We start from the raw sequence: 127,655 nt of genomic DNA on the forward strand, positions 1-127,655 counted from the left end.
TCTGATGAAAATAACAACGAGGTAAATCACAGGCGCTCCCTGCTCCCAGCAAGCATCTCTGGACTCTCTTGATTGACCTCGGCCTGAGCTGGAGCAGGGGACCCCAAGACTCTCAGGGTTGGGGGGCCTCCCTGGTGTGGCACAAAGGTTGGGAAGCAGCCTGCGAAGCTGTCCACCGCCACTGCACGACGATCATCCCCGGCCAGGGAGCTACCCACATGGCGCAGCAGACCTCTCCTGGCTTGCCCGCTGCTCCCCTCAGCAGTGTATTCCAGTCAGTCTGCCTGTTCTGCTCCCCACTCTGTCTCTGGTGAATCGTCTCACCCTCCACGCCTCTGGCCTGTACCCAGCTCTTGAATGCATAAATAAATTTGAAAAAAAAAAAAAAGAAAAAAGAAAAAGACTTTCAGGGTTGGGTCCTGCACTGGGGAGCTTGCAGAGGGCAGGAGGGAGCTAGTATTCAACCAGCAATTAATTTATGTGGCAGCAGAATAAGGGCAACTCAGTAAGAAGCAGCTCTAAGACCTAACTGGAGAGCTGGGAGGAGCCAAGAGCCAAGGCAGGAGACCTGAACACACAGGTGTCCCTGGTTAAAATAAGGAGAAGGTGATGCTGGATGAGAAAAGAGCTTTGCCCTCTCTGGTGCCTGGGAGGCAAATGTGAAGACTGAGGAGGGGGACGCAGCACCAGAGGTAAGAGCTCCTCCCGGCATCCCCATGGCTGGTACGCGGGCCCGCAGCCTTCTTTTTTTTTTTTTTTTTTTTTAAGATTTATTTATGCATAAATAATTTTTTTTTAAGATGTAATTATTTATACTAGAACTGGGGTACAGGCCAGATGCGCGGGAGGGTGAGAGGATTCACCAGAGTCAGAGTCGGGAGCAGAACAGGCAGATTGACTGAAACACGCTGCTGAGGGGAGCAGCGGACGAGACAGGAGAGGTCTGCCGCGCCATGTGGGTAGCTCCCCGGCAGGCCGGGGATCGAACTCGTGCTGCAGAGGCTGCGGACAGTGTCACAGTGCTGTGCTTAACCCCTTGCGCCACCAGGGAGGCCCCTCAGTCTTCTTTTGTAAATGAGAGTTCTCCCATTTCTCCGTTTATTTAAGCATCTATCGCCAATATGGATGCGTGGACCTGCTCTCCCCCATGGCTTAGCCTTCATTACCGCCTTCTTTGCAGTGGCTCTTACATCAGCCCATTGTTAGCACAGGGGCAGCCCGTTCTAGTTGGCATCTGGGGCCTTGAACACAGGCGTCATGTGAGCCCTTTCTCATGTCCTGGCTTAAGAAGTTGTCCAGCCTTCACTCTGCCCCAGGCCTGGAGTCAGCCGTTTCTCAGAGCTGCCTCAGTTTCTTTCAGTGGGGATTAGAAATCTATATCTGGGGGCTCAGTGTACCAATTGCTTCTACGCTGTCTGTGTCTTAACCGTTTAATGGAAAGACTTAGGAAATACGCGTGTGTGTATGTACACACACATGCGTGAGCATATATGAAAACCACACAGATGCTCATGTGTGTAAGTGCAATATACATGCCTTTACGCACACACCTTTGGAAATCAGGAGCTCACACCTGTACGTCCAACACCTATCCCTGTCTGCAGGATTCCTTCTTGCTTTCCTTCATTCCATATTTGCATGCACCCTTTCTTCTGCAATGAAACCTCTAGCTCCAACAGTATCAGCGTAGTTACTCACTTTCTATACACCTACAATGGTTTCAGATGCTTTGACCACCCATTGCAGAATACTAAAGAGTTGACTGGTTTTCAGTTCCCCTCCAATACCCAACCCCTTGGCCAACAGTCAAGGTGTGCCCTCACATGCTGTGTTCCCCAGTTATGTTCTGTCCCCTTCTGTGTAACTCATAACAATAGATATGAATCATTTGCATTCAGTGTGGGGTTTTCTTTCCAGCTCTACTTCCCACCCTTGCTGATTTAATATTACTTAAAAAAAAATTTTTTTTTAAAAGATTTGTGTATTTATATACTCTGGAGTGTAGGCCAGAGTTGGGGAGGGGTGGTGGTGAGAGAATTCACCAGAGACACAGTGGGGAGCAGAACAGGCAGATTGCATAAAATACACTGCTGAGGGGAGCAGAGGAGAGACAGGAGAGGTCTGCTGTGCCATGTGGGTAGCTCCCTGACTGGAGATGGAACCCGCACTGCAGTGGCTGCCCCATAGTGCTGAGCCCCAACGAGGGAGGCCCCAATATTACTTTTTTTTTTTTAAGATTGATTGATTGATTGATTTATACAAGCACTGGGTACAGTCAGAAGCGCGGGAGGGTGAGCGAATTCACCAGAGCCAGAGCAGGGAACAGAACAGGCAGACCGAAGAAATACACTGCTGAGGGGAGCAGTGCGGCAGGAGAGGTCTGTGCGCCATGTGGGACCCTCAACGGTGGCTGAGGATTGAAATGGCGCTGCAGAGGCTGCCGGCAGCTTCGCAGCCCAGCGCTCAGCCGCTGCGCCACCAGGGGAGGCCCCCGATATTACTTTTTGAAAAAGAACATTGCATACTTTCAAAAGTTAAAGTAAAGCCAAGAAGTGTACTCAGAGAAACTTTCTCCTCATGTCCCTTGTACCCCATGTCCCGCACAGCTGTTACTGACCTTTTAGATCATCAGTGTCACTGATTTATCTTCGCGGTGCTTTCAGAGTGAAAAATGCATGGGTGTATGTTTTCCTAACTCCACTTCATTTTGGAACAAAAAAACCTGCACACTATCATTTTCATCCTAACTTTTCCCCCACTTGACCATATCTCCTGGAAATCACCCCATGTCTTTTTCTAACTGCACAATACTTTTTTGTTTGAGTACATATGTCACAATTTATTCAACCAATCTCTTATGCATAGACATTCAGAGTTAGTTAAAATGCTTTCAGGGCACAAGCAAGCACCCAACAAGGGCATTTTCACCAGCAAAGTAAAAGAAAACGGGGCTACCTTATGCATATTAACGTTTTATGCAAATTAACATTTCCCTCTTGTTATTTTGCTGTGTGAATTCTCATTGTTTAGAAGAGTTAACATTTTCTTGCCACACTATAGGCACTGGTAATAGAGTGTTTTATTTAAATAAAGTAAAAATCGGGCCTCCTTGGTGGCGCAGGCGGTTGAGCGCCGCTCTGTGAAGCTGTCCGCAGCCTCTGCAGTGTTTTGGGTTCGATCCTGGCTGGCCGGGGAGAATCCCACAGGGCGCAGCAGACCTCTCCTGGCTCGCCCGCTGCTCCCCTCAGCAGTGTATTTCGGCCAGTCCGCCTGTTCTGCTCACCGCTCTGTGTCTGGTGAGTCCGCTCACCCTCCCGTGCATGTGGCCCTGTGCCCCCCTCAGAAAGAAAGAGAGAGAGAGAGAGAGAGAGAGAGAGAGAGAGAGAGAGAGAAAGAAAGAAGAAGAGGGAGGGAGGGAGGGAAGAGGAAGGAAGGAAGAAAGAAAGGAAGAAAGAAGGAAAGAAAGAAAGGATTGAGGGAGGGAGGGAGGGAGGGAGGGAGGGAGGAGGAAGAAAAGTAAAAAGCAACAAGCAACTATAAACAAGGGGGGGAGGCGGGGAGGTCAATATAATTGACCCTTATATTAGGGTCCATATAAGGGGGGTGGGAATCATATGGGGACTATAACCAAGATGAAAATGCACACATTGTGCAAAAATGAAAAATGATGTAAAAATATATAAAATCAAAAAATTAAAAATTCGAGTGTTTTATATTAATTTTTTAGTGTGAATTTTTTTTAAGATTTATTTATTTATGCATACAAGAACTGGGGTGTAGGCCAGAGGTGGGGGGTGAGAGGATTCACCAGAGACAGAGTGGGGAATAGAACAGGCAGATCGACTGAAATTCACTGCCAAGGGGAGCAGTGGGCGAGTCAGGAGACATCTGCTGCACCACGTCGGTAGCTCCCTGGCCGAGGATCGAACTCGTGCAGCAGTGGCTGCATATAGCTTCATAGTCTGTGTCTTAACCCCTGTGCCACCAGGGAGGCCCAGTGTGAAATATTTTTAATAGAGTAGGTGTGCAAAGAGAGAATGAAGAGAAAATTTCAATATTTTCCCCACCAAAATCCAAAAATTCCCCTTGTGAGTAAACACCCAGCCAAAATGTATCCACCCAAAGCAGGGCAGCTGAAGCCCGAAAAATTGCCACAAATCTAAGGCAACTTTTGGTGGGGACCCACAAAAAAAGGGGTCTGCAGGTCCCAGAGAGCTGGGACAGGAGGTAAGACCCAAAATTCAGAATAAACCACAAAATCCAACATGAGGTCAAAATACCAGGATGTCATTGTCTCTGCCAAGGGCCAGGAGCTGCCTCCCCAGTGTCTCTTCTCAGTTTCTCTTCCAAGTGTCTTCACAGGTCTCCCCTCCAGTTCCTTCACGTGTGCCCCCCTCACCTTTCTCTCTCAAGTATTTTAACTAGTAATTTTTCTCAAAAAATTTTACCACATGCATCAGTAAGACTTTGATGTTGCTTCTGTGTTTGTGGAATTCTGCTGCACAAAATGTTGTGTATTAACATAGTCCAATGTTTTCTGTCATCTCAAATTAAACTTCTTTGCCTCTCTTCATTTTTCCATAAAATTACCATGAATATATAGATATATATATATACACCATGAATATTTTATGTAAGTAAACTGGACCGGGGAGAGAGCATGAGAGATGTCTTCCCAACTGTTGTGTAGGGGTGAGTAAAAGAATGAAAGAACCAGGAAACTCCCAAACCTAAATAAAAAGGCTGCAATGTAGATTTACAGTTACCCATGGTAGACGGCAAAAGTAACAGTGTTTTTCCTTTGAGTGTTAAGAAAACGTGCAAGAATATATAAAAGTATATAAAATTAAAATATACCTCAGTATATCCTATTCACTGGAAGATTAATTTGTCGCCTCCTCTTCCTTTAGTTGTAAGATTTGCCTCTGTTTTGAAATGAAAGCAAAGCAGTCACGCGGTCATTCGGGGCGGAAAGAAAAACACGCGTTGCTGGAAATCGGTTACCTCGCGACAGAGATGAGCTTTATCATGTCAGATGTATTTACTTTCTCATAGGCGATCTTCGCCCCACCCTCTGGGCCACGGCACGAGAAAAGGTGTAGCAGAGGATGGTTTCGATCCATCGACCTCTGGGTTATGGGCCCAGCACGCTTCCGCTGCGCCACTCTGCTCCGCGGCAGCTTTCCCCTGAGCATTCCCCTTATCACGCAGAGTATTTGCCAGAATAAAGATTTCGTGCTGTTCTATTTGTTTTTTTCTCTCTTTCCTCCCTGCTTCCCCTCCCCGCGCTGTCTTTGGCCCGACGTCAGCTCCCTGGAGCCCCAGCGGCCCCAGCCGGCCCCTCGCGCCCCGGGCTCCCCAACCTGCCGACCGCCTCGAGCGCGGGCTTTTTCTTTGCTCTTCTGGAGCTGCCCTGAGCCGAGCAACCTCGGAGCCCGCAGAACAAAGCCCTGAGCAGTCTCTCCTTCGGGATAACCCTCGAAAGCGCACTGAGACTTACCGCTCAGGGGGGAGGAGTTACTAATTCGATCCTGCCTTTGCCGGCCTCTAAATTCCTTTGAGGAAACTGGAAGCCGCATTCGCGGGTATCGACTCGTGAAGGGCCACCGGCGGCGCCCCGGAACCTGGGCCCCGGCCCTCGCCCTGGAGTCTGCGGACAAGCGCTTCCCGCGCGCTCCCCGCCTCCGCCCATCCTCGGTGGCCCTCGGGAATGGCCGCCCTCCGGACCGCTGGCCCGGACGGAGGCCTCTGACCACCTTTCATTCTGCGCTGCTAGCAAGTCCCTTCCACACTGTCCCCTTGCCCTCGGCACCAGCTGGCTTCTATTTTTTTCAAGGGTTTCTTTTTTTCATTATTTCAGGGTTTTTTTAAGTATTTTTTTATTTTATGTATGTTTTGCTTCATTCGTTTTTGTACAATGGATGCTTTTTCATCTTGGTTGTAGTCCCCGTGAAATTCCCTCCACCCATTCACCCGTGGACCATCACCATAGTCCCTTTTGCTCTTCCCACCCCTGTTTTGATCCTACTCCCTCCCCCACCCCCTGCAGAATGTCTCTGGTTTATAGTTGCCTGCTGATTTTGATTTTCACCTTATTATAATTGTTTTATTATAATTTTTCCCCCTGATCCCTTATTAGGACCCTCTACATTCCTGCTATAAGTGAAACCACCTGGTATTTTTCCTTTGCTTTCTGGCTTGTTCCACTGAGCATGATCCTCTCCAGCTCCATTGAATGTGCTGTGAATGGCATGCGTTGATCTTTTTTTTTTTTTATTGCTGAGTAATATTCCATTGTGTATATGTATCACATCTTCTTGACCCAGGCATCTATTTTCAAGAGTTTCTTAACTGAAGACTTGTTTTTCCAGTCCTGGGACGGGTAGGGAGTTGGTCACCATTACTCTTGTAGGGGAGAAAAATAACTTTCCCTCTAAGTTCTTAGCTGGGAAACTTGTAGGAAAAGAGATCAGCAGAAGAAAAACAAGTTGACTTGTAGAGCTCACATATACCCAGGGGGGGAAGTGGTAATGTGGGGGTGTGGGGGCCTTATTCTGTCACCCTTCACTCTCCAGCACTTTTATTTGAGTCTCCTCTTTTCCTTCTCCAAGACCTGCCTCTGGGGGGCAGGTACTGGGGTTAAAAAGGTTCTCCAGAACAGCAGCACAAGAAAACAGGGGGGAATGATTCAAGCAGACAGCATGGATGCTGAGCAAAATGGGCCCAGTTCTCACCAGGACTTGATCTGCGCCCACTAGATTTGGAGTGCTGGAAATTGCCATTTACCTAACAGGAGTAACACTGACCACCTACCTTTCATGCCCCAGCTATTGTTCCCTGAGGCCCACGTTTCCACTGGACCTCGCATTCAACAAATGTGAAACCCCCAGAGTCTCAGGAGGCTGCCCCCCACCCAAGTGCCTGAATTCCAAGTCCTTCAACTAGAATCTGGAGAAAAAAAATACTTTTATATCCAAAAGCCAGGGCTCCTCTCCCCCAACACTTTTCCTTTCAAGGAGGTGAGGGCTGCAGTATTGGGCCTCCAGGGCCTGGGGAACCAGCAAGGTGGTGGAAGGTGGAGACAGAAAACTGATCCCCTCAGTGAAATGTGATGAGGATACCTTTATCTTTCTCACCGGTAAGCAGGCTGAGGCACAAATCAGAGCCCCTTCACCTACCTGCTTGAGCTCCCTTTCACGCCCATGATATTTATCAGGTCATGTCTTAATCCTAAAGGAAGTAGCTGCCTTACCGCCCCCCCCTTCCCCCCCCCCCCCCCCCCCCCCGCAAGCTAATACTTTGGGAGAAATGTAAGGGAATAATTTTAGAGAAATCACTTAAGGAGAAGCTAGACTTAACAGGAACAGAAAGACAAGTGAAGATGTTTGAAGGACAAGGAGGGAATTAATTCTTGTGCCCTGGGGCATTTACCAGAAAGAGTAACTGGGGGGGCTGGGGGGGTGAGGATCCTGAAAGGGCAGGGAGCGGAGGTAGGGGGTGCGTGGAGTTTTCCAATCCCGAATTGAAGCAGGCCCCCCCCCACCGCCATCCCACCCTCAGTGTGAACCCCCGAGTGAACTCACACACTCTTCTCCACCACCACCTCACTCGTCTTTTCCCCGCGTGCCAGCCCGGGTTATGAAACCGTACAGATCGGTGTTCGCGGCCCCATTGGAACTCAGTGTAACTGCGCCCAGGAAAGGGGAGCGGGAGGAGGCGCTTTCCTCCGCGCTGGAGGACCGCAGAGCCCCACTCCTGCGGGCGGATCATGCGGGAGGAAGGCAGCGAGCAGCTCCGGGACCCCCCGGGCGTTTCTGCAGCCCCCGACCCGGGTTCCCCGCAGGATGTCGGCGAGTTTCCGCCGCTTTCCCGGGTCGCGCCCCCTGGTGGCCCCTGCGGGGATCGCGCGAAACCGGCGGGACTCGCCCGAGGCCTCTGTCAGTTGAACCTTTGGGAGTTGCTTGGCCCACATTTCAAATGGACCCTTCGTCCCAGTGAATTTCCCGCGAGTCCAGAGACGAGGGCGAGCGTCTGCGTCACGGATTGGAAGGCCCGAGAAGGGAGACAGGGTGAAAGAACCCCTCAGGCGAGTAGCAGCTGTCAAAACGCGGGGTGGGAGCTGAGCCTCCAGGTGCAACCTGTGTAACCCCAATGAAGTCTTCATCTCCTGAGGCACCCAGAAGTGGTCGCCGTCAGGAGACCTGCTGGTGCTGTGGAGCCTTAAACTCAGTACAGAGATGGGGGCGCTGTCCTGAAATGACTGAGTCCCCCAAATCCGCCGCTGAACCCCCAAAGTGACTGTACTTGGATGTAGGGTCTTCCAAAAGGTACTGTTAACTGAGATCATAACGGTGGGGCTCTGGTGGCGTTCAGATGAGATGTTGGCATTCATATGATGTGGGGTCCCAGGGTTCCCTCTGGAAGTGTTTTGGAGGAATTTCCCACTCAGCAGCACACGGAGAGTTTACTAAGGAAAGAGACCTTTGCATGGACACAAACAGGAAGAGGCTGCGTTTCACAAGGGCAGGTTTATTAAAAGAGGCGCAGACTGGCAGCCTTGGGGCCAGAGCTGCACTTTGCCAGAGCAAGGGGTACTGTTATATAGTGTTCTTTGGCGGGGTCATTCCTTTGTGGACTTTTATCTGCTGTGAAATCGATGACTTTTAAGGTCTGGCTGGGTTCATCTGTAAGCACTGCTGCTTCTTGTAATGACCGACACTGTCCCGCCCCTGTGAAGCTGGCTGAAGGACCATGTTCATTTCCACCTGCACCTCTGCTGTCCGGCCTTCATCCTAAATTTTCTAATCTAAGCTCCATCAGTCCCTACTCAGATAGGATTGGCATCCTGATACGAAGAGGGAGAGACACCCAGATGTGAGCCACAAAAAAAAAAAGGCCACAGGAGAATGCAGGAAAAGGTAGCCATTTGCTAAGGAGAGAGGCCTCCAGAGAGAACCAAACTGGGACTCCTTGACCTTGAATGTCCAGTGTCCAGAACTCTCAGGAAATGAATTTTCCTTGCTTAAGTCGACCGGTCTGTGGTATTATCTTATGACAGTGCCAGCAAACCAGTGGTGTCTATTGTGTGCATGAGTCTGATTATCAGTCAACCCTCAAGAACACCCTATGGGGTGGTGACCCATTGGGCTTCATCACGGGGTCAGCAGTGTTCACACAATCTCTTTAAAATATCACTTTCTAGAATTTTTTAAAGATTTGTTTATTTATGCACACAAGAACTAGGGCACAGGCCAGAGGTGGGGGCGGGGGGAGGGCCGGTAAGAGGGTCCACCAGAGACAGAGTGGGGAACACAACAGGTGGATCTACTGAAATACACTGCTGAGGGGAGCAGCAGGGAGACAGGAGAGGTCTGCTGTGCCATGTGGGTAGCTCCCTGGCCGGGGATGGAACTCATGCTGCGTGGCTGAGGATAAGTGGCTGTGGATAGCTTCATAGTACTGAGAATTAACCCCTTGCACCACCAGGGAGGCCCCCAGTTTCTAGATATTTTAACTTTCAGTTTTACTCTCTCAAGTTGAACTTGTGCAGGGACACAACTGCTGAGGTTCTCCTTGCTCACTTTCCCTTGTAAAATTCACCTTTCTCCCACTTTTCCAGAGTAAACACCTACCCTTTCAGAATAAAGTAAAAATCCTCAGAAATAAATTAAGATACAGTGGAAATATTGATGTCTGAAAGCTCCCTTTAAATCAGCACACTGGATTAAGCCCCCATTACTGATTTTACGTAAACTCACTGAGGAAGAGGTAAAATTTCACAGTTTTCTTCTAAAAGAGCTGTTGTATTGTGGAGTGTAGAAATCAAATCCTTGGCAATAATACAGTTTCGCATTTCCATGAAATTTTATTTGATAGTTTTAGGATGAAAAGTCAAGGACCTTGGGTCCTCCAACAAAATCCTGAACGTTCTTATACATTCTTCATGGATCGCCTGGTTTTGTTTCCTAGTGTAGCAGGGAATCTGTTACTTGGTTTTGTGATATTGAGTGTTATCAGGATCTTGTTTATTTTTTTTTAAAGATTTATTTATTTATGCATACAAGAATAGGGGTACAGGCCAGAGGTGTGGGGGGTGAGAGGATTCACCAGAGACAGAGTGGGGAGCAGAACAGGCAGACTGACCGAAATACACCGCTGAGGGGAGCAGCGGGCGAGTCAGGAGAGGCCTGCCACGCCATGTGGGTTCCTCGCTGGCCAGGGATCGAATTCTTGCTGCAGTGGCTGCGGACAGCTTCATAGGTTGTGTCTTAACCCTTTGCGCCACCAAGGAGGCCCAGGATCCTGTTTAATTGTGCTTCTCAGAAAGAAAGAAACCATGCTAAGCCTGAATAGAAGACAATTAGGTGGGATCAACCAACATTTCATTTTTAATGCAAATATCATTTAATGTACATTTGCATGGTGTGCGAGGTATGCCTGCACAGAGAAGAAATTACTACAATAAAATTATTCACTGCAGCATTATTTGTAGTAAAAAGAATGGGGAGACCCTAATTATCATCATAATATAAATTATGACATATTGAAAATGGAATAATATGTATATATATACTTAAAGGATAATAAAGAGGAACATTATGCATTCAGTTGTGATTCTCTCCAATGATATCTTTAAGTGAAAAAAAGATGCAGGACGGTGTGTCTAGAGTGCCACCATGGGAACAAAGTGGAGAAGAGAATATTTGTTTTAGATTGTATATGTGCTCTTAAAACTCTCTAGAAAGGTAATAGGAAGCTGCAGACAATGGTCACCTGTGAGGGCGCAGGGAGTAAGGCAGAGGGCAAACAAATGTAGGAAGACGATGTTCAGGGCGTTGCTATCTGTACTGAGGATGTTTAACCAAGTGGATGGGTTACTTATTTTATAAATTAAATAATGTCAGAGAGCCTCGCTGGTGGCACAAAGGGTTACCTCTCAGCACCATGAAGCTATCGGCAGCCACTGCAGCACAAGTTCGATCCCCGGCCAGGGAGAAACCCACATGACGCAGCAGTCCTCCCCTGTTTCCCCGCTGCTCCTCTCAGCAGTGTATTTCAGTAGATCCACCTGTTTGCTCCCCACTCTGTCTCTGCTGAATCCTCTCACACACATAGCCCCGACCTCTGGCCTGCAACCCAGGTCTTGTATGCATAAATAAATAAATCTTTTTTAAAAAATTACATAATGTAAGAGGTACAATAAACTCATAGGAGTCAAGAGAGAAGTCTCTGGAATGGTAATGGATGCTAAATTACTAAAAAAAAAATCAAATAATTTAGGAAAAAACTATAAACGTTGTAAATGGGACTGGGGAAGGAGCAAAACTGGTGGGAAGAAGGGGGCATCACTTGTGGTCACTTGAGAAACTAGAAGCGTAAGGAGCCGCAAGTTGCTGAACGGCATCCAAGTGTTGCCTTGGGTGCCTGGCTAAATGAGACCTGGGGGTATTCAGGAAAATTATCTGATGGAAGGAAATTCAGACCCGCCCAGATTGTCCTACAGAAACTGGATCTGCCGGGAGTGACCTGAGCCTGGGAATCCAGGGCAGCGTCTTCATAGGTCAGACCAAATTTCCCACGTCCTTTTTCCACCTCTTTGGGCAGCCCCAATAACCACATCCAAAGGGGTGAGGAAGAAATGCTCTGGCTATAGCACCTTCTCCATGGATTTTCCAGGCCAAGTCTCCAAAAGTGAAAGAACAAAACTTCTTACTTCACTGTCTGTGATTTTGTAACAGGTGTAACAGGGTGGTGCCCAGGAAAAGGGGAGGTTCCAGGTTCCCTACCCCACCCAGGGAGGAGAAGAAGCTACAGAAAGGGCAGAGGAAGGAAGGAAGCAGGATGGAGCCAGAAGGAGACCTGCAGGAGGCACATGGAGCAGAGAGACATGTGAAGAAACTGCGCTTGCCTTTTGGTCCTGAACTGGGTGACACAGATGTGGGCGAGAGAACACGTGGGGAAGATAACAGTGGCAGCTTTTATCTTGATTTTGATTTTGCTCTTTTCCGCCCAGACTACTCTGGCTGATTCTGATCCTTTTCTATGGGTGTTTAAGACCTGTCCCGTTTGGGTGGACTTTTACCTCCGAGGGGATGGGTAACTGTGGGTGCTTGATTTAGAAACTATTTTCTTGTCTTTTCTGTTTTGTTCACTAATTGTATTAAAGTTCTTTTCCATTAAAGGTCTTAAATGTTTTGTCTTCATGTGGCAGATGGCAGGACCTATTTAAAGCGGGCAGGTTTGGGGGTGTTGGGGTGCCCCTCTCCCTGCCCTGTAACAATTTTAGTTTTGGTGTTTGGTGACCCGTTTCCCCTAAAAGCACAAGAATACGTTCAGGCATTCTCTTCCTCAAGCTATTGCCAATCATTGGTTGTTGCTGTTGCTTTTTGGTGTTGTGGTTAAGAAATTTACAGCCATTCAGATGGTTTAGACTTAACTGAAAAAATGGGGGGAGCTGGGGCTGGGGGACAAGCGAAGGTAGACCTGAAAGAGGGAGGGCCTTGCCTGAGTCCTAACAGTGAAACTGGCAGTGGCTGACAGCGCTGCCTTCACGTGAACTTAAGATGTAGAGAGAAAATTATTTTGCTAGTCGATGATTAGTTTAGTGATTTGAGCCCGTGAGAGTAAGTAATGCAGTTAGGGTTTCAGTGCCCGGGCAGGGTCTCATTTTATCCCGCCATCCCCCCTCCCTCCACGCCCCCCCCCCACACCCCTGCCTATTACCCCGTAAGTCCAGTATGCTGTCCAACAGAGGATGCCGCTTAACTATTTTCATGGCAAATCTCCTCTGTGTGTCAGCAGTTCAGAGCAGAAGACAGATCTAATTCCTGGCGGGCTCAGCGGAATCCGTTCTTTCTTAAGAAATTCCTGAGAAAACACCCTGCGCAGAAAGCCGGGCTGTCATGCTCTGGAGATTCCCGAGGATCCCAAGGACGCCAGCTCCTTAGTGAGTGGAGGCAGGGGGTGGGGGTGGGGGTGGGGGTAGGGGTGGGGGTGGTGGCCTTTGGCCTTTCCGGGGGGAGGGGGGGTGGTGTTTCCGCGGGTCGACAGCATCAAGGCCTTTTACAGCCCGAGCCGCGTGCGACTCCCGGGCGGGCGCAGGAATGTGGAGGCAGGAGGGCGGGGTGTGCCTGCCGCTGTGTCGCTCAGGTCTCCGAAGGGAGAGAGACGGTGCGTGCATTTGATGCAAAGCTTATATTTGGTTAGCTGAGGAAAATGAAATAATGCCCAAGAAATGTAACAAAGGAAAAAGAGAGGAGAAAAGGATCTGTTTCCGCCCGGTTTCGAACCGGGGACCTTTCGCGTGTCAGGCGAATGTGATAACCACTACACTACGGAAACTCCCGTGGAAGTGGGAATTAGAACCAAAAAGGTATGTCCAGAAAAATGTCGCTTTGGACTTTTCCTGTACTGGTTTCTTGGTGTGATCCTTTCATATCCTTCACTTTCCTTGCATTGAAACCAGTAATTCCACATCCTGATGGTTCATAGTTGTCTACTAGAAATTAGAACATATATCACAGATAAATTTACTGGAATGTCTACCAACCCATGCATAATCATTCCAGGAACGGGAAACTTTTCAAGTGCCCATCTGCAGTCTCATGAGTATGTTTGCATGAAAAAACGTAATAAATGCCACAAGAACAATCTACACACAATCTATATGAAGCTCACTGGCCTGTTGACTTCAAAAGATCAGACACAGAAGACTAGGGCAAGCAGATAAACCAGGCCACTAGGAAGTACAGGCCAGAAACAGTATTTTTTTAAAGACTTATTTATTTAGGCATACAAGAGCTGGGGGGCAGGCCAGAGATGCGGGGTGTGTGAGAGGATCACCAGAGACAGAGTGGGGAGCAGAACAGGCAGACCGACTGAAATACACTGCTGAGGGGAGCAGTGGGGGACAGGAGGTCTGCTGTGCCAACCTTCCTGGCTGGGGATTGATCTTGTGCTACAGTGGCTGCAGATAACTTCATAGTGCTGAGACTTAATCCCTTGCACCACCAGGGAAGTCCCAAGAAACAGTATTTTAAAAGTCAATGAAACCTAAAGTTGGTTCTTGGAAAACTTCAACAAAATTGACAAATGTTAAGCTGAATTGACTAAGAAAAGTAAAGAATAGGGACTCTAATTATTACTTAGAAATGAAAGTGGGGACGTTACTATGGACTTTTACAGAAAGAAAAGTGATCAAAAGGAAATATTAAGGAAAATGGGATCCCAGCATATCAGAAACCTAAATGGAATCTACAAATTACTGGAAAAACATAATTCACCAAAAATGAAACATAAAGAAACAGAAATTTGCATAGATCTATGACTAGTAAGGATATTGAAACAGTAATTAAAAAAAAAAAAAAACACCTCACTACAAAGAAAAGCCCCACCTACATAATTTCAGTGGTAATGCTACCAAATGCTTAATGAAGAATACCAATCCTTCTCAAACTCTTTCTAAAAATTGAAAAGGAGGAAACAGTTTCTATGAAATCAGCATTCCCCCAATACCAAGTAAGACAAGGTATTAGAAAGAATGAAAATTAAAACGAATCTTACATGACTATTAATGCAAAAATCCTCAAAAAATACTAGCAAACTTGATTCATTCACACATATTACAAGGATTATATGCCATGACCAAGTAATCATTTATTCCTGGAATGTAAGATGGTTTAACATATGGAAAAATCAATGTATTGTAGACCACATTAACAGAATTGGGGGTGGGGAGGATGCTTAATAATTTCAATGAATTCAGACAAAGTGTTTGACATAATTCAACACTCTTTCCTGATTAAAAACACTCAATAGGGCCTACCTGGTAGCACAAGGGGTTGGGATGCAACCTATGAAGCTATCTGCAGCCACTGCAGCATGAGTTCCATCCCCAGCCAGGGAGCTACCCACATGGCGCAGCAGACCTCTCTTGACTCGCCCGCTGCTCCCCTCAGTGGTGTATTTCAGTAAGTCTGCCTGTTCTGTTCCCTGCTCTGTCTCTGGTGAATCCTCTCACTCCCCACACCTCTGGCCTGTACCCCAATTGTTATATGCATAATAAATAAATCTTAAAAAAATAAAAACACTCCTAGTTTAAGGAACAAAAGGAAATTTTGTCAGCATGATAAAAACCACTTACAAAAATCCATAGCAAACATATTCCATAAGGAAAAACTGGAAGCTTCCCTCTCCTTACATCTGGAGCAAAACATGAATCCCTACTTTCACCACTTGGATTCAACATACTATTATCATTCCTAATCAGAGCAAGCAGGTAAGAAAAACAAAAGTCATCCAAATTAGAAAGGAAAAAGTAAAATTATTTCAATTTGCAGATAATATGATTTTACATCTAGATAATCCTTAGAACGCCACAAAAAAAAAAAGGTTAAGCTAATATACAAATTCAGTAAAAGGGAAGGATACAAAATCAACATATAACGTCAATTGTGTTTTTATACAAGAACAATGAACAAAATTTCCAAAACTAACAAGTATTTCCATTTACAATAGCATCAACAAGAATAAAATACTTGTGAATAAACTGAAGAAATGTGAGTGCACCAAAAACTAGAAAACATTGCTGAAAGAAACTAGACACCAATCAATGGAAAGACATCTGGGTTCATGGATTATACGACTAACATTGTCAGGCCTCCCTGGTGGTGCAAGGGGTTAAGCACAGCACTGTGAAGCTATCCACAGCCTCTGCAGCACGAGTTCGATCCCTGGCCAGGGAGATAGCCACAGGGCGCAGCAGACCTCTCCTGACTTGCCCCCTGCTCCCCTCAGCAGTGTATTTCAGTCAGTCTGCCTGTTCTGTTCCCCACTCTGGTGAATCCTCTCAACACCCCCTACCCACACACCCCTGGCCTGTACCTCAGTTCTTGTATGCATACGTAAATAAATCTTTAAAAAAAATGTTAAACATAGATTTACCATGTAATTCATCAATTTAACTTTTACGTGTGTCCTGAAAAGAAAAGCAGGGGCTCAAACAGATGTTTGCACATCAATATTCACAGCACCGTTATTCACAATAGTTAAAATGTGGAATTAAGTCAAATGACAATCAACCTATAACCAAAATAGAGTATGCATATATAACGGAATATCATTTAAGCTTTAAAAGGCATGACATTCTGATATAGGCTACAACATAACAGACCTTGAAAACTTTGTTAAGTAAAATAAGCCAGTCCCAAAGGAAAAATATTTTTATGATTCTGTTTATATGAGATACCTAAAATAGCCAAATTCAGAGACAGAAAGAGTGGTTGCAATAAGGTGGTCCCCAGGAAAAGGGGAGGTTCCAGGTTCCCTGCCCCTGGATCAGGGTGGATCAGCACAGGGGAAGGAAAGAAGCAGGATGGGGAGCAGAAGGAGGCCTGGAGGAGGCACGTGAAGCAGAGAGACATGTGAAGAAGCTGCACTTGCTTCTTGGTCCTGGACTGGGCGACACAGACGTGAGTGAGAGACCCGTGGGGAGGTCAACAATGGCAGTTTTTGTCTTGATTCTGATTTTGCTCTTTTTGTCTCAGACGTGCTGGTCCCCTTCTGCCCCTTCCTGGGGGTCCCCTCCAGGAGGTGCTTTAGACTGTGACAGGTTTTCAAGCCTCAGTGGCCCTGCTTTGGGCCAACCCTGTCTGGCTGGACATTTATCCACGAGCGGATGGTACCACTGGGGGCTTGATTTGCAAACTATGTTCTTTATCTTTCCCTTCTCATTTCTTTGTTATACACTAATAGTATTAAAGTTTCTTTCCATTGAGGGTCTTATGCACTAGAATATGTTTTGTCTTGATAGGGTAGATGGTAGAAACTCTTTAGAGCAGACAGCTTTGGGGGTTCTGGGGTGCCCCTCACCCTGCCCTGGTACATGGTTACCAAGGACTAGAGAAAAGTGGGGATGAGAAATCTTACTTCATGGCTACAGGGTGTTTGTTTGGCATGATGAAGAGGATATTCCATCTGGAGATGGATAATTGTGATGGTTGTGCAACATCGTGAAGGTACTTAATGCCACAGAATTGAACACTTAGAAATGGTTAAAACGGCAATTTTATGTTGTTAAAAATGTCCTGAAAAAGACTAGGCATGTATAGTAAAAGGGCTAGAAAATTAATGAACAGAGAAAGCCATACAGCACGAAGGTTAACCATAAAAAGGTTGATGTGACTGTATGAACAAGAAAATATAATGTAGACTTTAAGGCAAGAAGTATTACCACAGAGACATTTCATGATACAAGAGGCATTTTATAGTATTAAGAGACATTTTATAAAAGAGATATAACAATTCTCAGTGTCCATGCATCTACTAACAATTACGTTACAGAACAAATATGTAATTAAAATGCACACATATATGGACATGAAAACTCACTTCCACACAAAAACCTGTACATGACTGTTCATGGCAGCCATAGTATTTGTAATAGCAGGGGGTAGGACCATTCATGGTCCGCAGCACCATTACTCCTCTGGGCCTGGCAGCGAGTCTGCCTGCTCTTATTTGCTCTCATTTCATTTGTCCACTTCATTCACTGTTTTTTTTTTTTTTTAAGATTTATTTTATTTATACAATAGCCAGGGTACAGAGTGGTGAGAGGATTCACCAGAGACAGAGTGGGGAACAGAACAGGTACACTGACGAAATACGCTGCTGCGGGGAGCAGCAGGTGAGACAGGAGAGGTCTGCTGCGCCATGTGGGTTGCTCCGAGGCCGGCGGGGATCGAACCGGCACTGGAGAGGCTGTGGACAGCTTCACAGCGCTGCGCTCAACCGCTTGCGCCACCAGGGAGGCCCCACTGTTCATTTGATTTGTGAATCACTCATTTCATTTGGGTGTGTGATACCTGGGACAACGTCCTGGGATTTATATACATTTTTCTCTAATTTTGGCTGCTAATGATTTTGTGTCTTTCACACACAAAAGATGCATGATCCCTGCAAGTTTGATTCCTTTTCAGTGTCATCTTGAAGTTCAGGACAGCATCATCTATATCAAGGAAGGGCTTGGCTGAGATTCCCAGGGTGTGATCCCTTGGGTTGAATTTGAACATTTATGGACTTAACATGCAAGTTACCTGTCTCCCCTCAGATAGGCAGAGCAGGCACAGGGTAGATAATCACTCTACACACTCCCACTAGAAAGACCATAGCAAGACACACTGGTCCACAGCAGTTTCTAGAATCCCATGGGCACACGATACTGCTTGCTAAGAACTCAGTGGTGCTTTCTGGCAATGATTTTTCCAGAGCTCTTGGCTCCATCCTCTGGACTCTTCACCTCATGCTCTGCATCATCTACAGAGATACGGTTGTCAAGCATCAGTATACATCAGAGGGTTTGTTAAAACACAAGCTGCTGGACTCCACCCCCAGAGGTCTAGGGTGCAGCCCCAGATTTGCATTTTTAAGCTTCTAGGTGAGGTTAATGCTGCTGGCTCCGGGACCACACTTTGAGGACTGATGGCCTATCTCATAAGGTCATGGCACGGATGTGGAAACTCAGCACACGCAGTGCTTAGAACTGCACTGGCATATTACAGGCGCGAACACATTTTAGCCAGTATCGCCACTTAGGAATGGATTCTCTGCAAGAGAAAATTCTATCCCAGTGGGTTACAAAGAAAGCAGTTTACAGGACATTTAACAAGGGGCCCCTGGTCAGGAATGTCATGTCCCTGGATCCTCTGGCTTCTTGCTTCACTGTCTCTGTCCTGTGGCTTTTCCCATCACATTCACACAAGAGCTGCTGTTCCTCCAGGAACCCTGGCTGCAATTCAGAAGGGAAGAGAAAAGGGCAACGAAAGGTTAAGGGTAGGTAGAGAATTCCTGCCAAGTCACATCCCCCACCCCCCACCTTTTGTAAAGATTGTACTTATTTTAGAGAAGTCACTTCCTTTTAAGATAAATCAAAAAAACATTTGCAGGAGCCCCCAAGAGACATTCACTAGGGATCTGTGTATTTTTCTGAGTCAGTCTACACTGTTCATCGATCTGTACAGTCTGAAAACTGTAACCCTGAAGCCACATTTCTTGACTCAAGCATCAAAGTATCTTATCAAAAAGGATTTCTCTCCCCTTCATTCCCCATCTCAGGTATCACATGAACTCTCAAGACCTCAGGGCTTAGAACCCTCTTAATTATTGTCTCCCTTCCTTTTTTTTTTTTTTTGTTTCTGCTGAACTTGTAAATACTGCTTATATTATTCAAATACTTGTTTAAAAGTAGTAGTCGTATAGGATGTGTGGGGGTGTGTGTGTGTTTTAATGTGATTTCCCAAAAAGACTTTTTTTTTTTGTATTTTCTTCCTGTTCCATTAGTATAAACTTGGGGAACAAAGAGCATTAACTTAGGAAATAAGTTCCTCGGCCTGACATGGGAGGCTGGCATTAATAATTGAAAAATTGGGTCCTCTAATAGGAGAAACTGGAAGAGACAAAGCTTCTTTCTTTTCTGAGTGTTTAAAAATTGCTTAATTCAGGAGGATAATCCATTTTTGTAAAAATATTTATTTATGTATACAAGAACTGGGGTACAGGCCAGAGCTGTGGGGGGAGGGGGTGACAGGATTCACCAGAGACAGAGTGCGGAACAAAACAAGCAGACTGACCGAAGTTCACTGCTGAGGGGAGCAGCTGGGAGACAGGAGAGGTCTGCTGCGCCATGTGGATATCTCCCTGGCTGGGGATCGAACTCGTGCTGCAGAGGCTGCGGATAGCTTCATTGGTTGTGTCTTAATCCCTTGCGCCACCAGAGAGGCCCAGGAGGATAATCTCAATACTGAAAAAGGTTTGCATCCCTCAACATATCACTGTCATTTAATTGGAGGAAGTTATTTCCTACCTACAGAAATGTTGACTGGATCATCTGGAATGCCATCCTGTCCCTGAAAACATTTAGATCGAAGGTAGTAATTCTAAACTCTCAGCTGATCCATGTATTAAATGGGTTTGGTTCTGTTCAGAACTCTGAAGATATTAAAATCTTAAAACTGAGACAGTAAAGGATATTTTAAAATGGCACGGAGGTTCACATTCTGAAAACAGTAAACCTAGCAAGTTAATGTTGCGAGGGGGCTCACTCCCTTCTAGATGAGTCAGAGTTGAGAGAAAGAGCTTTATCCCAAATTGGCCCAAGAATTTGTTCCAAAGTACAGAGAACAAGTGATTTATGAGAAACAAGGCACACTTTTAACCAATCATCTAGCTTAGAAATATCAGTCTTTAAATAAAATCAGTTTGACTCTGTCCTACTAATATTATGCTTAATCTAGTTTTATATCAAACTTTTTAATATCTAACTCCAGCTTTCTGGAGAAAGCAGCTGAAATATACTTCCCCTCAATTAACAGACACCCTCGTTTCCTTAGATTGCCCTTAACCCATTCATGGTTTAAGAAAATTTGGAGAGGCCTCCCTGATGGTGTAAAGGGTTAGTCTCAGCACTATGAAGCTATCCGAAGCCACTGCAGCAGGAGTTCCATCCCCAGCCAGGGAGCTACCCACATGGAGCAGCAGACCTCCCCAGCTGCTCACCTCAGCAGTGTACTTTGGTCAGTCTGCCTGTTCTATTCCCCACTCTGTCTCTGGTGAATCTTCTCATCCCCTGCATCCTGACCTATACCCCAGTTCTTGTATGCATAAATAGATCTTTTAAGGAAAGAAAATTTGGAAAAGGTAAACGTTCGCTTCCAAGACTCTTTGATGAGAAATTACAATTTCCTGAAATTTGAAAATCCACAAATCCACTTCATAGTCTTAGCTTTTGGTAACTTCTTTAACTATCAGAACAGTGCAGCATTGGGAAATTTATTTGGGGCTGTCATAAAACCTTGTTAAATGCTAATATGAATGATTTCCTAAATATAGGTTTTCCTGTGTCAAATGAGATGTGACCTCTGGCCAAACACTTTCTCAACTAGTCATATTCACAAGCTCCCTTACTGGGTTTTTGGGCTGAATTGTGTTGCCCCAAAATTCATATGGTTAAGTCCTGACCCTTAGAACCTCTGAATGTGGCTGCATTTGGAAATGGGGTCTTCACAGAGGTAAATGTGGAAAAGTAAAAGTGAGGTCATTTGGTAGACCCTAATCCAATATGGCTGGTGTCCTTAGAAAAAGGGGAAATGTGAATACAGAGATGGGACAGAGGGAAGCCAACATGAAGGCTTGCCCTCTACAGGTCAAAGAGAAAGACCTGAAACATCTCCCTTTGGCAGACTTCAAAGGAATCAACCTTGCTGACACTGATTTTGGATATTGAGCTTCCGGAGCTACGAGACAATACATTTGTCCTATTTCAGCCACCGTGTTATGGTGCTGTTATGGTGGCCCTCGAAAACTAGCACAGCTGGGATTCTCTGATCCAGTACAAAAGTTTTCTCTCACTCCTCATATTCAAAAACCTCTCGTCTTTCCCCATGCAAGGTCACTGTTAGACGAGAAGGTTGAGCTATGACTGAAAAATTTCCCACACTTTTCACAAAGTCTGTCCTAAACATATGGCTCTTCTCACATCTGAAACAATCGGCTTTGCCTACATAGACAAGGACAATGGTCTGGAGATGGTGGAGTAGCAAGAAAAGCACAGACCCCTGGAGAACTTTTTGAGAGGAGCTTTTAGAAATCTCTGACTTGCTTTTCTGTGGGTCTTACACATGGCAAATACATTTTCAGTTGTGCTTAAACTGCAGTTACTGTTCTTCTTGGTCCTAATCATATAAACAACCTTATATATGAAAGACAACAAAAAGGGGCTGATGGGACCTCCTTGGTGGCACAGGGTTAAAGTCTCAGCACTATTGCCAGCCACTGCAGCTGAGTTCAATCCCTGGCCAGGGAGCTAACCCCACATGGTGCAGCAGAACTCTCCTGTCTCACCCACTGCTCCCCTCAGCAGTATATTTCAGTACACCTGCCTGTTCTGTTCCCCACTCTGTCTTTGGTGAATCCTCTCACTCCCCCCCGGCCCCACCTCTGGCCTATACCCCAGTTCTTCTGTCCCCTGGCCGGGGATCGAACTCGTGCTGCAGAGGCTGTGGATAGCTTCATAGGTTGCATCTTAACCCCTAGCGCCACCAGGGAAGCCCGACCTAGCTTTTCTATGGACAAGACCACAGATGCATAAATGAAATGTATGAGAAGAGCCATAAAAAGACAGTAATGTTGGTGTACATAGACTGGAGGGAGACCTCTCCTGTCTCATCCACTGCTCCCCTCAGCAGTGTATTTCAGTTCATCTGCCTATTCTGTTCCCCACCTGTCTCTGGTGAATCCTCTCACCTCCCCCACCTCTGGCAAAGTCTTATATCATGAGCTACATATACATGATTCTTCCCTGGAAACTAAGTAAAATACACACAGACCTTAATGCACTTTTTAAGGGTCTCTGAATATAATGAAAACCACAAGTGCAAAATCTACCTCCAAATATTGCTTTTGATGGGTAATGTCTAACTACCTCCAAATGCACTTTTGTCTGGTAATGTTTAATCTCTCTGAAAAGTGCATTAACACTCAGTATTGAAAGTCTAGTGAGATGAACAATGTATATTTGATTCCTCTCTGGAAATTTGATTCCTCTCTGGAAAATACCTAGGAGTGGAATTGCTGGATCATATGGAATCTCTATGTTTAGTAGGTCAAGAAATCTCCACACAGCTCTCCATAGTGGTTGGACCATTTTGCACTCCCACCAGCAGTGCAGGAGAGTTCCTTTTTCTCCACATCCTCGCCAACATTTGTTGTTGCTAGATTGTTTAATATGTGCCATTCTCACTGGTATAAGATGGTATCTCATTGTAGTTTTGATTTGCATTTCCCTGATTACAAGTGATGTTGAACATTTTTTCATATGCCTGTTGGCCATTTGCCAATGTATATATTTTTTAACCAGGTTTTATTTTTTTTATGTTTTGTTTATTTTTTTAAGATTTTTTTATATTCCCCACCCTTATTTTGACCCCAATCCCTCCTCTCCCTGCCTCCCCATAGAGTGTCTCTGGTTTATAGTTGCTTGTTGATTTTGATTTTTTTTCTTTATTATAGTTATTCTTCTTCCTGGTTCCTTATTTAGGTTTTCTAGATTCCTGCTATGAGTGAGACCATCTGGTATTTGTCTTTTTCTTTCTGGCTTATTTCGCTGAGCATGATCCCTTCCAGCTCCATCCATGTTGCTGCAAATTGCATGAGTTTATCTTTTTTGATTGCTGAGTAATATTCTATTGTGTATATATACCACATCTTGATCCAGTCATCTATTTTTGGGCATTTGGGTTCTGCGGACTTTTAACAGTCACTGGTTAGGAGGAAATCGGAAGTGCTCAAACTACACCCTAATGCCTTTTGACCAATAATGCTGAATTGCTGTGCAAATGACAGTAACCCTCAGAATTCAAAGTCTAGTAACATAAGCTGCATATATGTGATTCCTTCCTGGAAAATAAGTAAAATACACACTGATCTCAATGCAGGCTTTTGCATTGGATATGAGGAAAATCATAGGTGCTCAAACTACCTTCAAACAGCACTTTTGGGGCCTCCCCGGTGGCGCAGCGGTTGAGCGCTGGGTTGCGAAGCTGCCCGCGGCCTCTGCGGCGCCGGTTCGATCCCCAGCTGCTCCCCGGCCACCAGAGAAGGGTCGCACATGGCGCGCAGACCTCTCCTGCTGCCAGCTGCTCCCCTCAGCAGTGTACTTCGGTCCTTCTGCCTGTTCTGCTCCCCGCTCTGGCTCTGGTGAATTCTCTCACCCTCCCGTGCTTCATAAATAAATAAAACATGCCTCTATAAAAAAAAAAGTGTCATATTATTAAAAAAAAAAAACAAAACAAAAAACAGCACTTTTGGTGGGTAACGCTGAATCTCCGGAAAACTGCACTAACAGAATTCAAAGTCTAGTGACATGAGCAATGCAAATGTGATTCCTCCCTGGAAACTAAGTAAAATCCACACTGATCTCAATGTGGGCGTTAAACAGTCACTGGATATTAGGAAAATCATGTGTTCAAACTACTACAAACAGCTCTTTTGGGGCCTCCCCTGGTGGCGCAGCGGTTGAGCGCTGGGCTGCAGAGGCTGCCCGCAGCCTCTGCAGCGCTGGTTTGTTCCCTGGCTGCCAACTAGGGTCCCACAAAAACAAACAAACAAACAAACTCTTTTGGCTGGTAATGCTGAATTGATCTGAAATCTGCACTAACACTAAGAGTTCAAAGTCTAGTGAAATGAGCAATGCAGATGTAATTCATCCCTGGATACTAAGAAAAATACACACTGATCCCAATACAGGCTTTTAACAGGCACCTGTTATGAGGAAAATCATAAATGCTCAAACTACCTTCAACAGCACTTTTGGTGGGTAATGCTGAATCTCTTGGAAAACTGCACTAACAGAGTTCAAAGTCTAGTGAAAGGAACAATGCATATGTGATTCCTTCCTGGAATCTAAGTAATATTCACAATGATCACAATGAGGGCTTTTAATAGTCACCTCTTATGAGGAAAATCGTAAGTGCTCAAGCAACCTTCAAACAATGCTTACAGTGGCTAATGCTGAATCTTGTTGAAAACTGCACTGACACTCAAGAGTTCAAAGTCTAGTGACATAAGCAATGCATATGTGATTCCTCACTGGAAGCTAAGTAAAATACACACTGATCTCATAGTGGGCTTTTAACAGTCACTGGATATGAGGAAAGTCATAAGTGCTCAAACTAATGCCAAACAGCGTTTGGGCCAGTAATGCTGAATTGCTCTGAAAACCGCACTAAGACTCAGAGTTCAAAGTCTAGTGACATGAGCAATGCATATGTGATTCCTCCCTGGAAACTAAGAAAAATACACAGTGATCTCAATGCTGGCTTTAAAGGTCAATGGATATGAGGAAAATCATATGTTCACAAAGTACCTCCAAACAGCTCTTTTGGTGGGTAATGCTGAATCTTGCTGAAAACTGCACTAACAGAGTTCAAAGTCAGTGATATGAGCAACACATATGTGATTCTCTCCTGGAAACGAAGTAAAATACACACTGATCTCAATGCAGGTTTTTAAAGTCACTGGATATGAGGAAAGTCATAAGTGCTCAACTACCTTCAAACAGCAATTATGGTGGGTAATGCTGAATCATGCGAAAAACTGCAAAAACACTAAGAGTTCAAAGTCTAGTGAAATAAACAATGCAAATGTGATTTCTCCCTGGAAACTTAGTAAAATACACACTGACTTAATTCTGGCTTTTAAAAGTCACTGGATATCAGGAAAATCATAAGTGTTCAATGCTGCTAATGCTGAATCTCCCTGAAAAGTGCACTAACTCTCAGAGTTCAAAGTCTAGTGACATGGGCAATTCATATGTGATTCCTCCCTGGTAATTAAATAAAGTACACAGTGATCTCAATGGGGGCTTTAAACAGTCACCTGTTATGAGGAAAAACGTAAGTGCTCAACCAACCTCTAAGCAGCGCTTTTGGTGGGTAATGTTAAACCTTGCTGAAAACCGCACTAACACTCAGAGTTCAACGTGTAATGACATGAGGAACGCATATGTGATACTCCTTGAAAAAATGTAAAAGACATACTGATCTCAATGCAGGCTTTTAAAAGTCACTGCATATGAAGAAAATCACAAGTGCTCTAACTGCCTACAAAAAAGCACTATTGCCAGTACTGCTGAATCTCAATGAAACCGCACTAACACTCTGAGTTCAAAGTATAGTGAGAAGAGCAACTCCTATGTGATTCTGCCCTGAAAATTGAGTGAAACACACAGAGTTGCTAATTTGGACTCTTGAGAGACACAGGATATGAGGAAAATCCTAACTGTTCTAACTGCCTATAAGTCAGCACTTTTTTTTGGTAATGGTGAGTCTCAATGAAAACTGCACTAGCTCTCACGGTTCAAAGTGAGTGAGAAGAGCAATACCTATAGGATTCCGCACTGGAAACTGAGTAACATAAAAATAGTTGCCAATGCAGACTCTACAAAACAGTGGATATAAGGAAAATCATAAATGCTGTAACTGCCTTGAAGACAGCACTATTGCCGGTAATGGAGAATCTCATTGAAAACTGCACTAACACTCAAGGTTCAAAGGGAGTGACAAGAGCAACTCCTGTGTGAATTTGCCCTGGAATCTGATAAACATACACACAAGAGCCAATGTGGACTCTGCAAAATCACTGCATATGAGGAAAATCATAAGTGCACTGATTGCCCTCAAGACAGCATTATTGTGGGTAATCTCAATGAAAACTGCACTAACACTCAGAGTTCAAAGTGTAGTGAAAAAAGGAGCTCCTACAACATTCCACTGCAAAAACTGAGTGAAATAAACAGAGATCACAATGCAGACTCTAAAGAGTCAGGGGTTTGAGGAAAGTCCCAAGTGCTGTAACTGCCTGAAAGCCAGCACTACTGCTGGTAATGCTGAATCTCAATGGAAACTTCTCTAACAATCAGAGTTCAACATATAGTCAAAAGAGCACATCCTATGTTATTCTACCCTGGTAAATGAGTAAAATAAAAAGAGTTTCCAATGTAGACTCTTGAAAGTCACTGATATAAGGAGATTCCCAAGTGCTGTAATTGCAAAACAACACTCCTGACGTCATGTTGAATCTCAGTGGACACTGCACTAACACTCAAAGTTCAAAGTAAGTGACAAGAGCAACGGCTATGTTCTTCAGCCTAAGACACTGAGTGAAATATAAACAGTTCACAAAACAGACATTAAAAGTGACTGGATATGACGAAAATCTCAGATGCTGTAACTGCCTGCAAAACAGCACTAATGGTGGTAATGCTGAATCACCATGGAAACTGCACTAACTAGAAGAGTTCAAAGTGTAGTCTAAAGAGCACATCCTATGTGATTCCACCATGGTAAATGAGTCAAATACACAGAGTTCCCAATGTAGACACTACAAAGTCACTGGTTATGCGGAAATTATCAAGTGCTGTAATTGTCAGCAAAACGGCACTCCTGCAGTTGTGCTGAATATCAGTGGAAACTGCACTATCACTCAGAGTTCAAAGTAAGTGACAGAGCAACTGCTATCTTTTTCTCCTTGGAAACTGAGTGAAATACACACAGTTCACAAAGCGGACTTTTAAAGTTACTGGATAAGGAAAAAGGTGCTCTATCTGCCTACAAAACAGCACTACTGCCGGTAAAGCTGAATCTCAATGGATACTGCACTAACTAGAAGAGTTCAAAGTGTAGTGAAAAGAGGAACTTCTATGTGATTCTGCCTTGGAAATTGAGTGAAATACAGAGATCCCAATCCCGAGTTTTAAGACTCACTGCATATGAGGTGAAAGGTCCATGCAGCAGGCCGGAATGCAGGAGCCAACCAGGAAGCCCACCGGGGGGGCAGGAATGAGGATACCTGCCTGGAGGACTCAGACAATGAGCCTCCCCCCTCCCACTACGAGTCTCATCTCAGACAAAAGAACCTTTACCTGCCCTACAAACTTTTCCCGCCATAGGAGCCCAACTACCCACCCGACCTCTCCTCACCCTATAAAACCCTGCTTCCCCCTAACAACGTGCGCGGCTTCACTGACCCCCACCTTGGGTCTGTGAGGTCCGCCCGGGGCGCAATAAACTTTCCCTCCCTTTGAGAAATGTAGCCTGGCTCTCCTTGTCTTTACCGCGCCGAACCTTTCATGAGGAAGGTCCCAAGTGCTGTAACTGCCTGCAAAACAGCACTATTGCTGGTAATGCAGAATCTCAATGGAAACTGCTCTAACACTCAGAGTTCAAAGTGTAGTAAAAAGAGCACATTCCATGTGATTCCACCCTGTTAAATGAGACAAATACACAGAGATCCCAATGTGGACACTAGAAAGTCACCGGATATGAGGAAATTCCCAAGTGCTGTAACTGCCTGCAGAATGGCACTATTGCCAGTAATGTTGACTCTCCACGGAAACTGCGAAAATGTGATTCCACCTTAGAAACTGCTAAAATACACAGAGTTCCCAATTGGGACTCTGAATTGATACTGGATATAAGGAAAAACTTAGGTGCTCTGACTGCCTACCAAACAGCACTATTGCCAGTAATGCTGAATCTCAGGTGAAACTGCACTAACACTCATACTTCACAGTGTAGTGAAAAGAGCAACTCCTATGTGATTTCACCCGGGTAAATAGTCAAATACACAGAGTTCCCAATGTGGACTCTTAAGAATCACTGCATATGAGGAAAGTCCCAAGTGCTGTAACTGCCTGTAAACCAGCACTACTGCCGGTAATGCTGAATCTCAGAGGAAAGTGCTATAACACTCAGACTTCTCAGTGTAGTGAAAAGAGCAACTCCTATGTGATTTCACCCGGGTAAATAGTCAAATACACAGAGTTCCCAATGTGGACACTAGAAAGTCACTAGATATGAGGAAATTCCCAAGTGCAGTAATTGCTGGGAAACCAGCACTCCTGCAGTCCTGCTGAATCTCACGGGAAACTGCACTAACACTCGGAGTTCAAAGTAAGTGACAAGAGCAACTGCTATGTTCTTCGGCCTTGGAAAATGATTGAAATACACACAGTTCACTGAGCGGACTTTAAAAGTTACTGGATAGGACAAAAGTCTCAGGTGCTGTAACTGCCTGCAAAACAGCACTAATGGCGGTAATGCTGAATCACAATGGAAACTGCACTCACTAGCAGAGTTCAAAGTGCAGTGAAAAGAGCAACATCTTTGTGATTCCACCCTGGAAACTGAGTGAAATACACACAGATCCCAATGCAGACTCTTGAAAGTCACTAGATACGAGGAAAATCCCACGTGCTGTAACTGCCTGCAAATGGCACTACTGCCGGTAATGCTGACTCCAGGGAAACTGCACTAACACTCACAGTTCAAAGTTTAGTGACAAGTGCTACTAAAATGTGATTCTGCCTCTAACTGCCTACAAAACAGCACTACTGCCAGTAATGCTGAATCTCAATGGAAACTGAACTATCACTCAGAATTCAAAGTGTAGTGAAAAGAGCAACTCTGATGTGATTCCTACTTGGAAACTGAGTGAAATACACAGAGATCCCATTGTGGACTCTTAAGAATCACTGCTTACGAGGAAAGTCACTAGTGCTCTAACCGACTGCAAACTGCCGGTAATGCTGAATCTGAATGGAATCTGCTCTAACACTCAGAGTTCAAAGTGAAGTCAAAAGAGCACATCCTATGTGATTCCACTCTGGTAAATGAGTCAAATACACAGAGTTCCCAATGTGGACACTACAAAGTCACTGGATATGAGGAAATTCCCAAGTGCTGTCAATACCTGCAAAGCGGCACGCCTGCAGTCATGCTGAATCTCAGTGGAAACTGCACTAACACTCAGAGTTCAAAGTAAGTGACAAGAGCAACTGCTATGTTCTCCTGAAAATTGCGTGAAATACACACAGTTCACAAAGCGGACTTTAAAGTTACTGGATAAGGAAAAAGGTGCTCTAACTGCCTACAAAACAGCACTACTGCCGGTAATGCTGAATCTCAGTGGACACTGCGCTAACACTCAGAGTTCACAGTGTAGAGAAAAGAGCAATTCCTATGTGATTCCGCCTTGGTAACTGAGTGAAATACACAGAGATCCCAATGTGGACTCTTAAGAATCACTGCATATGAGGAAAATCCCAAGTGCTGTAACTTCCTGCCAGTCATGCAGAATCTCAGAGGAAAGTGCTATAACACTCAGAGTTCAATGTGTAGTCAAAGAGCATATCCAATGTGATTCCACCAGTTAAATGAGTCAAATACACAGAGTTCCCAATGTGGACACTAGAAAGTCACTAGATATGAGGAGATTCCCAAGTGTTATAATTGCCCACAAAACGGCACTCCTGCAGTCCTGCTGAATCTCAGTGGAAACTGCACTAACACTCAGAGAACAAAGTAAATGACAAGAGCAACTGCTGTGATCTTCTACCTTGGAAACTGAGAGAAATACACAGAGTTCACAAAGTGGACTTTAAAAGTTACTGAATAGGACAAAAATCTCAGGTGCTGTAACTGCCTGCAAAAAGCAGTAAAGGTGATAATGCTGAATCACAATGGAAACTGCACTACTAGCAGAGTTCAAAGTGTAGTGAAAAGAGCAACACCTGTGTAAAACCGTCCTGGAAACTGAGTGAAATACACACAGATCCCAATGCAGACTCTTGAAAGTCACTGGATTTGAGGAAAATCTCAAGTGCTGTAACTGCCTGCAAAATGGCACTACTGCTGGTAATGCTGACTCTCCAGGGAAACTGCACCAACACTCACAGTTCAATGTTCAGTGACTAGTGCTACTAAAATGTGATTCCGCCTTGGAAACTGAGTAAAGTATACTTAGTTTCCAATTGGGACTCTGAAAATTCACTGGATATAAGGAAAAACTTAGGTGCTCTAACTGCCTACAAAACAGCACTACTGCCAGTAATGGTGAATCTTAATGGAAACTGCAATAACACTCAGAGTTCAAAATGCAGTGAAGAGAAGACGTCATCAACATGGTGGCGAGGAAACGCTGTGAGGAAGACCTCTCATAAAGAAAAGTTAATAGGGAGGAGAAGCAGCCGGTCCCTGCGAGAACTGGGACACGGAAGATAAATGGGTGTCTCTGGCAAACTGCTGAAAGAGGAAAGTTGCCATAAAAGAGGACTGGAAGGGAGGAAAGCTCAGAACCCTGCTACCCTCCCCCACCCATAAAGTCGGCACTCTCTGACCAACAGATAGAAGAAAAAAAAAAAAACTAAGACAACCAACTAGAACAAACTACACATCAAGCGGGACCGTGAGTGGAAAGGAACTATTTCAGTCACAGCACCCTGTGAACTGGAACTGTGGAGAACTGTGCAGGATTCACCACGGAGATGAGGGAACGGCTCTGGGCGCCATTGGAGAAAAAACAAAGACTCCCAGGAGACCTACAGACAGCCCAAGGCCAGCAGATAAGCTTGTGCGGGTGTGTGTGTGTGTGTGTAAGTAGGGTGCTTGAAAAGCATATGCAGATCGGGGCTGCCCAGGTCCACGTGCCTGCGACCTAAGCTTGCAGGGAGATGGGGAGGAGGGGCGGGGAGGGGCCTCTTTGAGGTGAATGTATGTCCCTCACTGAGTAATCAGAAACCAGGTGCCCAGACATGGGAGGGGGCTGCAAAAGGCTCCATTTCTGCGGACACTGAACTGGGCTACAGCCCGCGTCCTGGACCTGAGGGCTTTGGGAACTAAGACTTGGGTCACGAAATTCGGGGCGTGGGATCCCCACTACGGTGGGGCACAAGGCAGACACAGCACCCCTACGCCGTTGAGGCTCTCCACGCCACTCCCACTCTGTTCCCCCCACCCAAGGGCTTAAAAACAGTTCCCGAAGGACACTAGGAAAAATGTCTGGCGCCACTTAGCGACCAGAAAATCACCAACACCCTAAAAAATCACCAACACCCATTGGAAACCAGTGATCACAAAAACACCCTCAGACGCTGAGAGAGGGTGGGCCATGCAAACGCAAACAGGCGTAAGGAGGGAAATAAGGCGTGGAGCAAGACCCCATCCTGGAACTGTTAGCTAGGCACAGGATTGGGGGTGTGGGATGTGCCATAGCAGCGGGCACTGCACAGGGTGACAGCCAGTGTTTTGGATCTGATAGCCCTGGAACTGAGACCTAGAGAGCAGACTTCAGGGCATGGGATCCATACAGCTGCGGGCACAACACCTGGTGAACACAGGTCAGAAACAGCACCTGGCTTGCATAAGAGCCCCCGTGTTGAGGGCCCCCCCTGCGGCCCCCTCCACTACTCAGAGAACCTCTGGGAAAAAGCACAGGTCAACAAGTATGGGTCTCTGGCGCCACCTCGTGACCAGAACTAAATCACCAACTAGCTGATTCCCTGTTGGAACTGAGTAAATACAGAGGGAGGGAATTGAAAGAGACAGAGCCCAGCAACACAGCATAAACACCCTGGTGGAGTTTTGGCCTACCAGTGCTGGTCTCAGTCTGGTAAACAGTTTCCACACCCCTAAAAGAACACCCCAAAGAGATGCCCGCCAACACCAGTGGCATAACGTCCCAATGCATAGAACTAATTAGAAAGCAAACAACAGGGAGAAGAAAAAAATATAAATAACCAAGCAAGCAAGCAGGAAGACACACCACAAGAAAACACAGTCACCAGAGCTCAACGATGACATGGAAGAACTTCTCGGCCCATCAGATAGAGAATTAATAATCATCATCATTAAAAAGCAGAAAGAGGGCCCTCCCCGGTGGCGCAGCGGTTGAGCTGGGTTGCGAAGCTGCCCGCAGCCTCTGCAGTGCCGGTTGGATCCCCGGCCTCCAGGCAAGGGTCCCACAAGGCGCACAGACCTCTCCTGCCGTGCCCGCTGCTCCCCTCGGCAGTGCACTTCATCCGTCTGCCTGTTCTGTTCCCCGCTCTGTCTCTGGTGAATTCTCTCACCCTCCCGCGCTTCTGACTGTACCCAGTGCTGCTTGTATAAATACATAAATAAATCTTAAAAAAAAAAAAGAAAAAAAATCAAACTATCTTAAATGTACAAACAAATGGAAACTACAGAGGAAAAAACTCCTGAAAATTAGAAATGAATGTCTGAGTGTGCAGTTGATAAATAATTTTAATGGATATGGCAATCCTTATTTCATATGATCATTATGAAGTTTACATGAGTAAATTCATATAAAGCATATGTCAAACACAATAGTTCACATATGGAAAATCTTTCAGTAAATTATAAGCAAACTATTAATTGCTACCTATTTCAAATTACCAAATAAGTAAATATCCAAATTGTGACGCAATCTTCCCATTGATGATGACCTTGATCTTCCACTAGATAATCCATCCATTATCGGATAGCTCTAATGCTGAGAAAGGAAACTTGTATATTACATTCCAGCCTTCAACTTTTGCTGTCAATTTTGGTCATTGGACAACACAAACCATGTTCTCTTGTTTTCCATATGACAGCTCTTCAAACATTTCTGTACAGCTACGTCCTCTTCCTTCAGACCTACCCCTTGACAGTCATCTTTAGAAAACTGAACCTGAAATGACCACTGTAGTCCACCATAGTGTAATCAGGGCAGAGCTTAGATTTAGTACTTTATTAGTACTACCTAGAGATTTAATACTTTATTATTATTCCACCCTTATTCCAGACACTATGTTGGAGGTCACGTTTAAATATTATTACTGACATTTTGTGTTGCAAATGACAGAAACTTAATTAGCTTGAGTTAAAAGGGAATTTACTAGATTCTGTCAGGTTATTACAGTAGAATGACACTAAGAGATAAAGATGCATCTCAGCCACGGAAGCAACTGACCTAAGGAAACTAAAATTAGAAAGAAGCCTCCCCTGTTCCTGCCTATACAGATCAGATCCCTGTGTTGCCCCCATAGTGGAGACATGGCTACCTGCTAAACCAAGGTTTTACCTCTTAGACCCCAGAATTCCTAAAAGGGACTGTCTTACCATTCTCAGATCTAATTTTGGAATACTCAGAAATAGATTCTCTTTCTTGGGTCAAGGGTCCACTTCTGGTCTTATCACCTAAGTCATGTTGTACCTTAAGTGCTTATGTGGCTACCATTTGGTTTAGGTAGAGGGTTAATTTCTAGAAAAGATGTGCTGGAAGAACAGCCCTGTCAGTGTTCACTGGAGAACACATTGTTTTAGTGTTCTTTCTTTCTTTTTTTTTTTGAATAGCAATTAGTTTAACCCACTTTAACATTTATATTTAAACCTCAGTTTAGTCTCACATGTCCTATTCTATTCTTGTGATTATGATATTATTTTTACTAACTGAACTTCAGAACACCTTTGCAGCCTATATCCATTGCTTTTGTATTCTAATTATCCAAAGTCTGACTTTCACATCTTCGTCAGTGAATGACAAAGTGTACAGAGTTACAGATAGAACCTTGTTGCAGCCCATTAGAAATTTCTTTGGGGGTGAACATGGATCCATTAATCAATACCTTTTGGGTACAACCATTCAAACAACCACGATGTCTTAGAAGTGAATCTTTCCAGAAGCTCATGGATGTAAATGTCAGAGACACTGAGGTTAGAACACTCAACATCTCCTCATCCCACGGGTGAAAACTATTTGAGGAGCAATGTTCCTGCTGCACCAAAAAAATAAAAGCATTTCTTTATTTTTTCTTTTTTTTAATATTTTATTTTATATAAGTCTTATATCATTTTTCATTTTTGCACAATGTATGTGTTTTCATTTTGGTTATATTCCCCATACAATTCCACCCTCCCCCTTATTTTGACCCTAGCCCTTCCTCTCCCCGTCCCTCCCCACCCTCCGGTAGTATGTCTCTGGTTTATAGTTGCTTGTTGATTTTGATTTTTACTTTGTATTGATTAGTCTTTTTCCTGGTCCTTTATTTAGGTTTCCTAAATTCCTGCTATGAGTGAGACCATCCGGTATTTTTCTTTTTCTTTCTGACTTATTTCGCTGAGCATGATCTCTTCTAGCTCCATCCATGTTGCTGCAAACTGCATGTGTTTATCTTTTTAGATTGCTGAGTAATATTCCATTGTGTATATGTACCACATCTTCTTGATCCAGTCATCTATTTTTGGGCACTTGGGTTGTTTCCAAAGCTTAGCTATTGTAAATAGTGCTGCTATAAACATAAGGATGCAGGTTCCCTTTGGAATTAATGTTTCTGTGTCATTTGGGTAAATACGTAGCAGTGGAATTGCTGAATTATATGGAAGCTCTATCTTTAGTAGGTCAAGAAATCTTTCTTTGCTCCTTTGTCAAAAATTAGTTGACCATAAATCTGTGGGTTTATTTCTGGATTTTCTATTTGGTTCCATTGGCCCGTGTGTTTGTTCTTGGTCCAATGATTATGCCTTTGTAGTATAGTTTGAAGTCTGGGGAGTGTGATGCCTCCATTCCCTTCTTTTTTTTTTTCAGGAGAGCTTTGGCTATTCGGGGTTTTTGGTGATTCCATATGAGTTTCATCAATAATTGTTCTATTTCTTTGAAGAATGTCATTGAAATTTTTATTAGAATAGCATTGAATCTGTAAATTGCTTTTGGTGGGATGGCCATTTTAATAATGTTAATTCTTCCAGTCCATGATCAGGGGATGTCTTTTTTATTTCAAGATGGGCTTTTCTCATGGTCATGAGGTGGTATCTCATCGTGGTTTTACCTTTAACATTTTTTTTTCTCCACTAAAGAGAAAGGCATTTTTTTAAAAATGAAATCCAAAGCAGAGGAAAAATAATTTTTCCACCAATTTTCCCTTGGAAGCAAATTCACTTCCTGATTATATTTCATTCCTTCACTGTTTTGTGTGTTCACTGAGGAAGACTCATTAGCCACCTCCTGTCTTCCCCCGCTTCTTTCTCACCGTCCCCTCCGCCCCTACTGCTTTTCTAGGTCTGCTAAGTTCTGGTAGCCAACAAGGGTAAAGCAGGTCCCCACAAGAAATGATTGACAATCAGCCCGGTAATGCCAAATGAAAACATTGAAAGCAGTCACAGATGGCCTACTTGAATAAGCAAGCGCAGGACCCCTGCAAGAATCTCTCCAGGGAGGGAGAGCAATGAATCAGTTTCTCAGCTACCTGGGGTTTCCTCATGCAGGCATGTCTCCCACCAGCAGACCCATGACACCTTCATTATTGAGGAATCCCAACTCCAACCCTTCAGAGGAGTGACATTTTAGGAGACTTAAAAGGTGAAGCATATGTTTCTCTAGTGAAGAAGGCAGCGAAAGACGGTCCAGGCAAAGGGACCGACATATACTAAGGGACAGAGAAGGCCTGGAAAAGAATGAGCATTTAGGAAGCGTCTAGAGGTCAGCTAAATTAGGGTTCCCAGGTAGGGCACAGCAGGGCGTGATGGGAACACACTGGCCATGGAGGGCCAGATCAGGTCCAGATGTGAAAAGAGAAGGAATCCCCTTGTTACAGGGCAGGATGAGGGGTGCCCTAGGACCCCCAAACCTGTCTGCTCTAAATAGATTCTGCCACCCAGCACATCAAGACAAAACATACTCCAGTGCATTAAAGTTTCAGTGGAAAATAACTTTAATACAATTAGTGTGCAAAAAAGAGAAGAAAAACAGGAAGAATACAGTTTCCAAATCAAGCACCGAAAGTTACCCATCCGCTTGTGGGTAAATGCGCAGCCAAAGAGAGTTAGCTCAAAACAGGACCCGAGTCTAAGGCATTTCCTGGTGGGGGCCAATAGGAAAGGGGCAAAAGGGGCCAGGAAAGTCTAGAAGGAAAAGAGCAAAATCAGGGCCTCCCCGTGGCACATCAGGCTGAGCACAGTGCTGTTAAGCTGTCTGCAGCCTCTGCACAGTGTGGGTTCAATTCCCGGCTGGCCAGGGAGATACCCACATGGTGTGGCAGACCTCTCCTGACTCGCCTGCTGCTCCCCTCAGCAGTGTCTTTGGTCCGTCTGCCTGTTCTGCTCCCCGCTCTGTCTCTGGTGAATTCTCTCACCCTCCCATGTGCCTGGCCTGTACCCAAGCTCTTGCATAAAAATAAAATAAAAAATTAAAAAATAAATAAATAAAAAGAAAAAAGCAAAATCAAAACCCAAATCAATATAAAGGCTGCCAGGGACCCCTAGTTTCCTCAGGGGCAGTGCTGCTGCTGGCCTGAGACGTCAATACAGGCTCCTCATGCCTTTCAGCTGAGTGCAACAAGAGTTTCGGGGATCTTTTTTGGGTCCACTGCGGGGAGAGCTGGGCAAACAGCAACAAAACATGGTGCCGGGTCCAGGCCCACCAGGCAAGTGGCTGGGTTAGGTTTGGTTCAGAACCAACTGCCTGTGGACCAGGGTTCCGAGGTGATGTGTGCCCTGTCATCTTGCAGAGGTGATGTCACTTCCTGGGTCCCCTTCCCTGGACTTCCTGCTCAGACAGATGCCCCCCACCACCATGGCTGCCTGGGCCACTTCCTGTTCACCCTCCATGCCAGGCCCAGTCCACAACACTGAGAGCAACACAGCCTCCCTGAGCCCTTGGATGGCGCGACGTAGCCGGGGTCCCTGCTGGGCACTCCGGTCTCTGGCTGCTGACCTGGCTCATCCTCCCTGCCAGGGAGCAGGCCCTGCAGCATCGGCAACTCCAGGCTCCCGTCTCCCATGGGCACAGAGGAGCTCCAGAGTGTGGAGCCTCCCCTGGGGCGGTCCTGGGGAGTGGGCCACTCCTCTCTGCTGCCCTTGGAGGGGAGGCTGGTGTCAGGCTTACAGCACTTGGAGGGTCCCACCCGGGAGAGGGCACCTGCACATGCCTCACCCAGGCCTGGCCAGCCCTGCTGAGACATCTCCTACCCAGTGTGCCTGTCCTCCCACCCAGTGTGCCTGTCAGCCCTGCTCCTCTCTGGCCGTGCCCTACAGGGCCTTGCGGGCCCAGTCAAGGTGCCAGGGCCACAGATAGTGCACACGTGCTGGCCACAGACTTCTCAGGGTCCCCTCCCTGCTCACACACCTGCCCACCTGCCTGGAGGTTGTATCGACTTGGGGCTGGGTTCTGATTGGGATGAGGCTGCCCAAGGCATGGGGTGTCCACTCCAACAGTGACTGATTGCAGCGAGGCCACTTCTGTCTCCTTCCCTGTCCTCACTGGCTGACTCTCCCTTTCTCTTTCTGTATGTCCCTCTGATTTTCTCTCTCCCTCTCTTGGTCTGTCCTCATCTCACTCTCTGTGTGTGTCCCTGTCCTTCTCGTCCTCTCTGTTGCTGCCGCATTCCTTTGTGTCCCTGTCTCAGTCTCTCTCTCTGATCCCCAGTGTGCAGAGGACCAGAGGGAGGGAGGGAGGAGATAGGGGACTGAGGTGATGGTGCACGGGTGCCTTGGAGAAGGAAACTCTATGGGGACTACACCTGAGGTGGGGAGGGGAGCAAATAGTGTTTACAAGTGAAAAGTGAAGTTAAAAAATAAAAAAAAGAAGAATATAAAAAAAATACAATCACGCCTGCAGGATCCTCCCCCTGTCTTGGCTGCTCCAGCAGTGGGGGTGTGAACTGCCCACCCTGGGCAGCTCCTGAAGCATCCTGGCCTATACCTGTCTCCCGCAGTGGGGCTGTTTTGATCCTGTCTCCTGGAGGCAGCATAAAGTTGGGTTTTGTTTTTTGGTACAACCAGTCACTCTGTGTCTTGTTCTTTGGTGAGTTCAATTCATTTCCATAAAGGGTGATGACATGATGACTTACTACTGTGCTTTTGTCTTTAGTGAAATCCAGGCAAGAAATGTGTGGTATCTGGAGCAGGTGGTGAGGGCTCCAGGGTCACTGCCTCCTTGGTCCCCTGGTCAGTATGGAGGATGGTGTCGGTCCAGAGGCGCAGACATTAGCCAGGTGGCTGGGGTTCTGACCTGGGCCCTGCCATAACCCCTCAGTCTCCATGTCCTTGTTTCTGAGGGGGTGTGGGGCAGGGGTGTCAGGACAATATCACTTCCCAATTCAGAGTGCTGGGGAGGGATCTCCAAGGTCACATGGAGAAAGTAACTGCTGAGGTCATGTAGTCAGCCTTTCATTAGCTCCCTGAGCCACTTCTGTTCCTGTGCCCACATCTGGCTTTCAAAGCCCAGCTCCCATATCCCCTTCCTGCTGAGGAAGGAACCTCCCTGGCTCTGCCCTTGGCCCCCTCTGAGGCAGCTACTGCAGCCCTTCTCTCCTCACACACCCCAGGCTGCAGGGCCTCCTGGGTGGGGTCATGTGTTTCTCTGTGACCTAAACACCCTGTGGAGTATGTTCCTGGGCACCAGCATGCATTGGGTTAGGGTACCCCAAATGTTCACTGCAGGTCTGTGTCAGCAGAGTTGCCTGGGATGTGTTTAGAGAGAAGTTCCCCGGCCCATCCCCAGGGGCAGAGAGTGGACTCTGGCTGCCCAGGGCTGGGGAGGGGAAAATGAGGATGGTGCCCATGGGCCCAGGCCCAGGAAACAAGGTTGTTGTGGTGATGGAGATGTTCTCAAGGTAGAGTATGGGATGATTGCCCTTATCTGCACTTACCAAAAGGACATGACAGGTGAGCCTTCAACAAATTATTCAATGGTCAAAAGTTATATTTCAATAAATTTGCTTTAAAAACATTAAAAAATGGGTCCACAAGTTGACCTGTGTCTGTCCTCCACTGTATCCTCATCGAGGTCTTGTGAGGCAGGAAACTGCCTGAGCCCACGAGGAGCTGAGCACAGACGGTTTCACTGCACAGATGCTCCCAAGGCGCTTCCTCTGCGTGGTCCAGAGTCATGCAATGAGATGCTGACGTCATGCTGCTTCTGTGATGGGAGGGACTTTTAGGGGCCTTGGGTGGGAGGCAGCTTATTTTTCATGTGGGCAGAATGGAAATAATTAGTGTCCAGAAGGTCTACTGAGTTGGTTTTCAATTTTCCACCACTTCTGTGATACACAGGAGGGGAGACAGCTCCCCCCGTGAGAGTGTCTGACTCGCTGGCTCTTCCTCGTGAGGAGAATGAAGCAGAAGGGACGCGCCATGTCACAGAGTCAGGCTCACAGGGGCTGAGACTTCCAGCCCGGGCTCCCCCCTGGTCCCTCTCTGGGGTGACTCCCTGCACACGGTGGACCCTCAGCTAAAGGGACGCCCACAGGACAAGGACCTGAGGGTTTTCTCCAGGAGCCACATGCATGAGCTCTGAGGCAGGTCCTTCCACGCTGATCACGGCCATTCAGAGTCGCCAACATCTCGTCCCCATCGCAGCCTCGTGGGACCCAGAGCTGGAGCCTCTGAGTGAAGCCCCTCCTGCCACCTGCCCCTCAGAGACTGGAGATGCCAGATCTTTATTTTAGGTGCAAAGTAGGAAGTGATTTGGTACAAACCAGTAAAATATTCAGGTGTTAAAGTGATCAGTGGCTGTTTTCTCACAAGAAACAGTGGAGGCCAGAGTAGCTCACCAGACCGTCAAGGTCCTGATAACAATGGGCTGTCAGACAAGGTTTCCATGTCCTCTGAAGTGTCCTTCAAAATATGTGATTTAAAAAAATTAGTTCTACCGTTTTTAGATTCCCATCTAATTTTGCTGTTTTATTTTCTTTATACTATCCCCAGAGCAGTGTCTGCAGGGTCACGGCACGGAGCTTTGAGCAGGGCTGACTCTGACCCGCCTGCAGGGAGTGGGGCTCTGGAGCCGGCAAATCATCCCCCAGGGCTGGCCCTCCAGGGCAGCACAGGCCTTTCTCCTCTTGATTCCCTGAATCACCTCCTCTTGATTCCAGGAATCTCCCTGCCACCCCAGCACTAGGGAGTTGGGGAGGATGTTGTGGCTCAGGAAATGGGGGCCTCCTCCTAACCATCTGTCCTCTGCTCATCTCTCTCCTTCATCAGCCTGAGTGTATGTGTTTGAGTCACACCAGCCCTTCACGGACAGGAAAGGCCCAGAACTTAAGTGATTCCCTGGTCAGTTACAGCACCAGCCCCTCTGCAGTCCCACCAGGGGAGACAGAGACTCTCCCAGCCCCAGCCAGAGCCACGTCACCCACACAGACCTTCCCCTCACAGTGTCCCCGATGCTACCCCTTCCTGGCCCCACCCTCTCTGGTGCCCCCACCACTCCTTTTGGGCCCCATCCCCTAGTCCCCATTTTCATCCTCTGCTCCATTTCCAGGAGCCTCCCCATCTTCCTAGTGATGCCCTGGGGGCTCTCTTCCACCCTCCCCTCATTCAGGGATGGAGAATTTTTAAAAGATGTATATTTATTTATTTATTTTCTGATAGCATGGGTCATCTTTCTATAGTTATTGTTCCTCTTAGGTGCGGCCCTTCCACCAATGATCCACCACACACCACCACCAGCTCCCCGGGTCTCTCCCCGGCTCTGATCACTCCTGCTCTCCCCTGCTGCAAGACGTGGATGGGTGGTCGGCCCACGGGTCTTGGCGTTGTCCTGGAATCTTGTCCTTTTCCTGGGTGAGGACCTGGGCTCCTGGGTAGAATTGAATGTTAATTCCCAGGAGGAGGCGCTTTCACCCCTGGAAGCAGAAGCAGAAACAAACTACAGAGACTCTGGAGTCCAAGGATCCATCCAAGACTGAAGGAACCTCTATATTTGGGGGATCTGCCCATAATCTGGGAATCAGCTGTTATCACCTGGAAACCTGCTTTTGTCCTTTGTCCATAGGACTAGGAAAATTTGAGGACTTCTGACCTGACACGAGACTTGGGCGCCCCCTGGTGTGCAGATCCCTGTCCTGCCGCTGGGGGCCCAGGGAGCCTGGGGAGGGCCTGGCTGAGCAGGAGAAAGGGCAGCTCTGGTCGCCTGTGCTTAGCCCTGTGGCCACACGGGGGCGCTGCCGCGCTGTTCCGGATTCTGGTGGCGCCGCCAGGAGGGGGCGGGGCCTGAGGTGGGCAGAGTTGGGGTTGCTGGAGGGCGGCTTCCTGGGGTGAGAAGCTCTGTGAGGAGTCAGAGCAGCAGGGCTCAGAGGAGAGGAGACTCCGGAGCCTGCCCTGTGTGTGAGGTTTCCCGCTTTTCTCCCAGAACCCCTCTCTCCAGTCCCTGGACGGTGATACCTGGGAAAACTGGAAAAGAAAAAAATTTTTCCTTCTATAACCTATTAAATATTGAGAGTATTTTAAAAAATAACAGTTAAAGAATACTGTTCGATTTACAAAAAAGTTGCAAAGGCAGTACAGGTCTTGTTTATCCCACACCATTTCCATTTTGTTAACATTCTACATGAGCACAGATTTTTTTTACAACTAATGCAGCAATGTTGACATAATAATTAAACGCCATACTTTAATTAGTTTTTTCTAATGTCCATTTTATGCCCAATAATCCCATCCAGTTTGCCTGGATGACAGTTTCTCAGACTTTCCTTGTTTTCATAACCGTGACAATGGTGAGGAGTGATGTTTGGGAGAGGTGTTGGGGTCACAGATGGGGGTTCTTGGGTGACCTCCAAGAAAAGCTTCACCAGAGTCCTCCTTTCAGTGGGGTGAGGGCACACACACACACACACAAAAGGAAAGAAGATGATGCTTGCAAAGACACAATTGGCAGGAGGAGCTGCCCCTGGAGAGGGTGGGTGTGTTAGGAGAAGCCTGTTAGTGGAGGCTCATTAGAACTCTGTTGGTGTGTGTGGTGTGGAATTACACATTTTAATAGGTGTGAAGCTGTACTCCAAAAATTTATACAGTGTTATAAATTAGTGTAACACTCACACATATATATTAATTATTGCTTTTGGGTATTTTGCTTACGTAACTGCTAAAAACCATGATCCATTACTGAGGTCTTACTATGTGGGCCTCTTAGTTGAATCATAGTCTCTATTATACTATCAGCTTTCCAATCCTCAGATGTGGAGGAAATTTCTAATTCTCTTTGCTCCTCAATTGATCTATATAGCCAACATCTGTATCAATAATAAAGAAAATCCTTGAATTTCCTCAAATTATGTCCTGGAAAATGTTCCTCAAATTATGTCCCCTGCAGTTATTTCTTTGTTTTCCTTTCCTTTCCAGTCTGATTTGGCTAATTTTAATGCCATTCCAATAGGCAACAGCGATAGAGAAAGAAATAGATGAGATAGTAATACATCACTCCTTAAGTCTTGTAGCCCTAGGAAAATCAAGTGTCCTCCACGGTGGCAAAAAGAGGAGATGATTTCCTGATGCAGGAGCACTCACAATGTAATTCGAAACGCAGGGTTGCATTGCCATGGGTTTGATCCCTAGCACATTTTGGAATTGGGCCCGAGTCCTGTTTCATAAGCCTATATAACTAACCTGGACCCGGGTTCCAAGGAGGAACATGGATTTGTGGCTCATGCATGCACACTTCTCTGCCCCACTGGGGGCATATTGTGGCACCACCCTTGTAGAGACTTGGGCCCAAGACCTGTTTCCTGTGGTTTCCTGAGGTGAGGTTCCCCAAACTGTATTTGCATGGAATAGCTGTGAGCCATCCTCAAACTTCCATAATGGAGTTTCCCTTCATGTATTTAAGTTGTATTCTGTTGTATAGTGATTTGTGGACTAGACAATGTAGCAGAAGTACACTGAAACAAGTTGATTAAGAGTTGATAAATGAATGTAATGTCACAGAATTAGCTGACTGATTTATTCTCAAAATGTTTACACTTCAGTTAGTTTATGCTTTAGTTTGAGTTACCATGTTTATCCCTTCATCATAATGCTCTGTACTATTCTCATTTAAAGGCTTTTCTCATTTAGTTTCTCATTTAAAGGCTTTTCTCCTTGATCTGCTTTGCAGACTTTCCAAACAAAGACTGCCACCTCTTTCCAATGTATTTTTTTAAGCATAGAAGAATTGGGGTGTAGACCAGAGGTGCAGTGGTTGAGAGGATTCACCAAAGTGGGGAGCAGAACAGGCAGATGTACTGAAATACACTGCTAAAGGGAGCAGCAGGCATGACAGGAGAAGGCTGCTGCACCCTATGTGGCTTAGCTCCCTCGTGGGAAATTGAACTCAGGCCATAGCAGTGACAGAGCTGAGACTTACTCCCTAAGCCACCAGCGAGGCCCCTTTCCCAATAATTTCTCACTGCCATATTGGCCATATAGAATTTAATATAAAATGAATGTCTTTGCTGATCAATGAATCATGTAACAGGCAACTTTTAGATTTAAATTAATTGGTATGCATGGTTGATATGAACAGCTTTTCTAGTTTTTAAGTGACTCTGAAATTGAAAAGAGTCTTTTTGGTAACTGTCAAAGTTAAAATATGAATATATTTAACCTTTCGTTCTTCTTATAACAAAATGGAAAATAGCAAATGGCAGGGTTTCACATGGTAGCCCCGAAGGATAATACTTTTCAGATCTCTTTCATCCATCTCTTTTAATAAATAGCTCTTCATTATCTTTTTATGTTGTAAGTTTGCATAGTGAACCAGATTGCAATGAAATAACAGTCTAATGAAAAACACTATGTTTGATATAGATGTAGGTCATTCTGTGCCCATAAATTTTTTTGTAGGTGATGGAAAATTGGTCTCTAAGTAAGAGAGTTTTGTTTTATTTTCGAGTTAGGCTATAGTTTTGTCTGTGAGAAAACCATTTACTCTCTCTGGTATTACCTTTCTTCTAACTAACTCTTTGTGAGTCATAGTCTCTTCCAGTCCTACCGATATTATTGCAAATAGCACAATTTAATCCAGTGGGGTTTTTTTTAGTAGCTGAGTAGTATTCATGTGTTGTGCGCCGTATCTTAACCAACTCATCTGTTGTTGGACCCTTAGGTTGCTTCCATCACTTTAGTATTGAAAATACTGTTACAATGAACATAGGACTGCACATATCCCTTCATATTAGTGTTTTTGTATACTTCAGAGAGATATCTAAGAATGGGATTGCTGGATCATCAGGTAGAATTATTTTTAGTATTTTCAGAAATATCTATCCTACTTTTCTAGGAAGGGAAACAGTCTACATTTCCACCAACAGTGGAATAAAGACATGGATATAAGTTCTGAAATCACAAAATACACAGAAAAACAAAAATGACTGAGTTCCTTAATCAGCCTTAGAGACGACTTTTGTCAATTGAATTACGTTGGCAAAGGAAATGAAAGCAAATATAAACAAATGGGACAATATTAAACTAAAAAGTTTCTATAGAGTGAAAGAAACCACCATTAAAAAAAGACATTAAACTCATCACCAAAAGAACAAACACCTTTCTTACTGCAGGGTGATTCAGTCATTTCTGCCTCTCTGTGCTCCCCTCTGCAATTGTGCTTTCTCTCAAACTTTGCTGTATGCATCCTGGTCTGTAAATAGAGTTCATATTGTCATTTACTTAAGTATTATAATTTCCATTAAAGAATAATGTTTTCATAGCTTTACAGATACATACATTTTATTAAAAATATCCTTAAGGGTTTCATATCTTGATGTTATCCTAAATGGTATTGAAAATTCAGTTGGTTTCTTTAAATCCTTTGTACAGATCCTATCACCATTTATTATTTCTCTGTTGGATATTTTAAAACTTATTTATATTGCTTTTTTTCCCCTGCCACTGAAAAGTCAGTTTTACCACAACATTCTCTCTATATCCTGATCACTAGAACACTATCAATTCACAAAAGTACAGTGTAGTTTCTCAATTATTAGTCATTGTTTCTTTTGAGTGAATATCATATATAGGCAACCTTGGAAAAAATGATTAACCTCTCTAAATCTCCTTCCTCAGATATTAATACATTTGTAAGTGCACGTATTGATATATGTAATATATATAGAATTAAAACAATGATACTTATACTTCCTGATATTTATCACTATTAAATCACTTTATTTTGGCTAAAGTGTTAAAAGCAACCTAAAAAAAAGTATTCTGAATTTCTAACATTTTTGTTTAGTTTTTAAGCACATTGGTATTGTTATGACCTATTGGATTTGTTAGTTATTCCTTCTCAAAAGAACTATTGGGTATGTAGTATTATTATTTAATGTTATTTTTCTACTAAACTAGACTCCATGACACAATTTTAGCCCCCAAAAAGAAAGACAGGCTGAAAAAGAATCCTGAAATTACCTCTTGAAAATTTTAGAATTTAAACCTTACTAGTTCACTCCAACACTAGTAACTGTGCCTCCTTTTTTTTTTTTAAATTTTTTTAAAGATTTATTTTATTTATACAAGCACTGGGGTGCAGGCCAGATGCGCGGGAGGGTGAGAGGATTCCCCAGAGACAGAGCCGGGAACAGAACAGGCAGACTGACTGAAATCCACGGCTGAGGGGAGCAGCGGGCGCGGCAGGAGGGGTCTGCGCGCCACGTGGGCCCTCGCGGGCGCGGCAGAGGCTGTGGACAGCTCCCCAGCGCGCGCCCAACCGCCTGCGCCCCCTGTTTGCTGTTCTCCCCACAGTGTGAGCGCGACAGTAAAGTATCTGCACAAGGCAGGGCCAGGATGGGGGCGCCTGGAAAAGCCAAAACCCAGGACGGGATTGCTCAGGACAAATGAAAGGGCCTCTCGGGCATTCCAAGGGTTGCCGTTAAGCGGCAGCTTTTTCGTTAAGGCTGAGAAACCGCTGGGGGTTCCCTCTGCCAATGGCTGTGGCCTCTGGCTCTGACGCCACAAAGAACCCTTGTGACGGCACCGGCACCGCCTCCATCAGGCCCGCCCGGACTGCGCCTGTGTCCTCAGGAGCCGGGAAGCTCTGGACAGTGACCTGTGCACTCCGGACGCCAACAGAGAGAGTGAGAGCGAGTTTTGTGGTATTTGGTTTTCTTTTGGTTCATTTATTTAGTTATTTGTTTAGGCTATTTATTTTAGTTACTTTATTTTTCTTTGTTTTTTTCCATTATTTTCCTTGATTTTTTTGTATTTGCTTATACTTTTTCTACTTTTTCTTTTTCCTTTTATTTCCTTGTTTTTTTATTTTCCTTTATTGTTTTGTTATTGGCTTTTATTTTTTTTCTTTATTCTTTTCTTTATTTTCTTACTTCATTTTTTAGTTTTTTGATTTTTATTTTTCGAATGATCTCCCCCATTTTCCCTTCTGTTCTTGTTTCATTGTTTGTTCTTTCTTCCCCTTTGTCGTTTCTCTGGGTTTTTATTTTGGTTTGTTTGTTTGTTTTCAGGTTTTAGTTTCTAATTGTTGTTTGTTCTGTTGTTTGTTCAATTGGTCTTTGTTGTTCTGTTTTATTCTTAAATTTAGTGGTTAGTTTTTAATTAGTTTGTTTTTAATCATATTTTTACATTTACATCTCATTTGTCATTTTTTGTTTGTGTAGTTTCATTTATTTGTAGTGTAGTTAGTATTGCTAGTAAGCTGAGTGAAGTTAGTATTGGTAGAGTTAAGTTGGCATTGTTAGTATTTAGTGAGGTTAGTGAATACTTTTTGAGTACTATTAATACTAGATTAATAGTACAATTGTTAATATCGTAGGAGAGTCAGCTGTCAGCGGAGGTAGCGCGAGGGCTGTGAGCACAGTAAAGGCTGGTGAGGGTAGTCAGCGTAGTCCAAGTGCATAGGCGCTATGTCCCAGTGACGTCAAGGGAAAAACTACCTGGCGCTGTGGGAGCTGGGGCGGGGCTCCCATGCCAAGGTGACACTGGCGCTGCACGCGCTCACGGGCACTAAGGTGCTCATCAGGGGCGTCCGCAAGTCCGAGCTGCCGGACCTCCGCCTCCTGGCCCGCGAGATGGGGTGCATGAAGGCCCTTCACCACCGCAACATCGTGGAGCTCTTCCAGGTGGTGGACACCGGGCCGGAGCTGCAGCTCGTCATGGAGTACGTGCAGGGGGAAGACCTGTAGGACTACCTGAGCAGGCGTGGGCCCCTGGAGGAGAGCGAGGCCCGCCCGCTCTTTCAGCAGATCCTCGCGGACCTCAGCTACTGCCATGCCAAAGGCATCGCGCACCGGGATGTGAGGCCCAAGAACATTCTGCTGACCGGAGAGGGAAAAGTCAAACTGGCGGACTTTGAGCTCAGCATCCAGGACTTCACCCGGGCGCTGAGCACGTGCTGCTGTCGCCCAGAATACAGCGCCCCCGAGGTCTATCTTGGCCAGCAGTACAACGGCCCCAAGGTGGACGTGTGGAGCCTGGGCGTCATGCTCTACCAAATGGTGACCGGCACACTGCCCTTCAGGGGGCCCAACCTCGGGGCGATCAGGGTGCGCGTCCTGGGCGGGTGGGTCCAGCTGCCCAACTACCTCATGGTGCAGTGCCAGGACCTGCTGGACAAAATGTTGGCACGGGACCCCTGGAGGCGCAGCACCCTGGAGAGCATCCAGCAGCACGCCTGGGTAGCAGAAACTAGCAAGGAACTCCTGCCCTTCAGCGAGCCGTGGCTCAGCCCCCAGGACCCGGCCATAACCAAAGTTATGGAGCGCCTGGGCTACGAGAGGCAGGAAATTCGGGAGGCCATTGACGCTAACAAGTATGATGAGGTCATGGCCACCTACCTGATCCTCCGCTCCAGGAAGCAGGAGGGGGAGGAGGACTATGAGGAGGAGTGGGAGCAGCGGCCCAGGCGCGTCACCTTCCGGGTGCCAAAGTGCGTCACCTTCCGGGACGCCGGTGACCCCGATTCCAAGGACTGCCCCCCGCAGCCTGAGGTTTCGGGGAATACCCCAAGGCCGGGTATCCTGCGAAAGCACCCAGTGCAAAAGAGCAGAAAGGATGCCCCCCCCGCAGCCTGAGATTTTGGGGAATACATGAAGGCCAGGTATCCTGCGAAAGCAGGAAGTCCAAAAGAGGGGAAAGGATGACACGCCGGTCAACAGGGTCATCTCCGCCACAGTCCCTGAGCTGGAGGATGCTCAGAAGCATACCACCTCCGCAGGGCCAGGCCCCCTGTTAGAGGATGCCCCGATGGGCAGACCCTCCGCACTAGGCCCAGTGCTGGAGGATGCCTGGGAGGACACCAGCACCTCAGTGGCCGGACCCCAGCAGGAGGACGCTGGGGAGCACAACAGCACCTCGGTGTCAGTCCTCCAGCTGGAGGATGCAGGGGAGCACGGCAGCACCACTGAGACAGGCCCCCAGCTGGAGAGGGACCAGGAAAGCAGGGCCAACATAATCAGTCCAGCTCCCCAGCCCTCCAGCACCACCCTAAGACCTCCCCCAATACGTGGCTGGCCTACCAGTGCAGTGGCCCCTTCAGCAATCATCAGGGCCAGAGACAGGGTATTAGAAATTATCCTGAAATTTTGTTGCTGCTGTGCAGCATTCGAATTGCCAGGCAACAAAGATTAAAAATAACACCACACCAGGCAAAAAGCCTCCCCACCCCCAAAGCACAACCACTCAGTGGCCATGATGAACAGGAGGTGTACTCTGGAGAGGCTCGGGGGCTGGGCCCAGTCACAGGGGCCAGGAGCAGCATGAGACCCACGGGACTGCAGCACAGAAATCTGGGCAAAACCGATGTCCCTGGAGCACAGATGTCCCTGAAGCAGAGCAGGTGAAGGGCCAGGAGGGCCACGGAACTGGTGAAACACCTGGAGGGGAGCAGAGCAGGTGAGTGGTGAGGTGTGGAGGGGTTTGGGAGAGCTGAGCAGGTACAGGGACCCAGGAGGGATATGAGGCTGTGTGGGTGGCCCCAGGGCCAGAGGCGGGAAACCCTGGGCCTCTCTCCCACATTATAGGCTCAGTTCCCTGAGGACCATAGTGCCCCCTTGCTGGGAGAGACTTGTTGCTCTATCCTGGGCACAGGGATGGCATAGAGGATGCAGGAGCTCTTGCAAAGACTTGGGTCCAGGTGGTAAAACGCGCAGATTGCAAGGAGCAGATAGAGAGGCTCTCCAGCTCCCCTTAAGAAAGACTCAGGGACCAGTATATTAGAATCCAAACAGGACTCTTCAAGGCGGACAGAGTTTATTCACAGACCAGCCCTACTCCACCACGACCTGCTCAGCTGGAAAATCCGCATATCTTCCTACACCAATCTCAGTTCTGCAGTGAGCACGCCTAGGTGTTCCAGTGTCATCTCAAGCTTTTGCAGCTTGGGATTCTTACACAGTGTCAACCCACCTGGAATTTCCGCTTTTAAAAATCCTCTCCAGAAGGTCACCCACCCCTCCTCCTCCCTGGATTCAAACACGGCAGGGTGACCTTAGCCAAATTGGAAATATAATATCGCACCATTCTCTGCCAATTAAGTCACTGGGTACAGGAACGAAAAGCTACAGGGGCTATCTACCTTAAATTTGTGTTTTTTCATCATTGTTTAGATGTTGTTCAATTTCCTTATAAAACTAAGGTTTTGCTAAGTCTGGTAAATGCAAGTGAGGTGAGGTATTTGTGTTTGAAAAAAGAAATGTATGGAAGAGGGATATTCCGAAGGGCCTTAAGATAATGTAAAGCAGGATGGGTAAAATGAAATGGCATTAGAAAGAAAGCAAGCAAAAGAAAGTGTTGAAGGTCTAAGAGAGATTTTGGTGAGAAATCATGTGTACTAAGGTGTCTCCCCCTCCTCCAACACATTCATGGGCTTGCTCATCTGACCAGCAAAGCCCCCTCTGATCGATACTACGTCAGCCGAAGCTGGGGCCAGGACATCCAAATGTGGACCAACTCTCCCTTAATGCCATGGATCCTGCCCCTAGTAGGCCCAGTGATCATGATTATGCTTTTCTTTGTTTCTACACCCTGTTTTCTCTGCTTTATCCAGACAAAGCTCTCTGAGATGAGCCTTCGCTCTCCCAGACCTGGGAAAGCCATTCCTGTTATTGACAGATGAGCAACAGGGCATTGCTCTAGGGGTTCTGGGCAACCTGGGCTGTCCAGCGACCAGTTGCTTATTTCTCTAAACAAACGGATCCCACTGTAAGAGGATGGCAGCTCTGCCTGCACGCACTTGCGGCAGCTGCTCGTCTCACTAGACAGGCCTTAAAACCCACACTGGGCCAACATGTAAACGTTAGTTCTCCACATCGGCTCCAGTACTTACTCACTCACCAGGCTCTCTCCCTTCCATCACCCTCTTGTCTGTTAGATTCTACTCTGTCAAAGACCCTCTCATCTCCCTCTCCCAACCCTCGACTCTCCATCCTGCCAGGCCTCACGGGTGTTCCACTCCCTAATGCAGATAACACCCTCTTCTCACTATGGTGGACACCATCACCAGTTGGACAATGGACCTGCCTTTATCTCAAAGATTACTCCACAGGTCTCCTTCCTGGGCATCACCTGGAAACTAAACATTCCCTCCTGACTGCAATCCTCTGGTAAGGTAGAATGGGTAATTGGTCTTACCAGAGACCACCTAACCAGACTCTCCACTGAGCTGCGCAAATCCTGGGTGGAGCTGCTCCACTGGCTTTAATGCACCTCCGAGCCACTACCTGTGGCCCCTTGTTCCTGAGCCCCCTTGAACCGATGTATGGCAAACCTCCTCTTACTAACCATGAACTCCCCATCCAACCTACGCCATTAGCTGGACATTTTTCATACTTCTCTTTGCTCAGACAGCTGCTCCAAGAACACGCAGACCGTTGTCTGCCACAACCTGTGACTGTCCCTTGATGCACCTGTCAACCTACTGTACCCTGGAGACCAGGTTCTTCTGAAAGCCATCTCTCCAAAATCACTTCCGCCAAAGTGGATGGGTCCACACACGATCTTCCTGACTACACCAATGGCTGTCAAGGTCTTGGGCAACACGTCCTGGCATCAGCTGTCCAGTGTCAAACCGGTCCCTGTGGACAAGCAGTATGTATGCGAGCACATGGGCCCAACTCGGGTATGCATCAATGTGTCCCTGGTCCACATCCCACTCTGCCTATAAAGTAGAGGCCCTCTGATTCTCCTTCCTCTGTTTCTTTTTTTTTTTTAAAGATTTATTTATGCAAGCACTGGGTACAGTCAGAAGCACAGGAGGGTGAGAGAACTCACCAGAGACAAAGCGAAAAGCAGAACAGGCAGACTTGACGAAGCACACTGCTGAGGGGAGCAGTGGGCGGCAGGAGAGGTCTGCCTGCCATGTGGGACCCTCGCCTTGAGGCCAGGGATTGAACTGGTGCTGTAGAGGTTACGGGCAGCTTCACAACCCAGCGCTCAACCGCCAACCTCTGCACCACCGGGGAGGCCCCTCTCCTTCCTCTGTTTCTAATCCCATCTCTTCTAGCCACTTTCCGTTCTTCTGTCTATGCCCAGCAATTCCAGATCAGCACAGCCTCGGGCAAAGTATTACCACTCATAGGGCTTCTTATCTTAATCTCCTCATTTTTTCTTTTTGCCCCATGCTTACTCTGTTTCATCCAACACAGGATCCAAAAACTGTCCCATACCACCTTTAACCAACTCCTTCTCCACCCATATCCTCGCGTCCCTGCAAAGACTGTCTCATAACCAGGCCTGAGCCCCCACCCTGGTCTTCGCCCCCGTCCAGCAGGAAGTAGCCAAAGAAAGAACCGTCGCCCCTTTTCCTATCAACAAAAGGCTGGTATGAAAGGCCAGGAATGGGGAAGCCCACATACAAACAACAAGATGGTCCTGACACCAATACCCTTGATTCCATCAAACCGAAACTGAAGCCATAAGCAGGAGAAAACAACTCGGCTCCATGAAAAAACAACTTTGTTTCCCCTAAACCAGTTTCCCCCCCTGCCAAGCCAGTTTTCCTGCCTAACCTCTCCTCACCCTATGAAATGACATCTCCCCCCAACAATGGGCGCGACATCAGGGACCCCCACCTTGGGTCCATGAAGCTCACCCAGGGGCACAGTGAATTTCCCCTTCCTTTGAGAAAGTTTGGCCTGGCTCCCCTTTTCTTTACTGCACCAAACCTTTCATCTTGGTGCCCGAAACCCGGAAGGCTGTGTCCCCTGGCGCCTGAGCCGCCTTCCCATCCCTGGGACCTCTCCTCTCAAACGCCTCACACCCACCACTGGCCTTGATCCTTGGGGTGAGTCACCTGCCTGACCCTCCTTCCTGGGAGGCCCTCACCCCTGGTTACCTGGCTCCTGTCCTCACCCCCCCATCCTGGTCGACTGGTCCATAAACCGCGGACCTACGCCAGTCGACCCCCATTGCTCCTGGTTCTGGATTTGGGGACGCCCGTCCAGTCCAGGTGTCCCAGTCCGGCAACAACCGAGCAGTGGAGACGTCCCCCTCGCTCGCCTGCCCCCATTCCAAAGGCCAGGACCCGGTCGTTCGGCGCCGCAATTCAGGGCCTGTGCCCCATAGGTCAGATCAGGTCGTGGGATGCTGCGGTCCTGAGTCTGTACCCCCATTCATTGGGGAGAGGAGCCAACTTAGCCATGGGGTCCACACATTCCAAGCCGAGCCTGGCCACCCCTCTGGGATGCCTTCTCTCAAACCTCGATCCTCTGGGACTCAGGCCAGATCTGCGCCTCAGCGTCTCGTCTTCTCCTGCAACACTGCACAGCCATTGGAGAATGGCTCTCACTGGCCGGGACATAGCACTTTCCATTTCATGGTCCTTGCAGACTTAAACAGTCTCTGTCACTGCAATGGAACATGGTCAGAGATCCCTCATGTCCAGTTGCTTTCTTGTGCGCTCCCGTCCCTCCCTCCTGAAAACCAGTTGTACTTTCCAAATCTCCAGACTCCTCTCACTCTTCGCCCTCTCCGGACCCCTCTTCTGCATTCTCTAATCCTCTAGTTTTTCAGTCTTCACCTCCTTCAGCTCCCCAGTCCTGCCCCCCCTTTCACCTCCCAGCCACCACACCTGCTCTCACATTCGTCCTCTTTGTCCCCTTAGGGAGGTTGTGGGGACCGAAGGAGTAGCTGGAGTCCATGATCCTTCCCCTCTGTCTGATCTCTCCCAGATTGAAAAGCCTCTCAGCTCTTTGACTAACCACCCCACTACCTACACCAAAGAATTCGTTAACTTACCTAAGTTTACACCTATAACCTTCGGTGTCATGATTACACGTTATCCTCTCTTCCACCCTGACCTCTAATCAAAGAGAACATGTTTTTCAGTTTGCTCGAGGCCACGCAGATCAGGTCCACTTCACTGACACAACCATGCCCCAGGCCCTGAAGCAGGTCCCCGCCAGGAGCCTGGCTGGGAATCCCAGACTGACACTGTCGCGGGTCGCGGGGGCAGGGCTCGCTGAGACGCTTCATCCTCTTAGCCGGGCTCCAAGCAGCAGCTGGTCTCCAAGGCGGTTAATTTTGACACGCTGCCGGAGATCACCCAATTCCACCCCGTACGGAGGAGTACAGTGACTACAAACAACGCTGAAGAGCATGTGACTGCTAAATCTGTTCATAAACCTACCTGGGATGGGTTGTTTGCATTACAACTGGTGTAGACGGAAGCACGGTTCAAAGCAGGACGGCTCTACACAGACGAAACCCTTTGGAACCTGGGGAGGGATTGCCGGGTGGCTGGCCACGAGCAGATGGTACTCGATGGCCGACCTCCTCGCCCTGTGGGCACCTCCCCAGGAGTGGCCAGAGGTAGATGGATCGGCAGGGCAGTTGGAACAGGCCCTGTATGAAATAGAAGAAACCCTGAATGCATGCAGTGCCCGCAAGGCGGCAGGAGCCGTGGGATGGGTGTTTCTCACAGCTCTGTAAGAGTCCAGGCAAAAAGAGCAATCTAGAATCTAGCAAGTATGGGATGAGATGTGGGAAGAGATGTAGAAACTGCAACAATGTTTGAGGATTCTGGAGGAAGAAGTTCGGAGAAACCAACCCACTGTTCTGGAGATGCCAGACTCCGTCTCAGGAAGGAAGGAGAGGGAGGCTGGCCCTTTGCCCGAATCGCAGCCAGTAGTGGGAAAACAACCTGCGACTCCAGAGATGCCAGACCCCTCCTCAGAAGAGGAGGAGAGGGAGGCTGGCCCTTTGCCCGAGTCCCAACTGGCGATGGCAAACCAACCTGTGACCCCGGAGATGCCGGACTCCTCTGGAGAGGAGGAGGAGGCTGGTCCCATGCTCCGGGCCCACCTGGTGGTGACTCAGAAATGAAGTGGCCCCAGGGGGCCCCAAGTGGCCCTCATGGCCCCGGGGGGAGGGGGGTCAGTCTGCTGGACCACCACAAATGGCAGAATTTACTACCTATCGACCATACACCCAGGTGGAACTGGTGGACTGGGCAAACAGTTCCACCAGAAACCAGGGGAACCCTTGGCAGCCTGGCTGCTACGTTTATGGGACCTGGGGGTGGATGGGATTATTTGCACAGCAGAAGTGATGGAAAGCCTGGCCTCCATGACTTTACACCGTCCTTGCGACAGAGGGTACAGAATAGCCGGCGGTATGGCCAGGGCGACCACACCTTCCTGGAATGGATAATGGCTGCCATATGGACAGTCTGGGCTTATGCAGGAGACGTGCCAGACACAGTAAGCGGATGGCAGACGTATGACGAGCTGGTACAAGTCCTTCGTGAATTGGGAATGCGGCAGGCCATGTTTAATGTGAATACCTGTGGTCCTGACTACGAGCGTTTCACAGCAGGGCTGAGAGACTTGGTATTAAAGAATGCCCCCTCATCCTCATTTGGATCCCTCATGGCATTTCTAGCACCCCATGTGGGACGTCAGGTACACAACGTCACAACAATGATAGCCAGCTTGGGCAAAGTTGAGATCCGGCACTCTCAAACTCAGAAGGGAATACGGGTAGTTGTTGAAAAGTCAAAAGGAATGCCAAGGAGGGAAAGGAAGCCTCTTGGCATCACAGAACCTATTAAAGTCACCCATAACCAAATGTGGACAGATTTAGTGAGAGCAGGTGTAGACAGCAGTAAAATACACGCACAGTCCAATCTATATTTGTTGGAATTATGGCAGCAGCTGAAAGAAGACCAGAGGTTCATGCCCATGAGAAGGACTGCTGCTCAGGGGGAGCCTGGAAGCTCCAGGCTTCAGGCATGCGCCCTGCGCCTGGAAGATCACTTGCTGCCAACCCCATTCTCTGGTGATGGCCTGATCGCTTTCAAATAGGGTGAGGGCCAAGGAACCTGTCCACAGGGGACTGGCGGGGACCGGAGGCCACATGTGGAGCTTGCCATCCACTGGTCCCCGACTAACGTGCAAAGCTCTGGCTAAAACTAAAGTTTTAGCTCTGGCAGACACAGAATGTACTCTGCTCTATGGAAATCCAGAAAGATTTCACGGGTCTACTTGTATTGATGGCTATGGAGGCCAGAGTGTCAAGGTGACAGCAGCGAGACTATCTCTGGGGATTGGGCGATTACCCCTGAAAGAGTATAAAGTATATGTATCGTCCACCCTGGAGTACATCCTGGGGGTGGATGTACTCCGTGGCTTATAGCTAGAGACCACAGCCGGAGAGTTTCACCTTAGAGTGCATATGGTAAAGGCAGTGGTGAGAGACATACTAAACTTCTTCCCATACACCTGCCAGTCCCTAGGCGAATGACTAATACCAAGCAATATCGGTTGCCTGGAGGCTACAAGGAAATTATGGGTACAATATCAGAACTGGAGAAAGCGGGCATTGTGTGTACTGCCCACAGCTCCCACAATTTACCGGTGTGGCCGGTGAAGAAGGCCGATGGCTCTTAGTGCATGACGGTGGATTATTGTGAGTTAAATAAGGTAGTTCCCTCTTGCATGCTGCAATACCTTCGGCAGCAGATGTCGTGGATCATCTGCTGGTGCCAATAAATGTCTTTTGCCACTAGGTTGGTACCTCGCCTGGACTAACTTGTGTTCTATTGTATTTTGTGGTTATAGTGTGATGTATACTATTTACTTTTGTGGGCCATGGCTGCATTGTTGATGTTTGCTAAGAAACAAAATTGTCTGTATGTAGATGGTCTGGCAGAAAACCCGAGGGGGTGGATTGTAGGGTAAGGTAAAAAGCATCAGGCTTTTCAGCCCTCCCGCCATTAAATGAGATGACGGAACCCTGCAGGCCTGAACGCAGGCCTGATGGCGGCACCTGGAGTAGGGTGGGGGTGCCTTGTCGAGGGTGGAGAGCAGTGGAGTGTGCGGAGGAGAGCGGCGACTACAAACAACAGCGAGGAACATGTGGCTGCTAGAACCGTTCATAAACCCACCTGGAATAGGTTGGTTGCGTTACAGCGGGGTCCTGGGGTTCACTCTGGGAAAGGTGTCAGCAGACACCTGTCAGTGGCACGCGGCGAGTTTCCCAGGCGAGTTTCTCCACAAGACAGAGACAGTAGTTATATTTAAAGACCAGGTTTATTAGGGAAAGGGAAAGGGGCAGGTTTTGCTGAGAGAGGCCTGCGTGGTTGCAGGCAGGTGGCCTTGACAGGTCACAGGCGGGCAGGAAGCTGCTGCCCTGTGGAGGGAGGGAGTTGGTAAGAAGAAGTACCTGCACATTCACAGGTGGGCAGAGGGAGTGCTGCCCTGAGCCAGTGCAGAGACTTTACAGACACAGTCCTCTTCTGTTTGGGGTGGTCACTCCTTGTGAGCCTTCAGTTGGTTGCTGATTTTGGATAACCACGCAGAATCCAAGAGGGACTGGAGATACCAGGATGGGGAGTGGAGATTCCAGGATGGGCCCAATCTCCAAATCTATCCCCTCAGGTCTGTGCTCCACTCCCTAGAGCATCTGATCCTGCTTGGGTCTCATGCCTTGTGATAAGGCCCTGGTGTCTAAGGGTCATGACCTCTACAGCTGAGTTAATGGTCATGCTATTTCCCTCTATCCCTACCTCCTTGTGAGTCAGGTTCTTGTCTTAGGGCACCTCCTTTCCAGTCTTTCTAGTCTGTCTGCCATCAAGGCATGCCTATTATATTTTGTGAGGAGGGGAAGGTGATCCAGAATGCTGGGTGAGTACAGAGTAAGTGGCTCCTATAGCAATCAGAAAATTAATATCTTACCTGTGACATCCAGGGTTACCCTAGGCTCAACCACAGAAACCATGTCATTGGGGAGCTGGCGACATCCTTGGGCCCTGTCACTTGTCATCCAGGAGGTGTCAGTAGTCAGTCTGTTACAGGGCAGGGAGAGGGGCACCCCAGAACCCCCAAAGCTGCTTGCCGCATCGACACAAAACATTTAAGAATTTAATGGAAAGGAACTTTAACACAATTAGTAAACAATACAGAAAAGACAAAGAATCTGTTAGAGGTCAGGGAGAGGGGCAGCCCAGACACCACAAACCTGCCTGCTCTAAATAGGTTCTGCCATCCACCGCATCAACACAAAACATATGAGACTTAAATGAAAAGGAACATTAATACAATTAGTAAACAATACAGGAAAGGTAAAGAATATAGTTTCTAAATCAAGCATCCAAATTTACCTGTCCCCTTGTGGGGAAAAGTCCACCCAAACAGGATTGACCTAGGGCAAGGCCTGAAAGCCTGTCCCAAGTCTAAAGCGCCTTCCAGTGGGGACCCACAGAAAAGGATCAGAAACAACCAGACAAGTCTGGGAGGAAAAGAGCAAAATCAAAATCAAGACAAAAACTGTTAGGACAGGGAGAGGGGCAGCCCAAACCCCGCAAACCTGCCTATTCTAAATGGGTTCTGCCATCCGCCGCATCAACACAAAACATAGGAGACTTTAATGAAAAGGAACTTTAATAAAACTAGGAAACAATACAGGTAAGGCAGAGTCTAGTTTCTAAATGAAGCACCCAAAGTTACCCATCCCCTCGTGGGTAAAAGTCCATCCATATGGGATTGGCCCAGAGCAAGGCCCCAAAGCCTGCCACAAGTCTAAAGCATCTTCCAGTGGGGACCCACAGAAAAGGGTCAGAAACAACCGGACAAGCCCGGAAGAAAAAGAGCAAAATCAACATCAAGATAAAAGCTGCCATTGTCACCTCCCCACGGGTCTCACCCACATCTGTGTCAACCCGTTCACGACCAAAAGACAAGCGCAGTTTCTTCACGTGTCTCTAGGCTCCATGCGCCTCCTCCATGTCTCCTGGCTCCATCCTCCTTCCTTCCTCAGTCTCTTCTGCTTCTCCTCTTCTTGCTCAGCTCCACCCTCCCTTGGGTGGGGCAGGGAACCTCCCCCTTTCCTGGGGACCACCCTGTTACAAAACCACCATTGTCACCTCCCCACTGGTCTCTCGCCCATGCCGGTGTCACCCAGTCCAAGACCAAAAGGCAAGTGTAGTTTCTTCACGTGTCTCTTGGCTCCATGTGCCTCCTCCAGGTCTCCTTTTGGCTCCATCCTGCCTCTTTCCTTCTTAGTCTCCACTGCAGCTTCTTCTCTCCCTTCTCAGCTCCCTTCTCTCCCTTCCTTTGGGTGGGGCAGGGAACCTGGAACTTCCCCTTTACCTGGGGACCACCCTATTATCCTGGATAACTCATACAGAAACACATTTTAATTGTCTTAATTTGTTTAGGTGAGATGCCATTAAATTTTAGTTATCTTAAGAAGCAAAAAATAAACCGGCAAGCTCAACAATATTTAGAGAAAGTGATATTGTTTAACAAATTCTCATTCTTAAACTTAATAAGACCTTAGTTTTATATGAAATTTGGCCACCATTTAAATAATGATAAAAGGGCCTCCCCGGTGGCACAGCGGTTGAGCGCTGGGTTGCGAAGCTGCCCGCAACCTCTGCAGCACTGGTTCGATCCCTGGCTGCTCCCCGCCCACCTGAGGAGGGTCCCACATGGCGCGCAGACCTCTTCTGCCGCCTGCTGCTCCCCTCAGCAGTGTACTTCGGTCCTTCTGCCTGCTCTGCTCCCCGCTCTGGCTCTGGTGAATTCTCTCACCCTCCCGCACTTCTGACTGTACCCAGTGCATGTATAAACAAAACAAACAAACAAACAAACAAATAAATAAATAAATAAAACATGCCTCTATAAAAAAAAAGAAAGAAAAAAAAATAAATAATGATAAAAGAAAAAATTTAAGGGAGAGATACCAATTGTAGCTGTTAGTTTTTCTTAGGACTGGAATTTTAAATTAATTCCAGAGTTGCAAATTCTAACATCCCAAAAACCAAATTTCTTTCTTAGGCAAATACCAGATAGCTTGATGAAAACCAAGAAAAATAAGAGAGACTTAATATCATATACATTTCCTACATACCTGTGAGGAATTCAGTGTTGCTAAGTAACTTGCTCATGAGGCTAGTTTTTTATTTATTTATTTTTATTTTAATTTTTTTTATTTTTATATTCCCCAAGCATTTGCAACCCCTTTATTTTGACCCCAATCCCTCCCCACCTCCCCCATCCCCTCATAAAGTGTCTCTGGTTCATAGTTGTTTGTTGATTATAATTTTCACTCTCTTATAGATATTCATTTTCCTGGTCCCTTACTTAAGTTTTCTAGATTCCTGTTATGAGACCATCCGGTATTTTTCTTTTTCTTTCTGTCTTATTTCGCTGAGCATGATCCCTTCCAGCACCATCCATGTTGCTGCAACTTGCATGTGTTTATCTTTTTTGAATGCTGAGTAATATTCCATGGTGTATATGTACCACATCTTCTTGATCCAGTCATCTATTTTTGGGCATTTGGGTTGATTCCAAAGCTTAGCTATTGTAAACAGTGCTGCTATAAACATAGGGGTGCAGGTGTTCTTTGGAGTTGATGTTTCTGTGTCCTTTGGGTAAATACCTAGGAGTGGAATTGCTGGAACATATGGAAGCTCTATGTTTAGTAGGTCCAGAAATCTCCACACAGCTCTCCATAGTGGTTGGACCAGTTTGCACTCCCATCAACAGTGCAGGAGAGTTCCTTTTTCTCCACACCCTCGCCAACATTTGTTGTTGCTAGTTTTTTTAATATGTGCCATTCTCACTGGTGTTAGATGGTATTTCATGGTAGTTTTGATTTGCATTTCCCTGATTACAAGTGATGTTGAACATTTTTTCATATGCCTGTTAGCCATTTGCATTTCCTCTTTAGAGAAGTTTCTTTTTAGATCTTCTGCCCATTTTTTGACTGGATTATTTCTTTGTTGTTGTTGAGTCTCATCAGTTCTTTGCAGATTTTTGTGATCAGTCCTTTATCATTAGTGTTGTGTGCAAAAATGTTCTCCCAGTTGGTGGGGTTTAGTTTTTGCTAGGACAAGGGGAAAGAAAGAAGTCAATTTGGGATTTTTCTGGAAAAGTATTTTATAAAGAGATTTAGGTCTAATTATCAAAATGCAAACTTATCTTTTTTGATGTAGACTAGGTCAATTACTCTTTTTTTTTCCCTGAATACTGTGTGCTTCCTTTTGAAAATAAAGACATTTCAACATAAAGTATTGATACTCAACATGAAAACTGTAAGGCTTGCATGCTTCAAATTCAACCATTAAGTTTTTTTTTTTCCTGTCTTTATTTATTTATTTATTTTAAAAATAAATTTTATTTTTATATTCCCCATACACTTGCAATCCCCTTATTTTGACCCCAATCCCTCCCTTACCCGCCCCCCACCACCCATAGAGTGTCTCTGGTTCATAGTTGTTTGTTGATTTTGATTTTCACTTTCTTTTTTTTTATTTCAAATTTCCTTATTTTATTTGTTTACAATCTTTCCAAAGCATTTTTGTTTTTTTTGTTTTTTTTAAATAATAAATTTTATTTTTATATTCCCCATACAATTGCACCCCCCCATTCTGACCCCAATCCCTCCCCTCCCACCCCCCATCCTCCCACAAAATGTCTCTGGTTCATAGTTTTTTGTTGATTTTGATTTTCACTTTCTTATAGTTATTCATTTTCCTGGTCCTTTATTTAAGTTTTCTAGATTCCTGCTATGAGTGAGACCATCTGGTATTTTTCTTTTTCTTTCTGGCCTATTTCACTGAGCATGATCCCTTCCAGCGCCATCCATGTTGCTGCAAATTGCATGTGTTTATCTTTTTTGAATGCTGAGTAATATTCCATCGTGTATATGTACCACATCTTCTTGATCCAGTCATCTATTTTTGGGCATTTGAGTAGTTTCCAAAGCTTAGCTATTGTAAATAGTGCTGCTATAAACATAGGGGTGCAGGTGCTCTTTGGAGTTGATGTTTCTGTGTCCTTTGGGTAAATACTTAGGAGTGGAATTGCTGGATCATATGGAAGCTCTATGTTTAGTAGGTCCAGAAATCTCCACACAGCTCTCCATAGTGGTTGGACCAGTTTGCTCTCCCACCAAGAGTGCAGGAGAGATCCTTTTTCTCCACATCCTCGTCAACATTTGTTGTTGCTAGTTTTTTTAATATGTGCCATTCTCACTGGTGTAAGATGGTATCTCATTGTAGTTTTGATTTGCATTTCCCTGATGACAAGTGATGTTGAACATTTTTTCATATGCCTGTTAGCCATTTGCATTTCCTCTTCAGAGAAGTTTCTTTTTAGCTCTTCTGCCCATTTTTTGACTGGATTATTTTCTTTGTGTTGAGTCTCATCAGCTCTTTGCAGATTTTTGTGATCAGTCCTTTATCATTAGTGTTGTGTGCAAAAATGTTCTCCCAGTCGGTGGGGTTTCTCTTTCTTTTTGTTATTGTCTCTTTTGCTGTGCAGAAGCTCTTTATTTTGATGTAGTCCCAGCTGTTTATCTTTGCCTTCACTATCACTGCTTTGGGTGATGTGTCTGTAAAGATGTCTTTGATGTGAGTATCACGTAGTGTTTCGCCTATATTTCCTTCTATGTATTTTATGGTTTCTGGTCTTACGTCTAGTTCTTTAATCCATTTTGACTTGATTTTTGTGTATGGTGTGAGGTAGTGGTCAAGCTTCATTCTTTTGCATGTAGCGACCCAGTTTTCCCAGCACCATTTATTGAACAAACTTTCTTTGCTCCAATGCATAGTCTTTGCTTCTTTGTCAAATATTAGTTGATCATAAATCTGTGGGTTTATTTCTGGATTTTCTATTCAATTCCATTGGTCTTTATGTCTGTTCTTGTTCCAATACCATGCAGTTTTGATGATTATGGCTTTGTAGTATAGTTTGAAGTCTGGGAGTGTGATGCCTCCATTCCCTTTTTTTTTTTTTTCAGGAGAGCTTTGGCTATTCAGGGTTTTTGGTGATTCCACATGAATTTCATCAATAATTGTCCTATTTCTTTGAAGAATGACATTGAAATTTTTATTGGAATAGCACTGAATCTGTATATTGCTTTTGGTAGGATGGCCATTTTAATAATGCTTATTCTTCCAATCCATGAGCAGGTGATGTCTTTCCATTTCTTTGTGTCTTCTTCTATTTCTTTTAACAGTGTTTTATAGTTTTCTTTGTATAGGTCCTTTACCTCTTTTGTTAGATTTATTCCCAAGTATTTGATTTATTTTGTTTCAATAATAAAAGGGATGTCAACCATTAAGTTTTGATCTAGTTTTTCATTACCAAATCTTAAATCCTGATCTCAAAATTGGGGATTTTTTATTAAACTTTATATAGGTGTCATTTATAACTAATACTCCTAAGGCATTAGACAGTGATAGAAACAGAGATATTTTGATTCTTTTTTTAAAGCTTTGGTCATGTGCATTAGTTTTAAAAAGTAGTTATTCTAAAAAAAAAAAAAGTAGTTATTCTATCTGTGAAAACACAGACATTTTTGTTGATTAAATTTAGAAACTGTTTTTACTAATTCCTTTAGAGAAAACTTTTCTCAAATTTGTATATTTTTTTATTTAAAATTTTTAAAATATTTATTTATTTATTTATACAAGAACCAGGGTACAGACCAGTTGCAGGGGAGGGTGAAAGGATTCACCAGAGACAGAGTGGCAGACTGATTGCAGGCCAAATGGTTTTCAGGCTTTTCTGCCCTCCCACCATCAGGACTTCCCTGCCTGATGGGGGTACCTGCAGTTGTTACATTGTAGCAAAGTGTCTTCTTTACTTCTGTGGGCCATGGGAGGAGTCCTGAGAGACACTCACCAAGAGAAGCAGAAGCAGAGAGGAGGGTGGAAAAGAAGCCAGAGAAGCCCAGAGTAAAGACTTGGGGCTTGGAGGCCTGCCGGCCTCTTGGCCCCCTGGCACCCCAGCCTGCCATGTACCTGGTTGCTGCAATGCATGTGAAGCTCAATAGAAGCCTGAGAAAGACACTGAGGACTCCAAGACTCTCTTTTACCCCGTCTGCCAGATCAGAGAACCTGCACTGTGCCTATCCTGCCACTACACTGCTGAGGGGAGCAGCAGGCGCCACAGGAGAGGTCTGCAGTGCCATGTGGGACCCTCGCCAGCCAGCTGCGATTGAACTGGCGCTGCAGAGGCTGCGGACAGCTTCACAGAGCTACGCTCAAACGCCTGGGCCACCAGGGGAGGCCCTCAAATTTATATTTTTAAGAGTGACTTGTTGGCTTGAACTTTTTTTTATGTACCATGAGGTGTACAGGAGAAGAGACACATTAAGATCTTATTTTATAGTTCGCTTGTTCCTGGACTCTCACTAGAAATCTGATTTTGGGGCCTCCCCGGTGGCACAGCAGTTGAGCACTGGGTTGCGAGGCTGGCTGGTTCAATCCCCGGCTGCCCTTCGAGGGTCCCACATGGCACCAGACCTCTCCTGCCACCCGCTGCTCCCCTCAGCAGTGTACTTCGTTGGTCTGCCTGCTCTGCTCTCCCCTCTGGCTCTGGTGAAATCTCTCACCCTCCTGCGCTCCTGACTGTACCCAGTCTTGTAAATAAATAAATAAATAAATCTTTAAAAAAAAAAAGAAAGAAATCTGAGGTTTGGAATTTAACTCACAAGAGCTGCATTTTCACTCTATAGTTTTTACAAGGCTAATTAGTTTTAACAAAACTTTACACAGACCCAATAAGCAATTTGGAAGTTTTTCTCAACCATTAAGTGTCCTGTATAGTTTATTAGAAGTCCAAAGTAACTTAGCAATTTTTACATTAAACAGTCAGATTTTAAGATTAGGAAAACACAGGGAAAGAGAAATTTATACTCATAGAACAGAGCAGAACAGTATCTCATGGTGGACAAAAGAAGGACCAAATTCCTCCACAGAGGGAAGGCAGCAGAGAGGATCCAATGATTCCAGTACTGGGGTCCAGTGTTTGCAGAGACCAGAGGCAGCCCCACCCCCAGCCCCCTCACCAGCCAACTGTAGTGGGTTTTTTTTCTAATTGCGAAAGATGCTGAATCCAGACACTATACTGAGCCATGGTTAGTATTTTTAAAAAAGATTTATTTTGCTTATTTATGCATACAAGAGGTGGGGTGTAGGCCAGAGAGGGAGGGGGCCAGTGAGAGGATTCGCCAGAGATAGAGTGGGGAACAGAACAGGTAGATCCACTGAAATACATTGCTGAGGGGAGCAGTGGGTGAGACAGGAGAGATCTGCGCCATGTGTGTAGCTCCCTGCCTGGGGATTGAACTCCTGCTGCAGTGGCTGCTGATAGCTTCATAGTGCTGAGGCTTAACCCCTTGCACCACCTGGGGCGGGGGTGGAGGGAGCCTGTGGTCATTTCATACCCATTTCTACAGCTTCAAAATTTCTTTTGTAAATGAACTTGAATACTATTGTCAGAAATAGATTTTCTAAATTCTTTACAAACAGTCAATGGCAAATTTTCATGTTAGGGACACTGGCCTCCTCCTCAAATAATATTTCTCCCTTTGATTGTCATGCTTCACGAGAACATATTTCTTTGGGGGGCTCAGAATTTGCTGGAGGCGGCAGAGGAGGGAGCAGAGGAGAAGGATGTGTTGGGGCAGGAAGCCCCGGGCCCTCCGGGTGTCAGATCTTTTATCCCCTTGAGCGGGTCTCAGTGCTGATCCAGAGACTCCACGAGGGAAGGGGAGATACTGTCCCCATCCCGCTGATGGCCTCAACCACGGCCCTGCCTTCCCAGGCTTCCAGGTCCAACTCCCTCCTTGTGGGTGCTGAGAACTGTGTTGTCTAAGGATTAGATGTAATTTATGGAGCTGGCACTTGGTTACTTTGTATCTTTCTACTTTTCAAAGACTCTAATTGTAATTTGTGCTGTTTCTCTTCACTTATAAGTGCTTTCCCCAGAGTTTAAAAGCAAAGGTAAAACTCAACAAGCAGAGAAAAGGCAAAAACCTCCAGGAGAAATGCCTAACTTGACTCCCCGCAGGCTTGCAAGACCCGCCCTTTGCTGCCTGTACTCCTCACTGGAATGAAGTGGGACCTCCAAAAAGTCCTTCCCTTTTGTTGGAGTCCAGCTGGGAGAGGTCGTCCCAGTCCCACACCGGGTTTCTCACACTGGGCACCAATTGCCTGGTTATGACATGCGGTGGTAGCATGAAAAAGGATTACTAGGGGGACCACACCACGAAGGGGCAGCCCAGCTCCAAGGGCAGTCTTGCTTTTATCTAGCATCAGACAGAAAATAAAAAGGACCAAAGCAGCAGCAGGCACAAGGGGAATGCACAAGTGTGTGAGGGACACGTCACCAGATGGCCCAGACAAGGTGGGGAAATAGGGAGAAACTAGGAATGATGTCTCAGTGTTTATGCTGCTCCCACCATCACACCTGTTGCTGTTTCTGCACACGCTGTTTCCAGCACATATAGATGCTCACACCAGGACTATTGCTCCGAGAGGTTCCTTAACTCAAACTTTCCCTGTTTCTGCCCACTGAGAGGTACAGACTCGTCAAAGCAGAGAATAATTAAGGCAAAGAGAGAATAGCTGAGGCACAGGATCATCCAAGCTCCCACAAATGTGGCCACGCTCTGGGGGCAGGTCAAGGCCTCCAGCCTGTCCTTCAAAGTCTCTGAGGGCAAACACATTTTTCTGAGCAGCCTGGAGGGTGGAGAACACCGCGTGCCTGTCAGCCTGGCAGAAATGTCGGCTCTGTCTGAGTTTTCAGCATCTCCTCAGTGTCAGCTCCCAACATGCTCATGCATCTGCTTCTTGGAGGTTCTGCAGCAGCTGCTCTCTGGACTTGACCTGGTTTGTCTCTGCCTGGGCACTTGCTTCCTCTTTCTGTTCCCTCTCTTGGTTGACAGCTGTGGCTTCCTCTCAGGGTCTCTGGTCACTATCTTCCCCACAGCCCTCCCAGGCCCCTTGTTCTACTTCACATTGAAACCTTCAACAAGGATCTTGGAGCAGTCCCTGCCCACACTGCCCAGGCCTCTCGCCCAGGCCTTCAGAGCTGGCTCTGTGTGACAAAGAGGCCTCGAAGGTGGCCCCTGGGAATCCACAGCACAGGCATTTGCCCCCTGAGGCCCCTCTGGCAGGTTTTTAGATACATGTGGTTCAGGATTTGCATTATGACCTCCTGAGAGCCAGTCACAGCAGAGCAGTGAGTAGACCAGGATACTTTTCTTCTCTGGAGTTAGAATTATCTTGTTCCCTCATGGGCTTAGTTCCTTATTTGCTCCATCTTAATCACCCACAAACCCTCCCCCGAGGTCAGAATCACCAGGGACATATCACACACACCAGCTATTCTTCCCGCTTCATCCTGGGCAGACCCCTGTCCCACAGCCTCAGTCTTGCCTCCCGGGGCCTGGGGCCTGCTCACCTGGGCAGGGCTGATGACCCGGATCCCTCACCTCACCCTTGGCCTCTCTCCTGTCCCTGCTCCCCTTTGGTTGATTTTGCTGTGTCCTGTTCTCTGTGTCCATCATCTTTGTTTCGCCATGCCCACTAGTGTCCACCTACTAGAGGAGGGATGTGGAAAGTAACCCCTGAGACCACAAACAGCTGAAGTGAATGTCTGTGTCCCCAGCACATCCCTCACCTGGGCCTGACATGAGTCTGTGCTGGATTCCCCTGAGGACTGGGCAGGCCTGGCTCCAGGGTCTTCTGGCCTCCAGGCCTGAGTTGTCTCTTGAGGGCCCCAAAGTCTGTCCTCCAGCCTCTTTCTGAAAGTTCCTAGGGTGGGTCATGGTGTGGGGCTGCTCAGCCCCTGCAGGAGGAACCTGGGGAGGACACTCAGTATGCACATTTTATCTGTGAGTGCTCAAGAATTTTCTAGAATTTTTTTCATCATTTCCACTGTCCATTCTTTTAGACACTTGTATTATTGTTGGAATCTCTTGATCGATAGACTCAGGTTCTTGTAGGTCTTCTCTCTGCTTGTCATTTCTTTTCCATTTACATTATATAGTGGAAGTGAGTCTTTAATATTCCGTTTCATCTACTGATTTATTCATTTCTGTGATTAAGTTTCTAATTTTCTGGTGCTGGGAAAACTGGGTCGCTACATGCAAAAGAATGAAGCTCGACTACTACCCCACACCATACACAAAAATCAACTCAAAATGGATTATAGAACTAGACATAAGACCTGAAACCATAAAATATATAGAAGGAAATATAGGCGAAACACTACGTGATTTGCACATCAAAGACATCTTTACAGACACATCACCCAAAGCAGTGATAGTGAAGGCAAAGATAAACAGCTGGGACTACATCAAATTAAAGAGCTTCTGCACAGCAAAAGAGACAATAACAAAAAGAAAGAGAAACCCCACCGACTGGGAGAACATTTTTGCACACAACATTAATGATAAAGGACTGATCACAAAAATCTGCAAAGAGCTGATGAGACTCAACAACACCAAAGAAAATAATCCAGTCAAAAAATGGGCAGAAGAGCTAAAAAGAAACTTCTCTGAAGAGGAAATGCAAATGGCCAACAGGCATATGAAAAAATGTTCACCATCACTTGTCATCAGGGAAATGCAAATCAAAACTACCATGAGATACCATCTTACACCAGTGAGAATGGCACATATTAAAAAAAACTAGCAACAACAAATGTTGGCGAGGGTGTGGAGAAAAAGGAACTCTCCTGCACTGCTGGTGGGAGTGCAAACTGGTCCAACCACTATGGAGAGCTGTGTGGAGATTTCTGGACCTACTAAACATAGAGCTTCCATATGATCCAGCAATTCCACTCCTAGGTATTTACCCAAAGGACACAGAAACATCAATTCCAAAGAGCACCTGCACCCCTATGTTTATAGCAGCACTGTTTACAATAGCTAAGCTTTGGAATCAATCCAAATGCCCAAAAATAGATGACTGGATCAAGAAGATGTGGTACATATACACCATGGAATATTACTCAGCATTCAAAAAAGATAAACGCATGCAATTTGCAGCAACATGGATGGTGCTGGAAGGGATCATGCTCAGCGAAATAAGCCAGAAAGAAAAAGAAAAATACCGGATGGTCTCACTCATAGCAGGAATCTAGAAAACTTAAATGAGGGACCAGGAAAATGAATAACTATAAGAAAGTGAAAATCAAAATCAACAAAAACTATGAACCAGAGACACTTTGTGGGGGGTGGGGGGCGGGAGGGGAGGGATTGGTGTCAGAATGGGGGGATTGCAATTGTATGGGGAATATAAAAATAAAATTTATTATTTAAAAAAATAAATAAAAATAAAAATAAAAGCTAAAAAAAAAGATGAACCCCTGATGAACCTCAGATGGAAATAACTCACATGCCAAAGTGGCCTGTCTTGGGGACACCTTCCTGAACATCTTGGGGAGTCCTATCCTTCAGTGCATAATAAATGAGGGGAAGAGCAGATGAGAGTGAGGATGGGGCCAGGACCAGGCGGTAGATTAGGCTACAGGCCTCCTCAATATGGTTGGGTCCTGCGGTAGGTCTTGGAGGGGGGCTGAGGGAAGAGGGGACAGGCTGGTCTGTTGGGTCCAGCCGTAGGAAACACATACTTCCTCCCAGCATGTATCTCAGGTTGGGTTTACATGTGTCTTTGTCACCTTTACTCAGTGACCATCTCTCATGACAGTGCAAGCTCCACGTCTCCAGGCTGCTCTCTCTGCTCCCCATTGTATCTGCAGGAGAGGCAGCTTGGGGAGGCAGGAGCCAGCCAGGGTGAGGGATGCTGGGAAGTGAAGGGGAGGCAAAGGCAGAGAACACTTGGGAGACGCTCCCTGGTTTCCTGAGAAAAGCATTTCTCAAAGTGTGGTCTGTGGAGCCCTTGAAGTCACCCAGAACCTTTCATGGGATCCATGAGGTAAAATTGTTTTCAAAACATCACTTAGACACCATTTGTCTTTTCACTATTTTGGCATTTGCTGAGGTAAAATTTAGTAAGAGTAGAGCTTATAGTACCACTGCAGAAGTAGTGCTTCCTCACCAACACTTACCTGCGGAGATGAACATTAAAGCCAATTTCACTGGAAAATGTCCTGGAAAAAGCATTAAAAATTATCTTCATTGGGCCTCCCCGGTGGCGCAGAGGTTGAGCACTGGTTTGTGAAGTTGCCCGCAGCCTCTGCAGCGCTGGTTCGATCCCCTGCTGCTCGCCAGCCACCGGAGGAGGGTCCCACATGGCGCGCAGACCTCTCCTGCCGCCCGCTGCTCCCCCCAGCAGTGTACCTTGGTCCTTCTGCCTGCTCTGCTCCCCGCTCTGGCTCTGGTGGATTCTCTCACCCTCCCGCGCTTCTGACTGTACCTAGTGCTTGTATAAATAAATAAATAAATCTAAAAAAAATTATCTTCATTATTGCGTCAAACTCAAATCCACATTTTAAAATATGTGGTGTGCTGACCTGGGAGGACACACAGAGCACTTCTGTGGCATTCCCAATCACTCAGTTCCGAGGAAAATATTTGAGATGAATTAGGTTTTTTTTTTTTTTATTTGTGGGCAACACCATCCCTACCTGAAGGGATAAATGACAAAAACTAAGGTTACTTAAATGTGGTTAATTAGCAGACACTTTCCTCAAAATGATGTCTATTTCTTGAAGAAAATCAACAGACAGTTAACAAATGGCAGTCATTTTGCCTCATAAAATATAAGCTCTCAGAGAAAACCAGGATTATGAAAAATTGAGTGCCATCACTACTTGACAACTTACAGTACGAATTTTTCTTTTGGGATTTGTGATTAAAAAATAAAACATATTTTTTGATCATTAGATTCCAGTGTAATTAACACTAAAGATCTATAACTTAGAGAAACAATGTATCACCTTAAAAAATTACACATTAGCACAAGTTCCAATCAATATGCAAGAGAGGCCTATGGAAATGTAGCAGAATAGGAAATATTTCCTGATATTATTTCAGGTTTCACTTTGCAAATAACGCTTGAGAAACTACCCCCTGTATAGTTGTAATTCATATCAAAGTGGAATATTAACAATTATTTGAAAATACTTCTAGTTTCTTCATTCCTCCAGGCTGCTGCTTCTCCCAGCCCAAATCCACTCCTCCCTAAAGTGAGGAAGGGAATTTGAAAACTCCCCTGTCTGTGGATGTCACAGTTACAGCATCATGTCTCCCTCTCACAGGCTCTGTGGGGTGGTGCAGCCTTCATGACCCCACACTCACCCCCATTCTCTCTCCCCATTTCCTGGGGGTGTCCAGGGAAGACAATCAGCATCATCCTGCTCCAGTTACAGTCTCCAAAGACTCTCTTGGACTCATTCTCCCCAGGTCCCTGGATGGGGTGTGATGCCCCTCACCCTCCTGCTGCTGCTCTGGGGGTCCCTGACCCTGATGGAGACCCGGGCGGGTGAGTGCATGTCCAGCTGGACACTGTTGCTCCAGGAGGGAGGAGCAAGGAGCCCACTGCGGGTGCAGGACCCCAGGAAAGGCTCATCTCCCCCCAACCTCTTGTACACCCTTCAGGCCCCTTGTGTTCTGGTGCCTTTTGTCCCTCCCGCCTCCCCTGAGTGCTCTGGTCCCCCTGAGTCTGGGCCCTTCCTGGCCCATCCCCTTTTTCACTCTCACGGCCCCCCGCCCCTTTCTCCCCTCCAGGCCCAACTCCCTGGGCCCTGGACCCGCGCGCTGAGAGGAGGATCAGCCCGGGTCTCCCCTCCCCGCCCCCAGGCTCCCACTCCCTGAGGCTTTTCCACACCATGATGTCCCAGCCCGGCCTTGGGGACCCCCGCTTCATCGCCGTGGGCTACGTGGACGACACGCAGTTCAGGCGGTTCGACAGCGACTCCCGGGCCAGAGTGCGGAGCCGCGGGCGCCCTGGGCGGGGCAGGTGGGGCAGGAGGCCCTGGACGAGGAGACTCTGATCCAAAGGGACAACGCACAGTGCCTCAAAGCGCTCCTGGAGGACCTGCGCGGCCGCTACAACCAGAGAGAGGACGGTGAGCTTCGCGGAGCGGTGCCAGGGTCAGGTCACCCCCCATTCCCACCATAAGGCCGGGGTGTCCCAGGTCTCAGGGTCCACTGACCGACCCCTCGAGGCTGGTGGATCTGCCAGGACCCTCCACCGGGAAGACCCCACGGCACTTTTTGCTTGTCTTTTCATTTTCAGTTTAGGTTTATTCAGGGTGAAAAGGCGGGGTGATCTCGCGGTGACCTCGGGGCTGACCGGAAGGGTGGGTTTCAGGGTCTCACACCCTCCAGAGGATGTTTGACTGTGAAGTGGGGCCAGACCTGAGTCTCCTCGGCGGGTATGACTAGTTCGCCTACGACGGCGCGGATTTCATCTCCCTGAGCGAGGACCTGGGCTCCTGGACCCCCGGACTCGGGGCTCAGATCACCCAGCGCGCGTGGGAGGCGGCGGGCAGGGCCGAGCGCTTCAGGCACAGTGTGCAGAGCAGGTGCTTCCCGCGGCTCCGCAGACTCCTGGAGATGGGGGAGGAGGTGCTGCAGCGCACAGGTAAGGGGCCACAAGGCCTCGGACCTCCCCTCTCCTGGCCCCCACAGGGAAATGGAATAATGGGCAGAACAGCAGCTGCTTTCTGGGCAGAGAGGGAGAGTCCCCCTGGGTGTCATGTTCTGTGCTAGAGAGACTCGCCCAGAAGACACCACTTTTCTGGACAGCTAAGGGATCCAGTCTCTCCTGAGGGAGGGGGACCATCCTGAAATAACTCTTCCCTGATCCTTTTGACCCAGCAGCCATCCTGGGAACCATAAGATTCTGTTTCAAGGTCTTGTTTTTGGTCTGAGAACATTTCTGGAGATCTGACTCTTGCCTTTCTGTGTCATTCACCCTCCACCCAGGTCAGGAGCAAAAGTTTGGGTTCTTGGAGACCTGCATCCTCCTACCCTGGGCTCTCACCTGATTATCCCAGACTAGGCTGGTTTCTGGGTTTTGTGCTTCCTCCCGCCAAACCAATTGTCATGTTCATTCTGAGGATGGTCAGTGAGGCTGCTTCAGTGTCCAGGAAGGAAAAACCCAAAGTGTGAAATTTTGACCCTTCTCAGATCCCCCAAAGACACACATGACCCTCCACCCCAACTCTGACCATGATGTCACCCTGAAGAGCTGGGCCCTGGGCTTCTACCCTGCGGACATCACCCTGACCTGGAAGCAAGATGGGGAGGACTTGACCCAGGGGCTCAGGGTCTCCCCTTCCCTTCCTTTCCAGTGTCCCCTCCTCAGCCTTCCATCCCCACCGTGGGCCTGGTTCTGGTTCTCTGGGCTGGCTGGTTCTCCTTGAAGCTGTGCTCACTGGAGCTGCAGTGGCTGCAGCTGTGATGTGGAGGAAGAAGCGCTCAGGTAGGGAAGGGAGTGGGGGAATCTTGTCCACTGGGGGTTTTCAAGTCTCTCTGGTGGCTTAGGGGGCTTTCAAAGCAATACTGGTTGCCTTTACTGGTTAATGGGAAGTACCATCCAAACATGTGTGTTGCCCAGAGGGTATTTGGTCCATTCCCCCCTCACCTCCTTTCTTCATTTTCCAAGTCCTGACCTGGGTCTTGAGTCACAGTTCTGGAAACTTCCCTGTTCTGCAGGATTTGAAGATTCCTTTAGGCTTCTGACCTGACTGCTCCCTGGTATCACATGATGTTTCTTCTCACAAGTGGACAAGGAGGAAACTACACTCAGGCTCCAGGTGAGCATGGATAGCAGTTTGATCCCTGAGCCCATGGGGACAGTGCAGCTGGAGACCATGGGGGAGTTACACTCATCAGTTCCTCCTGTGGTCTCATCTCTGGCCAAGTTTTGTTGTGTTCTCCCCTGAGCAGCGGCAGTGCCCAGGGCTCTGAAGTGTATTTCAAGCCATAAAGGTGAGACCCCGGAGGACTGCAGTGGGGTGGGGGTTGAGGCAGAGAGGCTGGCACTAGGTGATGGGGATGCTTTCAGGAGGACATCTTGAGAATGCAGTGGGCCATTGATAATGTTAAAACTCAGGTCATTCACCTGAATTTCTTAATGATTATTTTCCTTCACAGTGTAAGACAGCCTTGTGTTGGCCTGAGTGTTACAGGATTTCTTTTTGCCCACATTTTGTAGCTTTATGATCCCCGGGTTTAAAATGCTTCACACCTGTGAGAACGGCCCATATCCAAAAGACCAGAAATTCAAGTGTTGGCAAGGATGTGGAAAAAAGGGGACAGTCCTACATTGTTTTTGGATATAGACTGAGCCAGCCCTTATGGAAACAGTATTGAGGTTTCTTAAAAGAGCGAATGTGGTTCTGTCATTGGACCCAGCAATTCTACACTGAGGATCTCCTCACAGAGGATAAATACTCTCCTGCAAAGGGCCCTGCACTCCCATCACCACTGCAGCACAATTTACAGTAGCTAAGCTATGGGAACCACCTGAATGCCCCAGACAGGTGACAAATCAAGAAGAAGCTGGGATTACATGTATACATGTATGTACATATACAAGTGATGTATGTCCCGGTATAATGAAATAGCATCCACTGTCAGAAAACATAACTCATGCCACTGCAGCAACATGGATGGAAGAGAGGTACATCAAAAAGATAAAGAGAAATCCTCATATATGGATGGAGAAAAAGCAAATGAAGGGCCAGATTAAGCCAAACTTCAAAACTAACCCTTGAGCCCCACCAGGCTGCGCCTATTGCTGACCAGGGCTGCAGACCAGCCCAGGCTTCCTGGCCCAGCAGCACTGGGTGGTGGACAGACCCTCTCTAGTTTGGCATCAGACTCATTTGGCGACAAAGCCTGACTCCCGCTGACTGAGTCCCCCATTTTGTCTTGTTGCACCTGTACAACCCCTGGGTCCCCAGCCTCTGCTGTTTGGTGGGTCTGAGATGGATCTTGTACTTGATGCTGCAGGTTATGACTTTTTTACACCACTTACATATCCCCCACATGGCCAGAAGTTAACATCTTCCAACAAATTGTTATTCTCCTGATAGTAACAAATCTTGGTGCCTTTAACCTTTATTTTCTTTTTGCAACAATGAGTTATTTATCTATAATTCCCTAATGAAATATTCACATTTTTTTAAAGTTTTTTTTTTTTAATTTTTGGGTAGAAGTACTGGGGTGAAGGCCAGAGGTACAGGCGGTGGGGGGTGGGCGCGGAGGGAGGTGGTGAAAAAATTCACCAGAGACAGAGTGGGGAGCAGAATAGCAGATATACTGAAATGCATTGCTAATGGGAGTAGTGGGCAAGATGAGGAGGTCTGCTGTGCCATGTGGGTCAGCTCCCTCGGCCAGGATCCACTCAGGCTGTTGCAGTGGACCTTCTCAGTGGTAGTGCTGAGGCTTAACCCCTAGGCCACTAGAGAGGCCCAATACCCACAATTTTTAAAGAATCAAACTTGCAAGAAATTGTTTACTGTTATGTCATTACCATGGATTAAGTATTCCCACAATCTCACTGTTCTTGCTAAAGCTGAGAGGATACAGCAAATTATATGACAACATAAGAGAATTCCCAAATGGCTAGATTCAACTCATTATTAGTGTATGGTCCACAAGCTGGCTTATTTAGGTGCTACATCTTGGTGAATATCTGGACAATTTCTGTTCATGATGATGACTTTTGTATAGTCAAATCTTTTTTTAAAAAATATTTATTTATTTATGCATACAAGATCTGGGGTACAGGCCCAAGATGCTGGGGGTGAGAGGATTCACCAGAGACACAGCAGGGAACAGAACAGGCAGACTGACTGAAATCCACTGCTGAGGGGAGCAGCGGGCGAGACAGGAGAGGTCTGCCTCACCATGTGGATTTCTCCCTGGTCGGCCAGGGATCGAACTCGTGCTGCAGAGGCTGCGGATAGCTTCATAGTGCAGTGCTTAACCCCTTGCGCCACCAGGGAGGCCCTATATCTTCAAATGTTAAGGCCGTTTATTAATGGCTCTGCTCAACATACACACCTTCACCTCTTCTTTGACTATAACTCTGGACAATATTTTACATTGCGGGATTGGATTGGAGGCTCATTTGAAAATTCTTACTCCTTTCAAGGGAAAGGCCCACAGTTATGTGAAGGAGACAGAAGAAAAGCACAGCAGCCGGCAGGGAATGGTAAAAATGAGAAGTTATTCTGTGGAGAGCAGATTAATTGGGCAGATTATTTCCCAATTATTAAATTTTTTTAAAGATTTATTTATTTGTTCATTTGTTTGTTTGTTTATTTAGTTATTATTTATGCAAGCACTGGGTATAGTCAGAAGTGCGGGAGGGTGAGAGAATTCACCAGAGCCAGAGGGGAGAGCAGAGCAGGCAGAAGGACCAAAGTACACTGCTGAGGGGAGCAGCTGGTGGCAGGAGAGGTCTGCACGCCATGTGGAACCCTCGCCCGGTGGCCTGGGACTGAACCGGCTCTGCAGAGGCTGCGGGCACCTTCGCAACCCTGCGCTCAACCGCTGCGCCACCGGGGAGGTCCTATTAAATATTTTTAATGAAGGAAAATAATATACATCCAGCCAGGCAATTTGGTAGCATTTGAAACTCCGCATTGAGGGCCCTGCTGAGAGATGGTCATGCTGAGAGACCAAGAGAAACCAACCTCCTGCCAGGGGTGACCTAAGAGGTGACTGTGTCTTTCCAGCCAGTGAATATGTAACTCATATTGTGTGAACACTAATTTTTTTTTTTTTAAATAGAGGCATGTTTTATTTATTTATTTTATTTGTTTGTTTGTTTTGTTTATACATGCACTGGGTACAGTTAGAAGCGCGGGAGGGTGAGAGAATTCACCCTCCAGGCAGAAGGACCGAAGTACACTGCTGAGGGGAGCAGCGGGCGGCAGGAGAGGTCTGCGCGCCATGTGGGATCCTCCGCCAGTGGCCGGGGAGCAGCCGGGGATCGAACCGGCGCCGCAGAGGCCGCGGGCAACTTCGCAACCCAGCGCTCAACCACTGCGCCACCGGGGAGGCCCTGAACACTAATTTTTAAAAAGGTGGAGAGAAAGTAAATGATTGAGGGGACCAGGTTATGTCCTTTTGTGTTAACCCACCACGTTCATTAAGAAAATCGCGTTGTGTTTAATAACACCAAGACTCAGCGCCATAACAAGGAAACACAAATATAGGATTCAGGTGGTGCCTGGTGTCAGGAGTGAGCTCCGTCTTCCGTGCGGGTCTGGCAATGACCACTTGTCATACTTTGCTCACGGGGAAGCCTCAGCATGACAGCAGGTCTGATAGAATCTAGTAGTGACTGTGCAAGTGACCCACTTCCTAGCAGGTGTGATGTCACTGTCATCTCCCTACACACAGGAAGCTTCTCTGATCATTGTCAAATGTTACATGTTACTGATCAATAAATAAACTGGAATTTTTAAAAATATCCATACTACCATGATTCAGTCCAGATGTGGGATTATTTAGCTAAAGATTTTGATGGTTTATATTTAAAACCTTTATGTAATAAGCTTAAAATTATGTGAATCTAAATGTACATACAAAGGGAAACTTGATGGCCACGTAGTATATTTGGCTGCTGGATTTTTAACTAAACTGATACACTGGGCTTTTGCTATGTTTCAAGGTGAAAAACCTACACTTTTCTATAAAAGGAAATAATTGCCAAATATTTGGGCTTGTCACTGAAGATTGGTTTGGAATTCATAATCTGTTCTCTGAGTAAGATGTGGGATTAACAGACCTTTCTGGATAGAGAGCGACATGGTGCAACTTCTCTTTTTTTTTAAATAATAAATTTTATTTTTATATTCCCCATACAATTACAACCCCCCCCCTTCTGATCCCAATCCCTCCCCTCCCGCCCCCCACCCCCTAAAAAGTGTCTCTGGTTCATAGTTTTTGTTGATTTTGATTTTCACTTTCTTATAGTTATTCATTTTCCTGGTCCCTCATTTAAGCTTTCTAGATTCCTGCTATGAGTGAGACCATCCGGTATTTTTCTTTTTCTTTCTGGCTTATTTCGCTGAGCATGGTCCCTTCCAGCACCATCCATGTTGCTGCAAATTGCATGTGTTTATCTTTTTTGAATGCTGAGTAATATTCCATGGTGTATATGTATCACATCTTCTTGATCCAGTCATCTATTTTGGGCATTTGGGTTGTTTCCAAAGCTTAGCTATTGTAAATAGTGCTGGACCAGTTTGCACTCCCACCAGCAGTGCAGGAGAGTTCCTTTTTCTCCACACCCTCGCCAACATTTGTTGTTGCTAGATTGTTTAATATGTGCCATTCTCACTGGTGTAAGATGGTATCTCATGGTAGTTTTGATTTGCATTTCCCTGATGACAAGTGATGTTGAACATTTTTCATATGCCTGTTGGCCATTTGCATTTCCTCTTCAGAGAAGTTTCTTTTTAGCTCTTCTGCCCATTTTTTGACTGGATTATTTTCTTTGTTGTTATTGAGTCTCATCAGCTCTTTGCAGATTTTTGTGATCAGTCCTTTATCATTAGTGTTGTGTGCAAAAATGTTCTCCCAGTTGGTGGGGTTTCTCTTTCTTTTTGTTGTTCTCTTTTGCTGTGCAGAAGCTCTTTAATTTGATGTAGTCCCAGCTGTTTATCTTTGCCTTCACTATCACTGCTTTGGGTGATGTGTCTGTAAAGATGTCTTTGATGTGCATATCACGTAGTGTTTTGCCTATATTTCCTTCTATCTATTGTATGGTTTCAGGTCTTATGTATAGTTCTTTAATCCATTCTGAGTTGATTTTTGTGTATGGTGTGTGGTAGTGGGCAAGCTTCATTCTTTTGCATGTAGCTACCCAGATTTCCCAGCACCATTTATTGAACAAACTTTCTTTGCTCCAATGCATAGTCTTTGCTCCTTTGTCAAAGATTAGTTGATCATAAATCTGTGGGTTTATTTCTGGATTTTCTATTCAATTCCATTGGTCTGTATGTGTGTTCTTGTTCCAACACCATGCAGTTTTGATGATTATGGCTTTGTAGTAGAGTTTGAAATCTGGGAGTGTGATGCCTCCATTCCCTTCTTTTTTTTTCAGGAGAGCTTTGGCTATTCAGGGTTTTTTGTGATTCCATATGAATTTCATCAATAATTGTTCTATTTTTTTGAAGAATGACATTGAAATTTTGATTGGAATAGCATTGAATCTGTATATTGCTTTTGGTAGGATGGCCATTTTAATAATGTTTATTCTTCCAATCCATGAGCAGGTGATGTTTTTCCATTTCTTTGTGTCTTCTTCTATTTCTTTTAACAGTGTTTTATAGTTTTCTTTGTATAGGTCCTTTACCTCTTTTGTTAGATTTATTCCCAAGTATTTGATTTTTTTTTGTTTTGATAATAAAAGGGATGGTTTTTTTGATTTCTTCTTCTTCAGATTTATTGTTTGTGTATAGGAAGGCTACTGACTTTTGCGTGTTGATTTTGTATCCTGCCACTTTACTGAACTGATTGATTAGTTGAATTAGTTTTTCTGTGGAGTTTTTGGGGTTCTCTATGTATATTATCATACCATCTGCAAATAGTGATAGTTTGACTTCTTCTTTCCCTATTGGCATTCCTTGTATGTCTTTCTCTTGTCTTATTGCTCTGGCTAGGACTTCCAGTATTATATTGAAAAGCAGTGGTGAGAGTGGACATCCTTGTCTTGTTCCAGATCTTAGTGGAATTACTTTCAGCTTTTCACCATTGAGAATGATACTGGCTGTTGGCTTGTCATAGATGGTCTTTACGGTGTTGAGGTATATTCCTTGTATCCCAAGAATTTCAAGGGCTTTTATCATGAATGGGTGTTGCACTTTGTCGAAAGCTTTCTCAGCATCTATTGATATTATCATATGGTTTTTATATTTCTTTTTGTTGATGTGTTGGATAAAGTTGATTTTCAGATGTTAAACCATCCTTGTGTTCCTGGAATGAATCCTACTTGGTCGTGGTGAATTATCTTAGGGATACTATGTTGGATTCTGATAGCTAAAATTTTATTGAGGATTTTTGCATCGGTGTTCATTAGGGAGATTTGCCTGTAGTTTTCCTTTTTTGTGTTGTCCTTGTTTGGTTTTGGTATTAGTGTAATGTTGGCTTCATAGAATGTGTTTGGTATTATCCCTTCCTTCTCAATTTTTTGGAAGCGTTTGTGAAGGATAGGCACTAATTTGTCTTTGAATGTTTGGTAGAATTCATTTCTAAATCCATCAGGTCCTGGGCTTTTTTTTGGGGGGAGGTTTTTGATTACCATTTCAATTTCGCTCCTTGTAATTGGTCTGTTTAGGTGTTCTATTTCTTCTTTATCTAGCTTTGGGTGATTGTAGAGTTGTAGGAATTTGTCCATCTCCTCTAGATTGTTGAACTTGTTTCCATATAACTGTTCATAGTAGTTACTGATTATTCTTTTGATTTCTGCTGTGTCCATTGTGATTTCTCCTCTTTCATTGATGATCCTGTTTATTTGTGCTTTCTCCCTTTTTTCCTTTGTGAGCCTGGCTAAGGGTTTGTCTATTTTATTGATTTTTTCGAAGAACCAGCTCTTGGTTTCATTGATCTTTTGGATTGTTTTTTTAGTTTCAATTTCATTTATTTCTGCTTTGGTTTTTATTATTTCTTTTCTTCTACTGGTTTTGGGTTTTTTTTGTTGTTCTTTTTCTAGATCTTTGAGCTTTGAGATTAGGTTGTTTCTTTGAGTTCTTTCTTGTTTCTTGATGTGAGCTTCTATTGCTATATATTTTCCTCTTATTACTGCTTTTGCTGCAACCCATACATTTAGGATATTGGTGTCCTCCTTGTCATTCAATTCAAAGAATTTTTTAATTTCTTCTTTGATCTCCACATTTGTCCAGTGGTCTTCCAGTAGTGTGGTTTTTAATCTCCATGAGGTAGGAATGTTCCTTGCCTTCTTTTTATGGTTTATTTCTAGTTTGATGCCTTCATGGTCAGAAAAGATGGTTGGTATGATTTCAATCTTGGTGTATCTGTTGATGTTTGTCTTGTGCCCCAGTATGTGATCAATCCTGGAGAATGATACTTGTGCGCTTGAGAAAAATGTGTACTCCATTTTTTTGGGGTTTAGTGTTCTATAGATGTCTGTTAAGCCCAAATGCTCTAGGTCCTTATTTAGAGCTTTAGTTTCTTTACTTATTTTTTGTCTTGTTGATCTATCCATTGTTGATAGTGGTGTGTTGAAGTCTCCCACTACGTATGTGTTTTCTCTGATGTCTGTTTTCAAAGATGACAACAGTTGTCTGATATATTTTGGTGCTCCTTCATTTGATGAGTATATGTTAATGAGTGTTATTTCTTCTTGAAGTATTGTCCCCTTGATCATAATGCAGTGACCATTGGGATCTCTTTTTATTTTTTTGAGTTTGAAATCTGTTTTATCTGATATAAGTATAGCTGTTCTTACTTTCTTTTTTGGTCCATTTGCTTTTAGGATTGTTTTCCATCCTTTAACTTTGAGTCTATTTTTATCTTTTGTAGCTAAATGTGTTTCCTGGAGACAGCACAAGGTTGGGTTTTGTTTCTTAATCCAGGCTGCAACTCTGTCTTTTTATTGAAGAGTTTAGTCCCTTTACATTTAGAGTTAATATTGATATGTTAGCATCTGTATTTGCCATTGTGTTTGTCTTTCCTTTGATTTTATTTATTTATTCTTTTAATAACTTTTTTTTGGCCTTCTTTCATTGTTATTCGTCTCTCTGAGGTTCTGGCTTTAGGATTCCTTGTAGTATTTTTTGGAGTGGGGGTTTAGTCGTAATGAAATTCTAGAGTTTCTGTTTGTATGGGAAGGTCCTTATTCTTTCTTCATAGAGGAAGGAGAGCTTTGCGGGATAGAGTATTCTTGGTTGCCATCTGTTTTCTTGGAGTCTGTTGACTATGTCCCTCCACTCTCTCCTTGCCCGTAGTGTTTCTTCAGAGAAGTCTGATGTCAGCCTGATTGGCTTTCCTTTGAATGTTATCTGTTTCTTCCCTCTTGTCAGCTTCATTATTTTTTCCTTTTCCTGGATTCTTGGAGCTTTATTACTATGTGTCTTGCTGTATTTTTCCTTTCATCGTGGAAGTTTGGTGTTCTTCTTGCTTCTTGTAACAATATCAATTTTCAGCTCCTTCTTCACATTTGGGAAGTTCTTTTCAATTATCTCTTTGAATATTTTCTCTATTCCTACATCTCTCTCCTCTCCTTCTGGAATTCCTATAACTCTTATATTTCCTTTCCTCATGGAGTCAGATAGTTCCCGAAGTCTTTCTTCATTCTTTTTCCTTCGTACTTCTCTTTCCTTTTCTGTTTTGGTTCTTTTTATTTCTGTGTCTTCAAGAGTACTTATTCGTTCTTCCATTTCATCTATTCTGCTTTCATTGCTTTTCCCAGAGTTCTTTAGTTCCTCCATTAATTCTTTGATCACCTGTGTTTCTTTTGCTTCCCTCTTTAGGGACTCAATTTCATTCTTCTGACCATTGTTTTCCCTCTTTAGGGACTCAATTTCCTTCTTCTGATCATTGTTTTTCTTTATGAGTTCTGTCATTTTTTTAATCACGGCAATTTTAAATTCTCTTTCTGGAAGGCTCAGAAGTTCTTCCAAGTTACTGTCGTTGCAATCTGGGGGGTGGTTTTCTTTTTGTGGTGTGCTTTTTTCCTGAGGAGTTGTTAGGTTGCGTGTGGTTCTTCTACTCCCTACTGTCTGTTTTCTAATTTGTTGTATGCATTGGGACACTGTGTTGCTGGGACTGGCCGGCATCTTGGGTGAGCTTTTCCACTCCCCTCTGGCTGCTCCAGGAGCCATCTGTCGTTTTCAAGCAGTCTTTACTGAAGAAAGGTCCCTTTTCTAAAATGCCGTTGTGGGGACACACTCCCCTGTGCGCTTCGTCTGCCCCGGCGGTGGGTTCCCGCTTCCCCTCTGGGTTTGGACTGCAGGCCAGAAGGGGCCTGGCGTGGGCGAGCTTCCCCGCTCACCTCTGGCTCCTGAGGGAGCCTTCTGCAGGCAGTCTTTACTGAAGTACTGTCCCTGTTCTCAAATGGCGATACGGGATGCACTCCCTGCGCGTCTGGTCTCAGGCACACTCTTCTGCGCGCCCGGTCTACTCCAGCCGTGGGTGCCCGCTCCCCCTGTGGGCTCAGACTGCTGGTCTGAAGGGGCCTGAGGTAGGCTAACTTCCCAGCTGGCCATGGGCTCCTTCAGGAGCCTTCTGCCAGTGTCAAGCAGTCTTTTCTGGAGAAAAGTCTCTGTTCTATGGGGTGTTAGTGACTTTTTTTCTGGTCACTAGGTGGAGCCACAGATCTCTCCTATTGTTCTTAGGGAGTTGTTTTCTTCACCGCGTGGGACAGGGAACAGAGGTGGGATGGTAGGGAAAACCTCAATGGCTTTGGGGTGCTGTGTCTGCCTTGTGCCCCACCAACGTGGAGGACCCACACCCCGAATTTCGTGCCCCAGGTCTCAGTTCCAAAGCCCTCAGGTCCAGGACACGGGCTGTAGCCCAGTTCAGTGGCTGCAGCAATGGCGCCTTTTGCACCCCGCTCCCGTGTCCGGGCACCTGGTTTCTGATTACTCAGTGAGGGACTTTCACCTCAGTGAGGGCCCCCACGCGTCTCCCCGCAAGCCTAGGTCCCAGGCGCGGGACCTGGGCAGCCGAGATCCACGTTTGCTTTTCAAGAGCACCGCTTTTCCGCGCAAGCTTACCGGCTAGCCCGGGGCTGTGTGCAGGTCTCCAGAGTCTCTGTTGTTCTCTAATGGCGCCTGGAGCCATTCGCTCCCCTCCGCGGTGAATCCTGCAGGGTTCTCCACAGCTCCAGTTCACGGGGTGCGGTGGCTGAAATAGTTCCTTTCCACTCACAGTCCTGCTTGATGCGTAGTTTGTTCTTGTTGGTCGTTTTAGTATGTTTTTTTCCTCCTCTCTGCTGGTCGGAGAGTGCCGACTCTGTGGGTGGGGGAGGGTAGCAGGGTTCTGCGCTTTCCTCCCTTCTAGTCCTCTTTTTTTTAAAAAAAGATTTATTTATTTATTCATATAAGCGATGGGTACAGTCAGAAGCGTGGAAGGGCGAGAGAATTCACCAGAGCCAGAGCATGGAGCAGAGCAGGCATAGTGAGGAATTACACTGCTGAGGGGAGCAGCAGGCGGCAGGAGAGGGCTGCGCACCATGTGGGACCCTCGCCCGGGGGCCGGGGATCGAACCCGGGCTGCAGAGGCTGTGGGCAGCTTCGCAACCCAGCGGTCAACCGCTGTGCCACCGGGGAGGCCCGCTTCTGGTCCTCTTTTATGGCAACTTTCTTCTTCGGGTAGTTTGCTGGAGTCGTCCGTTTATCTTCCGTGTCCCAGTTCTCACTGGGACCTGCCGCTTTTCCTCCCTATTAACTTTTTTTTTTGGGAGATCTTACTCGCAGCGTCTCCTCGCCGCCATGTTGCTAAAGTACCATAGGAGTCCTTTTGAATTAATGTTTCTGTGTCCTTTGGGTAAATACCGGACTCCAGCGCTTCTCTGGCTAATCCGGGTGCGGAAACAGCTGCAACTTCTCTTTAGAAGCCTCCGTCTGGTTGCTGTGCAGAATCAAGAGGTGAAGGTGAGAGGTGGGAAGATAGATGTAGGAAACTAGCACAGATTCTAGGATGGAAAATTTGGTAGCTTTATGGGGTGTGATCAGGAAAATAACAGGAAGTCGTTAGATTTGGATATATTTAGAGGTGGACTTTACAGCATTTCCTAATGTAACATCTGGGTTGTAAGAAAGGGGTGAGGATGCCACCCAACATTTCAGACTGTGAAGTATGTGAAATAGAGATGCGGAGGGCCTGTCACTATCCCTGGATGGATTTCTCACTCATTTGATACAAGTTTATGATGCAATTTTTTCAAGTAAAATTTACTAAAGGCATTAATAGATATGTGTGAATGAGTGTATGTTTGTATATAATAGTATAGTGTGTGACACTGACTCCAGACCCCTGTGGCTTACCCAGCTCTTTCCTGCCCCCTGAGTGGTGGGACATGCGGGCTTTGTTGGTGGGGCTGCCCCAGTGGGCATAGCCAGAGGCCAGTGGGAGCAGGAGTCTGAAAGGGCTGGCAGCAGCAGTGCGGGTTTCCTGCCCTGGCACCCTGTGTGTGCGCATTGGAGCTGGTGGGCACAGCTCTAGAGGTGGTGGCAGAGGGGGGTTTCCTGCCAGTGGCAGGCAGCCTTCAGAGGGCCCCTCCCCCAGAGCAAGCCAGAGTTATGCACAGGAGCCCCTAGGGCTTAGGCTCCCCCTCCCTTGCCCCCAGAGGAGCTGCTTCTGGGCAGCACCAAGGCCACCCTGCAGTGGGTGCCACAGGACAGCTTCGCTGAGGCCATCTCGTGGGCTAGGGATGAGAGCTGTGGGGGCCTCAACTGGGTTTGAATGGATCCCACCTGCCCTGGCAGGCTCCAGGAGGCCGCTGCTTGAGGACAGGGCCCAGGCCACCCTGACAACTGTGTCCACTGCAACCAGCAGAGGGAATGGCAGAGGGTGACAGTAAGTGGGCACTTCACCACCAGCCCCCATTAGTTTCATGGACAAAGGCGGCAGCCAATCTGGCAGCAGAGGCTCTCTGTCCCCCCCACACCACCCCAGGGCATGCAGCCCACTGGGGCTACAGCAGCAAGTTCCCCTTTGAGACCTGTCATGCTGCTGTCTGTCTGGCACCACCTCCCGCTGCTTTTGCCTCCTTCCAGTCCAGCCTGGCATTCAGACTGTGGCTGTCCCTATTGGGGAGTCACCTCAGAGGGGAGCACCCCCTGCGAGCACCTCCCGATGCCACTGTGAGTTGGATCCTGGCCCAGTGCTTGCGGCTGTGCCCCATCTCCAGGCCCTCCCTGATGGGACTGTACCACCTTGCACGGCAGCCTTAATTTGGGACTATTGGACACTGCGGACACAATCTGGGGTGAACAGCTGCCACTGAGCCCTTAGAAACTCTTTATTTCCCTGCTCTCCTGTTTGTTAATGAAACCTCATTGCTGTTCCCTGAGCCTGAGTGGTTGCAATTGAGCACATGGGTGAGAACCACAGACAGTGCCCTGTCCTCTACCTCAGCTCTGTCCTTTTGAGAGGGTGCCATGGAGGAAGGGCCCATACCTAGTACAGGAACCTGCAAACACACAGGCTGCACTCACACGCTACATGACTCATGATCTGTTTTCTTTGAACTAAAGCTCTTGTTTTAAACTGAGATCCTGCCCTGCTGATGACCCAAAGATTGCCAGACACTGACACCCTCTGATGTACCTGGGGCAGGATACCCAGGAGGCTGATGGCAAGTTCTGGGGCTGAACAGGACGGACACCAGGAGTGTCAGCTGTGATGGGCTGTTCTGGTGGGCTGTTTTCTCAGAACATAAAGGTTTGTCAGTGCAGAGAGCACCCGGAGACACACAGGAGAGAGACGTGTGGAGAAGGCCCCTTGCTTCTTGGCTTTGGACTTGAACCAAGAACTTAGAGATGTGGAAGACACCTGGAAGAGACACCGTGATGGCCTGAGATGGATCCCCTGCCAGGGAGCTAGCTGCCCACATAGTGCAGCAGACCTCTCCCTACTTGCCCGCTGCTCCCCTCAGCAGTGTATTTCAGTAGATCTGCCTGTTATGTTTCCCACGCTGTCTCTGGTGAATCCTCTCATTAGCCTCCCCACCACCTCTGGCCTATACCCCATCTCTTCTATGCATAAATAAATCATTAAAAAAAGTTTGCATAAATCCAGTAAAGTTCTTTTTCCCCTTCTCTTTAATAGACAATTGGAAATACGGATATTTTACCAAGGTTTTGTCTGGAGTATTGTGTTTCCAGAAACCAGGCTGATCTCAGAGGCTGCAAGACAACAATAAACTAGCACCTATTTAAGGGGTACAAGGGTCTGTCATGAGGGTAAAGAAGGCAACCCCTTGGCAGGTCCAGAAACCCCAAATGTCATGGGAGCCTCAAGAGGAATTTTCCCAATGATACAGGTACTTCAGGCCAATTCTGGTGGTGAGAACTTGGCGAGGTCCTGAGCCCTGATTCCTGGCTGTTAGGACTTCTCAGTCTGAGGGTTCCTGTATGAAGGTCTGACAAAGCAAGATTAAAAAGTCTGCATAATAATTTCTGTTCCTGATGAATTCATGCAAACTGACTGTGGCAGTGTAGTGTCTGGGTGAGGCCGGGGGTTGATAACCAGTACTGGAGGCTGAACGTAATGGATACTAGGAACACCAGCTGTGATGGGCTGTTCTGATGGCTGTTTGCTGTGACTGTCTGTGTGTAACTGATTATAACAAGGCCAGCTGGAGATGAGATGGGGAAACAGGCCTTTCAGGGTGCAATGCCCCCCATTTTCTCAGATCAATGGCCTGTAATCTGAGAAGTGAAAGTGTTACAGGGCAGCCAGCCCTGATAAAAAACAGGTTGCCTGACTGTGGGTCCTCACCCGTGCGCTTAAAAGGGACTTATTAATACTCCACTGCAGGCACACACAAAGGTTAATAAAAGGTTTATTTACAAGGGAAGGGGAAATGAGGAAATGTACAACTCGGGAGAAAAGAGGGAGATAAAGTGTTAAATGCGTCCTACCCGTCTCTGCTGACCTGGAATCCCAATGGCACACTGAGACCTGGAGGTGAGCCAAGAGCCATGAAGACAAGGGACCCACCCCCCAAGGCCCACGTGTCTGGTTTTATACCAAACCTGGCTGCTTAACTCCACCCTCAGGTTCCAGCAACCCTCCCTTGGGTGACGATGGGAATTGTAGTTCCCAGTGTCTTCATGGCTTTGTCTGGAGTCGGGGTGGAGTCCACAAAGCCTGTATGGAATTAACTCAGGAAATCCTTTCCCCCTAGCAATTCCCCCCTTTCACTTTTTGCCACCATTTTTATGGTGATGAAGATCAAATATATGGATGCTGGGATACAGTCTCAGATGAAAATTTTTTAGGGTTCCAGAGTGAAAGAAAACCAGTCTTTCCAGGTTTTGTGGAAAGCAAAAGTCCTCCATTCCTAGAAAAAGAGTTCATCAGTGCAAGCCAAAACAAAAACAAAAAAAATCTGGAGGCATTAGCCAAAACAAGACAGCAAATATGTCAAAATCACAAGAAAAAAAAATCTTAAAATTGGTTCAACTTATGTAAAAACCATGTTCTCTCAACCTTGAGCCCAAATTCTTTCGACAGCATAGCAAAAGTTTGCAAACTAAATCTACTTGTAAGCCATATTACCTATCTTTGCATAAAATCATAGGGCAGAATAACTAAACAGCAATTTTAGCTGGCTTTTGGAATCCTCCATATAGGATCAGAGTGAACTCTTGACATTTGGTCCATGTAGGCTTCAGGAACAAAGTTGGTCTCATCAGACTCCACCTGGGCTTTCCTCTTCTTGAGGGTACCTGGACTTTTTCATTTGCCAGGTTGTCCAGTCCTGCCAATGGAGGCAAGCTTCCTCACCTTCTTTGGAGGTCTCTGGAACCCTACGAACAAAGCAACAGGTTCTCCTCTTCTTGGTTCAGCTCTGCTTCAACTTCTTGGAAGAACTCCACTCAAAGCCACACAATGAAACTCATGTCCAATTTTTTTAGTTTAAGCAGACAAAATCCCTATGGAAGTTATGCAAAAACAGTCTCTGAGATAAGTAGTAAAAAAAAATTACTACCACTATTTTTATGCTGTGTTGGTATGAAGGGGAAATAAAATGTGAACACAAGTTAGCTCTGCTGAAAAAAGAAAAAAACCAACATTGCTGCACGTCCTGGTCAGTCAAAACAAGAAAATTTTTGTGGATTCAGAATGAAAGGCAAAAAAAAAAATTATAAGTATTATGTCAAAACTTAGTAAAAATCAGGTGAATCTCCAGATCTATTCAGTCCTTTGTAGGAAATTTTTACTCTCAACAATTCCATCAATAGGAATCTGTTGAGGCCTTTTACCCCTATTTTCTCCAGAAACAATTTCTGTCGATAAACAATTGAAGTATACAATATTACAAGGCGACAATCACCATTGACAATTTACAACATAATCAGGTCAAGGTGTTACCCATTTTCCCAAGTGACAATGCTTCCCTTCTAGTTTTCTGTACTAGGTAAGCCAAATAGGACAAATTCATCTAATACCTTTCCCAGGAGGAAAGAGAGGAAATGTGGAGTGTCTCAGGAGCTCTACTGAGGTTCCACAAAATTTCCTTGCATCGGCCAAATGACAGGCTACCAAATTTGTACTTGAATTTAGATTTCTGGGAAGCTTTGCTATAAATATCAGAAAACAGCAGAAACAACAATATTCAATCTCTATGAAGGCACCGGCTTAGTTAAGTATTACAATGTTGACAATCAAACCATAACCTTTAGCTTTTCCTCATAACTGGAAACTTTTTTTTTTCAATGTCTATAGGCACTATGCATACCAATTTGTCAACCACTAGAGGCCAAGACAAAGACACAAGGAAAGGACATACAGACATATAACATAGACACAAAGAGCTCTTTAGTAACGATTTATCACGTGTGGGGTAACTTATACAACTGCAGTTTCACTCATAGGCCAAAGTAACAAAAACAAGCAGAAAATAAACCTTGAAGTTAAAAAAAAGCAAAAAGTTAAAAGGAAATGCCAAAATCAAGATTGAAAGCCTTTCTGTGTAAAAAAAAAAATACTGCCAGCACATGCGTGATTCAAGATGTTATTTCACATCTCCTAAACTTTGAAAGGAAGAAGATTGGTTTGAGCATGTTAGTCATCTTAGGGTTTCTTCAGAAAAGTGAATCTGGGCCTCCCCTGGTGGCACAGCGATAAAGCGCTGGACCATGGGGCTGCCCACAGCCTCTGCAGTGCCGGTTCAATCCCCGGCCACTGGCGAGGGTCCCACATGGCACGACAGACCTCTCCTGCCGCACCCGCTTCTCCCCTCTCAAGTCCTCAATGGGTTCACAAGACCAGTGGGACTCTGTCTCTGGGTCAGTTCCTTCTGGTGCTTGCTTAACTCTGGAATGATGTACCCAGGGTTTTATGCCTGCAAGTTTCAAAGAAGTATGTATGCTCAGCAAAACGTCATATGGACAAGTATATTTTTCTGACAGCTGGTTTTTGGCATCCCCACTCTGCCAAGTCTTGACTAAGACCTGCTCTCCAGGTCTGAAGGGATACAATGGTTGATCAGGAGGCATAGAGATCCTTGAGGTTGCAAAGTTGTGAATTACTACCAGAACCTCCTGGATATGTTTCGCATATTGTATGATCCGGCAATCTTGTGCTGTTTCTGGACCGCCTTTCCGAACTGAGGCCTGGAAAGGTCTTCCAAACACAGTTTCAAAGGGGTTTAATTGTAGCCCACTTCTAGGTGCCACTCTTATCTGGAGGAGGGCAAGGGATAGTACTTGGTCCCAATGAAGGTGTATTTCTTGGCACAGTTTTGCCAAGGTTTTCTTTAAGATGTGGTTCATTTTTTCCAGAAGACTGTGGTCTCCATGCAGCATGCAATTTCCAGTTGATCTGTAACATATTGCTTACTGCATGAGTAAAGTCAGAGATGAATGTTGGCCCATTATCACTCTGGATGGAGTTGGGCAACCCAAAGCGAGGAATTATCTCCTTCAGCGGCTCTTTTGCCGCCTTGGAAGCTTTCTCCGTCTTTGTGGGAAAAGCTTCCACTCATCTGGAGAATGTGTCCACGAAATCCAGTAGGTATTTGAAACTGCCTGTTTTTCTAAGTATTTGTGTAAAGTCCACCTGCCAGTGCTCAAAAGGGCACTTGCCCCGATATTGAACCCCAATGGCTTTAGGGTGGCAGTCAGTCTTGGGGTTATTCCTGGCTCATAGTTGACAGCCCCAGGTCTGCTATTTTATGTAAATATGGGTCCTTCAAATATGAGCACACTGTTTCTAATAAGGCATCTCTCCCATAGTGAGATCCTTCGTGAAGATGTTTTAGCACTGGATATACCAGGGCCTCCAGGAGGAGTATCATCCCATGGGAGTTTACTCTCCAAGTGGAGCTGGGGTCAAACTCAGTGAATCCCCATGCACGAGCTCTCTCCTCATCCTGCTCAGTCAGGAGCATACTGAGTCAGGTCTACAAGAGGGATGAGTGCACTCTGAGGAAAGGGGAAATGAAGAAATGTACAACTCAGGGAGAAAATAGGGAGATAAAGTCTTAAATGCGTCCTACCCATTCAGCCAACCTGGAAACGCAACGGTACTCTGAGATCTGGCCGCGAGCCAAGAGCCGTGAAGCCAAGAAAGGGGCCCCCAAGACCCATGTGTCTGGTTTTATATCAAACCTGGCTGCTTAACTCCACCCTCAGGTCCCAGCAACCCTCTTTTGGTGGTGATAGGATTTGTCTTTCCCGGTGTCCTGATGGCTTTGGTCTGGAGTGGGGGTGGAGTTCACAAAGCCTGTATGGAATTAGCTCAGGACGTCCTTTCCCCCTAACAATTTGATGGGCACATGTTTTAATATTTGGTAATTAAGCATATGGCTTTGACAGGGAATTAGCAATAAAACATAAAGCAACCCTATTCACCCCTTTTGCTGCTTTTGATTTCACCATAACTTACAATTTAATTGTCAGAAATTCTCTCTTAAGAAATTGTAGAATTGCTTCCATGTTTAGCCTTTGGGGATTTTGGCTTCTCTTTTTGGTAATTTATTTGACACTTATTGATATAAGAGTGTTAAGTCATAAAGTGCATGCTTTGAATTGTTTCTGTCAGTAGAGACTTCCGAATTTAACAGATGCAGACAGGTGAAGACCCGGAAGAGGGAATGTAAATCGCATATAGGAAAGTATCCACTGTGGTAGGAAAACAGAAATCAAATGGTATCTGGTGGGGTAGCATTAAATAAGGTTAAAATTAAGCCCCTACCACTTGCCCAGCAGGAAAGTTGGGGAGGCTTGAACACAGAGAGAATTGATAAGGCTGCTCTGGGTAAGCCGTAAGATGGATCCCTTTGACCAGGAATGTGGAGGCAAGGCCAGGACACATTCTGTGTCAAAGATCAACCCCCCAGGATTAGACACCCCTGCACTAACCAGCCCAGAACTTACTCCCCAAAGCAAAACTGACAAAACCAGTAATAAAAGGGAGCCCCAAATCTTTCTTCACTTGCAGATCTTTCCTGTCTCCCCAGATGCTTCTCTTAGCAGTATATTTGAACAAATGTGCCTTTTCTGTTCTCCAGTCTGCCTCTGGTGAAATTTTTCACCCCTGCACCTCTGGCCTGTCAAAGTATCATTAAGAATTTGAAAACCAAGCCCCCACTCCTTACCCAGCAGGCAAGTATGGGAGGCTGGAATGATAAAGGGAGTGGATGGGACTGCTATGGAAACATGGACCTTAAGCTGGTGAAGTCCAGAACTGATGACCCTCTATGCTGATTCAGATAATCAGTCAGGACACACCCAAGACTAGTCACCCTAACCAGTCAATGGTGTCTAGAGTATAAATAGAGACTTGGGACCCAAACTCTGAACAGCACATCCCTCCTATTTCGCCCACAGCTTCTTTTAGCAGTGTATTTCAATAAATTCACCTGGTCTGTTCTCATCTGTCTCTGGTGAATTCTTTCACCCCTGCAACAGGGCCTACACCTTGATTATTCCCCACAACATTATATATCAATAAATCTTTGTTAGATAGAGTGGTGTGATTTCTTATAAAAGAAGATGGAATCTAACCTCTTCTACACCAATCTTCTATTTACTCAAACCTCTACTCTTTGTTCTCTGAATTCAGCAAATAAAAATAAAACAACAACAAAAAAAAGCGAATAGCAATTACATCTACCAAGTTGCTCAGGATAGAAAGTTTGGCAGCATCTTTAATTTCTGTCTTTCCCTCACTTTCTACACCCATCCAAATCAGCCCTATTAGCTAACATCCTAAGCAAAGTACCACTCTGACCCACTCCTCTCTCTTTGTCTACTGCAAGTTTCTCGGTTGTTTTCCCTGTTGCATCTTGTTCTCCTACAATCTAGTTTCCTCAATGCAAAGAGATTTTCCTCAAACACAAATTATTCAATTCACTCCACTCGCCAACACCTCTCTCCATTTTCACAATGAGCATGAAGTTCAGGCCATCACCCTGAATTAGGAAGTTCTGAGTGACTAGTTTCTGTGAATATCTTTGACCTTGTCTCACAATTCCTTCTCCTTTGTCCACATGAAACACTGACCTCCTTTTTCTTACTGCAGGGTGATTCAGTCATTTCTGCCTCTCTGTGCTCCCCTCTGCAATTGTGCTTTCTCCCAAACTTTGCTGTGTGTATCCTGGTCTTTAAATAGAGTTCATATTGTCATTTATTGAAGTATTATCATTTCCATTAAAGAATAATGTTTTCATAGCTTTACAGATACATACATTTTATTAAAAATATCCTTAACGGTTTCATATCTTGATGTTATCCTAAATGGTATTGAAAATTCAATTGGTTTCTTTCGATCCTTTGTACAGATCCTATATCCATTTGTTATTTCTCTGTTGGATTATTTTAAAACTTATTTATATTGCTGAAAAGTCAGTTTTATCACAACATTCTCTCTATATCCTGATCACTAGAACACTATCAATTCTACAAAAGTACAGTGTAGTTTCTCAATTATTAGTCATTGTTTCTTTTAAGTGAATGTCATATATAGGTAACCTTGGAAAAAAATGATTAACCTCTCTTCTCAAAAATCTCCTTCCTCAGATACTTATTAATGTATTTGTAAGTGCACATATTGATATATGTAATATATATAGAATTAAAACAATGATACTTATACTTCCTGATATTTATCACTATTAAAACAATTTTGGCAAAAGTGTTAAAAGCAACCTAAAAAACAAAGTATTCTGAATTTCTAACATTTTTGTTTAGTTTTTAAGCACATTGGTATTGTTATGACCTATTGTATTTGTAGTTTGTTCCTTCTCAAAGGAACTATTGTGTATATAGTATTTAAAATAAATTTTTTTTAAAGATTTATTTTATTTATACAAACACCGGGGTGCAGGCCAGATGCATGGGAGGGTGAGAGGATTCCCCAGAGACAGAGCCGGGAACAGAACAGGCAGACTGACTGAAATCCACTGCTGAGGGGAGCAGTGGGCGCGGCAGGAGGGGTCTGCGCGCCACGTGGGCCCCTCGCGGGCGCGGCAGAGGCTGTGGACAGCTCCCCAGCGCGCGCCTAACCGCCTGCGCCCCCTGTTTGCTGTTCTCTCCACAGTGTGAGCGCGACAGTAAAGCATCTGCACAAGGCAGGGCCAGGATGGGGGCGCCTGGAAAAGCCAAAACCCAGGACGGGATTGCTCAGGACAAATGAAAGGGCCTCTCGGGCATTCCAAGGGTTGTCGTTAAGCGGCAGCTTTTTCGTTAAGGCTGAGAAACCGCTGGGGGTTCCCTCTGCCAATGGCTGTGGCCTCTGGCTCTGACGCCACAAAGAGCCCTTGTGACGGCACCAGCACCGCCTCCATCAGGCCCGCCCGGACTGCGCCTGTGTCCTCAGGAGCCGGGAAGCTTTGGACTGTGACCTGTGCACTCCGGACGCCGACAGAGAGAGTGAGAGCGAGTTTTGTGGTATTTGGTTTTCTTTTGGTTTATTTATTGGTTTATTTATTTAGTTATTTGTTTAGGCTATTTATTTTAGTTACTTTATTTTTCTTTGTTTTTTTCCATTATTTTCCTTGATTTTTTTGTATTTGCTTATACTTTTTCTACCTTAAATTTATGTTTTTTCATCATTGTTTAGATGGTGTTCAATTCCCTTATAAAACTAACGTTTTCCTAAGTCTGGTAAATGAAAGTGAGGTGAGGTATATGTGTTTGAAAAAAGAAATGTATGGAAGAGGGATATCTGAAGGGCCTTAAGATAATGTAAAGCAGGATGGGTAAAATGAAATGGCATTAGAAAGAAAGCTAAAGAAAGTATTGAAAGTCTGAGAGATTTTGGTGAGAAATCGTGTGTACTCAGGTGTCTCCCCCTCCTCCAACACATTCATGGGCTTGCTCATCTGACCAGCAAAGCCCCCTCTGACTGACCTTTCGTCAGCTGAAGCTGGGGCCAGAACATCCAAACTTGGACCAGCTCTCTCTTACTGCCATGGATCCTTCCCATAGTAGGCCTGGTGATCAAGATCATGCTTTTCTTTGTTTCTACACCCTGTTTTCTCTGCTTTATCCAGACAAAGCTCTCTGAGATGAGCCTTCGCTCTCCCAGACCTGGGAAAGCCATTCCTGTTATTGACAGATGAGCACCAGGGCGTTGCTCTAGGGGTTCTGGGCCAACCTGGGCCAGTCCAACAACCAGTTGCTTATTTCTCTAAACAAATGGATCCCACTGTAAGAGGATGACAGCCCTGTTTGTGTGCACTTGCAGCAGCTGCTCGACTCGCTAGACAGGCCTTAAAACCCACACTGGGCCAACCTGTAAACGTTAGTTCTCCACATCGGCTCCAGGACCTGCTCATTCACCAGGCTATCTCCCCTCCATCACCCTCTTGTGTGTTAGATTTCTACTCTCTTTGTCAAAGACCCTCTCCTCTCCCTCTCCCAATCCTCGACTCTCCATCCTGCCAGGCCTCACGGGTGTTCCACTCCCTAACGCAGATAACACCCTCTTCTCACTATGGTGGACACCATCACCAGTTGGACAATGGACCTGCCTTTATCTCAAAGATTACTCCACAGGTCTCCTCCCTGGGCATCACCTGGAAACTACACATTCCCTCCTGACCGCAATGCTCTGGTAAGGTAGAACGGGTAAATGGTCTTACCAGAGACCACCTAACCAAACTCCACTCAGGCTGCAAATCCTCGGTGGTGCTGCTCCCACTGGCTTTAATGCACCTCCGAGCCACTCCCTGTGGCCCCTTGTTCCTGAGCCCTCTTGAACTGATGTATGGCAGACCTCCTCTTACTAACCATGAACTCCCCATCCAACCGACACCATTGGTTGGATATTTTCCATACTTCTCTCTGCTCAGACAGCTGCTCCAAGAACACGCAGACTGTTGTCTGCCACAACCTGTGACTCTGTCCCCTGATGCACCTGTCAACCTGCTGTGCCCTGGAGACCAGGTTCTTCTGAAAGCCATCTCTCCAAAACCACTTCCGCCAAAGTGGATGGGTCCACACACGATCTTCCTGACTACACCAGTGGCTGTCAAGGTCTTGGGCAACACGTCCTGGCATCAGCTGTCCAGGGTCAAACTGGTCCCTGTGGACAAGCAGTATGTATGCGAGCACATGGGCCCAAATCGGGTATGCATTAATGTGTCCCTGGTCCACATCCCACTCTGCCTAGAAGCCCTCTGATTCTCCTTCCTCTGTTTTTTTTTTTTTTTAAAGATTTATTTATGCAAGCACTGGGTACAGTCAGAAGCACAGGAGGGTGAGAGAACTCACCAGAGACAAAGCGAAAAGCAGAACAGGCAGACTTGATGAAGCACACTGCTGAGGGGAGCAGTGGGCGGCAGGAGAGTTCTGCCTGCCATATGGGACCCTCGCCTTGAGGCCAGGGATTGAACCGGTGCTGTAGAGGCTACGGGCAGCTTCACAACCCAGCGCTCAACCGTCAACCGCTGCACCACCGGGGAGGCCCCTTTCCTTCCTCTGTTTCTAATCCCATCTCTTCTAGCCACTTTCCGTTCTTCTGTCTATGCCCAGCAATTCCAGATCAGCACAGCCTCGGGCAAAGTATTACCACTCATAGGGCTTCTTATCTTAATCTCCTCATTTTTTCTTTTTGCCCCATGCTTACTCTGTTTCATCCAACACAGGATCCAAGAACTGTCCCATACCACATTTAACCAACTCCTTCTCCACCCATATCCTCGCGTCCCTGCAAAGACTGTCTCATAACCAGGCCTGAGCCCCTACCCTGGTCTTCGCCCCCGTCCAGCAGGAAGTAGCCAAAGAAAGAACCATTGCCCCTTTTCAACAAAAGGCTGGTATGAAAGGTCGATGCAGGGGCCAGGGATGGGGAAGCCCACATACAAACAACAAGATGGTCCTGACACCAGTACCCCTGATTCCATCAAACCAAAACTGAAGCCATATGAGGAGAAAACAACTCGGCTCCACAAGAAAACAACTTTGTTCCACCTAAACCTGTTTCACCCCCGCCAACCCAGTTTTCCTGCCTAACCTCTCCTCACCCTATAAAATGACATCTCCCCCCACAACGGGCACGACTTTAGGGACCCCCCCACCTTGGGTCCACGAAGCACACCCGGGGGCGCAATGAATTTTCCCTTCCTTTGAGAAATTTTAGCTTGGCTCCCCTTTTCTTTACTGCGCCAAACTATTACAGGGCAACCCCGGTATAAAAAGGGTTGTCTGACTGTTTCCTGATTCTGGTGGAGTGTTTCGGATTCTGGTGGAGCTGCCAGGACAGGGCTGGTTCTGAGATGGGCAGAGTTGGGGGTCCTGGAGGGCGGCATCCTGGTGGTGAGGTGCTCTGTGAGGAGTCAGAGAAGCAGGGCTCAGAGGAGAGGAGACTTGGGGGAATGATTTTCTCCCCAGGACCCCTCTCTCCAGCCTCTGGATAACAAAACCTGGGGAAACTGGAAAGTAGATCATTTTTTCCTTTTACAACCTATTTAGTGTTGAGGACATTAAAAAATATATAACATTTAAAGAATACTGTTAAATTTACAGAAAATTTGCAAAGATAGTACAGTTCTTATTTATCCCACACCATTTCCACTTTGTTAATATCTTACATGAATACAGTTGTATTTTTTTAACAGCTAATGAAGCAATGTTGACACAATTACCAAACTCTGTGCTTAATTTCATTAGTTTTTCCTAATGTACATTTTATGTTCCATAATCCAAATTGCCTCATTCAGTTACAGCCAGTTCTCTTCGATGTGCCTCTGGCTGACTGTTTCTCTGACTTTTCTTGTTTTTATAACATTGACATTGGTGAGGAGTGATATTTTGGAGAGGTGTTGGGTTCACAGTTGGTGTTCTTGGGTCACGTCTGAGAAAAGTTTCACCAGATTCCCCCTTTCACATACACAGGGAGTTTCCCCACAAGACAGAGACTTTTAGTCTCTGCCAAAGAGAAGTTTTATTATTTCTTTTTTTAAAAAAGGGAAAGAGTCAGAACCCTGCTACCCTCCTCCACCCACTGAGTAGGCACTCTCCGACCAACAGAAAGGAGGAAAAAACAAAAAACCCAGCAAGAACAAACTACAGATCAACTGGGACACTGATTAGAGAGGAACTATTTCAGGCACCACACCCCACAAATGGGAACTGTGGAGAACAGTGAAGAAATCACCACAGAGGTGATCGAGGGGCTCCGGGCACCATCAGAGGAAGACAAGGACTCCACGGAGACCTACAAATAGCCTAAGGCCAGCTGAGAACCACTGGGAAAAAGCAAAGGTCAACAAGGACAGGTCTCTGGTGCCACCTCATGACCAGAACAAAATCACCAACTAACTGATTCCCTGTTGGAACTAAGTAAATACAGAGGGAGGGAATTGTAAGGGACAGTGCCCAGCAATACAGCATCAACACTCTGGTGGAGTTTTGGTCTACCAGTGCTAGTCTCAGTCTGGTAAACAGTTTCCGACACCCCTAAAGGAGCACTCCAAAGAGATGCTCGCCAACACCAGTGGCACAACGTCCCAATGCATAGAACTAAATAGAAAGCAAACAACAGGGAGAAGAAAACATATAAATAACCAAGCAAGCCTGCAGGAGGACACACCACAAAAAGAAATACAGTCACCAGAGCTCAACAATGACATGGAAGAACTGCTTGGCCTATCAGATAGAGAATTAATGCTCATCATGATCAAAAAACAAAGAAAACGAAAAGGAAAAAATGATTTGAGACAAATAATCACTGAAGAATGAAATTGAGACCTTAATAAAGGAATGAAAAGAAACAGATTAAAATATTACTAGAGGAGATAAAGAACTCTGGGAAAAGCAATGAAAACAGAATTGATGAAATGGAAAAATGGATCAGTACTATCTGAGGTACAGAAATAAAAAGAGTCAAAAGAAAAGAGATAGAAGAGCAAATAAAGAAGTAGGAAGATACACTTAATTATCAGACTCCATGAAGAGAGGAAACATTAGAGTTATAGGCATTCCAGAAGGTGAGGAGACAAAGGAACTGAGAAATTATTCAAGGAGACAATTGAAGAAAACTTCCCAAGTATGAAAAAGTAGACGAACATAGACATAAAAGAAGCGAGAAGAACTCCCAATTACCACAATGAAAAGAAACCTACAGCAAGACACCAAATAGTAAAGCTTGCAAGAGTCCAAGACAAGGAAAAAAATAATAAAACTGGCAAGGGGAAGAGAAAGATAACTTAAAAGGGAAAACCAATCAGGTTACTTCAGACTTCCCCAAAGAAACATTACGGGCAAGAAGAGAATAGAGTAACATATTCAGCAAACTTCAACACAGCAAATGCCAACCAAGAATACTCTACCCAGCAAAGCTCTCCTTCCTTTACAAAGAAAAAATATGGGCCTTCTCAGACAAACAGAAACTCTAGAAATTCATTACAATTAAACCCCCACTCCAAAAAAATTCTACAAGTCCTAAAGCCAAAACCATCAGAGGAATGAACAAGAACAAAACAAAGTCAGGAATAAAATCACAAAGACAAACAAAATGGCAAATACAGATGCTAACATATCAATATTAAATCTAAATGTAAATGGATTAAACTCATCAATAAAAAGACAGAGTAGCAGGCTGGATTAAAAAAAAATCCAACCTTCTGCGGTCTCCAGGAAACACATTTAACCACAAATGATAAACATATACTGAAAGTAAAAATTTGGAAAACAATCCTACAAGCAAATGGACCAAAAAAGAAGGCAGGAACAGCCATACTTATATCAGTGGAAATAGACTTCAAATTAAAAAAGGTAAAAAGATACATAGATGGACACTACATTATGATCAAGGGGATAATACATCAGGAAGATATAACACTCATCAACATGTACTCACCAAGTGAAAGGGCACCAAAGTATATTAGACAATTATTATCAGTTCTGAAAACAGACATGAAAGAAAATACATATATAGTGGAATACTTCAACATCCCACTCTCACCAATGGACAGATCAATGAGACAAAAACAAAGACTATAACCCTAAATAAAGACATTGAACTCATGGACTTGACAGACACTTATAGGACACTGCACCCAAAGAAATCTGAGTACACATTTTTCTCAAGTGCGCATGGAACATTCTCCAGAATTGATCACATACTGGGCCACAAGACAAACATCTACAGATACATGAAGATCAAAATCATTCCAACTATCTTCTCTGATCATAAAGGCATCAAACTAGAAATAAATCATGAAAAGAAAACAAGAAACACTCCCACTTCATGGAGATTGAAATCCATACTATTGGAAGACCACTGGACTAATGAGGGGATCAAGGAAGAAATTAAAAAATACTTTTAGTTGAACGACAAGGAGGACCTCACTTTTCAGATTGTATGGAAAGCAGCAAAAGCAGTAATAAGAGGAAAATATATAGCAATCCAGGTTCACATCAAGAAACAAGAAAGAATTCAAAGAAACAACCTAATCTCACATTTTAAAGAGCTAGAAAAAGAACAACAAAAAACCCTAAAGCCAGTAGAAGAAAGGAAATAATAAAAATCAAAGCAGAAATAAACAAATTGGAAATTTAAAAAAACTATCCAAAAGATCAATGAAACCTAAAGTTGGTTCTTTGAAAAAATAAACAAAATAGACAAACCTCTAGCCAGGCTCACAAAGAAAAAATGGGAGAAACATATATAAATATAATAAATGAAATAAGAGAAATCACAACAGACTCAGTAGAAATCAAAAGAATAATCAGAGATTACAGTGAACACTTATATGCAAACAAATTCAACAACCTAGAAGAGATGGACAAATTCCTTGAATGATATAATCATCCAAAGCTGGACAAAGAAGAAATAGAACAACTAAACAGACCAATTACAAGCAGTGAAATTGAGACAGTGATCAAAGCACTCCCCCAAAACAAAAGCCCAGGCCCAGACGGTTTCACAAATGAATTCCACCAAAAAATAAGCAGTGAATTAGTACCTATCTTACACAAACTCTTTCAAGAAATTGAAAAAGAAGGAATACTACCAAATATGTTCTACAAAGGCAACATTACAATAATACCAAAACCAAACAAAGACAGCACAAAAAAAGAAAATCCTTGCCAACAGAATCCAACAATGCAGCAAAGAAATAATACCCCACAATCAAGTGGGATTCATCCCAGGGACACAAGGATGGTTCAACATATGAAAATTGGTAAGTGTAATCCAACACATCAAGAAAAAGAAAAATAAAACCCATGTGATCATATCAATAGATGCTGAGAAAGCATTTGACAATGACCATTGTCAATGGTCATTGACAATGACCATCCATTTATGATGAAGGCCCTTGAAATTCTCGGGATAGAAGGAACATACCTTAGCATTATAAAAGCCATATACAACAAACCCACTGTCAAAATTATTCTCAATGGCGAAAAGCTGAAGGCCTTTCCTTTAAGATCAGAAATAAGACAAGGATGTCCTCTCTCACCACTGCTCTTCAATATAATACTGGAGGTCCTAGCCAGGGCAATAAGACAAGAGAAAGACATACAAGGAATCCAAATAAGGAAAGAAGAAGTAAAACTATCACTATTCGCAGACAATATGATAGTATACATAGAGAACCCTAAAAACTCCACAGAAAAGCTACTCAAAATAATCAACCAGTTCAGTAAAGTAGCAGGATACAAAATCAACACAGAAACATCAGTAGCCTTCCTATACACAATCAATCTGAAGAAGAAATCAAGAACACCATCCCTTTTATAATTGAAACAAAAAAAAATCAAATACTTGGGAATAAACCTAACAAAAGAGGTGAAAGACCTATACAAAGAAAATTATAAAACACTGTTAAAAGAAATTGAAGAAGACACAAAAAAATGGAAAGACAGTCTCTGCTCATGGATTGGAAGACTTAACATTATTAAAATGGCCATCCTCATTATTAAAATGGCCAACCCGTCATCACCCAACGGTCCTAGATGGAAAGGGAGCGCGGGCTGTCTTAGGTTGGTCTCGTCCCGCATTCCATCTTACCCGTCATTGGCTATCCATTCCAGCATCCTCAAGGGGGCCCAGCCAGGATGCTGGATAATGACTGACATTAAAAGGCTACCAAAGGTCAGGACGGTGGGACTCCCATAGCATGTAGGCTATGCTACCTACTGGCCAGGCGCAGATGGCGACTGGAGATCTGTATCATATGGGTGGACTTTTACCCACGAGGGGATGGGTAACTTTGGGTGCTTCATTTAGAAACTAGACTCTTTGCCTTACCTGTATTGTTTCCTAGTTTTATTAAAGTTCCTTCCCATTAAAGTCTCATATGTTTTGCGTTGATGCGGCGGATGGCAGAACCCATTTAGAATAGGCAGGTTTGCGGGGTTTTGGGCTGCCCCTCTCCCTGTCCTATAACAATACCAGGCTTGACCCTGACTCGCCTGGAGGCGCCACAGTTCTTACTACCTATTTTATAACTCAGTCAGCCCCTGACATTAGAAAAATCCTTAAGAAGGCTGAGGACGGCCCTCAAACCCCTGTCCAGGAACTGCTGAATATGGCCTTCAAAATATTTAATAACCAGGAGGAACAGAACAGGATGGATAGAGAGACCCATAGATGCCAGAAGGCTGAGCTTCAAGCTCAGGCCCTGGTAGCTGCCTTGAGACCACCCACCCTGCTCCTCCAACCACCGCAGCGCCTGCTGCCCGACAGAGGACGACAACGGGCCCCACGGGCCCCAACCGACCGCCACTGGGAGCCTGCTTCAAATGTGGCCAAGAAGGCCACTGGTCCAGACAATGCCCCAACCCCTGCCAGGACCGTGCCCCATCTGCAATGTCCAGGGTCACTGGAAAAGTGACTGTCCCTCCATGCCTGGCTATGGTGGGCCAGTCCTTCTAGCCCCATGCAACTCTTGCCACTGGCGGTCTTGGGTTTGGTGGCTGAGAACTGAAGAGGCCCGGACTCGTTGACCCCGATAACCTTCGAGGAGCCTAGGGTAATGGTCAAGGTAGTGTTACAGGACAAGGAGAGGGGCAGCCCAGACACCCCAAACCTGCCTGCTTTAAATAGGTTCTGCCATCCACCGCATCAACACAAAACATATAGACTTCAATGGGACAGAACTTTAATACAATTAGGAAACATACAGGAAAGGCAAAGAATATAGTTTCTAAATCAAGCACCCAAAGTTACCCGTCCCCTCGTGGGTAAAAGCCCATTCAAATGGGATTGGCCCAGGGCAAGGCTCCAAAGCCTGCCCCAAGTCTAAAGCACCTTCCAGTGGGGACCCACAGAAAAGGATCAGAAACCACCAGACAAGTCTGGAGGGAAAAGAACAAAATCAAAAGCAAGACAAAAACCACCACTGTCACCTCCCCACGGATCTCTCACCCACATCTGTGTCATCCAGTCCATGACCAAAAGACAAGTGCAGTTCCTTCACGTGCCTCCTGGCTCTATGTGCCTCCTCCAGGTCTCCTTCTGGCTCCATCCTGCAGAGAAGAAGCTTCTCTGCAGCTTCTTCTCTCTTCTCAGCTCCATCCTCCCTAGGTAGGGCAGGAAACCTGGAACCTCCCCCTTTCCTGGGAACCACCCTGTTACAGTAGCAGGTAAGTCCATCTCCTTTCTGGTTGACATGGGGGTTACATCCTCTATCCTCCCTTCCTATTTTGGTCAAACTTATCCTTCTCAGGTCTTGGTTGCGGGTGTTGATGGCCTTCCTTCTCAGCCCAGGACCACTGCACCCCTTCAATGTCAGGTTAATAACAAACCACTGGCGCACTCTTACGTGCCCCACCCCTTTAATAGGACGGGATCTGCTGGCCAATTAGGAGCCGTGATCTCATGGTCTCCTGACCCAGCAGAAGCTTTCATCCTCCCCTTGCTACCTAACTGCGATCCCCAAACCCAGGACACCCTTCTACCTCCAGACCTAGTTAACCCACAAGTATGGGATGTCTCTACCCCAACTGTTGCCACCATCATACCCCAGTCCTCATTCACCTCAAGGATCGCTCTTCTTTTCCCTCTCGCCCTCAGTTTCCAATCTCCCTCACTCACCGTCAGGGTCTCTAACCATCATCCAACAACTCCTGGGAAAGGGACTCCTTACTCCTATCAACCCACCCTGTAATACTCCATTCTCCCCATTAAAAATCCTGACGGTTCTTATCGCCTAGTTCAAGACCTTTGCCCCATCAACGAGGCGGTGGTGCTTATCCATCCCGGAGTGCCAAACCCCTACACCTTCCTATCTCATATACCGTCTTCTACCACATGCTTCTCTGTCCCTGACCTCAAAGATGCCTTTTTACCATCCCTCTGGATCCTCAAGGTTACTTCCTATTTGCTTTTACGTGGGAAGATCCGGACACACACACCTCCCAGCAACTGGCCGGGACAGTCCTGCCTCAGGGGTTCCGGGACAGCCCTCATCTGTTTGGTCAGGCATTAGCGAGTGATCTCTTGTCATGTAATACTCCACCCTGCACTCTCCTTCAGGATGTCAATGACCTCCTCCTCTGCAGTCCTCCGCACAATCTCAGCAACACACTGCACAACTCCTCACCTTCCTGTGCTCAAAAGGATACAGCATCTCCCCATCCAACCCCAACTTTCAGTTCCCACAGCCGTCTATCTGGGTCTTCGACAAACTCCTTCCTCCAAACAGCTGACGGTGGACCTCAAACAGGCCATCCGGGGCCTTCCCTCCCCTGAATCGGCAGAACAAACCCTTTCCTTCCTAGGTTTGGTCGGATTCTTCCGTCATTGGATCCCTAATTTTGTTTTCCTAGCCAAGCCACTGTATGAGGCAGCAAAAGCCTCCCCTGAAGGACTTCTCAATCCCCCGGGGAGGTCCACAGGGCCTTCCTTTTACTCACACATATCCTCCTTCGGGCACCTGCCCTTGCCCTTCCTGACCCAGAAAAGCCTTTCCTCCTGTTCACAGATGAACGTCGGGGCATTGCGTCGGGGCATTTCCTCCTGTTCACAGATGAACGTCGGGGTATGGCGGCAGGCGGCCTTTCCCGGTCTCTGGGCCCAGGCCTGCGTCCTATCGCTTATCTCTCCAAGCAGATGGATCCCACCGTCAGGGGCTGGCAACCTTGCCTTAGAGCCCTGGCGGCGGCAGCTCTACTCACCCGGGAACCCCTCAAACTTACTCTGGGAAGACCTGTCCAAGCACATTCCTCGCACCGCCTTCAGGACCTCCTGTCTCCCTGCCTGCTCTCCACTCTCACTCCTGCCCGCTTCACAGGACTTCCATGTGCTCTTTATCGAAAACCCTCTGGTGAGTCTCACTCAGTAAAATTCTCTCAACCCGGCCACTCTTCTGTCTCTGGCTCCTCTTCTGCCGCTCATTAGTGCCCTGAAATTCTGGATGAAATGCAAACCTCCAGACTGGGCTTGGCCGACTCCCTTTTGTCAGATGCCTACTGGACTCTGTCTGTAGACGGCAGCTCTTGCGAAGGTGTGCGAGGTCAGCGGAGGGCTGCCTAGGCCATGGTTACCCTCAATCAGGTCATCGAGGCAGGAAAGCTGCCCGGAGGAACCACCTCCTGAAAGGCAGAACTCAGAGCACTTACCAGGGCCCTTACCCTCAGCAACCAGAAGAAAGTCACCATCTATATGGATTCAACATATGCCTTCCTTATGGCTCACAGTCACACTGCGATTTGGCAGGAAAGGGGGTTCCTATCCACCAAGGGGTCCCCCATCATGAACGCTAAACTTATCCTTAAGCTTCTAGCGGCCTTGCAGCTTCCAACTGAAGTCGCCATTATCCACTGTGAAGGACACCACACGGACAATTCTTACATGACCACAGGGAATAACAAGGCTGATGCAGCAGCAAGGGCTCCCACAACTGACTCTGCTGCAGACCCTGCTCCTATTCTCTCTCTATCTGTCCCCTCCATCACTCTGACTTAGGAGCCTAATGAACGCCAATTCCTGAGTCCTCATTTCCACCCCTCCTTGAGTGCAAAAGTCTGTCAGATATGTTCCCGGCATCAAACCTGGAGTTCACCCACCTTCTTCTTTTGCAGCTCACCAGCTGCGTGGACACTTACCCAGACAGGATTGGCAGGTTTTTACTCACCTCCCTACTCACAAAAAGGTTAAATATCTGCTAACAATGGTTGATACAGTGACAGGTTGGGTCGAGCCCTTCCCTGCAGCTAGAGAAACGGCTCAGGTGGTAACCGAGGCCCTTCTTAACCACATTATCCCACGCTTTGGCCTCCCCAGCTCTATCCTATCTGACAATGGTCCAGTTTTTATCTCAAAGATTACTCAGCAGGTCTCTGTGGCTCTGGGTATCACCTGGACGCTTGACATTCCCCACCACCTGCAATCCTCAGGGAAGGTGGAGCGCGCCAATGGGCTAATCAAGGATCACCTGACTAAACTCTCCTGAGAGCTCTGCAACTGCTGCGGGAACACAAAGACCGGTACTTACCCAGTCCTGCCTCGGATCCCGACCTCCTCAACTGACCTTCCACACCACTGCATCCGGGAGACCAAGTCCTGCTCAAATTGCTTCAGCCAAAGCCACTGCAGCCTCCATGGACCAGTCCACACACGTTCATTCTCCCCACGCCTGCAGCGGTAACACTTTTGGGAGACCCCTCCTGGCACCATCTCTCTCGGGTCAAACTTGCCCCTGAAGACAAGCAGTATGCATGTCGTAACCTGGGTCCTACTAGGATGCACATTTCTTGTCAAAATCTCCCCTAGCTCAGCGTCCTATGTGTGGAAATTCAAAGTTAGGGAGACCTTTGTCTCAGGATCCACTGAGACTACCTGCTGCACCTCCCCCTGCAGTGACCCTCAGGGCTAATGGCTGTTGCCATGGTCCCTGAGGTCCGGCGTGGGCAAGGAACCATGCGCGCAGGGGGAGAACAGCAAACTCCCTAAGATGCAGAAAAGCCGAATGCCTGCCAAGAGATAACGACCACCAGAAGCTGCCACAAAGATGATTAAAAGAAATGCTGACCACCTGGAACCTTATCTCGCTTTCTCAAGGCCCACAAACTTTATTCTGCTACAACTGTCTTTCTAAAATCTTTCCTTTTTCTGGTCATTGATTGCTAATTAAAAAACATACATAATTTAATAAACAGGCTAATCCAAATGAAACATTACTAAACACTGTGTAATAATAGAATTGTTAGTTTAATAATCTTCTATTATATGCTTGACTTTAGTACCTATATTAGCTGCATTATAAAATAAATTCACCCATGACAATTAATTATGAGTAAAAATGAGTAGGTAATAGTGATAGTGCAACTAGAAAATAATTATATAGAACAGTAGAAAGAATTAATATTAGGAATGAGGCTAGGTCCAGGTGTAACTTCGGACATAAATCACTGCCCTGTCAATTAAGCTAAGCCTATGAGCAAACTGATCTCTTTGATGTTCACTGTTCCTATGCCTTTAGAAAAAACATATATATACTGACCACTAACTTAATTAAAGCGCACTCAGATTTACACTTTCTTGAAGTGTGTCTGTTTGTCATTTCTTTAACTGAATCCCTGACCACCCTGTGCAGTCTCTCAACCCTGAGACGGCCTCATCGTCTACTGCTGTGCTGGTCCGCGGAGTGCCCACAGGCTGGATGCACAGCACCTATCACGCTCACCCTAACTCTTTCATCGATTAACAACCCTATGAACACCTTTTTTCTTTTACCATCAAAACTTAGATCACTGCAAGAATACCTACAAAGAATATGGGGGGTGCCATTACCAGTCACATACAGTGCACCTTCCAGACAAAGGCTGAATGTTCTCTCTGGTCTGTCATAATACAGGTTTCAATACGAATCAGGTTAGCTATGCTATTTCAGATCCTTGGGACCTACGCTGTGTACAGGGAGTCCAAGCCACAGGGTACACTGGCTGGCATTCCTACCCAGTGGCAACATTGTCTTTCTCAAGGGCTATGTTCCGACACAAAATGCCACAGTCCAAGTCTCCCAGGACATCCTCCATTCAGAGCAAGTCCTACAAAATCAGCTAACATCATCAGAAAAGACTGAGACCCTCAAGCTGGATTCATAAAATACAAAACGCTATACTATTCCTACATAACTCTTTTGGATCTAATACCTTTTTGTTTCCTCTGTGCTTCCCTTCAGAGGCCTCTACTGGTGGCAGCTCCAATTAATCTCAATACCACTATGACCAAGATAACGGATGCTGCTTGCCAGACTCCCCAACTCTCAGTCCCCCTATGGGACTCCAATCACAGCTACCCCTGCTAGCACACTGACGCCCTTGTCGGCTTTCATTCCTGCACTTCTAACATTTCGGTTAATGAATAGATACCTCTTTAGAAAAAACCTCTGTGTCCTTAGCTTCATCACAAAGACAGCTCCCCTCCCTGGCACAGGTCACTCCAAAACTGGCGGGCTCTGGACCTGTGAACGGCTGTTCCTCAGGGAAGAATGTTGTTATTATATCAGTGAGTCAGAGATTGTGGAACAAAATGTGGAAGCCTTAATGCAACTACACAAAGATGTGGAAAGGGAAAGAGGGGACTCCAACTCTCCACTGACATGGTTTCAAATTCCTATAGCCTCATGGCTCCTCCCACTCTTGGGGCCAATACTAATGATCACCTTATTTTTTTCTTTTTGCTCCTTGCCTCCTAAAATTCACACAGGCTCGCATTCAGGAAATGTCTCATACCACATTTAACCAACTTCTCTACCCATATTCTTGCATCCCTGCAAAAGACCCTCATAACCAGGCCTGAGCCACCCGATTGGCTCTCTGCCAGACCAGAGAGCAGTGATGAGGGAGGAACACTGAGAGTTCATAAGCAGGCTGGTCCTGGACAAAGAGGAGAGTGGAATGTGCATGGAGGGTGGAGGGGTGGAATGTAGTTAACTCACAATCCCCTGGGAACTATCCTTATGTCACATCAAGAGCTGGGTGCTTGATCTGTTGCCCCAGCCCCCCAGGACTAACCCCCTTTCAGGTTTCCCTTGTGGCCTCAGATTACCGACTTGAAGGGGACTCAAGACCCTGGGACCCGACCCTGGGAGAGGGTTCAGGCTCACTTGCTCTGTTCTGTACCCCACCTTTAAACACTGAGTGCCTTCAAAGCCTGTGCTTCCCTAGTAATCTTGAAATGTTGGCAACCACTCTGGGTGACCCTGGGAAGAATTGTTGAGTTGGTTTTCTGCAGGGTTTCTACTTCTCCGTGGAGACTTTCTGACTTGTCTGACTTCTCCATCTCACATTCTAATTCCATATGACCTGGGGCCAGAATGCCCCCCAATCAGTGCTCTTTGGAGTGATCTGTTTATCCTCTGTGGATCAGATCCCAGCAAACTGACCTTCTCAGTTGGAAATCTTCCCCCAGTTGTCTCAACATGGGTTGCTCTGCTCGCCACAGGATAAATAGGCAACTGAAGCATCAATTCTGCTCAGTCTCTTGAGAGAACAAACCTTCTGTGTTAATGAACATATGCAGACATATGTGAGATTGTAATAGATTGCTCTGAAATGTGCTTGGCTGTCCCTCTGGCTGTCCCCTCACTGCCTCCTGCCATCAGCATCCATTGGTGCAGGAGCTTGAGCAGCGCTGTTAACAGTTAACATGTATAAGAAAGGGCCCTAACGTCTGAGTACTCACATGCTTGCTTTTCCACCCCGCGCTGGCTTTACATGCTGGCAGCTACTGATTCATGGCATCCCAGAAGTTCAAGACTGAGTGTAAACTCCTAACCATTGTTTCTTTAAACCATGTTATTAGTCCATTTCTTTTGTCACTGTCTTCTTTACTCACAGCACCTGGTAGAGTTCTGGTGGCATGAAGTCAGATGGTAAATCTAACTTGTACAGGGGCTTGCAGTTCTCATGAACCTCAACTCTTTTTTCCCTCTCTGCAGTTGAGAGACTACCAAAAGAAAAACAGCTTGGGGTCTCTTTCAGGAGTTAAAAAGAAAAAGAAGAAGAAACATGGCAGTAGGCCAGAGACAACCGCTTCTGGTGCTTGTGAGTCATCAAAAGTGTAAGACTTGCTCGACCAGGCTTCCTAGGAGAGGGGTGCTCCAGGGCAGCTGAGTGAGAGGTTAAGAGCATGAAAGAAGTGGGTAAGAACCCTGGGTCTGAGTGCGGCATCTCCGTAGCTCTGCTGGGGATCTGATTTGGGGTGACACAGCTTAAGCTCTTTGTCCACCTGTGAGTCAGGGTGCTACAGTTCTACTTAAATCTAGGCAGCATCCATGAGATGATTGTGCATTCATCCCTTCGTGCGGGGCCTGGTGCGCAGTAAGCCTTCAGTACAGGGCATCGCTATGGACTTCTTGCTCTGGCAATTTCCCTCATCCCCAGCCTCAAGGGGAAGCCAGTCAGTGAGGACACCCTCTCCCTTTAGGGTGGCACAGATGAGCCCCGGGTGCTTGGGATTAGGTGACCTCTGAGGTGGGAGTCTGTCTTTGCCACTTGCTTCCTGGGTGATCACAGGGAAAATCACATCCTTCCCGGGTCTCAGTTTCCTCACCTGGAAGATGATATTGTTGGGCCAGATCAGTGTCTTCCAGACTGATCTGGTAGCTTTGATCCATCTCTTGGTTCACGTTGCTTTCTGCCTTGGGCAAGACAGTGAGTGGCCATTTGGAAAGATGGTGCAGGCTGTGGTATGATCCGTCATCCTTGTCTCCAGCATCCATCGTCCAGAGCTGCTCTCTCTTTCCTTCTCTGACCTTCTTGTCTTCTCTAAGCCGCTTTTCTCTTCCTCCCCTTGCCCTTATTTTTCTCTTTTCACCTCCTGTAGATTCAGGACATTCTGCAGGTGCTGGTGTCTGACCTTAACCACTCCAATGGGGTAGCGCTCCCCCCATTGGACAAGAGGAAGGTGAGGCCATGCCGAGACCCCCTCTATGGCTTGGCCTCTCCCAGCGTGCATGCCCGAGGCTTGTCTGGTTGGGGTACTTGGCCTCTGGCTGATTTTATGTTACCATCATTAACCCTCGGTGTGTCTATGTCTGCTATTTCACCAGTTTGGTAGATTGTTGTTTTCCTTTCTGCACATCTTTATCATCTTGGAGAAGATACAATACACCATGAAGTATGAGGGGTCATTTGGGAATAGCTTCCAGAGCAGGTTGTGATATTTGGGTCTTCCAAGCCTCCAGGGTGAATGCTCAGGGGGCCGTTCTATTGGGAGAGTGTCAACAACCCCCCCCCACACACACAGGGCTTGCCCTCTGGACATGTCCCCCAAAGACCAACAGTGCACATAACGGTTGATTTTTCAAAGTGATGAATTCATTTTAGCTTAGGAGTGGGAAATGCAACTTAGGAGAAAGGGGGCTTTTGTTACAGGTGCAAGGATTCAGGTGAGTTTTGTAGCAGAACTGCAAAGTACGTGAGGTTCACCAGAGATGAGTTACTGGGACATGCTCCCCTGCTGTCTTTTAAAAATCAACTGGACACTTACCCATCTTCCTTGGGCTCTTGGCAGCAGACATTTTGTTAGGCGGCAAGGTGGGATGTGGCAACTGAGGGAGCAGTTGGCTCTGAGGGGTCTGGAAACTGGAGGAGTGGCCTTTGAGGCGGATTTGTAAAGGTGGGCAGTGTTCATCCCCGTGGAGAGTGGGTGATGTGGGAGTCCCAGGCAGAGGGTGGGTGAGGGAGATGACCAGAGAGTGCTTTGCAAGAAGGTAAGGTGCTTATTTGCAGCAACATGGATGGCGCTGGAAGGGATCATGCTCAGCGAAATAAGCCAAAAAGAAAAAGAAAAATACCGGATGGTCTCACTCATAGCAGGAATCTAGAAAACTTAAATAAGGGACCAGGAAAATGAATATAAGAAAGTGAAAATCAAAATCGACAAAAAACTATGAACCAGAGACACTTTTTGGGGTGTGGGGGGCGGAGGGGAAGGATTGGGGTCAGAATGGGGCGTTTGCAATTGTATGGGGCAATATAAAAATAAAATTTATTATTTAAAAAAAAAAAAAAAAAGAAGGTAAGGTGCTTGTGGTGCCCTGGGCTGGGAGATGACCTCGTCCTGATGTGGGAGGGGACACGGAGCTTTGGGTCTCCAGCTGCATTGGGTGGCGTCTCATTGTTTCTTCTGTCTGTCCAATCCCATCAGAACATGGAGGCGACCAGCTCGCTCCAAATGGAGCAGAACACCAAGAGCGAGCTGGCCATGAAACTCGGCCAGCTACAGGAGAAGCTGGTAGAGCTGAAGGAGATGGTAAGCCCTGCGCCAGCTGGGAAGGGCTCGGAAACCTCCAGGAGGGAGGCCCTTAGGCTAGGACAGACGTAGCTCCAACTCAGGGCTGGGGGGCACTGGTGACCCTGCAGTCCTGCCAGGTCCGTGACCACCTGTGCCCTAGGCTCTGACATGGAGCGGTGGGTTCTCCGGGACTGCTGGTCACCTCCCTGCTGGAGGCATGAGCCAGTAGGGGAGAGATGAGGAGACGTGGAGACATTCTGATTCCAGACTTGGCTCTGGGTTGTGCTTCAATGAACAGGGCTGAGCCTCAGCATCCTTCACTTCAGAGAGAACTAGAAAGCAGTTCCGCAGCAGTTGAAGGAAGGGGCCTGGGCAGGTGGCAAAGTCCCACAGTGCCTGCCTCAGGAAGAGGGGTCTGTGCCTGTCCCCCCATCTGTGGGTGCAGATCTGGGAGGTGCCTCAGTGGCGAGAGCCAGCGGCAGTGGTGGTCTCCACTCTGCTGCTCCACCACAAGTCCGTTGAGGCAGTTGCTCCTCAGAACTGCCCTTTTCTGCACGCTTCCTGGATTATGGGCAGGACCAATCAGGTGCAAGCTATGGGCTGATTGGTGCTAAGTGGTCCAGTCAGCCAAGGATCAAATGGTCCAGGGCCTCCCTGGTGGCCTATGGGTTAAGTTTCGGCACCATCACCACTACTGCCTGAGTTTGGTCCCTGGCTGGGATCTGACCCACAGGGAGCAGCAAACATCTCCAGCCTTGCCAACTGTTACCCTCAGCAGTGTGTTTCAGTCAGTCTGCCTGTTCTGCTCACTCTAAACCCCTGGCTAATACCCCAGTTCTTCTGCACAAAAAAAGAAAAATGGTCCAATCAGACTTGATGTTGGGACACCCTGAAGAGTAATATAAGCCAGGGTTAGAGGGAGCTGATGGGCTTTGTTCCAACTTCCAAAGAAAGAAGGGGAAGACACTGTTCCTGGCCTCTCAAGAAAGGAGGACCAGAAGCTGAAAGAAGACAAGAAGCATCCAGTAGCCAACCTCTGCGGGAGAAAGAGAGGATGAAGACCTCTGTCAGAGACTGGGCCTCCAGTCCTGTGTCTGACATCACCTGAAAGGAGCACCAAAGGCTCCGGGCCTCATGTCTGAAAGAGCTGTTTGTTGTTGGTGTTGTCCAGCAACTCACAAAGAGCTTTTAACCCCTGGTGTCTCTGACACCGGCTGGGATCCCAACTGAAAAGGGTATTCACGGGGCATGAGGATGGGATGCCAGGATAGGCCGCAGTGGCACCTACCTGCCCGGGCTTTAAGACAAGAGGGCTGCCAAAAAGCCCCAAAGCCAAAACCAAGGGCTGTAGCAATACAGTACCCATACAATAGGGGCCTACAGGCTATAGCCAATGGAAGGATAGTGCCCGGTAGTGGACTCATGACTGTGGTTCTCAACTGTGTGCACAATTGCAAAAGACTTCAGCCTCTGGAAACAACCACCTTGGGGTTTATTTTACAAATGTGAAACAGAGCTTACTGTAGCCAAAAGTGGTGTCTACCTCAGCCAGGTACTGTCCACCAGAAGTACAAGTAGGGTTCCAATCCCCTGTCACCAGGAGTGCTGGGCAGCACTGGCCAGTAGTGCTGGTCGCTACTGGTCCCCCTGAGGTAGCGTCTTGCCGAGGCAGCTGGGTTCCGGTGACAATTTGGAGGCCAACCACCGCCTGCCCTCACCCCCTGTGTCTTCACTGCAGGTGGAGAGAAACATGAAGAGGCTCAGGAGCTGCAGCAGCAATGGGACCAGTACCTTAGTCACCTTCAGCAGTACATGGCTGCCTACCAGCAGCTCATGGTCGCCTACCGGCAGCTGGCCAACGAGAAGGATGTCCCGCAGAAGCAGGTGCTGCTTGACACCCAGCTTGTCAACTGGGTGCAGCACGAAGAAGAGCAGGGCAAGATGGAGGTCGAGTTGGCCCACCAAGAGCTGCTGGAAACACAGGTGGGGCAATTGGAGTGCCAGACACCCTGTGGCCGCCCGAGCAGGAAGACCTGCGAGCAGCATCCCTTCTCACTCTTTCCTGACCCCTTAGGGCCACCTGGAGGCTGCCAGCAAGCAGAACCAGCAGCTGCAGTCCCCATTGAACCTCATGGCTCGGACTGGAGAAAGTGAGTGGGTGGGACTTCAGCAGAGGAGGGGTTTGCAAGAGTGGAAGCCACCCTTACAACTTGGATCCTTCTCCTTTGGGAACTTGCTGGTGCAGGGTTGCACAGAGAGGAGGGGGCAGAGCTTGCTGACTTTCAGGGCTGCTTCAGAACCCAGGGGTTCTCTGAGCCCCTCTGGCTTCCCTCCAATAGTAAATGGACTGAACAGTGAGGAGGAGGAAGAAGAGGAGGACAAGGGTCCCCTGCCAAAACTAAGCATCCTGGATGACCTAGACAGCCATGAGGCCATGGTGAGCTTGGCCCTGGGGCCCCTTCCCTGTCCCACCTTCCCCTCCCACCTGCACACCCTTCTTCTTGGTTTCCCTCCCTTTGATTAAGCTTTCACCCACCTCTGCTGGGAGCCAGTGGGTAGACACCAACACCATCCTTGAATCTCAGGTGTGCCCACGGAGGCCCTGAGAGGCATGCCTCCCAACCTCCTGCCGGGCCCACAGGGGCACCCTGCACCTCTGGCCCACAAGTGGCATTTTGTAACTCGGTCTTGGCCAGTGCTGAGGAAGAACAGGCGCGGCTGCACAGGCAGCTAAAGGAGCAAAAGCTGCTCTGCTGGTGCCTGGCTCAGCAGGCAGCCCCATGGGACCAAAAGCCCAAAAAGATGGAGGCCCTAGCCCCGGGGCCCCGGGGGGAAAGTGTGCCTGGGGAGACCCACCAGGCCCTTCAGGGAGCCATGGAGAAACTGCAGGTGTGTGTAAGGCAGGAAGGAATGGACACAGGGCAGGTTTTCTGATCCAGCAGACCGGGTAAAGGAGAAGTGAGTCCTGGAAGCCTCAGTGAATTTTGCAGACTTTTATTGGGATTTACCGGATACATGGCAGGTAGGGGTGCGGGGGCCGGCCCCCAACAAGTCTTCACTCTTTTTGGGCTCTCCAGCATTCTCTGGTGGACTCTGCTGCTCTGCTCTCTCGGTTCTGCTTCTGCTTCTCTGCTTCTGCTGGCGTCCCCGTGACGCCGCCCTTAAAAGCTCAGTCTTAGCCCAGGTGAATCCCATCTACATATGCCCACAACCTACTCCAGGTGCCTGCATCAGGCATGCATTCGGGACGGCAGGGTTCCGTCATCCATCCTAACGGTGGGAGGGCAGAAAAGCCTGATACTTTTACCTTACCCTACAATCCACCCCCTAAGGGTTTTCTGCCAGACATTCTATACAAGTGATACACACGTTTCTCTTGACAAATACGAACACTGCAGCCATGGCCCACAAAAGCAAATGAAATACATCACAATGAAATATAACAGAACACAAATAAGTGCAGGCAAGGCACCGACCTAGTGGCAAAAGACAATTATTGGCACCAGCAGATGCCACTTCCGCTGCCGAAGGCACTGCTCATGCGAGGGAGGGAACCACTCAGGCATCATCTGTCACATGCCAGGAGCCAGCAGGCCTCCCAGCCCCCTCCGGTTACGGTCTTGGCCCCAAGCCACACACCACATCCATCCCCAGGATGCACTCACTCTTGGGTTGGCGATTCTGTACTCTTTGGGGGTGTAGGGTAAGGAAAAATGTCAGGCTTTTCTGCCCTCCCGCCATCAGGATAGATGATGGATCCTCGAGGTCCTGAATGCATGCCTGATGGTGGGCACCTGCAATAGGGTGTGGGCATAGGTAGATGGGATTCACCTGGGCTAAGACTGTGCTTTTAAGGGCGGCATCACGGGGACGCCAGCAGCAGCAGAAGCTGAAAGAGAAGAAGCCCGAAGCAGAAGCAGAGAACGCCAGAGAGCCCAGATAGAATGAAGATTTGCTGGGAGGACTGCACCCCTGCCTGCACCCCTGCCCCAGCACCCCTGCCTGCCATGTGCCTGGTGAACCCCAATAAAAAACCTGCAAAAACCACTGAGGACTCTGACTCCTCCTTTACCCGGTCTGCATGGGATCAGGAAACCTGCACTGTGGCTCATTCCTGCCTCCGCAATTGGCGTAAGTCAGCAAGATGATCCAGGCAGACGGGTATGGAGCCTTCCGAAGACCTGGAGGGACTAAGGAGTAACAGACTGTTTCCCTGTGATGATGCTGGAGGCGTCATGGTGACCCAGGAGATGGACAAGGTCTGGGATCTACAGGACAAGACCACACCTGGAGGAGGAGATGCCTGAGAGGACCAGCCAACAATGCCTGAGAGGACCAGCCAAAGACCCCTGAGGCAGCAAGAATCATCGGCAAAGAGAGAACCAAGATTTGGAGCTTGCCAGTGCTGATTCAGGGAGAGGCCAAGAGACTTGGACTGATGGACTGACAATTGAACTTGGACTGACAATCCCGCCAGAAAGCAGAGGACCTTGGCAGGTTATTATTTATTTATTGTTTTTAAGAATCTGGGGGTGGCCAGTGGGCCTTGATGGCCAAAAGCAGCCTGTGCATGCCCAGCAGCCAGGTGGAGGAGAAAAGCCAATTGAGAAGGCAAAAGCTGGTACTGATGCTAAGTTGAGAGCCCTGAGTGGCTGTTAAGCAGCCTGAGTATGCTGAAGATCTGTGAGTCTCATAAAATCACCTGTGGGTGATGCCCTGCTCATTCTTGAGTGAGGGTGAGGAGCTGAGGAACCCGTCCTTGGGGGACGGGTGGGGAACGCGGCTTGGGGTGGAGCCCAAGCCAAATGTAGAGTTTGGATCCCCGACCCATGTGCTTGTGCAGTGGGTTGGCCTGAGTGCAGGGGTCTGCGAGTCACATTAGTGGCTATGAAGGCCGAGTGTTGGAGTGACTGCAGACAGAAACCCTGAGGGTTGGTGATTACCCCCAACAGAATGGAATCGCCAATCCCAGAGCTAGTGCATCCTGGTGGTGGATGCTGTGTGTGCCTTGTAGCCGAGACTACAGCCAGAGAAGGCCAGGAAGACTGACGGCTCCTGGTGTGTTAGAGTAGATGCCGTGAGTGATTCCCCTCCCTCGTATGAGCAGTGCCTTCGGCAGCAGATTTGGTGGCTCATCTGCTGGTACCAATAATTGTCTTTTGCACTAGGTTGGTGCCCTGCCTGGATTTATTTGTGTTCTGCTGTATTTTGTTATATTGTGATGTATTTGCTTTTGTGGGCCATGGCTGCATTGTTTATGTTTGCTAAGAAAATTGTATATATATATAGATTATATGGCAGAAAACCCTGAGGGTTGGACTGTAGGGTAAGGAAAAATGTCAGGCTTTTCTGCCCTCCCGCCATCGGGATAGATGATGGATCCTCAAGGTCCTGAATGCATGCCTGATGGCGGGCACCTGGAATAGGGTGTGGGATAGGTAGATGGGATTCACCTGGGCTAAGACTGTGCTTTTAAGGGCGGCGTCACGGGGACACCAGCAGCAGCAGAAGCCGAAAGAGAAGCCTGAAGCAGAAGCAGAAAATGCCAGAGAGCCCAGATAGAGTGAAGATTTGCTGGGGGCTGGGAGGACAGCACCCCTGCCTGCACCCCTGCCCCAGCACCCCTGCCTGCCATGTGCCTGGTGAACCCCAATAAAAAACCTGCAAAAACCACTGAGGACTCTGACTCCTCCTTTACCCGGTCTGCATGGGATCAGGAAACCTGCACTGTGGTCAATTCCTGCCTTTACAGGGGGTAATCTCCCAACCCTCAGGGTTTTCTGTTTGTGGTTGCTCCAACACTCGGCTTTCATAGCCACGAATGCGACACGCAGGCCCCTGTACTCGGGCCAACCCACTGCACATACACATGGGTCGGGGATCTGTGGATACAAGCTCCACATGCGGCCTCTCTTGGGTCCCCTCTTCGGCCGTGGGCTCCACCACAAGCCACGTTCCCTACCTATCCCCCAAGGATGTGCTCCTCGGCTCCTCACCCTAACTCAACTGTGAGCATGGGCATTACCCACAGATGATTTTAAAAGACTCACTGGCCTTTAGCTTACGCAGTGCTTAACAGCCGCTCAGGGCTTCCCGAACTTAGCACCAGCTTTTGCCTTCTCAGTTGGCTTTTCTCCTCTGCTTAGCTGCTGGGCAGTACACCAGCTGCTTTTGGCCACCAAGGCCCACTGGCCACACCGAGATTCCCATCTCCGGGGGTGTACAATCCCATCCTTCCTCAGAGTCCCCAAAACATATCAAACTTGCCAAGGTCCTCCCCCTTCTGGTGGGATTGTTAGTCCATTAGTCCAAGTTCATTGATTTTTCCCTTTGTCCACACTGGGGAGCTCTGAATCGTGGTCCTTTCTCCCCCGACGATTCTTGCTGCCTCGGGGATTGTTGGCTGATCCTCTCAGGCATCTCCTCCTCCAGGCGAGGTCTCATCACACAGCTCCCGGACCTTGCCCATCCCCTGTGCCGCCATGACACATCCAACGCATCACAGGAACACACTGTCTGCTGCTCCTCAGTCCTTTCAGGTCTTCAAAGGGCTCCATACCGTCTGCATGGATCATCTTGCTGACTTACGCCAATTTTAAGAGAGGAAGGAATGGACACAGGGCATGTTTTCTGATTCAGCAGACCGGGTACAGGAGAAGAGAGTCCTGGAAGCCTCAGTGGCTTTTGCAGACTTTTATTGGGATTTACTGGGTACATGGCAGGTAGGGGTGCTAGGGGGCCAAGAGGCTGACAGGCCTCCCAGCCCCCAGCAAGTCTTCACTCTTTCTGGGCTCTCTGGCGTTCTCTGGTGGTCTCTGCTGCTCTGCTCTCTCGGTTCTGCTTCTGCTCCTCTGCTTTTGCTGGTGTCCCTGTGATGCCACCCTTAAAAGCCCAGTCTTAGCCCAGGTGAATCCCATCTACATATGCCCACACCCTACTCCAGGTGCCTGCATCAGGCATGCATTCAGACCGCAGGGTTCCCTCATCTATCCTAATGGCAGGAGGGCAGAAAAGCCTGATAGTTTTATCTTACCCCACAGTGTGGTTTTCCGGAGGCCTGGGTGGGTGGTTGCTGGGCAGGCCGGCACTGCTGAGCCCCTGAGCCTGCTGTCTGGCTGCAGAGATGCTTTACAGAGCTCATGCAGGAGAAAGTGGGCTTACAGGACTGGATGGAGGAGCTGGAGCATCGATGTATCCCGATGTCTGGAGAGACTGACACCATCGGTGAGTGGGGAGACCTGTGCCCTGCAGCTGGGGTGCTATGCAGAGGCTGGGGAGACCCCAGCAGCTGAGCTGTCTGCACACCCTCCCCCTAGGAGAATACATCGCTCTCTACCAGAACCAGAGAGCAGTGATGAGGGAGGAGCACCAAGAGAGGGAGAAGTCCATAAGCCAGCTGGCCCAGGACAAAGAGGAGATGAAGGTAGTCAGAGCTCTGGCTCCATGGTGGTGCGGCTGGGGGCAGGGCGGGCTTCTGAGCATCTCTGCTTCCAGGTGAAGCTGTTAGAGCTGCAAGAGCTGAGTTTGTGACTGGTGGAGGCACGCAACGAATGGTGGGTGAAGCCCCTGCCCAGAACCCTGCTGCTGAGCCCACTAGCGCATGCCTAGTCCCCAAGAAGCTTGGCACTGCCAACGTCCAAGGTGAGGAAAGCCCCTAATGGGCAGCTGGGCAGGAAGAGCACATTCTGCCAGGCACACAGCTTCCTGTCTCTGTCTCTCTAAAGAACCAAGTAAGGTGAGCCTTGTCCACGATGTGCAGCCGACCCAGGGCGAGGCCCAGCTGGGCCTGACTCCCCTTGAGAACGCCTCTGCGCGGCAGGTCGTTCAGCTGCTTCAAGAAATGCAGAACCCCCAGGAAGTCGTCACCATTGGAAACAGCCCATGCCTTCCCTTCTTCTACCAGGCTGACGACAATGAGGTGAAGATAATGGTGGTCTAGGCCACCGGCATGGGGCTGGAGGCTCTGGCCCCACCTGGCCCTCACCAACCCATCCCTGTTCCCCAGGCTTTCCCACCCTGTCCTTTGGCTCTCCTTCCCAGTTGTCCTTTCATCCCTTGGCTTAAAAAAGGGGTACAACAACTCCCCTTTCTAATAGAGTGAAATAGGTGCAGACCCTAGCCTCTTAGGTTAGGGCTGTGTCTTAATTTAACTCTGGACTAATCATACTTCCAGAGACAAGGAGCTAGAAATATCCAGCTAGTTATTTAGGGGGCTCCATTCTACAATATAAAGGCTCCTTGATGACCAATTGAATCCTTACCAGGCCTTCCTGCAGAGGGCCTAGATTATATCAGGCAATTTTGGGCCATGTGCCCCCCCCCACCCCAACCATGTGGAGTGGGGCAGCACTTTGAAGGCCCGGCACAGGGGCTAAGTCCAGACAGAGATACCAGCTGGTGCAGGTGGGCACCAACACCTGTCTAGAGTGTAGCCACAGAGATAGCAGTGGTTTATTTGAGACCACCCAGATCCACAAAGGGGTGGCCTCCCCTGCTCCCTTTTGAAATTTCCCCATGGGCCTTTGCACCCAATTTTTTGTTTTTGTTTTTGTGGTTTTTTTTAAATTTTTTGTTGGACCCAATAATTGTTTTGATTTTTCTTTATTTTTTTATTTTTACTTTTTGTTGCACCCAATTATTCTGGAGGTGATCCCTATCTGCAGAGGGGAGGCCTCTCCTACTACCTAGCAAAAGTCCCCATGGGCATGTGTGCCCGATTATTTTATGGGCACCCACCTGTTAAAGGGGGGCTCTGCTCACTACACAAATCTTGCGGCTTGAGGTTACCCTGTCCCACTCACAAAAGTCCCGCGGGCATGAGGCCACCACAGTCCTCAAAGGGGTGTCATCCCCTGTCCCCGCTCACAATAGGTCCGTGGGCATGAGGCCACCCCAATCTGCAAGGGGGTGGCCTCCCCCATCCCCCCTCAAGTCCTGCGGGCATGAGTCCACCCCAATCCACAAAGGGGTGGCTTCCCCTGTCCTCCTCACAAAAGTTCCATGGGCATGAGGCCACCCCAATGTGCAAAGGGGTGGCCTCTTCCTTCCCCCCTCACAAAAGGCCCATGGGCATGAGGCCACCCAATCTGCAGAGGGGTGGCCTCTCCCATCCCACCCCTCACAAAAGACCCACAGGCATGAGGCCACCCCAATGCACAAAGGGGTGGTCTCCTCCTTGCCCTCTCACAAAAGTATGAGGCCACCCCAATCCACAAAAGGGAAGCCTCCCCTATCCCCCTCCTCACAAAAGTCCTGCAGGCATGAGGCCACCCCAATCCACGAAGGGGTGGCCTCCCCCGTCGCTCATCTCAAATGTCCCGCAGGTATGAGGCCACCGCAGTCCACAAGGGGGTGGCCTCCACTTGCTGTCTTTACAAAAGTCCCGTGGGGGCTCTGTGCCTGATTATTTTGGAGGCTACCCCGGATTTGCAGAGAGGTGGCCTTCACTGCTTCTTTTACAGAAAGTCCCCATAGAGAGGATGCATGGTTTACTCAGGCAATTTGGGGGTACACACTCCCCCAACCCTGTGGAAAACTGGGCTTGGCCAGAAGCCGGGCCGGGGTGGCTGGTGGAGGCCAGGCGGAAGGCGCATGAGCGCCCTGCAGTGTACAGACTGTGCTGGGACGTGTGTACATGGGGCTGAGACGGCTCCTGTATCACAGCGGAGGCTGCGGTGGCCCCTGGGAGAGGAGGTTTCTATGAATCAGTTGACATCGAGGAAACTTATTTATAGATCACCCAGGACAGAGGAAGGAGGCAAGGACAGGGAGTGGTTCCTGGTGTTTCACTTTTGTTTCTGAATAAACTGAACTCACCACATGGTCAGGCCCTGGGATCTGGGCTCAGGCGCTGGGCTGGGTGTGGGTCCTGCCAGCAGAGGGCAGGCTTCAGGGTGCAAGGTGCACACCGCGGCTGCCTGTCAGGGCATCCAACCCCGCTCAGCATTCTGACCTGTCCGGCCTGTGGGCTGCGTGCCGCCCCAGGAGGGTCAGGTCCTGCTCTGATGACCAAGACTGGGAAACCTGGCCTACTTCTGTGGGAGGAAAGCAGGGTGCCAGCACCCCAGAGTACTGGTTCCTAGCCTAGGCATTTCTCCTCTCACCCTGTTCTCCCACCCAGGTCCCATGAGTCCTCCAGGCAGGCACTCTACCCCTGGCAGCCACAGCAGGGTTCAGATGAAGACCAGCTAAGTCGAGGTGCTTTCCAGGGCAGCCTGGGAAAAACTGGGGCCTCCCAGGCACCCCTGCGCCCCCATGCTTAAACCTTCCCTTCCCCCTGAACTCCACAGAACACAACCAGCACACAACACATTGCTCCCCATTGTTCAGAAATGGGTTTCATGCTCAGCCAAGAGACAGAAGGATTGGTCGCGGCCAGAAGCACACAGCTGCCAGGACAGCACCCCCATGCTCGGGGAAGGGGCAGGAAGGTGGCAGAGGGGCTGACTCTGCACAGGCCGGGAATGGCAGGGAGGCTCGTTGGAGGTGGCACATGTTGGCGGGGCGGCTGGGGTAACAGCGTTTGCTTGTAGTTGGGCCACAAGACTCAGAAGGACAGCACAGCACGGTGGTTCCCAACACTAGAGATGTGCACGTTAATTGTGTGTGTGTGTATTTATAGACATGTATAGAGCAGGGCAGGAGCAATACCACCGAGGGGGCACAAGAGTCACCAAGGTCACGCCTGGGGTGTCAGCTCACCACCCCAACAGACTAAAGTCACAGATGAAGGGGGAGGTTTGGGGGCTGGGGGCCAAGTCACAGAACAGCCACCCAGGCAGGCCTGGGAAGAGAGGTGTCCCAGGAAGAGGAGGGCGTCTGGTTAGAGCCGAAGGGGGTCTGGGGCTCTTAGGACGGGATGGACTTGCCTGACCCAATCAGCTGGCAGCTGGAGAGAAGCAGAGAGAAAACGGGGGAGGGCAGAGAAGGGGGAGAGCTGTGAAGGTGGGTTCAGCCTGGGCTGCAGCGCTGGGGGGAAGGTGGGGAGGGAAGAAGAAGCAGGGGAGGGTGTGGCCAGGGGTTCTGGATGAAAGGGAAGGGGGGAAAGGGAGGGGGGATGCAGGAGCAGGAGCTGGAGCCTCTCCCTGCGCGCTCACTGGCCTCTCACACACACCAGACAGTGCACCCATGGGCCAGACATGTGATCGGCTCCCTTCGGCTCCCTCCTTTCTGCTCCCCTGTCTTTCAACCCACTGGCCCAGGGTCACCCTTAGTGTCAGGAGTAGGCGGCCTCGGGCCCCACGCGACACCACCATTTCTGATGGAGAAAGACAGGTGAAATACCACTGTTTACCCCGGAAGGGCAGAGCTGAGAGGATGGCTGAAGGGAGCACCCGGGGCCCCCTGGGGTGGGCAGAAAGCCCAGGAGTCCTCCATATGGACCCTGGGGAGGCAGGGAGGGCAGGAGGCTGGATGCCAGTGGCCACAGGCTTATAAGTCTAAGAGGGGAGCCTCAGCTGGCCGGGGGACCGCAGGTTGAGTAGATGAGGCTGGGCCCTTCCTGGTGTGGAAAAGCAGAAGAACAAGCATCAGTGTAGGGGTGCGGGGGCAGGCAGGTCCATGGGGCGACTTTTACTGCCCAGCTGGGGTAGAACTAGAGAAGCCAACTTGCCCAGGTCAGCAGACACTGAGGTCCCCTGGCTGAAAAGGGAGAGGTGACACTATGGAACAACAGGCCCAGGTCCACGGGCCTGCAGGCGGGCTTCGGTGCTTCACCTGGGGCACAGGGGCTGCCTTGGCCCTGTGCTGGCGGGAACAGCAGCAGCAGGCACGGAGGGCAAGGCTCTCTGTGACCTGCCTGGTTGCAAGGTGGCTCTGGGCTGAGGTGTGGCTTGGGCCCTTAGGCTTTCCAAAGCCATCAGACAACCTGCGCCTTCCACAATAAGGAGGAGGGTCCAGACCTCCTCTGCCCTGTGGTGGATCCGGTTCCAAAGCTCCCAAGTCAGCTGCCCTGCTCCAGCAGCATGCTCACATAGGGGGATGGGGGTTGCACCCCAGGATGAATTTCGAAGGCTCCCTGATGGCCGGCTCCCTGACAGAGGCACAAGCGGCCTATCAGCTCAACACCCTGTGTGACCATCTGCACTGTGGGCCCTCGGGCCTAGAGACTTCCACAGCCAGAGAACATCCACCTAGGTGGAAGACCCAGCTAAGACAAATTGCAGCGACTGTCTTCAGTCAAACATACTTTGGGAACCTGGGGTTGGCTTGCCTGTATGAACTTAAGTGTGTGTGTGACCAATAGAGGAATATAATTCTCTCTGAGAGCCAACCTCTGACTGAAGCTTATCTATCACCCTCGTGACAAATGCCTCCTCTCAAACCTTGGTTCCTTGGCGCTTAGGCCAGATATACGCCCTAAGCGTCTCATCTTTTACTGTGGCACTGCGTGGCCTCAATACCAATTGGACAACGGATCCCACAGGCCCGAGCATGGCACTTTTGACTTCTCATCCTTACAGACCTAAAGAGTTCTGTCACCACTATGGAAAATGGTCAGAGATCCCTTAGAGCCAGGCTGGCTTTCTCTTGTGCGCCTGTGCCCCCCTCCAACCCCTCCCTCCTGAAAACCTGCCACACTCTCCAAGTCTTGAGACTCCCCTCACTCTTCCCCTCTCTGGACCCTCTTCAACGTTTTCTGATCCTCTAGATTCTCAGTCTTCACCTCTTTCAGCACCCCAATCTGGCCTCCCCCCTTTTTTTCACCTCCTAACCGCCACACCTGCTCTGGGTGGTCCTCTTCTGGGTCCCCTTAGGGAAGTGGTGGGCACTGAAGGAGAAGTTAGAGTCCATGTTCCTTCCTCTCCGTCTGGTCTCTCCCAGACTGAAAAGCTTGGCTCTTTCACTAACAATCCCACCACCTACACCAAAGAGTTTCCTTATCTTACCCAAGCCTATGACCTTACTTGTCATGATTACATGTGATCTTCTCTTCCACCCTGACCTCTGACAAAAGGGAGCAGGTTTTTAGGTCCCCCAAGACCATGCAGATCAGGTCCCTTTGACTGACACAACCATGCCCCCAGGCTCTGCAGCAGTTCCCAGCCCAGAACTGGGGTGGGGCTACCAGACTGACACAGGCAGGGCCCCCGGGGCAGGGCTCACCAAGACTGTTTTATTACCTGTCTCCTAGCTGGTCTCCAAGCAGCTGTGCACAAAAGTGTAAATTTTGCTAAGCTCAGGGAAATTGCCCAGTCTGCCTCAGAAAACCGTGCTGCCTTCCTTAGCTGCCCAAAGGAGGCACTCCAGAGCCATACCAGGGTTGACCCTGACTCAAATGGAGGCACAACAGTTCTGGCTACCCATTTTATATCTCAGTCAGCCCCTGACATTAGATAGAAGCTTAAGAAGTTTGAGAGGCCTCCCCTGGTGGCACAGGCCATTGAGCGCCACGCTGTGAGGCTCTCCGAGGCCTCTGAAGTGCCGGTTCCATGCCGCCCGGCCAGTGAAGGTCCCACATGGCACTGCAGACCTCTCCTGTTGCGCCCACTGCTCCCCTCAGCAGTATATTTCCTCAGTCTGCCTGTTCTGTTCCCCACTCTGTCTCTGGTGAATCCTCTCACCCTCCCACGGATCTGGCCTGTACCCCGGTTCTTGTGTAAATGAATAAATAAATCTTAAAAAAAAAAAAAAAAGAAGGCTGAGGATGGTCCTCAAACCCCTATCCGGGACCTGCTGAATATGGCCTTGACAGTATTTAACAACCGGGAGGAACAGGACAGGGCAGAGAGGGAACTCTGTAGTCACCAGAAGGCTTGGCTCCAAGCTCAGGCCCTGGTAGCTGCCTTGAGACCGCCAGGCCCTGACCCTCCAACCACCGCAGCACCTGCCGTCCGACAGAGGATGACAACGGGCCCCATGGCCCCCAACCGACCACTGATGGAAGCCTATTTCAAATGTGGTCGAGAAGGCCACTGGTCCAGACAAATGCCCCAACCCCTGCCAGGACCGTGTTCCATCTGCAACGTCCAGGGTCACTGGAAAAGTGACTGTCCCTCCACACCTGGCTGTTTCTTCCTCGGTTTATTCTTCAGTTTCTTCTTCTGCATCTTCTTCTTGTTTTTGTTCTTCGTCCTGTTCTTTTTCTTGTTTTTGTTCTTCTTGTTGTTTTCCATGTTTTTCTTTTTCAGTTTCTTCCTCTGCTTCTTTTTATGTTTATTCTTCTATTTGTTCATCCGCATCTTCTTCTGTTTCTTGTTCTTCTTGTTCGTCTTTTATTTTTCTACTTTTCTTGTACTTGTTCTTATTCTTGTTCTTGTTCTTCTTCTTCTTGTTCTTTCCCCTGGTCTTATTTTTCTGTTTCTTCCTCTGCTTCTTCTTCGGTTTATTCTTCTATTTCTTCTTCGGCTTCTTCATCTTGTTCTTGTTCTTGTTTTTGTTCTTCTTTTTGTTCTTTTCCATGTTTTTCATTTTCTGTTTCTTCCTCTGCCTCTTCTTGGTTTTAGTATTCTGTTTCGTCTTCCGCTTCTTCTTATTTTTCTTGTTCTTCTTGTTATTGTTCTTCTTTTTCTTCTTGTTCTTTTCCCTGCTCTTCTTTTTCTGTTTCTTCCTCTGCTGCTTCTTCGGTGTATTCCTCAGTTTCTTCTTCTCCTTCTTCTTCTTGTTCTTGTTATTGTTCTTGTTCTTGTCCATGTTTTTCTTTTTCTTTTTCTGTTTCTTCCTCTGTTACTTCTTCGGTTTATTATTCTGTTTCTCCTTCCGCTTCTTCTTCTGTTTCTTGTTCTTCTTGTTCTTCTTGTTATGGTTCTTTTTTCTTGTACTTGTTCTTCTTCTTGTTCTTATTCTTCTTCTTGTTCTTTTCCCTGTTCTTATTTTTCTGTTTCTTCCTCTGCTTCTTCGGTTATTCTTCTGCTTCTTCTTCTTCTTGTTCTTGTTCTTGTTCTTCTTCTTCTCGTTCTTGTTCTTCTTCTTGTTCTTTTCCATATTTTTTTTTCTGTTTCTGACTCTGCTTCTTATTCGGTTATTATTCTGTTTCTTCTTCCGCTTCTTCATATCTTTCTTGTTCTTATTTTTCTTTTATTGTTCTTCTTTTCTTGTACTTGTTCTTCTTCTTGTTCATATTATTCTTCTTGTTCTTTTCCCTGTTCTTCTTTTTCTGTTTCTTCCTTTGCTTCTTCTTCCATTTATTCTTCAGTTTCTTCTTCTCCTTCATCTTCTTGTTCTTCTTGTTCTTGTATTTTTCATCTTCTTGTTGTTTTCCATATTTTTCTTTTTCAGTTTCTTCCTCTGCTTCTTCTTCGGTTTATTGTTATGTTTCTCCTTTCGCTTCTTCTTCTGTTCCTTGTTCTTCTTGTTCTTCTTGTTATTCTTCTTTTGTTGTACTTCTTCTTCTTGTTCTTTTCTCTTCTTTTTGTTCTTTTCCCTGTTCTTCCTCTGCTTCTTCTTCCGTTTATTATTCTGTTTCTTCTTCCGCTTCTTCTTCTGTTTCTTGTTCTTCTTGTTATTGTTCTTCTTTTCTTGGACTTGTTCTTATTCTTGTTCTTATTCTTCATCTTGTTCTTTTCCCTGTTCTTCTTTTTCTGTTTCTACCTCTGCTTCTTCTTCGGTTTATTTTTCAGTTTCTTCCTCTCCTTCTTCTTGTTCTTGTTCTTGTTTTTGTTCTTCTTCTTGTTCTTGTTCTTCTTCTTGTTCTTGATCTTGTTTTAGTTCTTCTTCTTGTTCTTTTCCATGTTTTTCTTTTTCTGTTTCTTCTTCTGCTTGTTCTTCGGTTTATTATTCTGTTTCTTCTTCCGCTTCTTCTTCTGTTGCTTGTTCTTCTTGTTATTGTTCTTCTTTTCTTGTACTTGCTCATCTTCTTGTTCTTCTTCTTCTTTTTTCTTTCCCTCTTCTTCTTTTTCTGTTTCTTCCTCAGCTACTTCTTCGATTTTTTTCTTCTGTTTCTTCTATGGCTTCTTCTTCTTTTTCTTGTTCTTCTTTTGTTCTGGTTCTTGTTTTTGTTCTTCTTCTTGTTCTTTTCCATGTTTTTGTTTTTCTGTTTATTCCTCCGCTTCTCCTTCGGTTTATTATTCTGTTTCTTCTAACGCTTGTACTTCTGTTTCTTGTTCTTCTTGTTAATTTTGTTATTGT

General features: G+C 46.9%; 1 protein-coding gene and 2 non-coding genes across 3 annotated transcripts; 1 reads left to right on the forward strand and 2 right to left on the reverse strand.

The window, feature by feature from the left end:
- Positions 1-5,099: 5,099 nt before the first annotated feature.
- TRNAM-CAU (transfer RNA methionine (anticodon CAU)) lies at positions 5,100-5,171 on the reverse strand. Its single transcript has one exon. It is a non-coding gene; the product is annotated as a tRNA-Met (tRNA).
- A 2,673-nt stretch (positions 5,172-7,844) lies between these two features.
- On the forward strand, positions 7,845-119,529 carry LOC119251061 (golgin subfamily A member 2-like). Its single transcript, XM_037518565.2, is given in 14 exon segments — positions 7,845-7,937; positions 47,318-47,497; positions 53,552-53,626; positions 110,178-110,258; positions 111,429-111,617; positions 113,337-113,573; positions 113,665-113,740; positions 113,930-114,031; positions 114,259-114,479; positions 118,712-118,814; positions 118,907-119,013; positions 119,085-119,151; positions 119,154-119,224; positions 119,326-119,529. Coding segments are annotated over 14 exon segments (1,806 nt in total).
- TRNAV-GAC (transfer RNA valine (anticodon GAC)) lies at positions 13,269-13,341 on the reverse strand. The gene has a single exon. It is a non-coding gene; the product is annotated as a tRNA-Val (tRNA).
- Positions 119,530-127,655: the final 8,126 nt, after the last annotated feature.

This window comes from Talpa occidentalis, unplaced genomic scaffold, assembly GCF_014898055.3.
Source record: "Talpa occidentalis isolate TD23 unplaced genomic scaffold, MPIMG_talOcc4v2.1 talOcc4.2, whole genome shotgun sequence".
Lineage (NCBI taxonomy): Eukaryota > Metazoa > Chordata > Mammalia > Eulipotyphla > Talpidae > Talpa > Talpa occidentalis.